Consider the following 144,179-nt stretch of genomic DNA (forward strand, 5'->3'; position numbering starts at 1 on the left):
AACAGATAAGTGTGGATGTTGAAGCTGTAAATATCCATAGAAAAAAAAGACAGATTAAGGAATTAACAAAATATTTAGTATTTAAAATTTTATGAAAAAAACGTAGTATAAAACGGAGATTTTGTAAAATCTGATAATATGTTTTGGAATCCAGTCCATGTATATTGCATTTATCACTGTAATCTGGCGAACGCATTCCTCACATAGGCCTGTGTGGGGATCAGCACGCGCTATTACAATACAGCCGCTGAATCTGTGAGGAGGCTTGGTGTGACGGGAGGGTCTGGGGGACAGCACGCGGTCGTGATCTACAGGAGGCGGAGATATCTACTGACGGTAACCCTAGCAGGTCGTTAGATTCTAACGGTGAGTACAATATTGTTTAAGTTATATTACACAATAGTGAAAAGTATAGCAACTGCCCGGTTCGTATTTTCTTCTTACAATATATAGAAATATGATTGATATCTTTATGATAACTGGAAACTTTACCGCGTACGTACAGAATTCAGAAAGTAAAACCCACCTGTTAGGATGAGGAAGGTGAGATTAAGACATTCGGTATCGTCTGCTAGTGGTCTGTAGTACATTCACGGAATCTCGAAATGTTAAAATAGACATATCGATACCATTGCGATCTCCAGTCGGGTCCAGATGCCTTGTTCTTTCTCAGGAATGTTCAGGTAGGTTTTAATAATATCACCGACTCCACAGGGAGTCACAGTCGTGTCAGATAGTCTTACCGACTCCAAAGGGAGTCACAGTCGTGTCAGATAGTCTTACTGACTCCACAGGGAGTCACATTCGTTTCAGATAGTCTTACTGACTCCATAGGGAGTCACATTCGTGTCAGATAATCTTACTGACTCCACAGGGAGTCACAGTCGTGTCAGATAATCTTACTGACTCCACAGGGAGTCACAGTCGTGTCAGATAGTCATACCGACTCCACAGGGAGTCACAGTCGTGTCAGATAATCTTACCGACTCCACAGGGAGTCACAGTCGTGTCAGATAATCTTACCGACTCCACAGGGAGTCACAGTCGTGTCAGAGAATCTTACCGACTCCACAGGGAGTCACAGTCGTGTCAGATAGTCTTACTGACTCCATAGTGAGTCACAGTCGTGTCAGATAATCTTACCGACTCCAAAGGGAGTCACAGTCGTGTCAGATAATCTTACTGACTCCATAGGGAGTCACAGTCGTGTCAGATAATCTTACCGACTCCAAAGGGAGTCACAGTCGTGTCAGATAATCTTACCGACTCCACAGGGAGTCACAGTAGTGTCAGATAATCTTACTGACTCCACAGGGAGTCACAGTCGTGTCAGATAATCTTACCGACTCCATAGGGAGTCACAGTCGTGTCAGATAGTCTTACCGACTCCACAGGGAGTCACAGTCGTGTCAGATAGTCTTACCGACTCCACAGGGAGTCACAGTCGTGTCAGATAATCTTACCGACTCCACTGGGAGTCACAGTCGTGTCAGATAGTCTTATCGACTCCACAGGAAGTCACAATCGTGTCAGATAATCTTACTGACTCCATAGGGAGTCACATTCGTGTCAGATAGTCTTACTGACTCCATAGGGAGTCACAGTCGTGTCAGATAATCTTACTGACTCCACAGGGAGTCACAGTCGTGTCAGATAGTCATACCGACTCCAAAGGGAGTCACAGTCGTGTCAGATAATCTTACTGACTCCATAGGGAGTCACATTCGTGTCAGATAGTCTTACTGACTCCATAGGGAGTCACAGTCGTGTCAGATAATCTTACTGACTCCACAGGGAGTCACAGTCGTGTCAGATAGTCTTACCGACTCCAAAGGGAGTCACAGTCGTGTCAGATAATCTTACCGACTCCACAGGGAGTCACAGTCGTGTCAGATAGTCTAACTGACTCCACAGGGAGTCAAGTCGTGTCAGATAGTCTAACCGACTCCACAGGGAGTCACAGTCGTTTCAGATAATCTTACTGACTCCATAGGGAGTCACAGTCGTGTCAGATAGTCTTACCGACTCCACAGGGAGTCACAGTCGTGTCAGATAATCTTACCGACTCCACAGGGAGTCACAGTCGTGTCAGATAGTCTTACCGACTCCACAGGGAGTCACAGTCGTGTCAGATAGTCTTACCTGACTCCACAGGGAGTCACAGTCGTGTCAGATAATCTTACCGACTCCACAGGGAGTCACAGTCGTGTCAGATAGTCTTACTGACTCCATAGGGAGTCACAGTCGTGTCAGATAATCTTACTGACTCCACAGGGAGTCACAGTCGTGTCAGATAGTCTAATTGACTCCACAGGGAGTCACAGTCGTGTCAGATAGTCTAACTGACTCCACAGGGAGTCACAGTCGTGTCAGATAATTTTACCGACTCCACAGGGAGTCACAGTCATGTCAGATAATCTTACCGACTCCACAGGGAGTCACAGTCGTGTCAGATAATCTTACCGACTCCACAGGGAGTCACAGCCGTGTCAGATAATCTTACCGACTCCACAGGGAGTCACAGTCGTGTCAGATAGTCTTACCGACTCCACAGGGAGTCACAGTCGTGTCAGATAGTCTTACCGACTCCACAGGGAGTCACAGTCGTGTCAGATAGTCATACCGACTCCATAGGGAGTCACAGTCGTGTCAGATAATCTTACTGACTCCACAGGGAGTCACAGTCGTGTCAGATAATCTTACCGACTCCACAGGGAGTCACAGTCCTATCAGATATTCTTACTGACTCCACAGGGAGTCACAGTCCTATCAGATATTCTTACTGACTCCACAGGGAGTCACAGTCGTGTCAGATAGTCTTACTGACTCCACAGGGAGTCACAGTCGTGTCAGATAGTCATACCGACTCCATAGGGAGTCACAGTCGTGTCAGATAGTCATACCGACTCCATAGGGAGTCACAGTCGTGTCAGATAGTCTTACCGACTCCACAGGGAGTCAAAGTCGTGTCAGATAGTCTTACCGACTCCACAGGGAGTCACAGTCCTATCAGATATTCTTACTGACTCCACAGGGAGTCACAGTCGTGTCAGATAGTCTTACTGACTCCACAGGGAGTCACAGTCGTGTCAGATAATCTTACCGACTCCATAGGGAGTCACAGTCGTGTCAGATAATTAATCCGACTCCGTAACCCCTGGTCCCTTTCTTTTACAAAATATATTTCATAAAGAAGTGAATTTCTAAGTCTGCCATTAACCAACGTTTCTTTAAACCGTAAGCCGATATCTCTCTGAAATCTGGACACCCGATTATCCGATACTATTTTATTTCGGTTCAAGTTTAATACCAAATCAGACAAAATTGTCGTGGAAACGGAATTCCTGACAAGAAATGAGAATCGCTTAACATTCTGCTTGCGAAGTTTCCGTCATTGACAGCGTTCAAAGGGGGAAGATGGCGAGGCGGTAAATCCGGTCGGTTGTTCGCGCTCATTCGATCGGAACCCGAAGCTAACCAGACACGGTTGTTTATCGTCATTGTACGGTATCTCAGGGTAATGGCTCCACCAGGCGTCTGTACTTCCTAAAATACCAATCCACTAATAAATCTGGTAAAATAATTGCTTCTTCAAACGCACAAATGATAATTTGACATGTTGATATCAGACCTGTTGAGTCTATCGTAAATAATAACTGATGTGTTTATCACAAATTATGACAAATTGACTTGATGATATCTGTCCTGTCAGAGACGCACATATAGGCACTGTCTCTGTTAGTAACGACGTAGCGAGATGACATCGAGCAAATTACACTTGTTTTTTTATTGTGAACCACTTTTCTCCAAAAAATCTCGTCCAATCGTTTAAATTTTTGAATCTGTAAAAAGCTGAATTGATTCACTGATTAAGGTTTTGTAGCAAATGATTTTGTATGTGCCTGATCCGTGGGAAGTTTTCGTCAATGATAATTTTGCATGTTGATATCTGACCTGTCGAGCTATCGTCAAACATACCCTCATATTTATACTCACCGGTAAATCTATTTCATACCGGTATATTTATACTCACCGGTAAATCTATTTCATAGCGGTATATCTTTTACTCACCGGTAAATCTATTTCATACCGGTATATTTATACTCACCGGTAAATCTATTTCATACCGGTATATTTATACTCACCGGTAAATCTATTTCATACCCGTATATTTATACTCACCGGTAAATCTATTTCATACCGGTATATTTATACTCACCGGTAAATCTATTTCATACCGGTATATTTATACTCACCGGTAAATCTATTTCATACCGGTATATTTATACTCACCGGTAAATCTATTTCATACCCGTATATTTATACTCACCGGTAAATCTATTTCATACCGGTATATTTATACTCACCGGTAAATCTATTTCATACCCGTATATTTATACTCACCGGTAAATCTATTTCATACCCGTATATTTATACTCACCGGTAAATCTATTTCATACCCGTATATTTATACTCACCGGTAAATCTATTTCATACCGGTATATTTATACTCACCGGTAAATCTATTTCATACCGGTATATCTTTTACTCACCCGTAAATCTGTTTCATTTAAGGAAGTACACTTTTTTTTTAAATTTTCATGGCGGCTAGTTATGCAGATAGCTACTGCTATTCATAGCCGCCATGAAAATGAAAAACAATCCATTCAATTGATGTAATATTATTTACATTGATGATTTGGGAAAAAAACATAAAGAACAGAGTCATTTTAAAATTTTGAACTTTTAATAGCTATATACGAAAAGATGCTAAATCAATGGAACAGCCGGTGATCCTGCTAATGCACCAACATTTACCGTGTCCTCCACTCCGCAAACTCCAGTCGGTTTCTAATTTGTGTTTTTCTTTCTTTCTTTCTTTCTTTCTTTCTTTCTTTCTTTCTTTCTTTCTTTCTTTTTTATTTATAGCAAAACATATCAGATTAGATCGAATACAATAATCAAATTATAATTTTTTATGTGAATATATTGCATAAAAAAAACAAAACAATGAAAACACCCACAATTAACGGAAATGAAAAGGGAACTATTTTCCAGACGTAGTTATATTTAACTGTTGTGATGTGTCGAAAATCAGCACGTTTCCATACTGTATTCATAGTGTTTTCATGGTCTTATGCTTGTTCTTTTCACTTGGTATGTTTATATAAAGAATCAACACTCAGAGTGTAAATATATTAGTATATCTGTTTCAAATAACTTTTTCTTCCAAAATATGTCTTGTGGTCCCTATACCATTGACTAAATAATTACACGAGTGATTTCCTGTAGAATTACACACATATATGAGTTCCCCACACACAGGTGAGCTTTTCTAGATATACAAATCGGGTGTAGGCAAACAGACATCAGGCGGAGACTAGACGTGTACAACAGCGTACCAAGAACTTGGGAACGTCAGTATGTAGATGGAAATTAAGTTCGCCCATGATGAGTTCTTGTGATGTGACAGCGTTTCGTTATTATAAGAAGTATTTGTCAAAGAGTATAGACCAGATCGTACAATACGTTGGGTGTGTTACTGGGAAACCCCCGGATTCCTTCTACAGATACACACATGGAAATGTGCTCATCATGTTATTGTACGCAAGGAATGTTTATGTCAATACCTGTTTACATCGCTAATATATTTAAGAAATGCTATTCGTTTATACCTCCATTACACACGGATAATCCCACGTGTTTACCGATTGTTTATACCATTAATAAACACGGATAATCCCACGTGTTATACCGCCATTACACACAGATAATCTCACGTGTTTATACCTTCATTACACATTGATAATCTCACGTGTCTATACCGCCATTACACACGGATAATCCCACGTGTTATACCTCCATTACAGACGATAATCCCACGTGCTTATACCTCAATTACACACGGATATTCCCACGTGTTATACCGCCATTACACACAGATAACCACACGTGTTCTACCGCCATTACACACAGATAACCACACGTGTTATACCGCCATTACACACGGACAATCCAACGTGTTTATACCTCCATTACACACGATAATCTCACGTGTTTATACCGCCATTACACACAGATTACCTCACGTGTTATACCGCCATTACACACATATAATCCTACGTGTTATACCTCCATTACACACGGATAATCCCACGTGTTATACCGCCATTACACACGGATAATCCCACGTGTTTATACCTCCGTTACACACAGATAATCCCACGTGTTATACCGCCATAACCCATGGATAATATCACGTGTTTATACCTCCATTACACACTGATAATCTCGGGTGTTTTTACCGCCATTACACACTGACAATCCCACGTGTTATACCGCCATTACACACGGACAATCCCACGTGTTTATACCTCCATTACAAACTGATAATCTCACGTGTTTATACCTCCATTACACACGATAATCCCACGTGTTATACCTCCATTACAGACGATAATCCCACGTGCTTATACCTCAATTACACACGGATATTCCCACGTGTTATACCGCCATTACACACAGATAACCACACGTGTTCTACCGCCATTACACACAGATAACCACACGTGTTATACCGCCATTACACACGGACAATCTCACGTGTTTATACCGCCATTACACACGGACAATCCCACGTGTTATACCGCCATTACACGCAGATAACATCACGTGTTATACCGCCATTACACACAGATTACCTCACGTGTTATACCGCCATTACAAACGGATAATCCGTGTTATACCGCCATTACACACAGATAACCTCACGTGTTTATACCGCCATTACACACAGATTACCCACGTGTTTATACGCATACACACGATACCACGTTCCATTACACACATATAATCCTACGTGTTATACCTCCATTACACACTGATAATCCACGTGTTATACCCATACCCGGATATACACGTTAACCCATTACCACGGATAATCCCACGTGTTTATACCGCCATTACACACAGATTACCTCACGTGTTTATACCGCCATTACACACGGATAATATCACGTGTTTATACCTCCATTACACACTGATAATCTCGGGTGTTTTTACCGCCATTACACACTGATAATCCCACGTGTTATACCGCCATTACACACAGATAATCCCACGTGTTTATACCTCCATTACAAACTGATAATCTCACGTGTTTATACCTCCATTACACACGATAATCTCACGTGTTTATACCGCCATTACACACAGATTACCTCACGTGTTATACCGCCATTACACACATATAATCCTACGTGTTATACCTCCATTACACACAGATTACCTCACGTGTTATACCGCCATTACACACATATAATCCTACGTGTTTATACCTCCATTACACACGGATAATCCCACGTGTTATACCGCCATTACACACGGATAAGCCCACGTGTTTATACCTCCGTTACACACAGATAATCCCACGTGTTATACCGCCATAACCCATGGATAATATCACGTGTTTATACCTCCATTACACACTGATAATCTCGGGTGTTTTTACCGCCATTACACACGGACAATCCCACGTGTTATACCGCCATTACACACGATAATATCACGTGTTTATACCTCCGTTACACACGGATAATCCCACGTGTTTATACCTCCATTACACACTGATAATCTCGGGTGTTTTATACCGCCATTACACACGGACAATCCCACGTGTTATACCTCCATTACACACTGATAATCTCGCGTGTTTATACCGCCATTACACACGGATAATCTCACGTGTTTATACCGCCATTACACACGGATAATCCCACGTGTTTATACCGCCATTACACACGGATAATCCCACGTGTTTATACCTCCATTACACACTGATAATCTCGGGTGTTTTTACCGCCATTACACACGGACAATCCCACGTGTTATACCGCCATTACACACGGATAATCTCACGTGTTTATACCTCCATTACACACTGATAATCTCACGTGTTAGTTGTACTTTTTTATTTTAATTTTTAATATTGCGTAACTCTCTGTTTCAGATAAGAAATCCAATGGGATCCGGTAACAGTTGAGTATACAGTTAGAGTGAGCAGAAGGACGCGTCCATCGTAAACAACCAATCAGCATAAGTACCTCATTCCTTGTCTCCAAATCATGGCGAGTGTCAAGGCCGTTCTACGTCACATATACGTCATCATGTCCATGTTTATCACTTTAAGACTGTGTCAGGACGACTATTATGAATGTGAACCCTTACGAGCATCTGTGTGCGAGTCTATGCCCTATAATTATACCATATTACCTAATACATTCAACGACAATAGCCAAGACGATGCTATAATCGCCATTAACCAGTACAGTCCCCTGATGAAAATAGATTGTAGTGTGAGTCTAGTGCCATTTCTCTGCGTCCTGTATCTTCCCGTCTGCACACAAATGCAGACTCCTCTACCTCCTTGTCGAAAACTGTGCAATGATGTTCGAAACGGATGCGAATCCATCATGAATGAATTCGGCTACATGTGGCCAGAGGAATTTAATTGTGCAAAATTTCCTTCAAGTGGATTATGTGTTGGTGAAAATCTGACGTCATCAGAAGGGAGCACCTCTATCTGGGCGTTGTCACATCCTCAGTTTACGACCCCCAAACAGATGGCGTCACGGCCGATGGACATAACTTTGAAGCCAGGCAACAACGGAGAAAATACGGGTAAACATTTATTTATTTGCTTTAGCATTATAAATACTAGGTGGCGGATAATGTGTAGTTACTGTTACTGGGTGACGGATACTGTGTAGTTACTGATGCTGGGTGACAGTTACTGTGTAGTTACTGATGCTGGGTGACAGTTACTGTGTAGTTACTAGTTACTGACGCTGGGTGACGGATACTGTGTAGTTACTGATGCTTGGTGACGGATACTGTGTAGTTACTGATGCTGGGTGACGGATACTGTGTAGTTACTGATGCTTGGTGACGGATACTGTGTAGTTACTGATGCTGGGTGACGGGTACTGTGTAATAACTGTTGCTGGGTGACGGATACTGTGTAGTTACTGATACTGGGTGACGGATACTGTGTAGTTACTGATACTGGGTGACGGATACTGTGTAGTTACTAGTTACTGATACTGGGTGACGGATACTGTGTAGTTACTGATGCTGGGTGACGGATACTGTGTAGTTACTAGTTACTGATGCTGGGTGACGGGTACTGTGTAGTTACTGATACTGGGTGACGGATACTGTGTAGTTAGTGTTGCTGGGTGACGGATACTGTTAAGTTCCTGATGCTGGGTGACGGATACTGTGTAGTTACTAGTTACTGATGCTGGGTGACGGATACTGTGTAGTTACTGATGCTTGGTGACGGATACTGTGTAGTTACTAGTTACTGATGCTGGGTGACGGATACTGTGTAGTTACTGATGCTGGGTGACGGATACTGTGTAGTTACCTGGTACTGATACTGGGTGGCGGATACTGTGTAGTTACTGATACTGGGTGACGGATACTGTGTAGTTACTGATACTGGGTGACGGATACTGTGTAGTTACTGATGCTGGGTGACGGATACTGTGTAGTTACTAGTTACTGATGCTGGGTGACGGATACTGTGTAGTTACTGATGCTGGGTGACGGGTACTGTGTAGTTACTGATGCTGGGTGACGGATACTGTGTAATAACTGATGCTGGGTGACGGATACTGTGTAGTTACTGATGCTAGGTGACGGATACTGTGTAGTTACTGATGCTGGGTGATGGATACTGTGTAGTTACTGATGCTGGGTGACGGATACTGTGTAGTTACTGATGCTGGGTGACGGATACTGTGTAGTTACTGATGCTGGGTGACGGATACTGTTTAGTTACTGATGCTGGGTGACGGATACTGTGTAGTTACTGTTGCTGGGTGACGGATACTGTGTAGTTACTGATGCTGGGTGACGGGTACTGTGTAGTTACTGATGCTGGGTGACGGATACTGTTTATTTACTGTTGCTGGGTGACGGGTACTGTGTAGTTACTGATGCTGGGTGACGGATACTGTTTATTTACTGATACTTGGTGACGGATACTGTGTAGTTACCTGTTACTGATACTGGGTTGCGGATACTGTGTAGTTACTGATACTGGGTGACGGGTACTGTGTAGTTACTGATGCTGGGTGACGGATACTTTGTAATAACTGTTGCTGGGTTACGGATACTGTGTAGTTACTGATGCTAGGTGACGGATACTGTGTAGTTACTGATGCTTGGTGACGGAAACTGTGTAGTTACGGATGCTGGGTGACGGATACTGTTTATTTACTGATACTTGGTGACGGATACTGTGAGGTTACTGATGCTGGGTGACGGATACTTTGTAGCTACGGATGTTTGATGAAGGATAATGTTTAGTTACTGGTACTTGGTGACGGATACTGTGAGGTTGTAGTAAGTAAATCTCGGTTAGTGACTGATTGTTAATGCCTAATGTTAAGTGATTAATTAGCTGTTCTATATATTACTAATTGATCTTTTGTAATAACTTCTTCTTAGTGACAAGTATTTCAGTAAATTTTAACATAGTGACTATATCATTATCCATCCGATAGCTATATTTTACCACTGAAAGCTTAAAACAACAACCAAAGCTATCATTAGAGAAAGTTCTGACCTAGCCGGATCAAACATGTACACAAAAATAATTTTCTATTGTCTGAGACTGAGGCATCGCCATCAAAATGACAACCTAATGTAAGATCGCTGAAGTGTGGCTAAGATGAGCAAGGCTATTTTAACGAAGAACAGTCTTTGATCCCCACCCCAGCTCTCTCCGTAGAACTGAAGAACAACTTCCAGTAAGCACTTTGGTGATTGATGTCTCGTAGGATGGTTGCGTTATGTTCTGCGGAGTAAGTTATCTTCCCAACAAGGACACTGACAATTTGTATAGTCAGTATCCACGAGGTGAGGAGGATTGTGATTCCAACTAAAAGGTGAAGAAAAGAGTGTTCATTCTGATTTACTTACATGTATTGCTGAGGAGTAAAACGACAGCGAATACCAGCATGTGTAACTAATTACCATAATACATAAATTTCAAGGAGCCCTTGAAAAAGTCATACAAAACTTCCTCATAAAAACGTGCAAGTGGACTTGTTCAGAATCTAACGGTCAAAGGTCAAGGTCACTGATCTCAGTGTATCTGTTATAAACGTAACTGTTCTCAAAGACTAAGGTTACTTTTCTCACGGGCCAAGGTAACTGTTCTCAAGGTAAGTATTCTTATACACCAAGGTAACTGTTCTCAAGGTAAGTATTCTTAAACACCAAGGTAACTGTAATCAAGGGCAAAAGCATCTGTTCTCAAGGTCATTGTTCTCAGGAACAAAGGTTCTCAAGGTCATTGTTTCAAGGACCAAGGCAACTGTTCTCAAAGACCAAGTTATATTAACCGTTCCAAAAGACCAAGGTAACTTTTCTCAAGGTCATTGTTCTCAAGGACCAAGGTAGCTGTTATTCTGGACTAAGGTAACTATTCTCAAAGACCAAGGTAACTATTCCCAAGACTAAGGTAACTGTTCTCAGGGTAACTGTTCTCAATGTCATTGTTCTCAAGGACCAAGGTAACTGTTCACAAAGACCTAGTTAACTGTTCTCAAAGTTAATTTCTCAAGACCATTATTCACAAGGACCAAGGTAGCTGTTATTCTGGACTAAGGTAACTATTCTCAAAGACCTAGGTAACTGTTCTCAAGGTAACTGTTTTATAAGACCAAGGTAACTATTCCCAAGACTAAGGTAACTGTTCTCAGGGTAACTGTTCTCAATGCCGTTGTTCTCAATGACCAAGGTAACTGTTCACAAAGACCTAGTTAACTGTTCTCAAGGTAACTGTTCACAAAGATCAAGGTAACTGTTCTCACAGACCAAGGTAACTGTTCTCACAGACCAAGGTAACTGTTCTCAAGGTAACTGTTCTCAAAGATCAAGGTAACTGTTCTCAAGGTAACTGTTCTCAAGGTAACTGTTATCAAGGTAACTGTTCTCAAGGTAACTGTTCACAAATATCAAGGTAACTGTTCACAAATATCAAGGTTACTGTTCTCACATACCAAGGTAACTGTTCTCACAGACCAAGGTAACTGTTCTCACAGACCAAGGTAACTGTTCTCAAGGTAACTGTTCACAAAGATCAAGGTAACTGTTCACAAAGATCAAGGTAACTGTTCTCACAGACCAAGGTAACTCTTCTCACAGACCAAGGTAACTGTTCTCAAAGACCTAGTTAACTGTTCTCAAAGACCTAGTTAACTGTTCTCAGGGTAACTGTTCTCAATGTCATTGTTCACAATGACCAAGGTAACTGTTCACAAAGACCTAGTTAACTGTTCTCAAGGTAACTGTTCTCAAAGATCAAGGTAACTGTTCACAAAGATCAAGGTAACTGTTCTCACAGACCAAGGTAACTGTTCTCACAGACCAAGGTAGCTTAACCAGTTGTTTTCTCAAAGATAGAAGATTGCCCAAGATGCCTTTCTATTTAGAGTTACTGAATGTTACTTAAACTGCATGTATGATGGGACTACTAATTTGTAGGCTCCCGGCATACAAATATTTATTTTACTGTTCTGACCAGGTTCAGCTTAATTGTGTTTAGCTGCACGTGGTTTTCGGTCGATTCACCTATAGAAGTATGTATTTATAGTTCTGCTCGTAGATGTTTTATAAACAATGCCAAACCGAACGCAGCAAGATAAGTTTATTTAGCGATTTTTCACCTTTGTCATGTGAACCAAGATCATATAGATTACTTTAGGATTTTTAGGATATCGTTTGCGTTGGAGATCCAAAATTATCATAACCGTAGATATTTGGATATATTTAAATGCCTTATAACTTGAGTAAATAATAATTATATTGTGAATATATGACGATACATTTTAACACATGAACGGAAATATCGTATATTGTATTTTATAAAAAAAAAACGTTCGTTTTTTTGAACAAAAAATCGTTGTTTACAAACTTCATTGTGTACACACTTTCGTTGTTTTCAAACTTCCGTTGTTTACAAACGTTCGTTGTTGACAAACTTTCGTTGATCATACAAATATAAATACAACTAATATTGTTTTATTGTGTTATTGTTATGTCATTGTTATTTGGGCTAACTACGAACGTAGGAGCCCAGGGAATAATTTGAAAGTTTAAAATCACAATAGGAAGTCCACACGAACGTAATACACAGTATTGCTGTAGACAGGCATTAATGAATTGCGATAACTTCTGTCTAATCCAAGGTTTAAATCGAATCATGAAAGAAATTCGGTTCAATTTGATTAAATAGCCATGTTGATATTTTACATAGTTTTACATATTGAATCGCCATTGACCACACAGGAAGACAGGGTGTCAAGTCTCAATGTAGTATATAGCAACCCGATAAATTCATTACAAAGACATTTGTAACAGAATGCCTCCGCTAGGGATCGAACCCGGGACCTCTGGCTTACTTTCCTTACGTTCAACCGATTGTCGCGAAGAGAGGTTCTCTATCGGAGCGCTGCGACGCTGAAAATAATACCTTCGGGTTGCCACGACCCCAAGGATTTTTCTGTATTACACAATTTATAACTCTCGATATGTATCGAAAGGTGCTAATATTTTGTGCGTTTTTTCTTCTTTCAGACACTGAAATCCCTGTGTTTATCATCCTGTCATCTTTACATAAACTGTTGCTGTATGACGTGTCGACCGGTGACCTGATCACACTCTACTCCGGCCTAGACCAGGGCGCGGCTATCGACTACCATTTCGGCCTACAGTGGATTTACTGGGCCAGCCACGGGGACAGCAGGATATACCGGGGCTCTCTCGCTCTCGACGGTACGTTAGCTTTCTAATGTACCAGCAGAATTCAGTCGCCGAAATATTTTTTTATCTTCCTTAATAATTCAGACGTTTGTTAAAGTAGCAAGTAGCTGTTGACGCCACACAAATGCGCCAACATTAATCACTGTTATGTCACAAGTCTGAATGAAAAAATGGCCAATTGTCGAGGCAATTACGCCTCGTAATGCCGACAAACGTTTAAAATAGGAAAAAATTGTTTGTGTAATCACCGTTACAATTTATAGGGAAACGATGAAAATTCCTCAATTGTCCAAATTAGCCGCCGAAATGAACTTGACAACAGATTGACTTTGGATTCTCGCAGACCGAATAAAACACCGTTGTCATTAATAACATTTTTGATGGTGTATTTTGTTTGTATTGTATTTTGTTTGTAATAAACATTTCGTGTGATAATGTATTTTTGAAGAAGAACAAATACTTCATTGGTGAAAGTTTTTTTTCAATAATCCACTTACTAAAGCGCTGTTCTTCATTTATGAAGAAAATAAACATCACATCAACAATGATTGTATTTGTAGAAAGTTTTTGACATGTCACAAACGATTGTATTGGTAGATCAAAGAAATTCTGATACTGTAAACGTGGAGAAAGGGGGACATTTACGCTAATTACTTTCCTTTTTATCGCGAAAAATCCCCCCCCCCCCCCCCCCCCCCCCGCCGCGTATTATTTTGATATCAATTGCATAATCTCGATCAGCAAGCGAAAGTGGATAGATCGCGAAAATTACCCCAACGCGTATAGTTTAAATGTCGAAATCGCGAAATTAACCCCCCGCGAAAATAACCACGTTTACAGTATGTCACAAATGATTGTATTGGTAGATCACAGAAAGTCTGATATGTCACAAATGATTCTATTGGTAGATCAAAGAAAGTCTGATATGTCACAAATGTTTCTATTGGTAGATGAAACAAAATATATTATGTAACAAATGATTGTAATGGTAGATCAAAGGAATTCTGATATGCCGCCATTGACTATATTTCTAGTTCTGACAGACGTCCATTTGGTAGTTGACTCTGTGTCGTCCTCCATTGAAAGCATTGCTGTTGACTGGATCACACGTCATCTGTTCTGGATGGAGACATACCCTTCACAGATCAGAGTTGCCACCCTTGAGGGAGAAAATCCTACAATATTATTGGATAAAGAACTGGCCAATCCGAAGTCTCTGGTCCTTGATCCTATTGAAGGGTAAATCTGAATCCTTGGTAGTCCAGGGGTTACTCCCACTTTCTCTCTTTGCACCTTTGGAATATATCGTATCAAAATCGAAGGTTTAATCAACACCATCTTGTTGATAGAAAAAGACTAATTTGATAATTTCTTGCTCATTGCATACGAATTTTGAAGTCGCCATTACCGAAAACGCTGCACGAAATGTATCAGCTTAGCGATTGGTCAGTTTGTTTTTACTGTCACCAATCAAATAGCTAGTTGTGTGGCTCTGATTATGCAAGGAGCGAAAGTGAACGTAGAAAATGTTGCCTGTGTCACATTGAAGGCGAGCGAGATGTTGTGATAACATTTGTCTTAGTACTATAATTATGTTACTGGAGGTTTGGGTGAGAAATTAACACAGATCCAATCGCTCGCTGGGAAAGCCAACAAACAGTTCATTGCTAATATTTTTAATTAACAAATTTCCTGTGAAAATGTCTGTGTCCTATGAAAATGATATACACTATGTATACAGGTGGATTTGATATTTTCGTGGGCATCATACCGACGTACCTGTTAAATTTCGCGGGCGAATATGTCGCGGTTGTTCACAGGGGCATGTCTAGTCTTATATTAAAAAATAGCCAGAAATACCTATATATAGGGACTTCTTATTTCTGGCTATTTTTTAATACAAGACTAGATATGCCCCTGTGGGATGTCCCAGTAAGATCTAGTTCGGGGGTGTTAATCTCGCGCAACCGCGCCTTGTAAACATGTACATAGCGCTAAAATAGATACTCATGTATGAGTATCTATTTTAGCGCTATAATTAATGACCGCGAATACAACAGAAATAAACCCCCGCGAACATAACAAAATACATTGTACATAAAATATTTTAACTGATAATTTGTCAGAATATATGCACAAGTTATTTCTCACTAAGGTGAAGATTTGAAAACTTTAAGAAAGAAAGTTTGCCAATATATCATCACTGATGTTTTACGTCACAAACATATGGGCCTGATTTTCACTGTTACAATAACATCCATACATTTTTATATTTACATTACGCGTTGTACTTCTTTGCTTCGGGTATGAATTTTGTAATTACACCTTGTACGTAATACGTAAATACGGGAATCTGGGATGTCTGCAATATTTAGCCTCCATCTTCGTCTAAGCCATTCTACAGCCGAGGATTAAAATTGATCGAACGTCTACGCAAGACAGCTTGGTGAAAGGACTCGGCACACACCGCCGATTGGATTAAGCAATGTTATGTCCAAAACTTTTATGTTTTTCATACACATGTTAGTAGGGTACCATGACACAGAGGTTGGATGAGAAAATAAGATCTATTTCGAGTTACATGGTTCGAAACATAGCACATATCATTTACATTGACATTTATCAAACTTGTTCAAGATTGTAATCTAGCGACAGTGATCCAAGCTGATGATAGACAGTATGTTAATCTTAAAGAACATTGATACATGAACGATAACTAAAACACTGAAACAATGGAGGGAGAGACTGGATACTACGGTGGCTGATTTCAGCGCCGTCACATTTGCGCCCAAACCATGCAAAGAGCAACAGTGCGCCATACGAGAAAAATGAACGCATAATAATACAACAAAATTCGTGATAGCGCGACATAAATAAAAATCTGTCGCCATTTCGGATTTGCAAGGTACTTTTGTCGCGTTGGCGGGGTATATTTTTCGCATGGCGCATTGTCGCTCTTCGCTTGGCGAACTGTCACCCTTCACGTGCACACTGCGACAATGTGCTGTGCGACAAAAGTGCCCCCCCCCCCCTCCAAAGCGACAAAAGTACCTTGCAAATGCGACAGGATTTGTTTAAGTCGCAATGTCGCGTAATTTTGTCGTACGGCGCGTTCATTTTGTCGCATGGCGTATTGTCGCTCTTTGCATGGCGCACTGTCACATGGTCGTTATCACGTAGCGGGGCGCCAATGTGATAGTACGACAATGTAAGAGTGCGACAATTTGAGAGTGCGACAATGTGAGAGTGCGACAATGTGAGAGTGTGACAATGTGATAGTGCGACAGTGTGAGAGTGCGACAATATGAGAGTGCGACAATGTGAGAGTGCGACAATGTGAGAGTGTGACAATGTGAGAGTGCGACAATGTGATAGTGCGACAGTGTGAGAGTGCGACAATATGAGAGTGCGACAATGTGAGAGTGCGACAATGTGAGAGTGTGACAATGTGATAGTGCGACAATGTGAGAGTGTGAGAGTGTGACAATGTGAGAGTGTGACAATGTGAGAGTGCGACAATGTGAGAGTGCGACAATGTGAGAGTGTAACAATGTGAGAGTGCGACAATGTGATAGTGCGACAATATGATAGTGCGACAAGTTGACGTGTGATAGTGCAACAAGTTGACGTGTGATAGTGCAACAAGTTGACGTGTGATAGTGCAACAAGTTGACGTGTGATAGTGCAACAAGTTGACGTGTGATAGTGCAACAAGTTGACGTGTGATAGTGCAACAAGTTGACGTGTGATAGTGCAACAAGTTGACGTGTGATAGTGCAACAAGTTGACGTGTGATAGTGCAACAAGTTGACGTGTGATAGTGCAACAAGTTGACGTGTGATAGTGCAACAAGTTGACGTGTGATAGTGCAACATAGCCGAAATCAGTCACTATAGCTAACTGATTAGGGTGGCAATGTCTTCTGTTTTTGGGCACAGGGACTTGAGAATTTGTTATTGTCTACATGTATGTGGGCCTCCCTTAGTGTGTATAGCACATTTTCAGACGTTTTGGGGAGGCTAGATTAAAATTCGGTAAAAAAGACACCCCCGGTGTCATTCTGAAAATGTGCTATACAACATTTTCAGAATGACACCGGGGGTGTCATTTTACCGAATTTTAATCTAGCCTCCCCAAAACGTCTGAAAATGTGCTATACACACTAGGGGAGGCCCAAATACATGTAGACAATAACAAATTCTCAAGTCCCTGTGGTTTTGGGGACGCCAGAGAACCCCATGTTGATCGCATGATGCGACTAAAGGTGTCTCCTGTAGAATCGGTGGATTTCTTATGTCTCCTTTGCTCCAGGGGCCAAAAACTATCCGCCGCAGAATTAACAACACTTTCGTTCTTGATATTTGCCTGTGTGTCAGCTGTGTATTTGATAAATTGATATTATGTATCTTTTTTATGTTGTCTACAGTTTATAGATATTGTTTACCCTGTTTTGATATTATGTACAGTTTATAGATATTGTTTACCCCTCTGTTTTGATATTATGTACAGTTTATAGATATTGTTTACCCCACAGGTATCTGTTTTGATATTATGTACAGTTTATAGATATTGTTTACCCCACAGGTATCTGTTTTGATATTATATACAGTTTATAGATATTGTTTACCCCACAGGTATCTGTTTTGATATTATGTACAGTTTATAGATATTGTTTACCCCACAGGTATCTGTTTTGATATTATGTACAGTTTATAGATATTGTTTACCTCACAGGTATCTGTTTTGATATTATTTACAGTTGATAGATATTGTTTACCCCACAGGTATCTGTTTTGATATTATTTACAGTTTATAGGTATTGTTTACCCCACAGGTATCTGTTTTGATATTATGTACAGTTTATAGATATTGTTTACCCCACAGGTATCTGTTTTGATATTATGTACAGTTTATAGATATTGTTTACCCTACAGGTATCTGTTTTGATATTATGTACAGTTTATAGATATTGTTTACCCCACAGGTATCTGTTTTGATATTATGTACAGTTTATAGATATTGTTTACCCCTCTGTTTTGATATTATATACAGTTTATAGATATTGTTTACTCCACAGGTATCTGTTTTGATATTATGTACAGTTTATAGATATTGTTTACCCCACAGGTATCTGTTTTGATATTATTTACAGTTTATAAATATTGTTTACCCCACAGGTATCTGTTTTGATATTATGTACAGTTTATAGATATTGTTTACCCCACAGGTATCTGTTTTGATATTATATACAGTTTATAGATATTGTTTACCCCTCTGTTTTGATATTATGTACAGTTTATAGATATTGTTTACCCCTCTGTTTTGATATTATGTACAGTTTATAGATATTGTTTACCCCACAGGTATCTGTTTTGATATTATTTACAGTTTATAAATATTGTTTACCCCACAGGTATCTGTTTTGATATTATTTACAGTTTATAGATATTGTTTACCCCACAGGTATCTGTTTTGATATTATGTACAGTTTATAGATATTGTTTACCCCACAGGTATCTGTTTTGATATTATGTACAGTTTATAGATATTGTTTACCCCACAGATATCTGTTTTGATATTATATACAGTTTATAGATATTATGTACAGTTTATAGATATTATATACAGTTTATAGATATTGTTTTCCCCACAGGTATCTGTTTTGGATAGACTGGGTCGGTACTTTATACTCACCTTCCGCCAGTATTGAGCGGTATGACATCAGTAGAAGCCGGCATGACGTCATTTTCAACATCACCAAGGAGATCTTACCAAATATGGGACGATCTATTGGCCTAGCTACGGACCTCCCGAACAAGCGTCTCTACTGGGTAGATGCAAAGTAGGTCAAATTTGGATTTCTATTTTTATCCTCCAATTAGATAAATAAATAATTTCTGCTTGAAATAGAATACGATGCCATGAACTCTTCGATCTTTGATGCAGCTAATCTTAATATGTTTGTTGAAATAGGTGTAATCTGTTAATTTCAAATTTCGAATCAAACCAAAACTTCCAAAGATACCTTATACACATGTTCGTATCTTCACCTGTAACAGGTGTGTTAATTAGGGTTTTGCATTGTTTAACGTCCTATCAACAGCTAAGGTCATTTAAGGACGGCCTCCCCTGTGTGTGTATGGTTTGGTTGTGTATTGTTTAACGTCCTATCAACAGCTAAGGTCGTTTAAGGACGGCCTCCCCTGCGTGCAAGATGCCCGCGTGTGGTGAGTGTTTGTCTTGGGAGGCCGCGGAATGTTCGAATTTGTCTCGTGATAGCGCGGAACTGATGCTGACTTTATAGTGCTACCTCACTGGAGTATACTGCCGATTTCATGAAGCAGGGCACACCACTTGGCCACATTAAACTGACAGCGGGCAAACCAGTCGTCACAGTCCTTAAATGCTGAGCTTTAAGCAGCACTGGGTTGAGTGTCGATGTGAACACGTACGTCACAATTAGAACTATACAATATTTGGAAAATGGTGGGAAACTACATGTAGTTATCTCGGCGCAAGTATATAAATCTATACATGTTGTCTGATCACACCAGCGCTGTATCGAAAAGAAATGTGTTCAGTATCTATATAAAAAAAACAAAAACAAAAACAAAAACTGGCCCCGTATAAATCAATATATTGCCATCTTAAACCAGTAACTATTTCTATCAACTGTTGTACTCCAAACCGAACAAAGCTATTTACAAAAAGGTCCAGTATGGTTTAAAATACTACATTAGGGTAGCTCTGTGGTGTTCAATTGACCTAGATTTGTTTGGCATATGTCGTTGATTTCAAGCAAAGGCGCTTACTCTTCCGTACCCCTGGTCTTATTCTCCTTGTACGTGTTCTCATTGGAAATCTTTATTTTTGTTGGTATTTTAGCCTCGATTTATTGGTTTCCGGTTTAATTCGTATTTCCTGTAGTGTTCAGTGACTTTTAGCGGGATTTCAATATGATTACACAACGGTACACGTACATTGCGTCTTGGATTACGTTTTCTCAGCTTCAGTTGGACACGAAAGCTACTGGCAGTGCAGATCCGTTAATACTGCAGAAGACAGCTGGTGCAGAAAACGGCCCGTGATTCATCAAACACATTTTCTCGTCATAAAAACATGAAATATTATGTGGAAACTAGGCGGTTTCCCGCCGTTTTCCTATTTCTCAGGAACAGGGTAATTTCTAATGAAAGCTAATGACTGTTTCGTATTTTTTTCCGAAACAATAATCTATATGAAGGTCACACATAGAAATAAAAAAACATTTTGAAATCAGTGTAATAAACTGATAATGTATACTCTCATTTACTTGACCTTAAAATCAAGGTCCTAGGGATGAAAGGTCATAGGGTAGAAAGGTCATGTGATTGAATTGTGTATCGGGTGTAATATTTGAGTAGTTCTATCGTTCATTGATGAAACTGGTAAAAACGAGTGCTGCCTGCAACTAATTGGTCTTCACCTAGAGGTCAGGTCACAAAGACAGGGTCGGAGGTCATTTTCTTATTCATTGTATATTGAATATGTGGCGATATTAATTCTAGTTTATTAAAGGTCAAAGGTAACGTCACTACAATGCGGGTTGATGTTGTATGACGTTTCAGGGCTACGTGTATAGATACATTGGCTTTGGCAATTGGGGTCTGTACCATAGCATTAAGGTGTTTAACGATGAGACTGTTGTGAAGCTTATAAAAGAAAGAAAATTCTGTTGGGTCGAAGATTAGTATAAATGCGATTTAATGTAACGTAACCTTGATGTATCCAGTGCTTACCGCCAAGGTCAATATCAAAGTAAACATCAAACTTCAATTAGAATTCATTCGAGTTGTCAAACGCTTAAGATTCTGTTCCACGTATCCACAGTGAAATAGTACCATAAAGCGGAAATGACGTCAACGAGCTGTATCCCGACACGTTATACCTTAACTTGACATTTTTACCAGCAGGGTAAATACCTGTGTACAGCACTATTCCTGACGAGAGTTACCCTGCTGTGTCCCGATGGACTGGCATTAACAGCCTTCCCCGGTAATATAGTATCTCTCACAGCTAATGTTCCGTTCCTCTCTCGTGTTTCCATCAATCGTGCATCAGACTCTAACGTTAAAAGTTTGGGGTATTGGCAAACTTCTCAGACACATAAAAAGGCTGTGTAACAAATCAAATACACACCTTGTAAATTACTTAATGACGTAATCCCGGGGCGAGTCTGGGACGTTTTCTGACGTAATCCAGTGTGAGTCTGGGGCGTTTTCTGACATAATCCAGTGTGAGTCTTGGACGTTTTCTGACATAATCCGAGGCGAGTCTGGGGCGTTTTCTGACATAATCCGAGGCGAGTCTGGGGCGTTTTCTGACATAATCCAGTGTGAGTCTGGGGCGTTTTCTGACATAATCCAGTGTGAGTCTGGGGCGTTTTCTGACATAATCCGAGGCGAGTCTAGGGCGTTTTCTGACATAATCCGAGGCGAGTCTGGGGCGTTTTCTGACATAATCCAGTGTGAGTCTGGGGCGTTTTCTGACATAATCCAGTGTGAGTCTGGGACGTTTTCTGACATAATCCAGGGCGAGTCTGGGGCGTTTTCTGACGTAATCCAGTGTGAGTCTGGGACGTTTTCTGACATAATCCAGGGCGAGTCTGGGGCGTTTTCTGACATAATCCGAGGCGAGTCTGGGACGTTTTCTGACATAATCCAGGGCGAGTCTGGGACGTTTTCTGACATAATCCAGTGTGAATCTGGGACGTTTTCTGACATAATCCAGTGTGAATCTGGGACGTTTTCTGATTTAGTTTTTGGTTTAGTATTGTTTAACGTCCTATCAACAGCTATGGTCATTCATGCATGCGTTAGGTGTTGAGCGCGCGGGTGTTTTGGGAGGCTGCGATATGTTTGTGTTTGTCTCCATATGATCGACTTTATAGTGCTACCTCACTTAAGTATACTGCCGCAGACATCCAACAGGACACCCCACCCGGTCATATTATCCTGACAACAGGTAAACCAGTCGTCCCGCTCTCAAAATTCAGAGCATTAGCAGGAGTAGCAACTACTTTTTTTGAAAACGCCTCCGCTATGTCTCGGTCAGGGGCAGAACCCAAAGTCGTAATCCAGAACTTGGAGTCTTGGGAGTTTCCTGACGTAATGCAGGGCGAGTCTGGCGTTTACTGGCGTAAGTCTAGGAGAATCTAGGGGCGTTTTCTGACGTAATCCAGGCGGAATCTAGAGGCGTTTCCTGGCGTAAGCCTGGGCGAGTCTAGAGGGATTTTCGAACGTAATCCAGGGTGAGGCTGCGGCGTTTTCGGACTTATTCCAAGGTGAGGCTGGGGCGTTTTCGGACGTAATCCAGGGTGAGGCTGGGTCGTTTTCGGACGTAAGCCAAGGTGAGGCTGGGGTGTTTTCGGACGTAATCCAGGCCGAATCCTGAAAGTACGGGCTAACGTTTGTGGCTTTTAGCTTTACGTTTTACATGTACGAGCTGCTGTACATGTTGCACGCACCTGTACCATCAAACATCACGCTGTGTTTTGTATTTTTGCTCTGTCTGGTATGTACAAATTGAAAGTAGCACACATCTTCCTTGATGGGCAAAAACACCTCTTGGTTTTATTCAGTGATTCTGACAACAACCCTGGTGTCGGCCGTGTTGTTCCGTAACCCTGATACCGTCTGTAGTGTGTACCGGATAAAAAGGTGTCCTAACTAAATGTATGTTTCAGAAATCAGACATTTATGCGCTTAGGCAAATACCATATTCCTTGTGGGAAGCACACCACGTGCGATTTGAAGTTGTTGCACACATTTTAAGAATAGCTTAGTGTGTACATCATTCTAACAATGGATACCGTATATGCACATCCATGGAATTTAAACACGTGGTTTGAAGAATCCGAAGAATGTGTACCACAGGTTTTGTGGATTTTGACCTTTCCAGTTTTGGACGGTTTAGAGTAAAAATGGCACCCCGTAACCCGTTCTACTTTCAACTTTATATTTTTCATTATCTTAACAAAAATATGATGTGCAGTGAAAGCATATGTTCAAGAATTTAAAACAGTTGATCTTGCAAAGATTACGTAATATTTTGATATTTCGAAGTTAATCAGCTCTGAAAACTAAAATACACCTTAGGTTCAAATAGATCCGACTGTAACTAATGCTCAGGTCCGTGTGTTTCATAGCGATATGTGTCGGGTTTTTTTACTGCTTCCTCTTGCGATATGTAGTTCGGTAGATAATGGTTTACTGTGAATGTTTTTACTTTGACGATTTAAGGAGAGGTGCCGTCTTGGCGGTCATTTAATGACCAATTTACCCGATATGTCACGTTACATGTACAACGACATTGTCACATCACCACTATGTTTGTCAAGTTGAGAGAATCATGTAACGACTTTTAGCCAAACCCTTCCTCGCGGGCCACACACTCAACTCAAAATACCCACGATGGAGCAGTGTCTAGAGATGCATTAGGTTGTTAAGAGTTGAAGAGAGAAGACGAAGAATTACAGACCTCAAATTCTCTACGCATTCTGTAGTCGCTTCTACAAAACGACGTGACGGGTACACCGGAATCCCTGCTGAAACGACACATATGAATTATTCGAATTTGACTTATATACCTTTACTTACCACTCAGGAACGTATGGTCGTGTCGATTTTGATAGATAAATTTAACAGAATTACAAAACCCATTAAAAATGTTATTTGGGCGCCAGATACTTTAACAGAATTACAAAACCAATTAAAAATGTTATTTGGGCGACAGATACTTTAACAGAATTACAAAACCAATTAAAAATGTTATTTGGGCGCCAGATACTTTAACAGAATTACAAAACCAATTAAAAATGTTATTCGGGCGACCGATACTTTAACAGAATTACAAAACCAATTAAAATATTTTTCAGGCGACAGATACTTTAACAGAATTACAAAACCCATTAAAAATGTTTTTCAGGCGACAGATACTTTAACAGAATTACAAAACCAATTAAAAATGTTTTTGGGCGACAGATACTTTAACAGAATTACAAAACCAATTAAAAATGTTATTTGGGCGACAGATACTTTAACAGAATTACAAAACCAATTAAAAATGTTATTCGGGCGACAGATACTTTAACAGAATTACAAAACCAATTAAAAATGTTATTTGGGCGACAGATACTTTAACAGAATTACAAAACCAATTAAAAATGTTATTTGGGCGACAGATAATTTTAATGGCTATATTGTTATTTAATTGATAATTCCGAAACTTCTGTTTTACTCTCTGTGTATATTGCTATTGTTAATCCGTTATTGGTTGGTCATCCATTACGTACATACAAAATATCACTTTCAGAAAGAGGGGCCGCGATATATTAGTCGGTTAGAGCGCTGGTCATGTAGCCTCGCCGGGGCGAAGGTCTGAGGGGCGTGGTTCGACGCTCCCTACCTGTGTCGGTTTGTGTTTGAAATCTGAGAAACGGGTCGGTCTGTGGTGTTGTGGTTGTGTCTTTAGGCAGTACACTTTACCCTAATTACACAGGATACCATACGACGGGCCTCCCGTATGTTGTTCACTGAGGTAGTCACCAACTACTACAAGTAAACCCCGCCTCAAAATGACTCTGGCTGTTTACGGGGCGATAAATCAAGTAAATAAACAAACAGTGTGACCTTTATTTTTATTAACAGGTCGGAGTCCGTGCAGACGGTCAGTTATGATGGCGCCTCATTCCGGGTCATAGTGAAGAGTAGGTTCCGAAATGGACTACAGAACCACAATTTCCTCACCGAACCCAGAAGTGTAGCAATTTTTGGGAAGAATGCATTCTGGTCAGATCGAGCCACTCAGTCCGTCGTCAAGGTTCGGGACACATAATATATATTACTACTTTCTCGTCAGTCAAAGGAATGAGTCTAACAAAATATGATAACTTAGTACTTTGTCAAATAAAATTGCTAAAAGGTACCTAATGAATGGGATGAATGGGGATATAGATCGTCTACAGACTACAGTATAATCTGTAAAGGGAGAAAAATCCACCAAAATCTACAGAATATAATAGAAACATAAAAGTCCAGTATGTCTAAAGGGAGATAAATCCACCAAAAAGTACAATACCTTGGTATATTATAGGGAGATAATTCCACCAGAAAATACAATATAAAATATGTAAAGGGAGATAATCCACAAAAAATACTGTATCATATGTAAAGGGAGATAAATTGGCCAAAAAATACAATATAATATGGAAAGGGAGATCATTCCACCAAAAGTAACAGTATAATATGCAAAGGGATATTAATCCACCTAAAAGTATCCTCTATTAATGTACAGTATAATAAGGGATATTAATTCACAACAAATTACAGTATAATTTGTAAAGGGAGATAAATCAAACAAAAATACTGTATCATATGTAAAGGGAGATAAATCAACCAAAAAATACAACAATTTGTAAAGGGAGATAATCCTTCCAAAAAGTACAGCATGAAATATGTAAAAGGAGATAAATCTGCAAAATGTAGTGGCAAAATATTGTTATTTTATATGTTACTTAGTCAAGCAAAGAATTGACACTAGATAGTGATAGTGCCACCTAGTGAGTAATAAAAGTTGTCCCCCTGACTACGCTTATAGGAGACACACAATTATTTTTATGACAATGAAGTGTTATAGGCATAAGACAGTTTTATGTATGATTGCATCTATCTGAAGTACATTTGATATCCAAAACTGGCTGAAATTAAGAGGTTTCAATTTATCTTCTCCAATATACTTAAAATCAATTTATGCCAATTGAGATTCTTAATAAACAGTTGTATGATTCAAAGTTAAAGTTATCTGTGAGTCTCCTGTACAATCCTTTGTTTTTGTTTTGATTTTATTCACAGGCAAGAAAAGATGGCAGTTCTAAGGTAAAGTTACTGAAGACACTGACAGCTTCGCCTCCACTAGACTTAAAAGTCTTCCACGCCCTCATACAGCCCTCAGGTAAGAGTAGGCCTCAGGTAAGAGCAGGCCTCACATTAGAATATATCATTAATCAATACAGGTAAATGTGAATCTTCTACACTCTAACTTTGAAGAACCATTGGACAGACTGGTAGGTCCTCCTTACCAATTTTCAGTTTCCATGAACATTATGAATCTAAGGCTTAAGGCTACCAGACCCAATTTGTATCTAAAGAAATGTCCAACTACAATCTTTTACTAGTGTATCATTCCTAAGAGACAATTTAGGTTTAGTAAGTTCTGGGAAATTGTTCTCCAGAATTGATGAGAAATGTCTCGCCCATACCTTTGTTACAGTGCCGTGGCGGTTAGCTATTTGATACTGAAACTTTGGCCAAGACTTCCTCAGTTTCAATTTGAAAATATACTTTTAATGTTACATTTTAAGGATGTGATTGTGACTGTATACTGTATACAAGAGATGCTGTTTTATTGTAGGGACACCAAGGTACCAGATCAAACTGATGGCTACCTCCTCCAGTGACGTTCATCGGTCCAGATATACAGTAGTGATGACAGCAGCCATACTGACTCTAACTGTAATGATAGCCATGTTTAGTTGATATCAATCTCTATAGAACATTTAGTCTGAAATCTTAAATAATGGGCTATCTAATTCATCTAAAGAATATAACAGAAACCAGGCTCAGGTATGGTGAATCATGGACATTATTACTAGGTGCTAACACCCAGGATGTGTATAACTAGGTGCTAACACCCTGGACATGTATTACGTGGTACTAACACCCCGGACATGTATTACATGGTACTAACACCCAGGATGTGTATTACTAGGTGCTAACACCCAGGACATGTATTACGTGGTACTAACACCCCAGACATGTATTATGTGGTGCTAACACCCCGGACATGTATTATGTGGTGCTAACACTCAGGACATGTATTATGTGGTGCTAACACCCTGGACATGTATTACGTGGTGCTAACACCCAGGATGTGTATTATGTGGTGCTAACACCCTGGACATGTATTACGTGGTACTAACACCCCGGACATGTATTACATGGTACTAACACCCAGGATGTGTATTACTAGGTGCTAACACCCAGGACATGTATTACGTGGTACTAACACCCCAGACATGTATTATGTGGTGCTAACACCCCGGACATGTATTATGTGGTGCTAACACTCAGGACATGTATTATGTGGTGCTAACACCCTGGACATGTATTACGTGGTGCTAACACCTTGGACAAGTATTATGTGGTGCTAACACCCTGGACAAGTATTATGTGGTGCTAACACCCTGGACATGTATTACGTGGTGCTAACACCTTGGACAAGTATTATGTGGTACTAACACCCCGGACATGTATTATGTGGTGCTAACACCCTGGACATGTATTACGTGGTACTAACACCCTGGACATGTATTATGTGGTGCTAACACCCTGGACATGTATTACGTGGTACTAACACCCTGGACATGTATTACTAGGTGCTAAAACCCAGGACATGTATTACTAGGTGCTAACACCCAGGATGTGTATTATGTGGTGCTAACACCCTGGACATGTATTACTAGGTGCTAACACCCAGGATGTGTATTATGTGGTGCTAACACCCTGGACATGTATTACGTGGTACTAACACCCAGGACATGTATTACTAGGTGCTAACACCCTGGACATGTATTACTAGGTGCTAACACCCAGGATGTGTATTACTAGGTGCTAACACCTTGGACATGTATTACGTGGTACTAACACCCCGGACATGTATTACGTGGTACTAACACGCTGGATGTGTATTACTAGGTGCTAACACCCAGGATGTGTATTACTAGGTGCTAACACCCAGGATGTGTATTACTAGGTGCTAACACCCAGGATGTGTATTACTAGGTGCTAACACCCAGGATGTGTATTATGTGGTGCTAACACCCTGGACATGTATTACGTGGTACTAACACCCTGGACATGTATTATGTGGTGCTTACACCTAGGATGTGTATTACTAGGTGCTAACACCCTGGATGTGTATTACTAGGTGCTAACACATAGGATGTGTATTACTAGGTGCTAACACCTAGGATGTGTATTACTAGGTGCTAACACCCTGGACATGTATTATGTGGTGCTAACACCTAGGATGTGTATTACTAGGTGCTAACACCTAGGATGTGTATTATGAGGTGCTAACACCCAGGATGTGTATTACTAGGTGCTAACACCTAGGATGTGTATTACTAGGTGCTAACACCTAGGATGTGTATTATGAGGTGCTAATATACTCAGGACGTGTATTATACCATGCTAACACCTTAGACATGTATTACATGGTGCTAACACCCTTGATGTCTATTACATGGAGATGATTTTTAATAACATCCTGGATATGCTTTCATAGTGTTATATTTACCATTGTATGGCACTGCCACTATATAACCCTACCAATTCAGTTGCGAGTTCACCAGCTTATGAACTGCCAATTTCAAAAAAAAATCGCACGACAAATAAAAAATCGCAGATGGTAAATATAAGCATTGAACGGCTTTCAGTTGGCATTCATAGTCAATATGAATGCCAACTGAAAGCTGTTCAATGTTAAATGTAACAGAACAGAATGAATTCCAAATGTGTACTCAGCTCGGATTTTAAAATACAACAGCCTATTAGGGAATCAATACTGAAATTAAAACATTCTCTTCTCAGCAGAAATTGAAAAATTTGTCATGGACAGGAAAAGTTTATTATAATGTATATTTGTCTATCAACAGATAAGATTTTACATTTAATTTATTATATAGATAATGATAAGTATATAATGTTGTTTATGATTATTTCAATTAATATATGTAGATTCATACTTTTTGACAATAAAGTATATGAGTTTGTGTTGAAAACAGTTTCTTGTTATCTATATCATCGAACAGAGAATTTCTCAAAACTAGACTGTCACCAGGACAGGACTAAATCCCTTCTCCTTAACCTACCCGTGTTGGTTTGTTTCTCGGGTAGAAGCAGGTCGGTTGCTGTGGTCGTGCCCTTGGGCAAGACACTTTACCCTAATTTCTCTGGATGGCATGCAATGGGCCTACCATATCATTATGTTGTTCAGTGAGGTGGTCACCAACTACTACGAGACCCCACCTCAAAATGACTCTTGCTGTTCTTGTGGCAAGAAACACAGCAAACAAACCTGATTCCCACACCAACCCAAACACTGGTTAAGATAAAAAGGTACAAAATTTAAAAGATTCTGACTATAGGTAAAGGGACATAATTCGATCAAAATGGTTTAACTAAAAAAAAACTTTGGTGTATGCTGACACTGTACTCAGTGAAGTTTCAAAAAGTTTGGATGAAAACATTCTGGACTGATATGATAGCTAGATAAAAGACATCAACTCAATTGTACAACTTCAGTGTGCGATGGCTACATCAGTCATGCTTTACAAAATCTGGATAGAAACTGAAAGTGTTGCCCAGATAAGATTCTGTATACAATCATAATTAAAGGGGCATAACTGCATTTAAAATATGTGGATTTTGATGAAAACTGTCAGAATTTGGTTCAGAAAAGATCTTGACACATACAGATTGACAACCTGTTTCATGTAACCCCACCCCCCTCCCCGGGGACTTCATTGTGGTGGTAAATCAAGTTCACTTAGTGCACCAAATAATATTTGATTATCAGAATATCATCATAATCTATATACTGTGACCGTCTACTGTCTTAAATCTGCCTACCGACCTTAAATTACCTGTAAGATAGTCTGAGATAGGCTGGTGACCAAGATTGGTAATTATCATTTTACTCGGGGCCTATATTCATTAAACAATACTCTTACTCAAATATACATTTCTTCGTCAGGCTCAAATATTTTGAGTGATAAATCTGATATTTGGAGGAATTTTTGAGAGACTTCAAGTTACATATTATTTACAATGTTTAGATTTTTCTTTTAAAATAATGTTTCATGATTTAAATGAGTTATAGATTTCGTGTTGGAGTGTGGAATGTTTTCATTAATATGGGCCCTGCTGGTTACAATATCAACATGGTTAAGATGATGAAAAGAGTTACTAGCCAGTTAAAGCTGTGATGTTTTACAAACAACAAAATATTCTTTACATTTATCAATTATTTAATTTTAAATACATGCAGTTCTGTAGTCATGGTTATGATAATTTTATCTAAAATTAGGCAGAAAAAGTGAGTCTGGGTTGCGAACAGTAGAAACAAAATCAATTTCAATAGTTCTAAATAGTGTTAAAATCCAGTAACTGTTAAATGTTGAAATCAAAAAGTTTTACACAATAATTAAGCGCTGCATATATATGAATAAATAAGCTGTTAATGAAAAAAACATAACAAAGCTAGAAAAAAGCAGGTAAATACATGTATAGCACATGTAAATCAGAAATACACATATATGCTGTAAGTCAAACAAAAATTCAATAAAAGCCCAAAATATGTCAAAATTTGACAAAAAAAAAAAAAAAAGAAAAGAAAAAAAAAACGACAAAAAAAACCCAAACCAATTATTATTTGTTTTTAATATTTAATTTGACTTTGACATTGATTTTTGTCCCGGAAAGAACCAAATGAATTTTTAAGGACAACAGTCATGTCCTATCACTGCTAATGAGTGCATGACAAAAACATTTTGTGGAGGAAAGGTTACAGATTATGCTGCAGGTCAGTTTTGCCAGGAACATAAAAATAAATTTAAGATGGATGCGAGAGTCACAGTTACTGTAACTAGGGTTTATCATTAAAGGAAAACTGTCCACAGTTTGATAGTTATACCAGCCAACAGATTCTTTAAAGAAGAAGTTGGTGATGGACTACATAGTATGGAAGCATTAATTGCTACATACCTGACCTAAACCTCAAAATTCTTACCATAATTGTAACAATAAGTTTTAATGTATAAATTAAGTTTAAAACAAAAATAAATCAGATACAATTTTCATCATGGTGAACTCATGAGAACATTTTAATTTTCTCCTATAACATCAGGAAAAATCCTGAAAAATCTATTACAACAACATATCATTAATGACAATGAATTATAACACCATGTTTTTCTACAAAGAAGTCCTCTCCTTCATTTTTGCAGAATCATCAATTTTAAAATAGTAACATGTTTCTAAAACTGGCATGGTTAACAAATATGATCTCCCCAAACTTAAATTCTAAACATTTAAATTAGGGAAGGGGGTTTATTTGAGGATAAATATGGTACTAAACTTTTAAATCAGGGAAGGAGGCTTTCATTTTTACTGTGGTTTGCAGATTTCGAACAAAATGAGAATTTTGGAATGAATTTTTTTGTAATTCAATATGCCATGAACACAATTTCAAAATCCTTTTTATCACAAAACCAACAGCTATGCATCAGAAATTAATACCGTATACATTTAAATGAAAAGTTTATCAATTATTTGTTTGGAAACAGCTACCTACTACCATCCCTTCCTTATCTGTATACCGGTAATAATGACATCTGGGCTGTATTAGAGAAGTGTCCTCATAAGTAATTGTACTCATTTATAGGCACGACAGGAACACATGTGTCTATGTCAGGGATTCACCCGACCTCAAGAGCAACCACAACGATTGGAAGGTTTGACCTTGGGATATATTCTTGATGATCTGGTGTCCTGTTCTTGTTGAGAAAAGTGGGTACAGCGTGAACAGCCTCCGATGTGAAGCTGATATTGCATTTATAAATCAAAATATTCTTCATACTTGTATGCTGCAGCCTGGAATGACATTTGATCACTCAAACTGAATGAAAATGACATCCAACCTAAGACAGTAAGAACCGACGAATTAAGACGACACTCGACCACAGACTGTGGGAACCGATGACTTAAGTTGACACTCAATCACAGATTGTGGGAACCGATGACTTAAGACGACACTCGATCACGACTGTAGAAGACGATGACCTAAGACGACACTCGATCACAGACTGTAGAAGATGATGACTTCAGACGACACTCGATCACAGACTGTAGAAGACAATGACCTAAGACGACACTCGATCACAGACTGTAGAAGATGATGACTTCAGACGACACTCGATCACAGACTGTAGAAGACAATGACCTAAGACGACACTCGATCACGACTGTAGAAGATGATGACTTCAGACGACACTCGATCATGACTGTAGAAGACGATGACCTAAGACGACACTCGATCACAGACTGTAGAAGATGATGACTTCAGACGACACTCGATCACGACTGTAGAAGACGATGACCTAAGACGACGTTCGATCAGACATTAAGAACCGATGACTTCAGACGACACTTGGTTACGGGCTGTTGAAACCAATGACTTAAGATGACATGGAAGCTGTTCGTGTTCTAAGATATCTGACGATGACATGAAAGCTGTTCATGTCCCAAGATATCTGATGATGACATGGAAGCTGTTCGTGTTCTAAGATATCTGATGATGACATGGAAGCTGTTTGTGTCCCAAGATATCTGATGATGACATGGAAGCTGTTCGTGTTCTAAGATATCTGATGATGACATGGAAGCTGTTTGTGTCCTAAGATATCTGACGATGACATGGAAGCTGTTTGTGTCCTAAGATATCTGATGATGACATGGAAGCTGTTCCTGTCCTAAGATATCTGACCAATTTTGGGTTTTAATGTTGAGGTAAAATTTGACGTCACTGGAAGGTTGTATCAGTTGAGAAGGCTCCAGCTAAGTGGAACTCGTGGCCCTCCATAATGTTACAGTACAGTCTATGTGGCAGTGACTTAGAGTAAGCAGCAGGTCGGGGACAAAATGTGCGAAGGATGTACTCCCTCCCGACAGGACGAGGGAATGCTGACAAACTGCTCATATGACCATCCTCCTCTTTCTCCTCATTATCATCCACAACCATGTTGATTTCCTGTCAAAATACAACAGTGACATTCACGAACATGTTGATTTCCTGTCAAAATACAACAAAGTGACATTCGCAAACATGTTGATTTCTTGTCAAAATACAACAAAGTGACATTCGCAAACACGTCAATTTCCTGTCAAAATACAACAAAGTGACATTCACGAACACGTTGATTTCTTGTCAAAATACAACAAAGTGACATTCGCAAACACATCAATTTCCTGTCAAAATACAACAAAGTGACATTCACGAACATGTCAATTTCCTGTCAAAATACAACAAAGTGACATTCACGAACATGTTGTTTTCCTGTCAAAATACAACACAGTGACATTCACGAACATGTTGTTTTCCTGTCAAAATACAACACAGTGACATTCACAAACATGTTGATTGCCTGTCAAAATACAACAAAGTGACATTCACAAACATGTTGATTGCCTGTCAAAATACAACAGTGACATTCACGAACATGTTGATTGCCTGTCAAAATACAACAGTGACATTCACGAACATGTTGATTGCCTGTCAAAATACAACAAAGTGACATTCACGAACATGTCAATTTCCTGTCAAAATACAACAAAGTGACATTCCCGTCAATACAAAGTTACTCCATTCATACCCATTTCTCTTTGGCCACTTCATTTTTTCCTCAAAGCTTGCTAGACATATTATGATATAACAGGACTGATTTTAAACTGAATGCATATTTGACGATTTACAACAACCCTGACATGCTTACATATTTCATGCTTGAACAGCTGTAAGATTTAGTTTTCGGTATCAACATCTTTAGGAGTTACCCACCTTTTGAGCAGCTATAAATAACTTGTGTATACAGGATCCGGCCGGGCCGTAGGGTCCACCGCGGACAGCCACCTCCTGGTGATGTAAAAGCTCGCTGACAAACTGCTCCATCTCCTTCTCAGCATTTTTGTGATCCAGGAGATCCTTGGTGAACTTGGACTTAAGTGATTTGGCCCGGGCTATCATGGTCTCCGCAAGGTTGATGTACCTCACCAGATCCTGAGGCAGATACATAATGAGTTAACGTAATTCTATTACAGCATCGATATATCTGACCACAGAAATCTCATCTCGTTATTGCCTCAGGTAGAGATATAATGATGTACCGTAAATATCTACATCATCATGCCAGCCACAGAAATCTCATCTGACTATTGCCTTAGGCAGAGATATAATGATTTACCGTAAATATCTACATCATCAGCCACAGAAATCTCACCTCCTCATCACCAGAGGCAGAGATTTAATGACTTACCATTAATTTCTATGTCATCAGCCACAGAAATTTTATCTCACTAATGCCTTAGGCAGAGATTCAATGATTTACCGTAAATATCTACATCATCAGCAACAGAAATCTCATCTCACCAGGTCCTGAGGCAGATCAGCTATATGAGAAATAGTTATATTTTAAGACATAAACATAAGAAAATATCATTTTATATCAGATTAACTGACCTCATATTTCTTGATATCCTGATGAGCCGCTCGGGTAACCTTGGATGCACGACTGATCAGGTTGTCCAAGACATCTTTTAATTTAGGGATATCAGAATCCTCTGAAAGAACATTAATTCAAACCAAAATGAAGCATCAAACACATTTTAAACTTTAACACTGAAATTTTAAATTTTAAATTTTTATAAACAAACACAACATTTCACAAAGATGCTAAATAATGTCTGTAAACTTTATTTATTTCACAATAATTACGAAACAAGTTATATAACTTATATAATCACGCTTGTTGGCCCGGATGGAAGCACGCGAGGGGTCTTACTTGTGGGAGGAAACCGGAGTACCTGGGGGAAAACCCATGTGGTAGGGCAGGTGACCCCATACCTTTTTACGTGCGATCGGGGAATCGAACTCCGGGCGCCTAGGTGAAAGGCAAGCTTACCACTTTGCCGCCCTACCACTAAATAATGTTTAGAGCTGTAACATTTCAAACCACCCACTCAGTTTATCTACTAAATTACAAAGTATGTTCGGCTCTTACCATTCTGAATGACTTTGATGATGGCCGAGTGAATTACGACTGGCATCAGGTTGAGGACAAGATTGGCTGGTTTCATCGACGACAGGAAATGTAGCACCTGTTGAAATGAAGATCGTCATTCTGAAAAGTCTGATTATTGGATGGAATTTTGGTTTTCAGTTAGGAAAGACCCTTCATTTGTACAGGAAAGAATTATCTTCAAAAGATGTTTCTGATTGCCCATTTGGAGCTAGCCCCTCTGGTCCCTTCAGAGGTACAAAATAAAGGGTGCGGAAAAATCTTACTCCGTGAAACGCTCCCACATGAAAGTTGTAAAAAAACAAAGATACATTAAAAAGTTTAAATTGTAAGGAACAGAAAGCGGTCAGGGTTATTTCTCAGCTTATAAATCCATACCTTTTCTGCTTCCTTTGTGTCATCAAAAAGTCGTTTCTGTCGGCGGGCAGGAACTGCCTTACTAGATTCCCAAGCCTCTCTCCAAATGTTACCGGGTATCATCATCCTCGGGCTTAAATGACCTGTTTTCATGGAATAAAGTTATTTATAATGGAACTGTATTAGGGTGCTGTGTTACAAGGTACTGTGAGGTTAAGCTTCAATATTACATAACTAACTTACATGAATAGGATCTGGCTACTTATTTTAGGCGTTTTTGTATCATTTTGGAACCAAAATCATCAGAAAACAAGACCAGAGGGATCTTGGCGCCCACCATTGAATGTTCTTCATAGGTTCCATGTCAGATTGATCTTTTCTCTACTTTTCTCTTCTTCTAAGTCTTACTAGTCTGTGTAAATTCAGAAGAAACCTCTAGTACTTTTCAAACAAGGGAAACCTATATATGAAATTTAAGATTTAGGCACCAAGGGGAACCTTTATATGGAATTTGAGAAAGATTCCTTCAGTACTTTCTGAGAAATAGCGATAACAAACTTCAATTGTCAAAATCCAAGATAGCTGCCTGTCGGCCATGTTGTTTTCTGATTGGTCTCAAAATGCAATATGCATAACTAGGCACCAAGGGGAACCTACATATGAAATTTGAGAATGATCCCTTCAGTACTTCCTCAGAAATAGTGATAACAAACTTCATTTGTCAAAATCAAAGATGGCTGCCTGTCGGCCATCTTGTTTTCTGATTGGTCTCAAAATGCAATATGCATAACTAGGCACCAAGGGGAACCTACATATGAAATTTGAGGAAGATCCCTTCTGTACTTTCTCAGAAATAGCGATAACAAACTTCAATGGTCAAAATCCAAGATGGCTGCCTGTCGGCCATCTTGTTTTCCGATCGGTCCCAAAATGCAATATGCATAATTAGGCACCAAGGGGAACCTACATATGAAATTTGAGAAAGATCCCTTCTGTACTTTCTCAGAAATAGCGATAACAAACTTCAATGGTCAAAATCAAAGATGGCTGCCTGTCGGCCATGTTGTTTTCCGATCGGTCCCAAAATGCAATATGCATAACTAGGCACCAAGGGGAACCTACATATGAAATTTGAGAAAGATCCCTTCAGTACTTTCTCAGAAATAGCGATAACAAACTTCAATGGTCAAAATCCAAGATGGCTGCCTGTCGGCCATGTTGTTTTCCGATCGGTCCCAAAATGCAATATGCATAACTAGGCACCAAGAGGAACCTACATATGAAATTTGAGAAAGATCCCTTCAGTACTTTCTCAGAAATAGCGATAACAAACTTCAATGGTCAAAATCCAAGATGGCTGCCTGTCGGCCATCTTGTTTTTCAATCGGTCCCAACATGCAATATGCATAACTAGGCACCAAGGGGAACCTACATATGAAATTTGAGAAAGATCCCTTCTGTACTTTCTCAGAAATAGCGATAACAAACTTCAATGGTCAAAATCCAAGATGGCTGCCTGTCGGCCATCTTGTTTTCCGATCGGTCCCAAAATGCAATATGCATAACTAGGCACCAAGGGGAACCTACATATGAAATTTGAGAAAGATCCCTTCTGTACTTTCTCAGAAATAGCGATAACAAACTTCAATGGTCAAAATCCAAGATGGCTGCCTGTCGGCCATCTTGTTTTCCGATCGGTCCCAAAATGCAATATGCATAACTAGGCACCAAGGGGAACCTACATATGAAATTTGAGAAAGATCCCTTCAGTACTTTCTCAGAAATAGCGATAACAAACTTCAATTGTCAAAATCCAAGATGGCTGCCTGTCGGCCATGTTGTTTTTTGATCGGTCCCAAAATGCAATATGCATAACTAGGCACCAAGGGGAACCTACATATGAAGTTTGAGAAAGATCTCTTCAGTACTTTCTGAGGATTAGCGATAACAAGAATTGTTTACGGACGGACGGAGGGACGGACGGACGGAGGGACGGACGGAGGGACGGACGGACGGACGGACGGACGACGGACCACGGACGCAGGGCGATTTGAATAGCCCACCATCTGATGATGGTGGGCTAAAAATTTGTGGAATCACAGTCCCCTACTGGATGTGAAATCACATGCCATGAATGCATGGGTGATGAATTCATGGATCAAGGGTAACAACAGTACTGCAGGATAGAACAAGAGATCCCAGAGGGATCTTGGCGCCCACCATTGAATGTTCTTCATAAGTTCCATGTCAGATTGATCTTTTCTCTACTTTTCTCTTCTTCTAAGTCTTACTAGTCTGTGTAAATTCAGAAGAAACCTCTAGTACTTTTCAAACAAGGGAAACCTATATATGAAATTTAAGATTTAGGCACCAAGGGGAACCTATATATGGAATTTGAGAAAGATTCCTTCAGTACTTTCTGAGAAATAGCGATAACAAACTTCAATTGTCAAAATCCAAGATGGCTGCCTGTCGGCCATGTTGTTTTCTGATTGGTCTCAAAATGCAATATGCATAACTAGGCACCAAGGGGAACCTACATATGAAATTTGAGAATGATCCCTTCAGTACTTCCTCAGAAATAGTGATAACAAACTTCATTTGTCAAAATCAAAGATGGCTGCCTGTCGGCCATCTTGTTTTCTGATTGGTCTCAAAATGCAATATGCATAACTAGGCACCAAGGGGAACCTACATATGAAATTTGAGGAAGATCCCTTCTGTACTTTCTCAGAAATAGCGATAACAAACTTCAATGGTCAAAATCCAAGATGGCTGCCTGTCGGCCATCTTGTTTTCCGATCGGCCCCGAAAATGCAATATGCATAATTAGGCACCAAGGGGAACCTACATATGAAATTTGAGAAAGATCCCTTCTGTACTTTCTCAGAAATAGCGATAACAAACTTCAATGGTCAAAATCAAAGATGGCTGCCTGTCGGCCATCTTGTTTTCTGATTGGTCTCAAAATGCTATATGCATAACTAGGCACCAAGGGGAACCTACATATGAAATTTGAGAAAGATCCCTTCAGTACTTTCTCAGAAATAGCGATAACAAACTTCAATGGTCAAAATCCAAGATGGCTGCCTGTCGGCCATGTTGTTTTCCGATCGGTCCCAAAATGCAATATGCATAACTAGGCACCAAGAGGAACCTACATATGAAATTTGAGAAAGATCCCTTCAGTACTTTCTCAGAAATAGCGATAACAAACTTCAATGGTCAAAATCCAAGATGGCTGCCTGTCGGCCATGTTGTTTTTCGATCGGTCCCAAAATGCAATATGCATAACTAGGCACCAAGGGGAACCTACATATGAAATTTGAGAAAGATCCCTTCTGTACTTTCTCAGAAATAGCGATAACAAACTTCAATGGTCAAAATCCAAGATGGCTGCCTGTCGGCCATCTTGTTTTCCGATCGGTCCCAAAATGCAATATGCATAACTAGGCACCAAGGGGAACCTACATATGAAATTTGAGAAAGATCCCTTCAGTACTTTCTCAGAAATAGCGATAACAAACTTCAATTGTCAAAATCCAAGATGGCTGCCTGTCGGCCATGTTGTTTTTCGATCGGTCCCAAAATGCAATATGCATAACTAGGCACCAAGGGGAACCTACATATGAAGTTTGAGAAAGATCTCTTCAGTACTTTCTGAGAATTAGCGATAACAATAATTGTTTACGGACGGACGGAGGGACGGAGGGACGGACGGACGGACGGACGGACGGACGGACGGACGGACGGACGACGGACCACGGACGCAGGGCGATTTGAATAGCCCACCATCTGATGATGGTGGGCTAAAAATAAGAAGCTGTCCGTTGAAATAATATTTTCCTTATGAGTGGTTATAGGTGACCTGCTTTCACCCTCACCTTTATTTTCCCTACAATACTTTATTTTCTAACAGTTTGAGGAATACCAATAATCAGGAATTACTGAAGGAATCCCCAACTCCATAAACACAATATCAGGATATAAAGCCCACCAAGATTCCAAGAAATTGTTTTTTTTAAATATAGGATCTCAGGACAAAAATTAGAACACTTAACAATGAAGAATAACTTTTGTTAAAATAGGCAAATCTTAAAATACCAAAATAAACAATGGGCAGTAACTTTTGCAAAAATCAAATACTGGTAGGGGTTGGAGAACTATTTGTAATTTACATACATTTTTTACTAACTTGTCCGTCATCATCTACGACCTCTTCTTCTATCCAATCCCGTGGTGAGTACCACCGTACAAAGTCAATCAATGTACATCCCGGATTGGCCGCCTGAAAAATACAAGGAATCATCGTCACCTTCCAACTATTTTTTGTAAAGAAATTCTTTTCAGAGATTGCTTTGGTTTGGTTTTATTTCCTTAACGTCCTATCAACAGCTAAGGTCATTTAAGGACAGCCTCCCCTGTGTAGGTATAGTTTTGTATTGTTTAACGTCCTATCAACAGCTATGGTCATTTAAGGACAGCCTCCTGTGCGTGCGACATGCATGCGTGTGGTGAGTGCGTATGTGTATTTTGGGAGGCTATGGAATGTTTGTAAATAGTCTCCTTGTGATAGGCCGGATCTTTTGCCGATTTATAGTGCTACCTCACTGAAGCATACTGCCCCACCTAGTCACATGATACTGACAACGGGTGAACCAGTCGTTCCACTCCTAATATGCTGAGGGCTAAGCAGGAGTAGCAACTAACTATTTTCAAAGACTCTGGTATGTCTAGGCCTTGGGACAGAGCCTAAAGCCTACCTCACAAGGACGAACGCTCAACTAAAGGCCAAAAGTGAGGCTGTGTCAAGGGAGACATTAGGAAGAAAGCTGTTAAGAAAGAAGAGAAAACATAATATCCCAAATTAAGTTGCCTCTTATGATCATGCAATGGGGCCAGCTGTACAATTCTTACGCCCTACCTGCAGGGCAGCTTTTCAGAGAAACTGATGATAATATTATTGAATTTGATGATCAGAAGCCAGGCAAGGGACCTCCTTTTACCTTGAAAGACTCCATGTCTGACATCAGACAAGCACTCTGCATTCTGGCTCTCAGCTGTGCTCCCTCTGAAGATGTCCCCAATCTGCATCATAAAGGTTTAACAATGGACTATTAAATTATAATAAGCATTTTGAAATAGAATTTATTGTCCAGGCATTAGGTATTAAACTTTGCCTATCTTAATCTATTATACAACACAATTGTGAAACGAGTTATAACAAGTTATATCAACTTTATTAATCTTAATCATGCTTGTTGGCCCTGATGAAAGCACACAAGAAGTCTTCCTACAGAGGTAACTGATGTGATCCTCAAACTTTTCAGGTTCGATTAGGGAATAAAACCCTGGGCTGAAAGGTGAGTGTCAGCTTTACCACAGCTCCACCAACCCACCAGCTTTTACCAGGAGTTATTTATACCACAATTTCACCTCCCTGATCAGATGTGAAACAAGAGGCCCATGGGCCTTAACGGTCATCTGACAAACACTTACACTTACAGCAGGGACACACACCCCAATCCAGCATTATTACCATAAATTATTTATCGCAGCCAGTTATGTTTTAGATCAAATTTGGTTTTTATCCATTTAGCTTGTCCAGGAAGAGCAGCATCATAAAGCAAAATTTTAGCCAAGTTCCCATTTTTGGGGCATGCCCCTCTGTCCCAATGGGTCAGACAAGACTCATTTATATCAATTAGGATTGCCTTTCCCCAATGATGTTTCATACTAAATATGGTTGTAATCAATTAAGGCATTAAGGAGGAATTGCATTTTTAAGAAATGTTTAACCTAAGCACTCCTTTTGCCCCATCTTTTTTTCCCCAGGGGTCAAACCTGTCTCATTAAAAAATATGATTGCCGTCACCTAATATGTTTCACATCAAATTTGGTTGTAATGCACCAAAAGGTTAGGGAGGATTAGGATTTAACAGCAAATATTCACCAAAGTTCCCATTTTGGGGCCCTGCCCCTCAGGCCCCAGGGGTCACACTAGCCTCGTTTATATAAAATATGACCACCCTTCCCAAAGGATGTTTCACACCATATTTCGTATCAATCCACCCAAGGGTTAGAGAGAAGTAGATTTATAGCAAAAATTCACCAAAGTTCCCCTTTTGGGGCCCCGCCCCTCTGGCCCTAGGGGTCAAACCAGCCTCATTTATATAAAATATGATTGTCCTCCTCCAATGATGTTTCACACCAAATTTGGTAATAATTCACTATGGGTGTTAGGAGGAATAGGATTTTATAGCAAAATTTCATCAAAGTTCCCCTTTTGGGGCCCCGCCCCTCTGGCCCCAGGGGCCACACCAGCCTCATTTATATAAAATATGACCACCCTCCACCAATGATGTTTCACACAATATCTGGTTGAAATCCACCAAAGGGTTAAGCAGGAGTAGGATTTTATAGCAAAATTTCATCAAAGTTCCCCTTTTGGGGCCCCGCCCCTCAGGCCCCAGGGGTCACACCAACTTCATTTATATAAAATATGACCGCCCTCCCCAAATGATGTTTCACAACATATCTGGTTGAAATCCACTAAAGGGTTAAGGAGGAGTAGGATTTTATAGCAAAATTTCATCAAAGTTCCCCTTTTGGGGCCCCGCCCCTCAGGCCCTAGTGGTCACACCAGCCTCATTTATATAAAATATGACCGCCCTCCCCAAATGATGTTTCACAACATATCTGGTTGAAATCCACTAAAGGGTTAAGGAGGAGTAGGATTTTATAGCAAAATTTCATCAAAGTTCCCCATTTGGGGCCCCACCCCTCAGGCCCCAGGGGTCACACTAGCCTCATTTATATAAAATATGACCGCCCTCCCCAAATGATGTTTCACAACATATCTGGTTGAAATCTACTAAAGGGTTAAGGAGGAGTAGGATTTTATAGCAAAATTTCATCAAAGTTCCCCTTTTGGGGCCACGCCCCTCAGGCCCCAGGGGTCACACCAACTTCATTTATATAAAATATGACCGCCCTCCCAAAATGATGTTTCACAACATATCTGGTTGAAATCCACTAAAGGGTTAAGGAGGAGTAGGATTTTATAGCAAAATTTCATCAAAGTTCCCCTTTGGGGCCCCGCCCCTTAGGCCCTAGTGGTCACACCAGCCTCATTTATATAAAATATGACCGCCCTCCCCAAATGATGTTTCACAACATATCTGGTTGAAATCCACTAAAGGGTTAAGGAGGAGTAGGATTTTATAGCAAAATTTCATCAAAGTTCCCCTTTTGGGGCCCCGCCCCTCAGGCCCCAGGGGTCACACCAACTTCATTTATATAAAATATGACCGCCCTCCCCCAATGATGTTTCACACCAAATTTAGCTGTAATCCACCCAAGGGTAAAGGAGGAGTAGGATTTTATAGCAATATTCACCTAAGTTCCCTTTTTGGGGCCCCGCCCTTCTGGCCCCAGGGTTCAGACCAGCCTCATTTATATAAAATATGATTGCCCTCCCCCAATGATGCTTCAAACCAAATTTGGAAGTAATCCACCCAAGGGTTAAGGAGGAGTAGCGTTTTGAAAGAAAAAGTTTACGGACGGCGCACGGCGCACGACGCACGACGCCGGACGAAGCACGATGACAATAGGTCATCCTGACCCTTAACTGGGTCAGATGACCTAAAGATATGGAGGTCCCGGCCAGTCGACTATGTCATAGTCGGCGACCACCATATCTTTTAGTCGACTGGTCGGCGACTACCATATCTTTTAGTCGACTGGTTGGCGACCTCCATATCTTTTAGTCGACTGGTCGGCGACCACCATATCTTTTAGTCGACTGGTCTATGACCTCCATATCTTTTAGTCGACTGGTTGCGACCTCCATATCTTTTAGTCGACTGGTTGTTACAACAAAGTCGCCCAAGGCCACTCGACAGATTTTTCAAGTAACAATCAAATATTTTATTATACCACTAATACATCACATGATTTATTTTACTCTACCTTGCTAGAATCTCGGCGTGTTCCTCCAGCATATCCTCAGTCATAGGGGCAGGTTCTTGTGTAACAGGAATGTACATTGATTCCTCAGAATCTATCAATTTGAGGTCTCCGAACGGAGCCAGTCGCCCGACAGGTCCGTGGGTAAAGCTCTCTTTAAAGGCAGTGTCACTGTTGGAGTCCATACTGTCACCACTCCCCGGCTCCTCCTGCCCATTATCACTATCAATATCACATTCATCAGCCTCTTTGTCCGGATCAGACAAGTGTTTTTTCCAGGAATCCTTCCTTTTAACCTGGTCATCCACACAGTCCTCAGGGTTTAGTTCCATACTGTCCTTACGAGATGTCGCTTCATCACATTCGAAAAACTCATCTTCACTTGAACTCTGCACATCCATGTGAGCTAGTTTTGTGGCTTTGTCACTTAAACTCGATAGTGATACACTCTTCTGTTTGAAATTTCCACTGGACATCGGCTGATCTGATTTACTATCAGCCGATGTCCTCCTCTCTGACTGAGCGTGCCCCAAATCAGCACTTCCTGTGCCTTTATCTTTCTTTGTTTCTTCGCTTGCAAACATATTGTCCAAATTACCTTCATAGCCTTTATATAATTGTTCACGCTTCATTTTTCGCTCAATGCAACAGTTAAGCATCTGAAATGAATAAAAATTTCCTTCATTAAACCTTTCAAAATATAATTCTCATGTTATGACAGCTATGTTGTGTTTACCCATGCTTGTAACCTTACTACGTTAAATATCATACAAGGTTTCTTCTGAGTCAGTGCTTTTCTCTCTGGGTTAAATACAAATGAACATACCATACTTGCCAACTTTTTAAAATTCTCATGGGGGAGAAAGTATGTGAGCGACATTTTTGACCGGAAAACACATTTCACGCGCGACACATTTAGCAAACAAAAACTAAGGGGAGATAATTTGCTATTGGAAAATAAATTCCTTGCATGAATACTTAAACTTCCTTCCCTCACTGAAAAAAAGGGGGAAAAAACTTATTTCAAGCTTGGCCAATGATCTTTTTTATTCAAGTTTGGAAAGATAATTATATAAGCAACATGTTACAAAAAAATAGCTGCAAAATTACATCATTTTTAATTATTTCTGGAAATGATTTAACTCACCAGGTAGATATGTTATGAAAATTATGTTGTAAGATAGATGTCAGTCAATTAAATGCAAATTATCACAATGATATCACCTTCTATCAAGCTTTAATTTCTCTCCAGCAGTAAACTTCAAAAGAAAATACCTAAAATGTCACGATAAATATCTAGAGTACAATATAATATCTGAATGAAATTTCAAAAAAAAAAAAAAAAAGGGCTGTACCAGCAGTTGTAATCAATTTAGGCTTACAACTCAGTACTTTGTAGCGCTAGCAGAGACATATATACTGTATATATGTCTCTGTTTGTAGGTGGGGACTGATACATATGTACTTAAATTCAAAGTTTCAACACGACAGTATTTAGTTTAAGAAAGTGAGTATTTGTGGACATGTTTTTGTCTTTCAAAATGTGAATTGGGAAAGTTTCTGCCAAAATAAGTCTCTGCTAATTGAAACTAAGTATGCTGATGCTACGGTGATTGAAACGACGTTACCTACCGGCAACCAGGCCTTCGGTCTATATGGTCGTTATTGTGAATTTATTTCCTTGTGCTAATTATCTAAAGATCAGCCAATGTTTAAATGTAGTTAAAATTTCAATAAGTAATCTGTCAAATTTGATACTCCGTTGATAACATTGCCAGTGTTGTTTTCACTTTTTCTGTCCGAGATATACTGTCAAGTAGAGGTCGTTTATGCGCTTGACATCAAAGGCAGTATACGAAGCCATGTACAAGCGTTTAATCAACCATGACTGACCTGCTACAAAACCATCACCACGCGTCCTCAGCTTAATTGGTTTTAATTAATTGTTTATTTATCGGGGTATTGTCACCCTTGCAGTCAGTGAAGTGTCAGAATTTCGTTACGGTCTGTAAGCAGGTCAGTTCACTGACCAATGCCCCACACGTCTTTCACTAGCCAGCAAGCGTTACCTGTCATAGGCCTAAATCAAACTAACAAGATGAATAGGGGCTCCATACGGGGTTATCAAGACATATTCTCCAAAATCGGGAGAATACACTATGTTTTATCTATACGATCGGGAGACGGGGCAGGGAGTCTGGAATCGGGAAATTCCCGACTAAATCGGGAAAGTTGGCAAGTATGACATACTTTATATCATTCTTCCTTAATTTCCCCCTTTTAAAATATAAACCAGGCTATCATCCATTCATTCTTCCAAAGATCATCTGTAACTTCTGTTACAGGTCACAGAAACTGTCATCTTCCTGTCTTTCTGGCTACTATCATACTTTCTGTGTTGCACTGGCTACTGTCATAGACACGCTCACAGATTAGGATTAAGACTTACCTGTAGTTTTTGGTAGATCAGACACGTCCACAGGTTAATTAGGAGAAATACGTACCTGTAGTTTTTGGTAGATCAGACACGTCCACAGGTTAATTAGGAGAAATACGTACCTGTAGTTTTTGGTAGATCAGACACGTCCACAGGTTAATTAGGAGAAAGACGTACCTGTAGTTTTTGGTAGATCAGACACGTCCACAGGTTAATTAGGAGAAAGACGTACCTGTAGTTTTTGGTAGATCAGACATGATCCAAGGTTAGGAGCTCCAGGTTCAATACTGTACAGCAAAAAATAATCATAAGTTACAATTTGTGAACCAGGCAAGGATCATTTTTCAGAACATCAAACTTTTCACACAAACATAATTTACTTTTAACAATTTTTACAACAAATACTGTTATGCATTAATTTTCAAGTTTTCGCAAAAACAATTTACCAGTAAGTTATAGATTTTTAAGATCTAAGTTTATCTATTTCATCTATTAAATAAAACAACATTATAAATTAAAGTGATCTGTATACTCAAATTCTAAGAATGAGACTGGAGACATATATTACTCTTTGATGAAACACTTATTTTTGATCTCCTAGTGGTACTGCATTTACAACATTCTCCGGACACTTACCATTAAATTAAACACTAATTCTCCCAGCGATACCTCACTCCCCAACAATCTCCTGACATGTACCCTTTAATGAAACACTAATTCTCCCAGCGATACCTCACTCCCTAACAATCTCCTGACATGTACCCTTTAATGAAACACTAATTCTCCCTGCGGTACCTCACCTCCAACCATCTCCAGACACTTACCCTTTAATAAAACATTAATTCTCCCAGCGGTACCTCACCTCTCACAATCTCCTGACACTTACCCTTTAATAAAACATTAATGCTCCCAGCGGTACCTCACCCCCAACAACTTACTGACACTTACCCTTTTATAAAACATTGATTCTCCAAATGGTACCACACCTCGAACAATCTCTGGACACTTACCCTTTAATAAAACATTAATTCTCCCAGCAGTACCTCACCCCCAACAACTTACTGACACTTACCCTTTAATAAAACACTAATTCTCCCTGCGGTACCTCACCCCCAACAACTTACTGACACTTACCCTTTAATAAAACACTAATTCTCCCTGCGGTACCTCACCTCCAACCATCTCCGGACACTTACCCTTTAATAAAACACCAATTCTCCCAGCGGTACCTCACCCCCAACAACTTACTGACACTTACTCTTTAATAAAATATTAATTCTCCCAGCGGTACCTCACCCCCAACAACCTTCTGACACTTACCCTTTAATAAAACACTTGTTTTCCCAGCGGAACCTCATCTCCAGCACAAACTCCTGCCAGAGCTGGGCGACGCCCCGTAGACCCCCGTTACTGATGTTAATGATACACAGACAGACGGCCAGGCTGTGGACCAGGTTGTCACTGGGACAAGACTTCAACTGTTTGGAAAGGTTCTGGGAAATATAAATGTTCAGCATCATTAACACTTTCTATGATACTGTAAATGTGTAAATTTAGTGGTAATTATATTTTAGCACATGTTTATATTCTAATGGTAATCTTATTAAAGCACTTTTCGCTCTAGAAGTTCTCTGCTGAATTATGATTGTGCTAATTACATGTTGTAGACCTTGACTTTGACCTACTTTCCATTGAAAATATGATGGCAAACTAATATGTTCACAGTAGCTCTCTCCCCCCCCCCCCCCCCTCTCTTTCTCTCTCTCCATCTTTCTCCATTGAATACTTCATCAAACCAACAGATTTTCTATCATCATATAACAAGTACAATTATAATGCCTTGATTCAACAGGCCTTCTTTGAGACCATTAACTAACAAATGTATTCCTTAATATTAAAACTTTTTATTCAAATTTCAGCCAGAATTTTATCACACTTGGGCTATTACTGAAGAGACCATAACTATTTTATTTTCTATACAGTTAAAATGTAAATATTATAATATACATTACCCTGATGACCTCTGTGTACCGGTTGTCAGACTCCGGAGCATCAACCTCTGTAGCGTCCATTTCTTTTTCTTCTTCTCCTTCCTCCTTCTGTTTGTCAAATGCATCTTTTGCATCCGGAAACAAGAGCTATGAAAGTCCAAACACAAGGCAGATATGAGGGATCATTACACAACCAATCATCCTTTATAATTTTAACAGAAATGGTCCATGGGGCCTGTATCAGTCATCTATCAGTTGCAATTTTGTTTTGTCAAGACAACGATACATTTTGAAATCAGCCTAAGCGCCCATATAACCAGATCGCCTCTAGACACACTTGTAGTTTAAAATACAAATAAATATCTAATTAAATCTTTTTTGTATGAAATGAAGAATCAACAGCTAGTTACTAAGCTGCTAAAGAACTTGGGAGACAAACATGAACTTGCTGGTCAATGACAAATAAATGTATCTGTAAATTTAAAAGCATCCTCAATACTCAAAGATTATCTTCACTTTCAATCTCTACACCCCCGGAATATGTCCAACCTAAATGTTCAAAGATCAACTTCACTTTCAATCTCTACACCCCCGGAATATGTCCAACCTAAATGTTCAAAGATCAACTTCACTTTCAATCTCTACACCCCCGGAATATGTCCAACCTAAATGTTCAAAGATCATCTTCACTTTCATTCCCTGAAAACAGACCTTATTGGTTAGCATAGTAACACTTCAGCACAAATGTAGGTCTAAGTTTGTATAGACTGTTTAAAACAGCCATATGAATTGTTTACTATAACAACTCCCAGCTAGGTGTCATGTCACTCACCTCCAGAAGTTCGGTGAGAAGATCTGCCGATATTGGCGCGACCCCCGTCTTGACTGTCATGCGACTACTGGCGCGATTGACAACGTTGGATATGGACGGGATGCTGTAGCCTACGTTTGGCTCGGTCAGTCTCTGTAGAGCTTGGCTGATATCGCCAGTCTGGTCTACAAACCAATAATACATCAATCCATCAAACCAATGATACATCAATACATCAAACTAATAATACATCAATCCATCAAACCAATAATACATCAAACAAATAATACATCAATCCATCAAACCAATAATACATCAATCCATCAAACCAATGATACATCAAACCAATAATACATCAATCCATCAAACCAATAATACATCAATCCATCAAACTAATACATCAATACATCAAACCAATATTACATCGATCCATCAAACCAATACTACATCAATCCATCAAACCAATACTACATCAATCCATCAACCATATACATCAATACATCAAACCAATAATAAATCAATCCATCAAACCAATGATACATCAATCCATCAAACCAATAATACATCAATCCATCGAACCAATAATACATCAAACCATCAAACCAATAATACATCAATCCATCGAACCAATAATACATCAAACCATCAAACCAATGATACATCAAACCAATGATACATCAAACCAATAATACATCAATCCATCAAACCAATAATACATCAATCCATCAAACCAATAATACATCAAACCATGAAACCAATAATACATCAATCCATCAAACCAATAATACATCAATCCATCAAACCAATGATACATCAATACATCAAACCAATGATACATCAAACCAATAATACATCAATCCATCAAACCAATAATACATCAATCCATCAAACCAATGATACATCAAACCATCAAACCAATGATACATCAATACATCAAACCAATAATACATCAATCCATCAAACCAATAATACATCAATCCATCAAACCAATAATACATCAATACATCAAACCAATAATACATCAATCCATCAAACCAATACTACATCAATCCATCAAACCAATAATACATCAATCCATCAAACCAATAATACATCAATCCATCAAACCAATAATACATCAAACCATCAAACCAATGATACATCAATCCATCAAACCAATAATACATCAAACCATCAAACCAATGATACATCAATCCATCAAACCAATAATACATCAAACCATCAAACCAATAATACATCAATCCATCAAACCAATAATACATCAAACCATCAAACCAATGATACATCAATCCATCAAACCAATAATACATCAAACCATCAAACCAATGATACATCAATCCATCAAACCAATAATACATCAAACCATCAAACCAATGATACATCAATACATCAAACCAATAATACATCAATCCATCAAACTAATAATACATCAATCCATCAAACCAATAATACACATCAATCTATCAAACTAATAATATGTCAATCCATCAAACTAAACAGTTTATGTTAACAAATTGATCATTATGATAATAAACTCATTATGATTTCAGAGTAAAAGAAACAGCATTTTAGCTGTAAATTAAGTAGACAATAACTCATGCTTATATATTGTCTTTCCTTGTCTGCTTTCGGTGTCCCTGCAGGTAAACTCAATCAGTGACAACATAATCACTAATCCTAAAGAACAGCAGTGTTAACTGTTTTTTATCTCTTAAAACTACATGTGAATCTGACAACACACTGTATGTGCATGCTTTTTCAGAAATCTGATTTCAGTAACATTCAAAATGAGACTGATCTGGAATTACAATGACCTTAACCTTTCAAGGTCATATGATTGTTAATGACTTCTGTTCTCAGGATGTATCAAAATAAGTAGAGGTCAATGAGGTCAAAGCAATCATCATCCAAGCGTCACATAAACAAACTAGATATTTGGGATCAGACTACCTATGAAACCTACCTGTCTCCTCCTCCGTCACCACCATATTCCAAAGAAGTTCCTCCGTACTCTCCTGTCGGTAACCATGCTTCACGAAGCTCTGTAGGTAATGGCCTTTATAGGAAATGAAACAATGACTATACCTCAATCATCTATTATATAATCTTCAGCCTTTTAAACAAAAGACTCGGGATTGTTTTTCGCTACATAAGACATGTAAATATTATTTTTTCCACCCAGATTTCCTAAGGAAACCTTTCCTGGTACACGGCTTATTAAGCACGCCCCTTTTGTGCTTTTGAAAGCACACAGTGCAATATTGAAATAATTCTGTGTTTCCAATATTTTTTCAATTAATTGTTGTATGTTATTATTATCCTGAAGTGACCCAGGTGACACATCTCAAACTAAGATTACAGAGAGTCCAAGCTCAATAGAGATGAAGTCCAGGAAGGCACAGATGTTTCAGTTTGTAGCTTATTCAGCTGATTCATACCTAATAAACAGTTGGGGTCATCCGACATGCCAATCTTTACTGACCACTGAGGAGCCTGGAGAGGGTCAAGGTCACTGAAAATATATTTAAGTATAATAAGCAACTTAACTGTTAAAGTATAATTTTTCTAAAGGTTTAAAAAATAAAAAAAAACACTGATGATATGAGTAAGTTTAAAAGCTTGATTCTGATTGGTTGGAAAAGCTTGATTCTGATTGGTTGTAGAACTGAGCAGGGATCATCAATCAATGAATGGGTTATGTTTCATAAATACTTGCCAGGGACATAGACCATATAAATAACTTGACACGTTGTCATGGGTAAAAATGTTATATATCAGGGGTTCACTAGTAAGGAAACCTGTGTGGATGTTCTGAGATTTACTTACAGAATTCTATATCACAATGATGGCTTAATGTGATCGTTCAATGTGTTCACAAAAACATGGTTCAAGAGATGTTTGAGGAACTTCAGTTCAAATGATAGTTCATAGTGCAGTTGTTCACAAAAAAAATCATAATTTCCAAAATAAATATCACAGATGGAAAGAGCTTCAGTGTGAGATCATTTACAGAAATTATCTCTGAGAACTATTTCAGTAAAATATCTACCCAATGGGAAGACGCTAGGTTTGTCATCAGGGACCACCCATAATTACGATTTAATTCAAACAGCATTTTCCCCAGCATCAATTGTGCATAGAATTTCTTTATTTCAGGATTTCTCCCAATGGATATTTAATTTATTTCATTAGCCAAGAGATGTTTAAATAATTTTAAAAAAAATCTCGAAAAATATCTTAATAAAGATAATATGCAGACATTTCTTACCCATAATCCTCCCAAGCTGACATGCCTACAGTAATATAGACATGAATCTGAGTTTTATACTGTAGTTACCTGTAATTCTGGTTCTCAACAATCATATCCTCTGACAAACTCGGCCAGGTACAGGCGAGACGCAGTTCACTGAAACAGGGTAATTTTTATATTAGAAAGACAATACACACACATTCTCAGACAAACTCGGCCAGCCACGACGCAGTTCACTGAAACAGGGTAATTTTTATATTAGAAATACAATACACACACATTCTCAGACAAACTCAGCCAGCCATGACACAGTTCACTTAGACAGGGTAATTTTTATATTAGAAAGACAATACACACACATTCTCAGACAAACTCGGCCAGCCATGACACAGTTCACTTAGACAGGGTAATTTTTATATTAGAAAGACAATACACACACATTCTCAGACAAACTCGGCCAGCCATGACACAGTTCACTGAAACAGGGTAATTTTTATATTAGAAAGACAATACACACACATTCTCAGACAAACTCGGCCAGCCATGACACAGTTCACTTAGACAGGGTAATTTTTATAGATGTATTTAATTAAAAAAACCCAATATACATCAAGTACTCAATTCCCCAGGTTTAGACTTATTTCTAATTACAACATAAACTAATATATAGTATATTGTTTAGATGTAAAATTTCATGCGGCTGTTTTTTTTTTTTAATTTATTGTCTTGGATCTTAAATAGTTTGCTGAACACCCATTTTTAAAGATACTGCAGTAAAAAATTCTATACATTTGTGTATACATTGTTAAAATCCAACATTACCAACAACAGTAAAACTAGTTTATGACAAATTCCACAGGACCAGAGGAAACAGTTTGTTATATCCGCGAAATTTGTTATACAGTTTTGAAAATTATCATATTGAGTCAAATTCATGATTTAATTTTTTACTCTATACAATAATTTTTTTTTTTCATTATCAAAAATAAAATTAAAAGTTGAACATATACATAATAATGTTACATATACAAAATGGCCGCTCACCTCACTGGGTCTTCACTCGCTCCAAAAGGAAGACTATTAAAGGATGTACACCCGATCTCATCCTCCATCAGTGAAGACAGATCTAAGGGAGATAATCCGGTTTTGGTTTACGATGTGTACATACACAATTCATCACAGAGTTGCAAGATACAATGATTTCAATATCATCATAAATATATCACATAATTTTTTCGAATTTCAAATTGGAGAAAATTAAAGTCTTCAAAACCAATAAATGTTTACATGTATAATGTTTTATCTGACAAAAATAGCGAAACAAAAAATCCATTTCAGCTGTTCTAAACAACAAACTCAGTAAAGAAATTCAACTTCAGTATGAATGCAAGGTATAAGATGTCTGCAGAATTCAAATGTAAAAATCTTAGTGTGAAAGTGAGAGAGACTTCCCATAAAATAGTTATATGGCTGGAAGGTAAAATGTAGGATCTAGGTGTATATGTATATGGTATCTGTATTGATGAGAAAATCCCAGCAGGAATTGGAATATGCACTTTGACCTTTCCACATGACACCTGTGAGACAATGGCTGGTTTACAACATACTAATATATATATGAAACAATGAGTAAGTTACGACTGATACTCATTAAGGTAGGCAGCAAACTTTTTATATTGATCTGGTAATTGTATGAGTACACCTTAAACCTACATCAATTAACCTTTTCAACCCTAAGAAACTTAAGTGGACTCTTCCAATCAATCATCATTTGAAGTCCAATATGGTCAGTAGGGGTGAAAGGGCTAGCGCTAATGTTCAGGTAGATATTTGTTGTAGTGAAGAAATTTGGATGGAGTGACAAGACTGACATTCCTAAATTCAGTTAGATTCATCAACATTTAAATATATTTTGTATCAGAATGGTGTTTTACAGAAACCATACATATCAAACAGAATAAGCATTTAACACAATGTAATTCACCACTCCAATTTCCCATACAGACATTAAATGCTTTTATAAGAGAATATATTCAATGAACAAGTTTTCTTCAAATGTATAAATATCAAATACTGTGTATGTTCCCAAGGATAAACTTCACACAGAGACTTAAACTTGATAATATACTCAAAATCCAGCTAATTTCTCACAAAATCTTAAATACCAGAGGAGCTGCTACATTATATGTTTAAAACCTGAAGAAAAATCTGTGTCTTCCTCGTCATGGCCCCACCCCCTGGGCCTTGACACACTGATTTTCAATGAATGTAGTTAGTAACTAGTACGGATGGCCCCACCCCCTGGGCCTTGACACACTGATTTTAAATTGACATGGTTAGTAACTAGTATGTATGTCCCCACCCCCTGGGCCTTGACAAACAGATTTTCAATGGACGTGGTTAGTAACTAGTATGTATACTGTGCATGACCCAAACTACATATTTAACAAAACACACAAAAGACTATGATGACAAACTGCACTGTCTTTGACCTTCATGCACGACTGCGTATATCTCCACACCTCAGTGATTAAACTTACTGAGATCCCCAGGGAAAAGTGATCAAAACTTAAGTTGTTTAGATATGGTCACCTGTAAGCTAAAGTGAGGTACCAGCACTTATCAAGACAAGACTCAATAAGTATCGCGGAGCAGACACCCATTCCTGGTGGAGCAGTGACATAGATTTTTGTGCTAAAAGCATGAAAATACAGAAATGTAACAAGAATTGACCTACTAATACATGATAGTTATGCATTATCAAACCAAACCCTTAAAAGCTGAGAGAGGAGATCTCAGGATAAAGAAAAGTTTATGTAGGACAGACATAGATGCTTTAATCAAATTTTGATGGGTACTCAAAAAGGGGCATAACTCTAGGGGCTAAAGCTAAAGCACTGACAGGTCTGCCCCTTGGAAAGTAAAAATAATGTGTAGTATCTCCAGTGCTCTTGACTACTTGTGAGTGACACAATAAATTACCTTGACTATATGTCATTAATAACACTTATAGTAATATTGGTGACCTTGACTACCTGTCAAAAACACTAGTGTCCTCAGTGACCTTGACTACTTGTGAGTGACATCATTAATGACCTTGACTACCTGACATTAATAACACTTATAGTAATCTTGGTAACCTTGACTACCTGTCAGTAGCACTAATGGCCTAAGTGACCTGTACAGCTAGCTGTCAACAACACTAGTGTCCTCAGTGACCTTGACTACCTGTCAGTAACTCCAGTGTCCTCAGTGACCTTGACTACCTGTCAGTAACTCTAGTGTCCTCAGTGACCTTGACTACCTGCCAGTAACACTAGTGTCCTGAGTGACCTTGACTACCTGCCAGTAACACTAGTGTCCTGAGTGACCTTGACTACCTGACAGTAACCCCAGTATCCTCAGTGACCTTGACTATAGCTACCTGTCAGTATAACTAGTGTCCTCAGTGACCTTGACTACCTGTCAGTAACACTTGTGTCCTCAGTGACCTTGACTACTTGTCAGAAACCCTAGTGTCCTCAGTGACCTTGACTACCTGTCAGTATCACTAGTATCCTCAGTGACCTTGACTACCTGACAGTAACCCCAGTATCCTCAGTGACCTTGACTATAGCTACCTGTCAGTATAACTAGTGTCCTCAGTGACCTTGACTACCTGTCAGTAACACTTGTGTCCTCAGTGACCTTGACTACTTGTCAGAAACCCTAGTGTCCTCAGTGACCTTGACTACCTGTCAGTATCACTAGTATCCTCAGTGACCTTGACTACCTCTCAGTAACACTTGTGTCCCCAGTGACCTTGACTACTTGTCAGAAACCCTAGTGTCCTCAGTGACCTTGACTACCTGTCAGTATCACTAGTATCCTCAGTGACCTTGACTACCTCTCAGTAACACTTGTGTCCTCAGTGACCTTGACTACTTGTCAGAAACCCTAGTGTCCTCAGTGACCTTGACTACCTGTCAGTATCACTAGTATCCTCAGTGACCTTGACTACCTCTCAGTAACACTTGTGTCCTCAGTGACCTTGACTACTTGTCAGAAACCCTAGTGTCCTCAGTGACCTTGACTACCTGTCAATAACACTTGTGTCCTCAGTGACCTTGATTACCTGTCAGTAACACTAGTGTCCCAAGTGACCTTGACTACCTGTCAGTAACACGTGTGTCCTCATTGACCTTGACTACCTGTCAGTAACACTAATGTCTTCAGTGACCTTGACTACCTGTCAGTAACACTAGTGTCCTGAGTGACCTTGACTACCTGTCAGTAACACTAATGTCTTCAGTGACCTTGACTACCTGTCAGTAACACTAGTGTCCTGAGTGACCTTGACTACCTGTCAGTAACACTAGTGTCCTCAGTGACCTTGACTACCTGTCAGTAACTCAAGTGTCCTCAGTGACCTTGACTACCTGTCTGTAACTCTAGTGTCCTCAGTGACCTTGACTACCTGTCAGTAACTCTAGTGTTCTCAGTGACCTTGACTACTTGTCAGTAACACTAGTGTCCTGAGTGACCTTGACTACCTGTCAGTAACTCTAGTGTCCTCAGTGACCTTGACTACCAGTCAGTAACACTAGTGTCCTGAGTGACCTTGACTACCTGTCAGTAACACTAATGTCCTCAGTGACCTTGACTACCTGTCAGTAACACTAGTGTCCTGAGTGATCTTGACTACCTGTCAGTAACACTAGTGTCTTCAGTGACCTTGACTACCTGTCAGTAACACTAATGTCTTCAGTGACCTTGACTACCTGTCAGTAACACTAATGTCTTCAGTGACCTTGACTACCTGTCAGTATCACCAGTGTCCTCAGTGACCTTGACTACCTGTCAGTAACACCAGTGTCCTCAGTGACCTTGACTACCTGTCAGTAACTCCAGTGTCCTCAGTGACCTTGACTACCTGTCAGTAACCCCAGTGTCCTCAGTGACCTTGACTACCTGTTGAAATCAACAGATGGAGTTTGGAATATTATCTGAATTTATTGTCAGGAAAGGAGTAGTTGGCCATAATCATCTGGATTTCAAAGCACATGCAAATCATCTTCCCTGTTTTAATTTGCATGTTATTGAATCAATTTAAACACAAATTAATTTACTGACAGAAAACAAATAAGTAGTTAAATAAGTACATCTGAGCACAGTGGCTGAATCAGAGGCTGAAGGATGTTTTTACCTACAAACACTAAATCAACTTACTTACCTATATAATATATAGATATGTAAATTAATTATGCAAATGTTATTTAGTGCCAACAGACACCACTCAGATTTAACTGTATTCTGTTGATGTCCTTTGTTCATGCTGCATTAAATTTTATGGCATTAGAAATCAACGAAATCCTAAAAAGCCAGTCAGCAGTTAGTAATTACCAACGACAAGCAATAACGATCAATTAACAAATTAATGATTACAACAATGATAACGATACTGATCGCAAATAAGATCACGTCCTGATAAACGAGCTGCTCAAATATAGCGTGGATCATAACATGGGGTACATATTTCTGTTTCTTTTGACAATAGACAATCGTAATCAATAAAACATTTTAAAAATGGCCATAAAACCATGAAAACTTCATTATAACTAAATCAAATGTATAGTTTTCATTTTCAGATTTTTATCACATGTAACTTTTCAGATTATGAGCACCGTGACCTCATACACTAATTTAGCAGACATAACTCCCCTAACCTCTATTCACTAATTTAGCTTAGAGACAGGTAACTTTCCAGACAAAAGAGTCCTAACCTCTGTTCACTAATTTAGCTTAGAGACAGGTAACTTTCCAGATTAAGAGAGGTCATGACCTTGGTTCAGTAACTTTCCAGATTAAGAGAGATCATGACCTTGGTTCAGTAATTTAGCAGACATAACTTTCCAGATTAGAGAGGTCATGACCTTGGTTCAGTAATTTAGCAGACATAACTTTCCAGATTAAGAGAGGTCATGATTTAGGTTCACTAGTACTGCAGATGCAGTTGCATCATCATGCATCTGATAATTATGCAAGGAAAAGGGAAGCTCTTACCATTTCCACAACTGTCAACCACTAGTGAAGGGAGACAACTCAGTTTTAAGATAAATTACAATGTTTTCATAATAACTGACACAAACACTGACAAAATCTGCATAAATTATCATAATCTGCATAAATTAAAGTATAGAAATATACCTATTTATTTGCCTTTTTTTTTTTTTTGTAAAAACCCATTCACCTTCATGGCTCACATCTAGTTTCCTCATTTTTACATCACCAACATCATCAGATAACCTTTTGATGTAAAACGCTAATACCAAATGAACTAATAGCGATTATTTGTCAATAGTCTTAGCATTTTAATATAAATAGATGTAAAAATGCAATGAAACATTGAAAGAGTTCTTTATCTTTTCCCCCCTTAGGCAACATGTTGCAAAAACTAACCTACTTCATCCAGAATTTGAATATATTTGTATTTCTTTTGCCAACAAAGTTTGATCAAGTTTTTGTACAGCACTTTTTGAGAGGTCAAATTCACATTGAGAAGATGATAACAGTTGTTGCACTATGTCTAAAACTTATTTCATGAGCTAAAAAAATCCCTTGTATTTGACTTAAAAAATGAAGAATAAAGGATTCAGAAGATTGTAAAAAATTTCACTTTTCAACATCTTGCTATTCATACTTAAAGACTTACCCGGTGGTTCTTGTGGCCAAGGGGAGTTAACCCATTCTTGAAGGAAGTAGGTAAATCGGACAGCAACAGTGACCTTTGGCCTTGGGGTTATTTGTGTAGCCTACAATCAAAGCAGCATTATCTAAATGGCTATAAATTTGAATTTCAGGTACATCACATATACAGAATGATAGAACTGAATTAGAAAAAAGTCAAAACACACTGGCTAATTGGTTACTGCAGAGGTACGTCCAACAGACCGGCTAAATGGTTACTGCAGAGGTACTTCCGACAGACTGGCTAAATGGTTACTGTGGAGGTACGTCCAACAGACTGGCTAAATGGTTATACTGCGTGTTACTATTTATAACATGCAAGTTTAGCTTTAAACACGTCCAACAGACCGGCTAAATGGTTTTACTGCGAAGTACTTTTTATAACTTACAAGATTAGCTTGAAACACGTCAAACAGACCGGCTAAATGGTTATACTATGAAAGTTTTTTATAACTTACAAGTTTAGCTTTAAACACGTCCAACAGACCAGCTAAATGGTTATACTGAGGTGGTACCCTTTGGAACTGTATGACATCAAAGTTGATGGTGGTCCCAGACATCAAACATATCCCAGAATACATCTGTCTCCAAAAGTGCTGGACTTGAACAAACACTGGTACAGGACTGAAATGAAGAAATTCAAATTCTGTCTTTTTTTGCATTTCTGACTCCATTATCACAAAGAAATTGTGAAAATATTTCATCAATATCAAGGATTCTGTAAGTGTCAATCTAGTGCTTTCATTGTTGTAATTGACATTCTATTTTATCTGTACAAAAAACAAAACAAGGCACTCTGATTACATCTTTACAAATCAGATACAGGGAGTTAATTTACATGAACAGTAAATAATTCACTCTATGCTGGAAACTCCAGGGCATGAATTTAAGTTCATACAACAAAACTTATACAGCGAAGTATTGCAAACTATATAATTATACAGAGAAGTGCTGTAAACTTATACAGAGAAGTGCTGTAAACTTATACAGAGAAGTGCTGTAAACTTATACAGAGATGTGTTGTAAACTTATACAGAGAAGTGTAAACTTATACAGAGAAGTGATGTAAACTTATACAGAGAAGTAATGTAAACTTATACAGAGAAGTGCTGTAAACTTATACAGAGAAGTGCTGTAAACTTATACAGAGAAGTGCTGTAAACTTATACAGAGAAGTGCTGTAAACTTATACAGAGAAGTGCTGTAAATTTATACAGAGAAGTGTAAACTTATACAGAGAAGTGTAAACTTATACAGAGAAGTGCTGTAAACTTATACAGAGAAGTGATGTAAACTTATACAGAGAAGTGCTGTAAACTTATACAGAGAAGTGCTGTAAACTTATACAGAGAAGTGTTGTAAACTTATACAGAGAAGTGCTGTAAACTTATACAGAGAAGTGCTGTAAACTTATACAGAGAAGTGCTGTAAACTTATACAGAGAAGTGCTGTAAACTTATACAGAGAAGTGCTGTAAACTTATACAGAGAAGTGTAAACTTATACAGAGAAGTGTTGTAAACTTATACAGAGAAGTACTGTAAACCTTTACAGAGAAGTGCTGTAAACTTATACAGAGAAGTGCTATAAACTTATACAGAGAAGTGTTGTACACTTATACAGAGAAGTGCTGTACACTTATACAGAGAAGTGTAAACTTATACAGAGAAGTGTAGTAAACTTATACAGAGAAGTGTAAACTTATACAGAGAAGTGCAGTAAACTTATACAGAGAAGTGTAAACTTATACAGATAAGTGTTGTAAACTTATACAGAGAAGTATAAACTTATACAGAGAAGTGCTGTAAACTTATACAGAGAAGTGCTGTAAACTTATACAGAGAAGTGTAGTAAACTTATACAGAGAAGTGTAAACTTATACAGAGAAGTGTAGTAAACTTATACAGAGAAGTGTAAACTTATACAGAGAAGTGTTGTAAACTTATACAGAGAAGTGCTGTAAACTTATACAGAGAAGTGTAGTAAACTTATACAGAGAAGTGCTGTAAACTTATACAGAGAAGTGCTGTAAACTTATACAGAGAAGTGCTGTAAACTTATACAGAGAAGTGTAAACTTATACAGAGAAGTGTTGTAAACTTATACAGAGAAGTACTGTAAACCTTTACAGAGAAGTGCTGTAAACTTATACAGAGAAGTGCTATAAACTTATACAGAGAAGTGTTGTACACTTATACAGAGAAGTGCTGTACACTTATACAGAGAAGTGTAAACTTATACAGAGAAGTGTAGTAAACTTATACAGAGAAGTGTAAACTTATACAGAGAAGTGCAGTAAACTTATACAGAGAAGTGTAAACTTATACAGATAAGTGTTGTAAACTTATACAGAGAAGTATAAACTTATACAGAGAAGTGCTGTAAACTTATACAGAGAAGTGCTGTAAACTTATACAGAGAAGTGTAGTAAACTTATACAGAGAAGTGTAAACTTATACAGAGAAGTGTAGTAAACTTATACAGAGAAGTGTAAACTTATACAGAGAAGTGTTGTAAACTTATACAGAGAAGTGCTGTAAACTTATACAGAGAAGTGTAGTAAACTTATACAGAGAAGTGCTGTAAACTTATACAGAGAAGTGCTGTAAACTGTCAGAGAAGTGCTGTACACTTACACAGAGAAGTAGTGTATAATTATACAGATAAATGCTGTAAACTCACCAGCCAGCATTACTCAGGGCTATGGAGACTGAACTCAACAGCAGTTTGATTCGACTTTCACTGTCGATAGCGTCAGACTTACTGGAGGGTGCTATCACAACAAACTCCTGTAAGCCGTACCTGTAATGATATGATCATTTCATCCTTAGGAATAACTCTTATTCAACTTTAGGATACACCCATCTGTCTATATAGGATATTACACACTTTCACCCTTCTGTCTATGTATATCAATTCTATGCTGTTTTAGTTTTAGCTTGATCCTCAGGGTTAATTAGTTTTAGAATATATGTACACTTGTCTTAAATTGATAATACATATATAAGTTAAAAAAAAGATTATCATAAAATTGGAAATTTATACCAGAGTATTAAGTTCAAATAAATATATAATTGACTGGAAAAATTATATCTATGGTGAAAACAGTGTTAAGAAGGTATTGCTAACCAATACTAATCTGGTCAAATAATTGGCATTTGTCAGTAAAGAGATACAGAAAAAGATCTTGACCTTGATATTTTACCTCAGTGTGCATATTTTTGTAAATTGAACATCCAAATTTCATGTAAATCCGTCAATAAATACTTAAGTTATCAGCCGGGAACTAAATTCATGGACAGACAGAGTGATTACTATAGTGCACCTGTATCGCCAATATGGGGCCCTTATAAAGAAACAGTGTATGAAGTTTGAATTTCAAAGGTTGACATAAAAACTTACTGTCTGGAAAGCAAATCTATCTTTAGTCACAGTGACCTAATTCTTTGACCTTTTGACCTGAAATCCCTAGCAAGCAGTTTGAGTTCTATCTGTCCTTTAACTTATTAGTTATTGACTGGAAATGATGATGACAGATGGAATGATAGATAAACAACGGCATTACAGTATCCTCTTCTGGGCCTAGTTGTTCAAAAGGTGATTCACTTAATCACTTGATTAGTGAAAATTTCATTTCTCATTTGTTGCAAAACCTGTCTGTATATCGTCTTGAAATTATGCCAGTTGGAAGAGAACAAAGAACAACAGAATTTCATAAAGTTTTGTCAAGTAAGTTCTACCAGAAACTTTTATATCAAGATTTGAAAAATGTTGTTGAAATCTAGCTAATCACCTTTTGAACAACCGGGCCCAGATCTCAAATCGGGGAGACAGACAAAGTGTACTTACAACCGAGACAGGAAGTGTGCCTTAGAAGGGAAGTCATTCTCGGTATTCATCATATCCATCATCACTGTAGGTATCACGTCTGTAATAAAATCGAAGGTACACCATTACAGGGGCTAAGCTCTCTGTATTATGTTGGTGGACAGTTAAATTTGTTTAGAGGAACAAGGACGTATCTCCAACATGGAGTGCTTAGAAGTAAAGGGTCGTATCTCAAATTTATCAATTTTTAGATTTTATTAAATTACAACTACGAGTGAGATTTTGTAATAGAATTTGTACATTATATAAAATTAAATGGTCTAATTCTGTTAAAATACTACCTGATTTAAAAGAATTAGACAATTTCCATTGATATAAAGTACATATTCTATAAGAAAAACTCAGTCAGAATTGTAATTTATCAAAATAAAAAAATTGATAAATTTGAGATACGGTCCTTTTCTTCTAAGCACTCCATGTTGGAGATACATCCCTGTTCCTCTAAACAAACAGTAGGCAAGGTGGCGGAAGTATTGTATGTCAATAAACAGATGAAACACTGTACATGACCCCACCACCTCTAGATGTTTTCCTGTTACAGGTGGCGGTAGTATCGTGTGACGATAGATAGAAGTATGTACAGGACCCCACCACCTCTAGATGTTTTCCTGTCACAGGTGGCGGTAGTATCGTGTGACGATAGATAGAAGTATGTACAGGACCCCACCACCTCTAGATGTTTTCCTGTCACAGGTGGCAGTAGTATCCTGTGTCGATAGACAGAAGAAGAAGCTCTGTATAGGACCCCACCACCTCTAGGTGTTTTCCTGTCGCAAACTTGATGTTCCTAAAAGCTATAACACAGACTTTAACATAGAAGATCCTAGAAATTTCACCAGGAATTTATTTACCTTCTTTTTCTTCGACCTCCTCAATTTCCTCCCCCTCCTCGTCTGGACTCTGTCTCAGGTCCGGAGTCTGGTCAGGGGAGGAAGCAGGTTTTAAATAGTGATGAGACACCATAAACTTGAAAGTCGGCAAATGTGATCTCTTCCGTTTTCTCTATCCAGGTTCCATTGTTCTGATCAGCCTGAAATAAGAGAAAGCTTGTGTAATGTACAGATATATTTCAGAAATGTAAGTTTTGCTTACAAAAATTTCTCATGTACATGCATGTACACCCTTCAGAGAACAATACATTGGTATCATTAACACTCATTTCCAATTAGCACTATTAAATCAGGACTATTTAGTGACATATATTAACCCTTTTGTAGAATATGATACTTGTACAAGAGGTTTGGTGTATCTAACTTTATTACACGTATAAATAAAATGACATGACCCAGGCATTAAACCCCTCGGGACAGGATGGGACCCTAGGATCAATCCTAGTACTAGAATATTGTAGCTATTCAAGATATGATCTAGGCACTCCAGTCAATCAGGATGTCATACTCACCATGGTGACAGGATGTTGTACTCACCTTGGTGACAGGATGTCATACTCACCTTGGTGACAGGATGTCATACTCACCTTGGTGACAGGATGTCATACTCACCTTGGTGACAGGATGTCATACTCACCATGGTGACAGGATGTCATACTCACCATGGTGACAGGATGTCATATTCACCTTGGTGACAGGATGTCATACTCACCATGGTGACAGGATGTCATACTCACCTTGGTGACAGGATGTCATACTCACCTTGGTGACAGGATGTTGTACTCACTATGGTGACAGGATGTCAAACTCACCTTAGTGACAGGATGTCATATTCACCTTGGTGACAGGATGTCATACTCACCTTGGTGACAGGATGCCCTACTCACCTTGGTGACATGATGTCCTACTCACCATGGTGACAGATGTCCTACTCACCTTGGTGACAGGATGTCATACTCACCATGGTGACAGGATGTCATACTCACCATGGTGACAGGATGTCCTACTCACCTTGGTGACAGGATGTCCTACTCACCATGGTGACAGATGTCCTACTCACCTTGGTGACAGGATGTCATACTCACCATGGTGACAGGATGTCATACTCACCTTGGTGACATGATGTCCTACTCACCATGGTGACAGATGTCATACTCACCTTAGTGACAGGATGTCATACTCACCATGGTGACAGGATGTTGTACTCACCTTGGTGACAGGATGTTGTACTCACCATGGTGACAGGATGTCAAATTCACCATGGTGACAGGATGTTGTACTCACCTTGGTGACAGGATGCCGTGGCTGAACACTGACTAGTTTCCACTCGTGAAGAATTTCTTCCAATCTGGCCACAAACCTAAAACCATGGATGCATGTAATTAGTGTACACAAACCTAAAACCATGGGTTACACAAACCTAAAACCAGTGGCGCACAAATTATGTTACTTGTGACCTTTGACCCAGGGACATTGACCTTTGACCAATGCAAGAGGCATTGCCTTTGGTCAGTTGACTCCATGTTAAATTCCAACAAACATTGTTTCGCAGCTATAGTATCATCACAAAATGATGATAATTAAAAAAAATAAAAATTTGACCTTGATTTTTAACCCAGTGAATTTGATCTTTGACCTGGTAGTTAGATCAGTTGACTTTTTGTTTACTAGGTAAATTGTGACCAACGTTGCTTTATAGTGTCATCACAAAATGTTCATCAATGAAAAAATACAATATTTGACCTTGACCTTGATATTTGACCTCAACGTGTATTTTTGTGAACTGAACATCTTGACCAAACTTCAAGTACACTGTAAACCGGTCGATGAATACTAAAGTTATCATGCTAGGAACAATATTTATGGATGGACGGACAGACAGAACTATTATTATTGTATATTCTGTATATAGGGCGTCTGTATCTCCGATACCAATTCCTAAATATATGACTATACCAACCTCTCCCATTCTGAGGCGGTCGTAAAATCTGTGATTTCAAACACGTCTGCATCCTGAAATAAATTCCAACAGAAACATTGAACAATGTTAAAACACAGGCAATCAAATGTCTGTCACATCAAGAGAGACAGGTTCTTGACACTGGACATCACAAAAAGATTGACTGACAAACATGAATCACAAAATTCAAGATTACCTGACAACCATGAATCACTAAATTCAAGATTAATCGACAACCATGAATGCCATTATGTAAAATTCTCAATTTTTATTTTTGTTTATCTATTTTCATATTAATGTATGTCGGCCCATTGAATGTGTATTATTTGATTAAATATTGAAACTCACTTCCCAAACCAATTTCTGAAAATATTGATGTATGTAACATGTTTATATTGGTTTCATACTATATCAGTCAACAGTCAGTCAAACCCCCCCCCCCCCCCCCCCCCCCCCCCCCACCCCCCCCACCAATGTGTTGGGACCACCTGTATTTATCCCTTCTTATAATAAAATGTATTTTTTTCATAGACTGGACACTTGTTGTTTTATAATTGTTTATATGTTCAAGTTCAAGTTCAAGTTTTATTTTATTTGAGTGTCACATGTCAATACAATACTTGATTAAAAAATGTACATAAGAACAATAAAATACATATTGACATCCAGCCATTATTGGCTTATGAGACACTAATTACGAATAAAATCTATTAAAAGCTATCACTTATGCTATCCGTTATTGTTAAATTATACAATGATTAAAATATATAGATTATCAATGTCACATACTTATTTTTGGAGTTCAGAGACTAACACTAGTCTGTAATAGGTATGGTATTATCAGGCTACACATGAGCCTTGAATTAATTAGTAAATAATTGTACTGCATATTAATGAGCAAATTGCTCATCTTAATAATTAATTAAATTTCACACTGGATATATGAAAGTTACAACTGTACCATCCTATAGTGTGGAACATGGTTAGTCTCCAACCCTCATATATACAAAATACAAGATATTACTTTCAGGAGAATTAAACATACTATAACAATGCTGTTGGTATATATTTCCTGCATTTGTACGTATTAAAAATGGTAGCTGCTAATATAAGCTATCAGAAATGCTATCCATTATCATTGATATCTACAATGATTAAAATCTATCGATTATCATTTTATCAATATCACACTTATTTTGAGGTTCAGAGACTAACATTAGTCTGTAATGGTATTATCAGGCAACATACATCAGCCTTGAATTAAGTAAATACCATAATTGTACCGTATATCAACGAGCAAATTGCTCAACTTAGTAATTAATTAATTCCACAAAAACCATCATGTAGTGTAGAACATGGTTAGTCTCTGGCTAACCCTCATATATTACAGCATACAAGATATTACTTTTAGAAGAATTAAACATACCAGGGTTCACGCAGTATGATACATATACTATAACAATGCTATTGGCATATTTTTCCTGCGATTGTACATGTTAAAAATGGTAGATGCTAGAAAATGTGGCTCTGCACTCTGCATTATACAATTTAACTTTTCTGTATCACTCATATTATCAAAAGAGCCATTTTCCAACTGCATTTTGGTAAAAAGGCTATGCCTGATATCTGAATAAAAATCACAGCTTATTAAAAAAAATATGTGTCACACCTTAATGCACTAATATGGCACTAGGGTAATATATATAGACTACATGTAAACTTGTTGTGCCCCCCGGGCCCTTCCCCCTCCGAATGTACAGGTAATGGACAGAGCCCTTGCAATTGGCTACCTGTGGTTTTTACCTGTACAGCTGTAGTCAACCTTACTTGGCTACCTGTGATTTTTACCTGTATAACTGTAGTCTACCTTACCTGTCAATATGACTGAACTTGTTGTCTTAAAAAATTTGGTCTTATTAAATTAAATTTGTATTTTTATGTATTGAAATAAAATTGTACTTCTAAGTTCTATATTGTCAGCTCAAATCATTTATGAAGTGAGTTGTAAACATGAAAAAAAAAATTACTTACTCAAACAAATTTTAATTTGATGAAAAATTTCAAAATGTTCAACTTAGTAATTGGCAGTAATTTAAAAACAAGAATACATCTAATTCTATGTCTCATCTGTCCCGATTTGTCAGTAAGTAACCCCCACCCCCCAGCCCACAAAAGAAACCCAACAAACCTCACTAATAAACTGATAGTATTGAAACACTAAATGTGTTACTGACATGTGTAAATATTGATTGATTACAAAGAAATAACAAATTCACCTGGAAAGTGAGAAGAAAACAACAAATTAGATATATTTACATTAAACTATCATAGAACTTAAATTGTTCGAAGTTGACCATTAACTAATTTTCAAGTCAGTTGTAATCCCAAAATATGCAAAAATAGGGTGTGATGAGATGTCCATATATTCCAGGTTTGGTCACCAGCTAGAGTGTATCAATACTTTTTGAGAAACTAGACTTAGAGCAAGGGTAAGTAATTTCGCACAGTACGTAAATTCACACACCTGACGATTTTTTGCGTTTTTCCTCCAAGCGGTCGAGGACTGTGTTTTTTGTTTATATGTTGACTAATGGCAACCTTTAGTGGAACATTTGCCGTTTTAAGTACATCTTTTCAAATTAAGTTCGTTTTGAAAACAAATTTTAACTGATACGACTCTCGTCCGATAAAATGGATACCAGATTATCAAATATTTTATTTAAAATAATCCCAGTTGTTGATTGGCATGTGACTTTGCAAATATTTAAGGAAAATATCATTTGATCAGATAATAAACAAAACTTGTTACAAATCCACCAAGTATAACTAATAACAGCGCTGACCTGCAGACACCCAGTCATTTTCACCACCTTGTTTACATTACCTCCGTAGGGAGCGGTCATTATTTAAAGCAAAAATGGCGATAAATTGACACTTTCCAATTTTACATTATTTTGTTTTTAAAGATTTTTTTAATCATATCATTGGGCTTTATCTTAGTTTAGGATGTTGTTTGTCTACAAAATGGTTGAAAACTATTTTTACCAACAAAATTAAAGAAGTTAGATGGGTGTGCGAAATTACGTACCCCCAATCTAACATTTTAGTATAATTTTCCAGCATCCCATCATTAATTACATGAAGCTAAGCACACAAACCTAAACCACAATATAATTGGTATTCCACCCATTAAAAGTATGTGTCTAGCTGTGTATGGTATAAAAAAGGAAAGAAATATTGATACATCTCTACCAGCCAGACAGCTTTTAATGTCAATTGTGCAAAATCATTGTACCATATAGGTTACCTATGATTATCAGTCACCAGGTGTGCCAGTCACAACACCTAGCAAGATCTCCTCCTCTAGACCTATTACTCCCATCCACAACATGCTGTACAGTGATGTACTTAGTTTTGTTTACCTGGCCTAATTAGTTACCTAAGTTTACCTGTCATCATCCTTTATTGTTCTAACCGAACCAGGGACATACCTGACTGAACCAATCAATACATTATCTGCATTGTATATTTGCCTGGACAGATGTCACCCTGGAACTACCCTTAACTGGCCCCTGGGCATGAGCATCGTCGGTTTTACCTGTAACTAACATATCCTCGATACGAGTATAGTACTGTACATTTCTGGGCAAGTTTATTATCAAATGCTGAGAACTTAATCTCAGATAACAAATCAACATTATTGATATAATCATTTTACCTAGCACTACATCCAGCATATTCCCCTGGTGATTCTTGAAGAAAATAAATATCACTATGTACCCTTTGGTCTGGTTCTACTCTAAGGCCTCATGATCAGTTATTACCATACCAAAGAAATCAAACGACTGCAAAATTTGGATCTAAAATGGGCCAGGTGCAATTCTTTTTAGATGCTAACGAAACCACATCGAGTGTTTTTCTTCTCCAGTAAGGTTGCAGAATTAAGATTGAATGTTTAAATAATGTGTACTCTGTGTAATAAATATCACAACAAGAATTCGTGTGGCCATTTACACGTAATCATTTCCTCTGCCTACTTACCTCATCAGCAGCCATGTCGAACCTTTCGGATGCTTGTTTTTCTATTATTCGGAACACCTCGGTCTTTTAAAATCTATGGGTGCGGAGACGGATTGAATAAAAGACAGACGGAACAGTATTTTTTTGCGGACGCTGATTTACGCCCAGAATAATCCTTGTATAACAGTTAAGCTTTGCATTTGAATGGAATTTATTTCATTTACTGTTTAACAGTATACATACTTTTCCTTCTCTTGATAATAATTGTTATTCTTTTTTATTTTTTTTTGCATCGCTTCAAATATGAATGTCTTTTTTTTCTGTGAAGGTAGAATCTAGATCAATACAGAGTTTGTGGAGACAATTCTTTTTTTTTTAGTTCACCACCATCATTCTCGGCCCAATCAACTGTCAAGCTATAGCTATATATTGACAAAGTGTAACAAAGGGGAGTAACTCTGATAGATCAGAATGACCATCAACAGATGGAGGGCTACTTTTTCACCAACATTTTTTTCGGCATAGCCGTCTAATTTTGTTTTGGCCCCGGATATGACGCGACAGGTGGCGTTATTGGTCAAGATGAAGTATGTGATTGGTCAATGTAGCAGTCAATGCAAAATGCAGATATGCAGTTAAAAACGAAACAAAGTTAAGATTGAATGCAAGCTGAATAAGTGGATGCATCTTTTCAAATGACATATTAATGAAATCATATTCCTGATTCAAATGCAGTCTTATTATTACCAAACATGATTCAAACTGATCTAATTTTGTTATCCGTGCTGAAACGCATTAGTTCGTTGATTTATTTCACCTGCGGTATTATAACCACCAGCATTAAAACTATGCCGTTTATCTTTTTTAAAGATATTTCTTGTTTCGTCTGTGGTGACCTGTCCTCCAGTCCGTCTGTCCATAAACAATTCCTGTTACAACATTCCTCATAAAGTACTGTAAGGATCGTTCTCATTTTTTTTTCGACATAGCCGTCTAATTTTGTTTTGGCCCCGGATATGTCAATGCAAAATGCAGATATACAGTTAAAAATGAAACAAAGTTAAAGGGACCTCACGGTAAACCAATATTTATTTTGTATTTTTCATCATATTATTGGGTATATCTTTTTAAAAAATAACCTTCTGAACAATAACCATTCGAATTCGATGATGTAGGCCTATGTACATAAAAACATCAATTATCAATTATTAAAAGGTTATCAAACAATCTAAATATGCAAAAATTTTGTGACATATACGATAAACGCATGTGCACAACAAACTAAAACACATGGAAACAAAAATGGCTTCCAATGTGAATCGACTGCGGTTGAAAACGATAACAGCTTCCGCAATGAAGAGAATAATAGGAAAATGGGTCAAACACAATCCTAGAATTAAACTTGGGAAGCAGTACAATAGACTGTAACAGTTCAAACATGAAAACAGCAGTAATACGGACGCCGCTCGTATTCTGCTTGATTGTTTGATAGTAGGTCATGACAATCTCGGTAATATTTACACAAACTCGGTAAGATTTCCACAAACTCGATAAGATTTCCACAAACTCTGTAATGGTTCCACAAACTCGGTAATATTTATACAGTCTGTACCAGTACATCGCTACTGTCACTATACTGTATGAACAATGTTTACACTTATTTACACATAAATATGTGTGCCGTAATAATATATACAGAACATGTTATTTAACATTTAAACCACTGTATAATATCGTTATCCAACTAACCCAGATGGAATATATATATCGCCTTGTAAACTATCGTGTGTTTGTGCTGCCACGATTTCAAAACAGTCATGTAATGATTTAAAAATAATTTCCGCGCTAAATTTAGAGGGGGATTCCCAACTAAATCGAGTGATCAAGCTGGACATAGGGATTGACTGTGAACATTGGGACAGCACAGAAACACATTCAGTGAAAATTGCAACGTTTTTACCTTGATGTCCCTTTTAAATTGAATGCAAGCTGAATAAGTGGATGCATCTATTCAAATGACACATTTGCAGTCTTATTATCACCAAAAATGATTCAAACTGATATAATTTTGTTATCCGTGCTGAAACTGCGCATTTATTAATTACAATGTAGTTCGTTAACTTATTTCACCAGTAGTTTTACATTATAACCACCAGCATTAAAACTATGCCGTTTATCTTTTTTGAAGATATTTCTTGTTTGTATTAATTTTATTTTTTCAAGTTTTTCAGCAAAGTATAATACAAAAATATAACAGCATACACTCGCACATGAAATCATCATCATCATCATCATCATCATCATCATCATCGTCATCATCATCATTCAATATAACATCATTTCCATGCTATACATTCACTTACACGTGCTAATTCATAATTATTTGACATAGTGACCAAAATCACTATCGTCATCACACCTATACATACATAATTAAGTCATCATCGTCATCCTCAACCTCATCATCATCATCATCATCATCATCGTCGTCATCATCATCATCATCATCATCATCAGTTCTCAAATTTTATATGAAGGTTTCCCATGGTCCCTATAAGTTGTGCATTTACATATTGAATTTTGAGACTAAATTGTCGAAAACATATTGAATTTTGACAGGTTAAAAATTGTTACCTTTATTCCACTATATCAAGTGAGAAAGTACTGTATGGATCTTTCTAATGTAATCTGAACTGAATGACCAGTGAGCTGATGTAATGATCTGATCAATGCCAATCATCCATCAACTGATACAGTGTTTACAGAGTCAAAGTCTAGATAACGAACATCTATTTTTAATTAGATTGCTTTTCCTCAAATCACTACTTGTCATGAAGGAGTGAATGGATGTTGACCAAATTTGGTCGGAAACATCTATGGGGAAAAGGGAACAAATTTTGTATAAATGGTGGGAAAGTCTCATTGGGAAAATAAAAGGAATATAAAATACTTTATTGAGCTTGACCAAGTCTTTTCCCTTTGCTGAAGAGGTATAAAAAGGGGGTATAGCTCCTCAGAAGCCTTAGGGTGGCCCGATCCCAACAAGGGAAATAGAGCAAATTCTTTAAAATCAACGTTCTTTGGTAATAATGAAAGGATTTGGTCCCTATGTGGTCTGAAGCATCCTTTGCTGAAGAGGAACTAATTTTGTATAAATTGTAAGTCTGACTCACCAGGGGCCTGAGGGGCAGATCCCATTAGGGAGAATATCGCAAATTCTTTTAAATCCTAGCGCTTCTTCTGTAGAAATATAGAGAGTTTTGCCATAATCAAAGTTTCAAAACTGCAAAATTCAGGTAAACGATACATGCCTTCTGGGCCTCTTATTTCTGTGTACATATGTAAATGCAAAATGCCTGTTTTTGTAGATGTTGAATATGTATGTTTTGGTGGAGGCGGATGACAGGTTTTTTTGTTGGGTTGGACAATGTGTGTTTTCATGGGGGTGGATGATGTATGTTTTGGTGGGGGTGGATATTGTGACGTGTTTTGGTGGAGGTGGACAATGTGTTTTTGGTGGAGATGGAATGATGCTTTTTTTCAAGGTTGAAGATGTGTGCTGTGTGGAGGTGAATGGTGTGCCTTTTGTCAAATTCATGTTTTGGTAGAAGTAGAAAATGTCTGTTTTTGTTGAGGTTGATGATTTTGACTTCTTTTTATTTACTGCTTTTATATCAACTTAATGTTTCCTTAACTGCACAGCTGGCTCTCTAAGCGGAAATCCTATCACAGATTTTCTCTTGTAACTAAAAACTTCCTCACATGTCAAAAGAAGCAGTAAGTGTATCTGCTATTCAACTGATACCAACATCTGTGTGGAAACCTATTCCACTGATACCAACATCTGTGTGGATATCTATTCCACTGATACTAACATCTGTGTGGAAACCTATTCCACCGATACCAACATCTGTGTGGATATCTATTCCACCGATACCAACATCTGTGTGGATATCTATTCCACTGATACCAACATCCGTGTGGATACCTATTCCACTGATACCAACATCTGTGTGGATACCTATTCCACTGATACCAACATCTGTGTGGATACCTATTCCACTGATACCAACATCTGTGTGGATACCTATTCCACTGATACTAACATGTGTGGATACCTATTCCACTGATACCAACATCTGTGTGGATACCTATTCCACTGATACTAACATCTGTGTGGATACCTATTCCACTCATACCAACATCTGTGTGGATACCTATTCCACTGATACTAACATCTGTGTGGATATCTATTCCACTGATACTAACATCTGTGTGGATACCTATTCCACTGATACTAACATGTGTGGATACCTATTCCACTAATACCAACATCTGTGTGGATACCTATTCCACTGATACCAACATCTGTGTGTATACCTATTCCACTGATACCAACATGTGTGGATATCTATTCCACTGATACCAACATCTGTGTGGATACCTATTCAACTGATACTAACATGTGTGGATATCTATTCCACTAATACCAACATCTGTGTGGATACCTATTCCACTGATACTATGTGTGGATATCTATTCCACTGATACCAACATCTGTGTGGATACCTATTCCACTGATACCAACATCTGTGTGGATACCTATTCCACTGATACCAGCATATGTGTGGATACCTATTCCACTGATACCAACATCTGTGTGGATATCTATTCCACTGATACCAACATCTGTGTGGATATCTATTCCACTGATACCAACATCTGTGTGGATATCTATTCCACTGATACCAACATCTGTGTGGATACCTATTCCACTGATACTAACATCTGTGTGGATATCTATTACACTCATACCAACATCTGTGTGGATACCTATTCCACTGATACCAACATCTGTGTGGATATCTATTCCACTGATACCAACATCTGTGTGGATATCTATTACACTCATACCAACATCTGTGTGGATACCTATTCCACTGATACCAACATCTGTGTGGATACCTATTCCACTGATACCAACATCTGTGTGGATACCTATTCCACTGATACCAACATCTGTGTGGATACCTATTCCACTTATACTAACATGTGTGGATACCTATTCCACTGATACCAACATCTGTGTGGATACCTATTCCACTGATACCAACATCTGTGTGGATACCTATTCCACTGATACCAACATCTGTGTGGATACATATTCCACTGATACCAACATCTGTGTGGATATCTATTCCACTGATACTAACATCTGTGTGGATACCTATTCCACTGATACCAACATCTGTGTGGATGATTATTCCACTGATACCAACATCTGTGTGGATACCTATTCCACTGATACCAACATCTGTGTGGATACCTATTCCACTGATACCAACATCTGTGTGGATACCTATTCCACTGATACCAACATCTGTGTGGATACCTATTCCACTGATACCAACATCTGTGGATACCTATTCCACTGATACCAACATCTGTGTGGATACCTATTCCACTGATACCAACATCTGTGTGGATACCTATTCCACTGATACCAACATCTGTGTGGATATCTATTCCACTGATACTAACATCTGTGTGGATACCTATTCCACTGATACCAACATCTGTGTGGATACCTATTCCACTGATACCAACATGTGTGGATATATATTCCACTGATACCAACATCTGTGTGGATACCTATTCCACTGATACTAACATCTGTGTGGATACCTATTCCACTGATACCAACATCTGTGTGGATACCTATTCCACTGATACCAACATCTGTGTGGATACCTATTCCACTGATACTAACATGTGTGGATATCTATTCCACTGATACCAACATCTGTGTGGATACCTATTCCACTGATACCAACATCTGTGTGGATACCTATTCCACTGATACCAACATCTGTGTGGATACCTATTCCACTGATACCAACATCTGTGTGGATATCTATTCCACTGATACCAACATCTGTGTGGATACCTATTCCACTGATACCAACATCTGTGTGGATATCTATTCCACTGATACTAACATCTGTGTGGATACCTATTCCACTGATACCAACATCTGTGTGGATACCTATTCCACTGATACCAACATCTGTGTGGATATCTATTCCACTGATACTAACATGTGTGGATATCTATTCCACTGATACCAACATCTGTGTGGATACCTATTCCACTGATACCAACATCTGTGTGGATACCTATTCCACTGATACCAACATCTGTGTGGATATCTATTCCACTGATACCAACATCTGTGTGGATACCTATTCCACTGATACCAACATCTGTGTGGATACCTATTCCACTGATACCAACATCTGTGTGGATATCTATTCCACTGATACCAACATCTGTGTGGATATCTATTCCACTGATACCAACATCTGTGTGGATATCTATTCCACTGATACCAACATCTGTGTGGATACCTATTCCACTGATACTAACATCTGTGTGGATATCTATTACACTCATACCAACATCTGTGTGGATACCTATTCCACTGATACCAACATCTGTGTGGATATCTATTCCACTGATACCAACATCTGTGTGGATATCTATTACACTCATACCAACATCTGTGTGGATACCTATTCCACTGATACCAACATCTGTGTGGATACCTATTCCACTGATACCAACATCTGTGTGGATACCTATTCCACTGATACCAACATCTGTGTGGATATCTATTCCACTTATACTAACATGTGTGGATACCTATTCCACTGATACCAACATCTGTGTGGATACCTATTCCACTGATACCAACATCTGTGTGGATACCTATTCCACTGATACCAACATCTGTGTGGATACATATTCCACTGATACCAACATCTGTGTGGATATCTATTCCACTGATACTAACATCTGTGTGGATACCTATTCCACTGATACCAACATCTGTGTGGATACCTATTCCACTGATACCAACATCTGTGGATACCTATTCCACTGATACCAACATCTGTGTGGATACCTATTCCACTGATACCAACATCTGTGTGGATACCTATTCCACTGATACCAACATCTGTGTGGATACCTATTCCACTGATACCAACATCTGTGGATACCTATTCCACTGATACCAACATCTGTGTGGATACCTATTCCACTGATACCAACATCTGTGTGGATACCTATTCCACTGATACCAACATCTGTGTGGATATCTATTCCACTGATACTAACATCTGTGTGGATACCTATTCCACTGATACCAACATCTGTGTGGATACCTATTCCACTGATACCAACATGTGTGGATATCTATTCCACTGATACCAACATCTGTGTGGATACCTATTCCACTGATACTAACATCTGTGTGGATACCTATTCCACTGATACCAACATCTGTGTGGATACCTATTCCACTGATACCAACATCTGTGTGGATATCTATTCCACTGATACTAACATGTGTGGATATCTATTCCACTGATACCAACATCTGTGTGGATACCTATTCCACTGATACCAACATCTGTGTGGATACCTATTCCACTGATACCAACATCTGTGTGGATACCTATTCCACTGATACCAACATCTGTGTGGATATCTATTCCACTGATACCAACATCTGTGTGGATACCTATTCCACTGATACCAACATCTGTGTGGATATCTATTCCACTGATACTAACATCTGTGTGGATACCTATTCCACTGATACCAACATCTGTGTGGATACCTATTCCACTGATACCAACATCTGTGTGGATATCTATTCCACTGATACTAACATGTGTGGATATCTATTCCACTGATACCAACATCTGTGTGGATACCTATTCCACTGATACCAACATCTGTGTGGATACCTATTCCACTGATACCAACATCTGTGTGGATATCTATTCCACTGATACCAACATCTGTGTGGATACCTATTCCACTGATACCAACATCTGTGTGGATATCTATTCCACTGATACCAACATCTGTGTGGATATCTATTCCACTGATACTAACATCTGTTCGGATATCTATTCCACTGATACCAACATCTGTGTGGAAACCTATTCCACTGATACCAACATCTGTGTGGATATCTATTCCACTGATACCTACATCTGTGTGGATACCTATTCCACTGATACCAACATCTGTGTGGATACCTATTCCACTGATACCAACATCTGTGTGGATACCTATTCCACTGATACCAACATGTGTGGATATCTATTCCACTGATACCAACATCTGTGTGGATATCTATTCCACTGATACCAACATCTGTGTGGATATCTATTCCACTGATACCAACATCTGTGTGGATATCTATTCCACTGATACCAACATCTGTGTGGATATCTATTCCACTGATACCAACATCTGTGTGGATACCTATTCCACTGATACCAACATCTGTGTGGATACCTATTCCACTGATACCAACATCTGTGTGGATACCTATTCCACTGATACTAACATCTGTGTGGATATCTATTCCACTGATACCAACATCTGTGTGGAAACCTATTCCACTGATACCAACATCTGTGTGGATACCTATTCCACTGATACTAACATCTGTGTGGATACCTATTCCACTGATACCAACATCTGTGTGGATACCTATTCCACTTATACCAACATCTGTGTGGAGACCTATTCCACTGATACCAACATCTGTGTGGATATCTATTCCACTAATACCAACATCTGTGTGGATACCTATTCCACTGATACCAACATCTGTGTGGATAACTATTCCACTGATACCAACATCTGTGTGGAAACCTATTCCACTGATACCAACATCTGTGTTGATATCTATTCCACTGATACTAACATCTGTGTGGATACCTATTCCACTGATACCAACATCTGTGTGGATATCTATTCCACTGATACCAACATCTGTGTGGATATCTATTCCACTGATACCAACATCTGTGTGGATACCTATTCCACGGATACCAACATCTGTGTGCTACATCTGTGTGGATACCTATTCCACTGATACCAACATCTGTGTGTTACATCTGTGTGGATACCTATTCCACTGATACCAACATCTGTGTGGAGACCTATTCCACTGATAACATCTGTGTGGATACCTATTCCACTGATACCAACATCTGTGTGGATACCTATTCCACTGATACCAACATCTGTGTGGATACCTATTCCACGGATACCAACATCTGTGTGGATACCTATTCCACTGATACCAACATCTGTGTGGATACCTATTCCACTGATACTAACATGTGTGGATACCTATTCCACTGATACCAACATCTGTGTGGATACCTATTCCACTGATACCAACATCTTTGTGGATACCTATTCCACTGATACTAACATCTGTGTGGATATCTATTCCACTGATACCAACATCTGTGTGGATAACTATTCCACTGATACCAACATCTGTGTGGATACCTATTCCACCGATACCAACATCTGTGTGGATACCTATTCCACCGATACCAACATCTGTGTGGAAACCTATTCCACTGATACCTACATCTGTGTGGATACCTATTCCACTGATACCAACATCCGTGTGGAAACCTATTCCACCGATACCAACATCTGTGTGGATACCTATTCCACTGATACCAACATCTGTGTGGATACCTATTCCACGGATACCAACATCTGTGTGGATATCTATTCCACTGATACCAAAATCTGTGTGGATACCTATTCCACTGGTACAAACATCTGTGTGGATACCTATTCCACGGATACCAACATCTGTGTGGATACCTATTCCACGGATATCAACATCTGTGTGGATACCTATTCCACTGATACTAACATCTGTGTGGATACCTATTCCACTGATACCAACATCTGTGTGGATACCTATTCCACTGATACCAACATCTGTGTGGATATCTATTCCACTGATACCTACATCTGTGTGAATACCTATTCCACTGATACCAACATCTGTGTGGATATCTATTCCACTGATACCTACATCTGTGTGGATACCTATTCCACTGATACCAACATCTGTGTGGAGACCTATTCCACTGATAACATCTGTGTGGATATCTATTCCACTGATACCAATATCTGTGTGGATACCTATTCCACTGATACCAACATCTGTGTGGATATCTATTCCACTGATACCAACATCTGTGTGGATACCTATTCCACGGATACCAACATCTGTGTGCTACATCTGTGTGGATACCTATTCCACTGATACCAACATCTGTGTGCTACATCTGTGTGGATACCTATTCCACTGATACCAACATCTGTGTGGAGACCTATTCCACTGATAACATCTGTGTGGATACCTATTCCACTGATACCAACATCTGTGTGGATACCTATTCCACTGATACCAACATCTGTGTGGATACCTATTCCACGGATACCAACATCTGTGTGGATACCTATTCCACTGATACCAACATCTGTGTGGATACCTATTCCACTGATACCAACATCTGTGTGGATACCTATTCCACTGATACTAACATCTGTGTGGATATCTATTCCACTGATACCAACATCTGTGTGGAAACCTATTCCACTGATACCAACATCTGTGTGGATACCTATTCCACTGATACTAACATCTGTGTGGATACCTATTCCACTGATACCAACATCTGTGTGGATACCTATTCCACTGATACCAACATCCGTGTGGAGACCTATTCCACTGATACCAACATCTGTGTGGATATCTATTCCACTAATACCAACATCTGTGTGGATACCTATTCCACTGATACCAACATCTGTGTGGATAACTATTCCACTGATACCAACATCTGTGTGGAAACCTATTCCACTGATACCAACATCTGTGTGGATATCTATTCCACTGATACTAACATCTGTGTGGATACCTATTCCACTGATACCAACATCTGTGTGGATATCTATTCCACTGATACCAACATCTGTGTGGATATCTATTCCACTGATACCAACATCTGTGTGGATACCTATTCCACGGATACCAACATCTGTGTGCTACATCTGTGTGGATACCTATTCCACTGATACCAACATCTGTGTGCTACATCTGTGTGGATACCTATTCCACTGATACCAACATCTGTGTGGAGACCTATTCCACTGATAACATCTGTGTGGATACCTATTCCACTGATACCAACATCTGTGTGGATACCTATTCCACTGATACCAACATCTGTGTGGATACCTATTCCACTGATACCAACATCTGTGTGGATACCTATTCCACTGATACCATCTGTGTGGATACCTATTCCACTGATACTAACATGTGTGGATACCTATTCCACTGATACCAACATCTGTGTGGATACCTATTCCACTGATACCAACATCTGTGTGGATACCTATTCCACTGATACTAACATCTGTGTGGATATCTATTCCACTGATACCAACATCTGTGCGGATGATTATTCCACTGATACCAACATCTGTGTGGATACCTATTCCACTGATACCAACATCTGTGTGGATACCTATTCCACTGATACCAACATCTGTGTGGATAACTTATTCCACTGATACCTACATCTGTGTGGATACCTATTCCACTGATACCAACATCTGTGTGGATACCTATTCCACTGATACCAACATCTGTGTGGATACCTATTCCACTGATACCAACATCTGTGTGGATACCTATTCCACTGATACCAACATCTGTGTGGATATCTATTCCACTGATACCAACATCTGTGTGGATACCTATTCCACTGATACAAACATCTGTGTGGATACCTATTCCACTGATACCAACATCTGTGTGGATATCTATTCCACTGATACCAACATCTGTGTGGATACCTATTCCACTGATACCAACATCTGTGTGGATATCTATTCCACTGATACCAACATCTGTGTGGATACCTATTCCACTGATACCAACATCCGTGTGGATACCTATTCCACTGATACCAACATCTGTGTGGATACCTATTTCACCGATACCAACATGTGTGGATACCTATTCCACGGATACCAACATCTGTGTGGATACCTATTCCACTGATACCAACATCTGTGTGGATACCTATTTCACTGATACCAACATCTGTGTGGATACCTATTCCACGGATACCAACATCTGTGTGGATACCTATTCCACGGATATCAACATCTGTGTGGATACCTATTCCACTGATACCAACATCTGTGTGGATACCTATTCCACTGATACCAACATCTGTGTGGATATCTATTCCACTGATACCTACATCTGTGTGAATACCTATTCCACTGATACCAACATCTGTGTGGATATCTATTCCACTGATACCTACATCTGTGTGGATACCTATTCCACTGATACCAACATCTGTGTGGAGACCTATTCCACTGATAACATCTGTGTGGATATCTATTCCACTGATACCAATATCTGTGTGGATACCTATTCCACTGATACCAACATCTGTGTGGATATCTATTCCACTGATACCAACATCTGTGTGGATACCTATTCCACGGATACCAACATCTGTGTGCTACATCTGTGTGGATACCTATTCCACTGATACCAACATCTGTGTGCTACATCTGTGTGGATACCTATTCCACTGATACCAACACCTGTGTGGAGACCTATTCCACTGATAACATCTGTGTGGATACCTATTCCACTGATACCAACATCTGTGTGGATACCTATTCCACTGATACCAACATCTGTGTGGATACCTATTCCACGGATACCAACATCTGTGTGGATACCTATTCCACTGATACCAACATCTGTGTGGATACCTATTCCACTGATACCAACATCTGTGTGGATACCTATTCCACTGATACTAACATCTGTGTGGATATCTATTCCACTGATACCAACATCTGTGTGGAAACCTATTCCACTGATACCAACATCTGTGTGGATACCTATTCCACTGATACTAACATCTGTGTGGATACCTATTCCACTGATACCAACATCTGTGTGGATACCTATTCCACTTATACCAACATCCGTGTGGAGACCTATTCCACTGATACCAACATCTGTGTGGATATCTATTCCACTAGTACCAACATCTGTGTGGATACCTATTCCACTGATACCAACATCTGTGTGGATAACTATTCCACTGATACCAACATCTGTGTGGAAACCTATTCCACTGATACCAACATCTGTGTGGATATCTATTCCACTGATACTAACATCTGTGTGGATACCTATTCCACTGATACCAACATCTGTGTGGATACATATTCCACCGATACTAACATCTGTGTGGATATCTATTCCACTGATACCAACATATGTGTGGATACCTATTCCACTGATACCAACATCTGTGTGGATACATATTCCACCGATACTAACATCTGTGTGGATATCTATTCCACTAATACCAACATATGTGTGGATACCTATTCCACTGATACCAACATCTGTGTGGATACATATTCCACCGATACCAACATATGTGTGGATACCTATTCCACTGATACCAACATCTGTGTGGATACATATTCCACCGATACCAACATATGTGTGGATACCTATTCCACTGATACCAACATCTGTGTGGATACCTATTCCACTGATACCAACATCTGTGTGGATACCTATTCCACCGATACTAACATCTGTGTGGATATCTATTCCACTGATACCAACATCTCTGTGGATACCTATTCCACCGATACCAACATCTGTGTGAATACCTATTCCACTGATACCAACATTTGTGTGGATACCTATTCCACTGATACCAACATCTGTGTGGATAACTATTCCACTGATACCAACATTTGTGTGGATACCTATTCCACTAATACCAACATCTGTGTGGATACATATTCCACTGATACCAACATCTGTGTGGATATCTATTCCACTGATACCAGCATCTGTGTGGATACCTATTCCACTGATACCAGCATCTGTGTGGATACCTATTCCACTGATACCAACATCTGTGTGGATACCTATTCCACTGATACCAACATCTGTGTGTATATCTATTCCACTAATACCAACATATGTGTGGATACCTATTCCACTGATACCAACATCTGTGTGGATACCTATTCCACTGATACCAACATCTGTGTGGATACCTATTCCACCGATACTAACATCTGTGTGGATATCTATTCCACTGATACCAACATCTCTGTGGATACCTATTCCACCGATACCAACATCTGTGTGGATACCTATTCCACTGATACCAACATCTGTGTGGATATCTATTCCACAGATACCCACATCCGTGTGGATACCTATTCCACTGATACCAACATATCCTGTGAATATCTATTCCACTGATACCAACATCTGTGTGGATATCTATTCCACAGATACCAACATCTGTGTGGATATCTATTCCACTGATACCAACATCTGTGTGGATATCTATTCCACAGATACCAACATCTGTGTGGATATCTATTCCACAGATACCCACATCCGTGTGGATACCTATTCCACTGATACCAACATATCCTGTGAATATCTATTCCACTGATACTAACATCAACAAACATAAGTGTTAATGTATCTGATGTAGTTTTTCTTCTACTTTCCTAGAAGTACTGACATCACAAGATACCTATGCCATGATGTCTCCTGCAGCCTTGTTCTGGTTCAACATTGTAATATTGTCGGATTGAGAGTCGACTTCATTAGGAAAATCAGAAACAAATTAGTTTGCTAGAAAATCATTATTATTTTGAATTGTTTTGTTAATTTTACTGCTAATCAGAGCATGCTAGTTTTAATGAGCTTGGATTTCAAAAGATTGAAAAAGAAAAGAAACACTGCTTTCATGGTTAGCATGATTTGTGGATTTATTGAGCTTTATATATATATATATATGTTAGGAATGAAAAAAATGATTTATGTTTGACATATCATCATAAGTTACATAAGAATAAAGGAATATGGTTGAAACATATTTACAAATTTATTCTGTTGTAAAATAATAAGGACGGACAGATGACATGTATAAGGTAATCACATAAACCCTTGGATATTGAAGGTGTGTCTACAATTAATTGCATGAAAATATTATTACACTGTTTAATTAATCATAGATCATGGAATTTTATCAGATGTTTCTGTAATACATGTATGGATATTGGTAGTTAGAATCCACTTCCTGTACTGTAGATCTTCTGTAGAGGAATATGCATCATCTCGATCAGGTAACACAAGTTCGGTTCTGAAACAAAATTTCAATCAAGCTGTTTAGACTTGGAATATAAGAACATTTGTTTGAACTAAATTTGAATTTGAAATATTTGTGCAATTAATCAAGTTCATTTCAAAGTTCAATTACGTCAATCAGTACAACACACATGATTGTGTTTGAACTAAATTTGAATTGGAAATATCTGTGAAATTAATCAGTCCATTTCAACGTTTAATTACATTGATCAGTATGCTTGTAATTTTCTTCTATACAAATTTTAGGCAGAGACTGTGTTTCATCCACTGCCACAATTTCAGTTTTAGTAAAAGATATGATAATCTGGATATAAAAGATATGATAATCTGGATATAAAAGATCTGATAATCTGGATATAAAAGATATGATAATCTGGATATAAAAGATATGATAATCTGGATATAAAAGATATGATAATCTGGATATAAAAGATATGATAATCTGGATATAAAAGATCTGATAATCTGGATATAAAAGATCTGATAATCTGGATATAAAAGATATGATAATCTGGATATAAAAGATCTGATAATCTGGATATAAAAGATCTGATAATCTGGATATAAAAGATATGATAATCTGGATATAAAAGATCTGATAATCTGGATATAAAAGATATGATAATCTGGATATAAAAGATATGATAATCTGGATATAAAAGATATGATAATCTGGATATAAAAGATCTGATAATCTGGATATAAAAGATCTGATAATCTGGATATAAAAGATCTGATAATCTGGATATAAAAGATCTGATAATCTGGATATAAAAGATCTGATAATCTGGATATAAAAGATATGATAATCTGGATATAAAAGATCTGATAATCTGGATATAAAAGATATGATAATCTGGATATAAAAGATATGATAATCTGGATATAAAAGATATGATAATCTGGATATAAAAGATATGATAATCTGGATATAAAAGATATGATAATCTGGATATAAAAGATATGATAATCTGGATATAAAAGATCTGATAATCTGGATATAAAAGATATGATAATCTGGATATAAAAGATATGATAATCTGGATATAAAAGATATGATAATCTGGATATAAAAGATCTGATGATCTGGATATAAAAGATCTGATGATCAGCACTTAGAAGACTTCTATATATGTATGATTATACTTTTGAGTTTATATCGGAGAATCTAGAATGATGATCAAAACTGTTGTCAGTAAACAAAACCAAGGAGAAGAGTTCGGGCCATCACTACAATACCATGTAATGAATATCGTAACTCAGGGGCATTTTTTTGACAGGATATAATGTTATACAATTGTAACACATGTTTTATCTTATTATAATGGGGTTTTTGTGCTAGATTATGATTGTGATAATTGTACTTTCTATACACTGTTTTTATATGAAATAATTTTGGCACGCCAATTCATCAACGTGTGCCAAATAAGGTACGATTACAGTGTACCCACCATTTTCTGTTGTAATGAGACCGTGTCGAATCATGAAGTCCATTATGACTAACGCACTATTGGGTTTAAATTCTTCATCAATTATCATTTCTTTAATCTGTAAAACATGAAGAGTAATCAGGATTAAAAGATTACCATACTAGGACAAAATTTGCCTTGATAATGTAAAACAAGACAATTCAGTAAATTACAGTCCCCACCAGATGTGAAATTATTCCTAGAATGCAGAATCAAGAAAATGTACAGAAGGAAGGATGGACACAAGTATGGATGGAAGAACGGACAGAAGTATGGACAGTAGGATGGACAGCAGTATGGGTGGGAGGATGGACAGAAGTATAGACAGGAGGATGGACAGCAGCATGGGCAGAAGAATGGACATGAGGATGGACAGCAGTATGGAGGGGAGTATGGACAGCAGTATGGGTGAGAGGATGGACAAAAGGATGGACAGAAGTATGGGTGTGAGGATGGACCGAAGTATGGGTGTGAGGATGGACAGAAGTATGGGCGGGAGTATGGATAGAACTATGAGTGGGAGGATGGACAGAAGTATGGGAGAGAGGATGGACAGAAGTATGGGAGAGAGGATGGACAGAAGTATGGGCAGGAGTATGGACAGGAGTATGAGTGGGAGGATTGACAGAAGTATGGGTGGGAGGATGGACAGAAGTATGGGTGGGAGGATGGACAGAAGTATGAGTGGGATGATGGACAGAAGTATTAATGGGAGGATGGAGAGCAGTATGGGTGTGAGGATGGACAGCAGTATGGATGGGAGGATGGACAGAAGTATGGGAGAGAGGATGGACAGAAGTATTGGTGGGAGGATGGACAGCAGTATGGGTGTGAGGATGGACAGAAGTATGAGTGTGAGGATGGACAGAAGTATGGGTGGGAGGATGAACAGAAGTATGGGTGTAAGGATGGACAGAAGGATGGGTGAGAGGATAGACAGAAGTATGGGTGGGAGGATGGACAGAAGTACGGGTGTGAGGATTGACAGAAGTATGAGTAGGAGGATGGACAGAAGTATGGGTGTGAGGATGGACAGAAGTATGGGTGGGAGGATGGACAGAAGTATGGGTGGGAGGATGGACAGAAGTATGGGTGTGAGGATGGACAGAAGTATGGGTGGGAGGATGGACAGAAGTATGGGTGGGAGGATGGACAGAAGTATGGGTGAGAGGATGGACAGAAGTATGGGTGAGAGGATGGACAGAAGTATGGGTGGGAGGATGGACAGAAGTATGAGTGTGAGGATGGACAGAAGTATGGGAGAGAGGATGGACAGAAGTATGGGAGAGAGGATGGACAGAAGTATGGGTGGGAGGATGGACAGAAGTATGGGTGTGAGGATGGACAGAAGTATGGGTGGGAGGATTGACAGAAGTATGGGTGTGAGGATTGACAGAAGTATGAGTGGGAGGATGGACAGAAGTATGGGTGTGAGGATGGACAGAAGTATGGGTGACAGGATAGACAGAAGTATGGGTGGGAGGATGGACAGAAGTATGGGTGAGAGGATGGACAGCAGTATGTGTTGGAGGATGGACAGAAGTATGTGTGGGAGGATGGACAGAAGTATGTGGGGGAGGATGGATAGACATATGGACATGAGGATGGACAGCAGTATGGGTGGAAGGATGGACAGACATATGGGCGGACAGACTAATAATGAAAGATAAATGATGGCAAAACTTTCCCTGTACACTACAGTATATTAAAGTTGTCATGTCTATTTGTACATTTAACTAATGAAAAAATAAAACAAAAAAATCCTTTATATGCATTAACACTAGAGAAAAGATTTATGTTAAAGTTATATCAAATACATTCAAAATTATCTTAACAATTCTCAAGTACAATAATAGAGTAGTCTTTTAAAGGTAAAACTTGTAATACATTTAGATAGATGACAGTTGCATAGGTGCATACATTATGTAACCACACTTGCCAACTTTTTAAAATCCTCATGGGGAAGAAAGTGTGTGAGCGACATTTTTGACCGGACAAAAACTAAGGGGTGATAATTTGCTATTGGAAAATAACTTCCCTGTATGAACAGTTACAAAAAATATATGCAAAATTGTATTATTTTTAATTATTTCTGGGAATTATTTATCATAACTCACTAATTAAGTTGTCTAAATAAAAGCATTTACTAAGACATTTATGAAAAGTATGTTGTAAGATAGATGTCAGTCAATGAATGTAAATTATCACATTCATTTATCAACTTAATCACCTTCTCCATGGACATCAATTCAAAATGGTCGACTTCTCCATCAGCATTAACAGGGATAAAAGTCTCCGGTAACAACATGTCAAATGTGAACTCGCATTCAGGGAAGATTCCCCTTTCATCTTCATAAATATAGCTAGAAATGAGAGAACAACTATTTACAAATGTACTCATACAGGAGAATAAAACGTCCACATTCAATTATTAATATAAGGAGAGCTCACAAAATGCTATCTCATAATTTTTAATCAAATATGTTAACAATAATGTTACATATGATGAACTTAATTCCTAAAGTATCATATATTTTAAAGGAAGTGCTAAAATCTTTTTAAAATGTCTCCAGGTTTTCACTTTTCAACTAATCTCTAGAAAACTTGGTTCTTACGTTACCAATGATTAAACAGTGTTTTTTATTGACATTTCAATTTTATTCATACATGAATACAATTTATGGGTCACTTTGTGACAGGTGCCATGACACTAGCTGTTCTGCCTGGTGGTACTTTTATTCCAATTACCCCTGTAGTCTCAAAATTAGACATACCCATGGAAGGACCACAGGGAAACACTTACAGATTTGTCAAGTACCATTTCAGAAATTACAATGATAGAAATAGTAAAGGATTTATTATTTGAAGATGAATGATGGATTGGCAAAGAACCATAGTTAAAAGGTAGTTATAAGTATTGAACTTAGGGTTTGGTTTGGTTTTGGTTTATTTTGTTTAACGCCCTATTAACAGACAGGGTCATTTAAGGACGTGCCAGGTTTTGGAGGTGGAGGAAAGCCGGAGTACCTGGAGAAATCCAACGACCTATGGTCAGTACCAGGCAACTTTCCCACGTAGGTTTCGAACTCGCAACCCAGAGGAGGAGGGCTAGTGATAAAGTGTTGGGACACCATAACAACTCATTATCCTGAGGAAGGAAATCCCCCCTGAGGAGTACGCAGTTACGAATATTACCGTATTTATTTTAAAATACGCTTCCTCATCTAGAGTCAAAATGTAGTAATGTATTTATCCTCAAATAAGCCCCCCTCCCCAAGTCTAAAAGTTTAGTACCATATTTATGGACCCCTTTTGGCCCTGGCCCTCAGCTCCATCATTTGTATTAATTTAAATCCCATCCACCTAGGGATTTAACCATTGAAATATAAATGTCATACATTGCTGAATACCAGAGAGGAAGCTGTTCATAGCATTATTGCCAAGTGGACCCTGTTTGGCCCCGCCGCTTAGGCCCCTGGTGGGGTCAGCCCCATCATCTGTATAATTTTGAATCCCAGCCACATAGAGATGCTTCCTAACAAATTCTGTTAAATTCTGATCAGTGGTTAAGAAGAGGAAGTCAATTGTTGATAGATGAACGTCGGATGCTGGATGTCAAGGTATGGCATAAGCTCACCTTGGTTCTATGGAAAAAGAGAGCTAATAAGTCCTCTCCCTTATTGTTATAGTTAAAAAAGAGTACCTTATTTATCCTGAAATAAGCCCCCCTCCCTAATGTTATAGTTAATTAGTACCTTATTTATCCTGAAATAAGCCCCTCTCCCTAATATTATAGTTAAGTATTTTATTTATCCTGAAATAAGCCCCCCTCCCTGATGTTATAGTTAAGTACCATATTTATCCTGAAATAAGCCCCCCTCCCAAATGTTATAGTTAAGTACCATATTTATCCTCAAATAAGCCCCCCTCCCTTTGTGTTATTGTGTTACACTTTTTTTAGATTACAATTTTCAAATTGATGATTCTGCAAAAATGCATTTATTTGAGAATCAAAATTGTCAATTTAGAAAGTGTTCTTTTTACCTGATACAACCTGTCTGATGAAGTCCTGAAAACATCTCCATGGGAACTGAAGCTTCCTCTTGACATTCCTTTATAGCACATTCTCGTACACCCAAACCTGAGCTCAGGCCACCAGCACACTGTCAACAAAAACAGACAATCTGTACAAAAACAACATTCCTTAGAATACAGATCCAACAAGGGTATTAGAAACATGGGTCTGTTATCAATGAGGTTCTGAGAGATATGTTTGTCTTACCATGTTATCAAGGAGACCCGGATATGTCTGTTTTGTCTTTGACCTCCGACCTACCCACATCATTAGCTGGCCATCTTTATGACAGTAACCGTTGATATGGACACCATATTCTACAGTTCCAAACAGACCTGTTATAATCAGACAATTACAACAGATACTCTTTTTATAATCTGATTTCAAATTATACAATTTTCAACTTTAGAAGTATGTCATCCTCTCAAAATTACTTTATATAAAATGTACAGGATTGTACTGGACCAGAGACATATATAGACTGAACTAATGAAATGCTGTTTCCTAACTGAAACTTTATGAGAGACTGAAATTTTCCAATACATTTGTACTTACTTTACCATCCTGACTATGACAAAGGGAGATAATTCTGTATTTTTTGTTGGTAAGTATGTAAATTAAAATGAAATGAACATCTGAGTGAGGACCATTGTCTTACAAAAATGATGCTAAATCTCAGGCAAAGAGTAACTTTGATCAAATAGAAACAAAAATAGGCTGTTGTTTATTTTTATACAATACCAACCTTTAAAAGGCAGAGTTTAACTTTATCCCAAAGACATTCCATCATGCTCCGTCTCTATTTTTTGGTTTTTACTCTCATAAGCTTTAAAGCATATTCTAATGATGCAGTTATTATTTTTCTTCATATGTTGTTGTTATTCAGATATCATATTTCAATTGTATTCAATTATTCAATTTTTATGACAGGTACATGTATATAAGTAAACTCATTAGTTAGCCAGTAGTTGCACAATCTTTCTCCTAAATTCCTGCTTCGATACAAAGTGAATTGTAAAAGGAACAGGTCGATGTGGCTTGTATATATAGTGTTAAATACGGTCTCTATCACTCGACTGACGAAGCATGCGTCTTTGGCTCAGGAGAAAGAGCTGTGGCTTATCATGGCGGAAACCCAGGTTCGATTCTTGTCGGGGCACTCTGCAGGAATGTGTTTTTCCCTGTTCTTTCACAATGGCACCCGAACATGAGGCCCCTGGCAGAATCAAACCGGGTCTCCGGCATGATAAGCCACCGCTCTACCTCCTGATCCAAAGAAGCATGCTCTGTCAGCTGAGTGACTGAGACCGTATTTAACACTATGCACAAGCCACACTGACCCGTGCCTTTTACAGATTTATAAGCTGTTAAACTGCTAATCTAGCTATCTAGAAATAACGTTGCATTCTATAATGATGTACAGGGGACGAAAAATGCAACAACCGGACCAGGACTCGAACCTGGGTCCTCTGAACTCTGGGCGGGTGCTCTTACCATTTGAGCTACCTGGATACTGCCGTTCAACCCAGTTAGGTTTTGCTACAATGTCAAATATATACTTTAGTGATAAGTTGTAAAACTTAAGCTAATAAAAGAAACTGAAACTGAAACTTACCAGTACCTGAGCGCTCGATGGCTAACAGTGGAACTTCAGCAAATGTGTGTCTGATATCATAAGTCTGGAAACACAGTTAACAATAGTTTAGAAGTAGCAACAGAGGCAAAGACAGAATAAGAAGAGGGTAAGGGAGGAAAAGAGGGACAGAAGGAAAAGAACAAACAAGATGACTATTTTGTATCCATCACGGGCAAATACACAGGGACATGGCACAATGTCCAACCTGTGGTCAATGTATAATGCATAAAATATATTCATAAATTACTCAGAATGATAAAACACTAAAGAACACTTCTTTTGGAAAAGGACATTAATTTGTAAAGAAGACATTTCATCAACTGCTGAGCAAGTAGTTCACATTACCAGTGTCATAGCATACATGGTTAATATGGTTAATTTCGAAAAGGGTAAATTTCGCAATTTCGATATGATAACATTACGCATGGGGGTAATTTTCGTGATTGTTTCAACTTTGTTTTGTGGTTCGGGATTACAAAAATTGATATCAAAATAATATGCATAGGGAAATGTTTGCGATCAAAAGGATTCCGTGTAATTAGCGTTAATTTCCCCCTCACGTAAATTTCCACATTTACAGTAGTGTCATCAAATAGGTGATAAGGAATCGATCCCAGAACCTGATTAAATTCTACTTGGCTGAGTCAGAAGCAGCTAGGATTAAAGCTACTAAGATTTTACCAGGCTGACATCAATTAATTGTTTTTCTGTCAGTCATGAAAACTATATCCCTGTACTGACCTCATTTCTCCATCCCCTGAGCGATAAAAAAACATCTTTTTGGCGCAGGTCCTCTAGTACTTTAGCAACAGCTGCTGTACGTTCATTCGCAGTCTTAAATGTGTCTTTTATAGATAGACTTTTCCTACTGGTCAACTCATCTGAACCAGAAATGACAAACACATCAGGGTAGTTGATGAGGTGTTTCCAAACATCTGGCTGAATCAGACCAACCTGACAACTGTGGACAAGGAAAGTGTGACATTCCGGTCTAGATGAACCTGAAAAAAGAAAGAATATCAGTAAAGTTATAGTGTTTTTCTTGTGTCATTTTAAGGAAATTTGATTCACCAATTTGGGAAAATTTTAAAATGCAAATTATGAATATTCCATTTAATTTTTTCTGTTCTTGTTTTTTTTTAAATATTAAACAATTGACACAGTTATATTGCCAGTAAAATGCAGTGATAATGTCAGATTAGCCATTTAAATTCATCACATTATCTCTCTCGATAAAGGGGTATTAATGTAATAAGTGTATTTAAAACAAAAAGAAAGTGATTTTAAAACAAACACTGGTATGACAATTATGACATGATGACATACCACAATATTAACGTGTTTGGTGGTACTTATGACACGGCTGTAACACTGTATGACATGACGACATACCACAATATTAACATGTCTGGTGGTACTTATGACACGGCTGTAACACTGTATGACATGATGACATACCACAATATTAACGTGTTTGGTGGTACTTATGACACGGCTGTAACACTGTATGACATGACGACATACCACAATATTAACATGTCTGGTGGTACTTATGACACAGCTGTAACACAGTATGACATGATGACATTATGACATACCACAATATTAACGTGTCTGGTGGTACTTATGACACGGCTGTAACACAGTATGACATGACGACATACCACAATATTAACATGTCTGGTGGTACTTATGACACGGCTGTAACACTGTATGACATGACGACATACCACAATATTAACATGTCTGGTGGTACTTATGACACGGCTGTAACACAGTATGACATACCACAATATTAATGTGTCTGGTGGTACTTATGACACGGCTGTAACACAGTATGACATGACGACATACCACAATATTAACATGTCTGGTGGTACTTATGACACGGCTGTAACATAGTATGACATGACGACATACCACAATATTAACGTGTCTGGTGATACTTATGACATGGCTGTAACACAGTATGACATGATGACATACCACAATATTAACGTGTTTGGTGGTACTTATGACACGGCTGTAACACAGTATGACATGATGACATACCACAATATTAACATGTCTGGTGATACTTATGACACAGCTGTAACACTGTATGACATGACGACATGACGACATACCACAATATTAACGTGTCTGGTGGTACTTATGACACGGCTGTAACACAGTATGACATGACGACATGACGACATACCACAATATTAACGTGTCTGGTGGTACTTATGACACAGCTTTAACATTGTATTGTACTTGAATGATGACATGTTCCACTTAAATACTGGCTTTTCATTCAACAACAGTCAATTTCCTTGATAGGTCGTTTGTACCTATGTACTGCTGAAGGACTAGGCCTATAAATCTAGAGGTAAATTTAAAGGAACTGTCAGCTGAGATTCAAATACATTTACGTACCGTATGCTTGTGTCTATATCAGTTGTAAAGTCGTAATACGGAAAGTGAAAGTAGAATTATTATTCTACATGTATTTTTACAGCAGTGCATTCGAAACCAGACAATGTTTTTTTTATGAAACATATATGTCCAAACGTTTATCAAGTGTTTAGCAATCACGTACCAGGCAAGATGAAGGAATTACATCTCTCTACCAGCTTTAGAAGACCTCTGGACAACTTCTCAAGTTTAGTAAGACCTGCCATGCTGTGTATAACGTGTACTGCTCAACAGGAAACTGAACACGGAACGGAGCACGGAGGAAAAGTTATGAAACTTCGGAAACGAAAACGGAGCGATATCTATTTAGCAGAAATGATCACCTGCTCGTAGACTATACTATATTGATATATTCTATACATTCTGAACACAAAAGCACGCACTTTGAAGTATGAACGTCAATAATTTCTTTATGATTTGATAAAACACTTTCATATATATACAGATATAACATTTCTACCAAAGGGACATAACTCACAAAATCCAATCACCTTAAACTATAATACGACCAAGTGCCCCGGAGGAATAAGCGTCTTCTGCTACATAGACGACACCTGCCATGCCACACAAAACTTAGTCGAATCTGGTTTAACGAGTCACACACCTCGTTTATACTGGATTCATTAACTTCATTCAAATTGGAATGGGGAATAGTAGAATCTAGTGAGAGTTGAAAAATCAAACGTTTTGATGGAAGACACGTTCTTAAGAGGTGCATATGATCATGATTAATCAAAAGATCTTTAGAGTTTTTTTCATTTCATTTTCACTTCTGGAGTAAACAGTATCCTACTAGGCCTGAAGCCCACTTTTATGAGAACGTTGATTATAAGGATTTGAATGAAGTTAATGAATCCAATATAAACGAGGTAGGTCAGCATCATTCTCACTATAAGGGATTCTGAATGATTTCAATACTGAAGATTGACTGGACGGCATTTCGTCTTTAGAAAAGCCGGACATGTACCCTGGTTGTTTATTGTATTACAAATTGAGTTTGAATCCCGAATCAAGATTCGATTTTTTTTGCTTGAGTTACGGCTCTTTGCACATAAACAAATTTCTTGATTAAATCGCTACCGCTTGCTACATCAATTTGTTACCTGCTATGTGGATTTGTCATTTTGGATTACAGTTTGATACTGACGAACCCTAGCTGTGTATATATCCCACTTTTTTCTTGCCGGAATTATGATACAGTACAATGCACGAGGAAAATTATCGTAATTAACAGTTTTCGGACCTTTCTCCACTTCCTCTAGCCATACCAAATAGAAACTTTGTATGTGGCTGTTAATTTATAGCAATGGATAACACTTGTATCACTATTAATACTCCATTTTTTGTTGTTGGAGTTATGGCCCTTTGGACAGCGGAATTGTCACAATCAAATAAACTGTTTTCCGTAATATCAATAGTTGGTGCAGGCTCAATTCTGATGCCGTTTTGTAGTTTCTTGTTAGAAGCTGCACGTGCTTTGTTTTTTTTACCTCATACATTTATCAATAAACTCTCCAAAAATAGTTGATCATGTATATTCAACTGCAACTCTATTAGTCTGGTATGTCATTCATAACTTACCGTATTTTTTTTTTTAATTTAGCCGTAACGACACCTATGCATTCATTGACATGTGACAATGATTGATAAACTTCCATTGAGCTAACTCTGTGTAAATTCACGAAGTCAAAAAATCTAGTCTCTACTGTTTAAGTGGGTGTCTTTTCCCCAATGTATAACATACCCGTATAACACGATATGGGCGAAACTCTTTATAAATATCAACTAGGTTATAATAATGAATAATTTCTAAAAAAAAAAAAAGAAAAAAAAAAGACCTTGGTGCTAGCATCATTGATCATTTTGTAACTGTTGTCATATTCTATATCAGGATTGATCACAAGATGAAAATCTCCACAAATGATTACGCTATCATTCCCGAAACTAAAAACCAGGTTCGTCTGAATTTGCATAGTATATCGTAATTAATGTAATATCAGTTTCAGTTCAACATCGATAACTAAAAAATAACTGTCAACAAGACTTTTCCTCTTACTTAACTTTAAAATTCAAAATTATTATCCAACAGAATTACAACACCACCAGCATTGGATTTCATAAAAGTAAAATAACATTCACATGCCCACTCATTTTGATTAACATTTTCATTTTCCTTAGGAAATTGAGTATCTTTTATAAAATATGTTTAATCGTGAACAGAGAGTTGTCATCAATGGTAAAAAATGTAATTCTTTTAATGCTAAGGCTGCTGGTCCACAGGGCTCTGTCCTCGAGCCTCTTTTATTTCTGATATACATAAACGATACCGTTAACGAATTATGGCCACGACCAAGTTATTCGCCGATGACATCTCTCTCTGCGTCACTGTTGATATTCCTAGAGTAAGCGCAGAAGTTCTTAATAGTGGTCTTGATAAAACTCATAACTGGTCGCAAAGATGGTTGGTAAAAAACAGAAACTCGTTAGTAGAATAATCATTCAACCCTTTCATCCTCCCTTAACCATGAACAATACTGAAATCTCTGAGGTTACTTTACACAAACACATACTAGTAGGTAATTTGCTCTCTGGAAATGGTTATTGGAATGAGCACTACTTATATATCTCTGAAGTATCCTGGTACATATATGTCTATAGATGTATATCTCTGAAGTATCCATGTACATATAGGTCTATAGATGTATATCTCTGAAGTATCCAGGTACATATACGTCTATAGATATATATCTCTGAAGTATCCAGGTACATATAGGTCTGTATCTGTAAGTATCCAGGTACATATAGGTTTATATCTGTAAGTATCCAGGTACATATATGTCTATAGATGTATATCTCTGAAGTATCCAGGTACATATAGGTCTGTATCTGTAAGTATCCAGGTACATATAGGTCTATATCTGTAAGTATCCAGGTACATATAGGTCTATATCTGTAAGTATCCAGGTACATATAGGTCTTTAGATGTATATCCCTGAAGTACCCGAGTACATATAGGTCTGTAGATTTTTACTCCTGAAGTATCTCTCTGATTCCATATGTAGGTCCATGTTGTGGGTATGTAATTCTGAAACTATCATACCAGAGCCATCTTGGATTTATGAGTGTTGCAGTAATCACCGTCTTTCTCAAATCAAATCAGATAGTCATCAGGAAGTCATCTTTAATATTTCTAATATTATTTCCGAGAAATTACTTCAAATTCAAGGTTTCCAATGGAGTTTAGGTGAGCATACTGAATTCCACCTAATAAATGGACTACCCTTTCAAGTGCAACCTCTATTTTTTCTTTGAAAGAGGATATGTATGTAATTAATTAAAGCCGAGTAATTATGTTAAGTCCACAAAAAGGCTAACTTCAGCAAGATATGTCAATTCTCTTGGCAAAAGATGTTCCAGAGAAATTCATATGGAAATAATGTTCTTGACAATATTTTTGTTAAGGGCACCATTGTTTTTTGTTTGTTTTGCGAGGTCTCCGCTTTTTAAAAAAAATTGTCTATTAGGTCATGGAAAGTGAATTTTGAAATCGATTGTAACAAGACGATTTGGGTCACCAGAAGAACAAACAACACAGTCAGATATATAGTTGTAAATATATATATTTTTCAATAGTCTTTTTGTGAATAGTATTTATACACAAACATTATCCTATATATACAAACAAAAGTCAATATAAACATGCACTACAATAGTCAATAGACCTATGTATACACATTCTCAAAAATCAGTAAATAATATAGAAACTGATTATATCATTTTGAATACCATTGTCTTCCATACATTCGTCACACTAGTGAAATTGAGGCTGAGGTGACCTACTTTATGTCTGTGTGGTTAATGGTCAGAACCAGAAGTTGACAACGAAGTCTGTCAACTATCAGTCAGTTCTAACACACTCCTATCTTAAACAGAGTTGTCCGACACTGATAACATTGTCAGTCTTGGCTAGCAGGCCCCTCAACATGTTTTTTAAGTCAGATACTAGAAAATCTGACATTCATACGAACTTTTCAAATATAATTGCACACATCCCAAACCATGTATTCCTCTCATACTCCCGTTTCTACGAAGAAAATTATAAAAAAAAAATCTTTGCATCCAAAAGAAAAGGCACTACCTCCCCTAGGCCCATTATATGTATAAGGGAGCCAAGAGACATACACTGCGCTCTATATTCTCTTGATTGATAGCATTTATAATTTCAGTCCTAATTTTTTTTTTTTTTTTTTCATTTAGATTTTCATTAAAAAAAAATCTTCCTTCAAAATGTCATAAAATAAGATAAGATTCTTCCAAAGTTTTTCTCAAATCTACAATATTCAGATAATGCGACCCTCACAATTCAGGACATGATTCACTTACACATTTAGAAACATTTTACTTGATTTTCACAAGAAATAATAAACTTTTTCACTTTGAATTAAAAAAAAAAAATCAGTTTGCGTCAAAACACATAGAAGCAGATGCATGGATGATGTTTGAACATTTCAGATCTTGCACAAAAAGCTGACAACAATTCATAATTTTAAAGGACGCTGACAATCTTACAAATCAGATCATTTTAATGGGATGATGACATCTTACATTTCAGATCATTTTAATGGGACGATGACATCTTACATTTCAGATCATTTTAATGGGACGATGACATCCTAATTTCAGATCGTTTTTGTGACTGATGACATCCTATATTTAGGATAATTTTCATGGGACGAAGACATCTTGCATTCAGCTTGTGTTAAATAAGACAGAGTGGATGGAATGTCAGTAAAAGCGTGCATATAAACAAATCACAGATGACATCGTAGCAGCGAAGAAAGGTTCTGAATGGCAGAAATAGATCCCATGTTTTAACTAGCTTTGCTACAGCTTTTGAAAGGTGAAGTTCAGACTTGTCACCATCACAATGGAAGAATAAGCTTAGTTGTAATTTCAGATCAGAAACGCAAGGTTATATCTAGTGTTGCTGTTTGGTTACATATATATATATATATTGAAAATAGTAAAAACCGACAGACATGAATTAGCACTTTCGCTCCATTATGGGAGCTCTGATCTTCAGACTGACTGTCGATTTTTACTATTTTCAATACATTTTCTTCCACAAGGAAACCATAATTTGTTTTAGTATGTATATATATATATATAATTAGAATGCTAATATTTTTGTCCGAGTTGGTTTGTAACAAAAAATGCATTCCTACATATAGATCTACTCCAAAAAAAATACCAGCATATCAAAAATTAATATAAATTGATGTTGCATCAGAGAAACAATGTAGTAGTCTTTGGCCCATCAAGACTGAGAGGAAACTTAAAAACATCATCTGAACACTTAGAAAATTAACAGGGCAGACAGACAGGTAAAGCTTTAACAGTTTTACCGTCATGACGTCCCTGAGACAACAAAATAAAGGAGTTACTGGTTTAGATCATAATTAAGTGATTATATATGGTACCAAATAAGTTCTACAAGATACTTAGACATGTAGAAAATGTTTATACATATTAGTTTTATGTCTATCGAGGGTTAATTACACCGAGTAGAAAATCTTAATGCCCATTCAAACATACTTAAGACTATGATTTAATATTACATACTGTACATACAACTTTTGGAAAGAGAGTTACCTCCCTTCATCTGTGAGAGCACTTTACTAAACTTTTGGCTGACCTTCACCTGAATTTGATTAATATTGTCTTATGTTAGTGACTTATATCGTGTGTAGCTGAGGTTTGACACGTACGTAATACAATATTCTTTTGTGTTTTTATATAAATGTGACGGGAGATATTTTGGGACAATTATTTGTTTATATAAAGACTTAACGAACAAAACACAATTTGGCATAATTTTGACAGCATCATAAAAAGAGAAAAGATATAGGTAAATATATTCAAATACCCGGGTATAACTGTTTACCTTATATAAAATTCCCTATAAACACATACTACAGAGCTATAAATCACTTCTGTGCGATATTTCACCTTAATTCCCGAGGCAACTAATTCAATAATTAAAAATTTTTGCGAATGGTATTTCAAAGACAATCACTACCAATATTGAAATAGTAATCTCTCAATCACAAAATCTTTCAAATTTCGAAATAGCGTACCTGGGAAAATGAAGTGATCTTTAGCTGTACACATGGTGCTACACACCTAGACACTAACGGCAACGACACCTCCCTATCCGTTATAATACTCACGACATCGCAGTAGTTATGTTTGTAATATTTTAGTAACACCATCTGATCATTCCCTCGTTACATGAATGATTATAAATTTACGTTGTTAGTAATGTTATGTCAGTTTCCTATCTCTACCGATTAATATAAAGAATTATCGCCAACTTACAGGCTGTAATATATTCACTGCTGTACTAAGGTTACAGGATACAGCAAACAACCCAGGCTGGCTGATTTTCTAAAGCATGCTTTAAATTTAACAGTTACAAATTAATAAGTTTCCAATTAAAAAAAAAGAATTATATCAAATATTATTGATGAAGTGTAAAAGGTCACGACCTTGAAAGGAGTCCTCTTTTCTTCACACGCACACATAGCAATGAGTACAGCACTTACAAGTAAACTGTTGGCCAGAATTCACTGCTTATTGGGTTAAATTGAGCTTACAAGTTGGATGGTATACAATTGAATTAAACAAATGAATTCTAGTCAACATTTGCCACAAATAATCAATAATGATGGTTGTGAAAGCAGGGCAATCTTTTATAGTAAAAGTCAACAAAAAACATTTTCGACTGAATCTGACGCAAATATGATTGAACAAGAAACTTTTGTTTCAATTTAGTAACAACAATGCGATGTTACATTTCTATAGTAACAATGTTACTGTCTATCTAGATGTATACGCAGATGGTTCTATAAATAGATATCCGATGGTTTCAAAGTTTACTAATACTTGTTCATGGTGAGTTAAACACGAAAAGATTGCCATCACAATTTATAGTCATATAAGGCAAGATAATGTTATATAATTTATAATTAAATATATCTATACATGTATATAAGTGGTTAAACCAATCAATATCACAGTTACTGAACATATGTATACAAAGGCAAACTTAAAAGACATCTGTACGACATATGCTATACATAGAATAATATATATCTGATAATTGTCATGAATAAAGTAACAATACACGATTCTCAGAAATATCCAGTATAATGATAGCAAAGAATGTATGGGAACGGAGCTCAGAATCACATTCAATTGTTTCATTAGACAGTAAAGCCAATTAGTTTGAGGCTCAACAACTATAACAAAATAATGAAACGATACAATATAGAAATTAGAAACAAGAAAATATAGTTAACGATGTCTAAATCCGACAACATTCGAGTTAGCGACTTTTTAACATAACAAAGCATGGAAAAAAGACAAAATGTTCACCATACTGTAAATATATACGTATGATATCTGAAGATTTAGAGATTACCTGACACGTGTAAATGTTCTGTTTCTAAAACTGGCATGATTAGTGCGGACAAGTCCATGATCATGGAAGTGTCTATGTGATAGGCCTACATGGGGACACATCCACGATTGTGTAAGTGTCTATGTGATAGGCCTACATGTGGACAAATCCACGATTGTGTAAGTGTCTGTGTGATAGACCTATGTGGACAAATCCAAGATTGTGTAAGTGTCTATGTGATAGGCCTACATGCGGACAAATCCACGATTGTGTAAGTGTCTGTGTGATAGGCCTAAATGGGGACAAATCCACGATTGTGTAAGTGTCTGTGTGATAGGCCTATGTGGACAAATCCACGATTGTGTAAGTGTCTATGTGATAGGCCTACATGGGGACACATCCTTGATTGTGCAAGTGTCTGTGTGATAGGCCTACATGGGGACACATCCACGATTGTGTAAGTGTCTGTGTGATAGGCCTACATGTGGACAAATCCACGATTGTGTAAGTGTCTATGTGATAGGCCTACATGTGGACAAATCCACGATTGTGTAAGTGTCTGTGTGATAGGCCTACATGTGGACAAATCCACGATTGTGCAAGTGTCTGTGTGATAGGCCTAAATGGTGACAAATCCACGATTGTGTAAGTGTCTGTGTGATAGGCCTACATGTGGACAAATCCACGATTGTGTAAGTGTCTGTGTGATAGGCCTATGTGGACAAATCCACGATTGTGTAAGTGTCTGTGTGATAGGCCTACATGTGGACAAATCCACGATTGTGTAAGTGTCTATGTGATAGGCCTACATGGGGACACATCCACGATTGTGTAAGTGTCTGTGTGATAGGCCTATGTGGACAAATCCACGATTGTGTAAGTGTCTGTGTGATAGACCTACATGTGGACAAATCCCAATTGTGTAAGTGTCTGTGTGATAGGCCTAAATGGGGACAAATCCACGATTGTGTAAGTGTCTGTGTGATAGACCTACATGTGGACAAATCCACGATTGTGTAAGTGTCTGTGTGATAGGCCTATGTGGACAAATCCACGATTGTGTAAGTGTCTGTGTGATAGGCCTATGTGGACAAATCCACGATTGTGTAAGTGTCTGTGTGATAGGCCTACATGTGGACAAATCCACGATTGTGTAAGTGTCTGTGTGATAGGCATACATAGGGACAAATCCACGATTGTGTGGACAAATCCGCACAATACAAATTAATTAAGCGTGTATCAAATATTTCTGATTATTTATAGTAATTCATAATTAATCTTTGTACCAGTTTTCTACAGATCCTATGCTCAGTGTCAAGTAAAATGAGGTATTTTTTGCAACATCTTTTACATTCTGAAGAAACTGGCCTGCTGATGCTACAAAAAATAAACCTTGTGACAAAATGATGCCAATTCAATGGCTGATCGCAGCATTCTGCTGAACGACAAGTGCTTGAAATTTGTAACATACATATTACATTTCATAATTACTTGACATTTTCTTCAAAAAAAAAAGAAAAAAGATTCTTATCAAATAATGACAGGCTATTTCATCTCCTCTAATGAAGTTGTACGAAATATTGACGAAATGAAAATCAATAGAATTGGAATCATAGCCTGGTATTTGATGTCGACAAATTTCTTGACTCGCTAATTTTTCTGAACTGATGTATGCGTCGGTAACAATGCCATAATGTTATAAGTATTTATGAAATGATACTGGTGTTTACGAGGTAGAATGTAAATCTTACTAACATTGTATGAAATCTAAATCTCAAATGAGCATTACGATCCATTGCTCTTATTGAAAAGGTATTACAATTAAATGTGTTTGTAAGTGTTGGAAATCCGACTTCCTTTGTTCATACATACATACGAGAGTAGGTGATCATAGACACATAATTATTTGGCAAATTGTTTGAAGATATTGAAATACTTAGTTCTGAGAATGGTGAACAATCATCAAATGAAATGCATAGTTCTTCAAACCACTGAAGGCTACAATAGGGACTTTTACAGCATTGATAGAAAACGGAAAAAATGGTGCTGGGTATACGTACAAATACGATCAAATATAACATTGTCATGTAGATTGGCTAACAACAGGATCAATGGTATCACAATGTTAACATACAAATCAAGCATCAAGGTGACTCGACAATGTACATTCAAACATCCAGATGATCCTGAATCAGAGAATCTCAACCTCCAAAAGCTTAAGGATGTCCAAATTTGGAAACAATAAAAAGCACATGATGTGTCCTTTGTTACAAGCCTAGATGTCACATGATGTGTCCTTAGTTACAAGCCTAGATGTCACTTGTGCTATAAGTCTACGGTTTGGTGACGTTTCATATGTAATGCTAAATGGTCCGAGCGCGAGAAACATCGCTCACACACTTTACACCGGAATGGTTTTGAACCTGTATGTTTACGATAATGCCGCGTAAGCTCGTCAGAACGTGCAAATCTCCAATCACAGCCTTCCCATGTACACTTGTATGGTTTTTCACCTGAAAAAAAAAAAAAAATCAAAATCAGCCAATCTCCATCTAATAATTCAATTTTTCATAGAATCCTGTCTTTATCAAGGTATTAGCATATCTTACACATCTTTACAATCTGATTAAAACACAATTCTAGTATTTATAACACTATGAGCTATAAGAAGTTAATTATCTAACAGATGCTTGATATCATACCTGAAAATCATTGTACATTTGATAGGTTAAGCTGAAGTACAATAAAGAATTTTGGGATATTAGTAAATGTACCTTAATGAAGTAGAAGTATGAAACTAGTATGAAAATTATACCTGTGTGTGTCCGTAGATGTGCTTTGAGATGTGAACTTTTTGTATAGACTTTTTTACAGCCACTGTACGGACATTTGTGATTCCTACGTCGGAGGTCAGGACTGACTTCAGGACGTATCCGCCCATTCACAGGTAGCGGTGGGCGTTGCTGAGGTTGCGCAGTGTATGGACGCATGCGGCCATTAGGACCAGCCACATATGCGATGCGCTGGTGACGATTTATCATCTCCGCGGAGTTCAGCCTTACAGCCACTGTGGTTGTACGACCAGGTTGAGCAACAAGTCTAAGAGCAAAAGGGTCATTTGATTTTGGCATTATGGGAGACAAAGGGGGATCAGCATTGTTGCTATCCCACGATACACCACTGGACGATGAACTAAAACTGTGCAAGCTAATTGTGTCAGAAGGCTGATCATTCAAATTCAAATGTGCTGCTAATTCTTCCAATTTAGCTTCAGTTTCATCTTCATCATAATCCTCATCGTCATCATCTTCATCGTCGTCATTTTCATCATCTTCCTCTTGTTGGTACAGAGGTTCTGGGATCTCAGACTCATCCTCATCGTCCTTGTATTCAATTTTTATATTGTTTGGGCTAAGGAATTTGTCCGGTGGCGAAGATCCGGAAAGAGCGTTGGCAGGGTAACATCCTTCCCAGGGAATCCCCGAACCCTTGCTGATTTTTTTGAAGGAGGTCAGTTTTGGCTCACTTTTGAGGTAACGCTCCATTTCAAGGCAGTTCTGAAAAGACACAAGGGATAAACAACATTAGCACAATTAAGTCTTGTAGAAACATTATCTAGATAAGAAAAACGTCCGACATGCTAAATATATATATATATATATGTCTAAATATGCAGATATATTCCAAACAAGGAAATCTTTAATTGGTCTTTCAAATAAGAATGAAAACTAGAAAATGTCTGTAAGACATGAATACTCCTGCTGAACACCCCAAAACACATTTTGGTGAGGATCGCATCAGGACGGGATGGGACTGATATGGCCAACACTGTATACCCCCTCCCCATTTCATAGTTGGGGTGTAAAAAAGTGTTCTTTAGGTTTGTCTTCACTTTGATTAAATATACCATACATAATCCCCCTCCTCCCCCCCCCCCCCCCCCCCCCTGATAAATAAGTTTTGCTATTTACAAGAATAATTGAATTCCTTGTAACTGTATACTGTGACATGAAATACTAATTCATCAGTGATGTTTTGATCTTTGACTATCGGTATCAGAAGTGACATTCGATACGCAGATATATATGACGCAGACTTAACATTTCGATTATCTAGACTATCAGTAACAGAATCGATAGGTATTCATATCGAATTTCATGAGTTATGGTAGAACGATATCTGTTGAAGAGAATTATTTCCCTTTCATTGTGAAATGTATTTGGACTTGACGAGGCTATACTGATTCATGAGATGGTTGTATCAAATATTGACATCAAACTATCAGGTACTTGAACTTACTACCTCCAGGTACTAGACCTGCAGATCACAGCAATATGATACATTGTCACACAACAGAACAGTGGGCTGTAATATACAGCCAATCTAAAACCAGGTAATTAGACATAAATATACGGTCACAGAGCTACAAAAGGTGAAAAGCTGGTCACCACATGTACAGCATCAGGTGCTCATCCATCCTGATGCTTTACCGTAAATTACGATGGTTATACAAGCCTCGTAATAATTAGATACCAACAAATCATGTTATAGAACATTCCGAAAAATAGTGTTTTCCACAATATCACTTTATCTTCCTTCCTCATTAGGAGCCTTATGATGGCTTTACAAACCTCAGTAGCTAACAGTAAATTATATAGAACGTCACAAGATATTGTACTTTTCCAAAATGTTTGTAAAATGTTATTTATGTTTTGACTGAATAATTATTTTGGACCTGTTTGAGCTCTCTTTTCACTCATGGTTTAATAATTCATCAATAGATACAATGTTTGTATAATTAGCTACTTATACGGCATGTATCAACATGATTTACGGGAAATATTAATAATCTGCTGTATCCAGTTTCTTCATCCTTGCGGAAGATTTTATTATTGCAGCTAATGTCTGTATTTGTAGAGGTCCTTTTACAGAACAATTGATCATTCTCCATAAATGGGAGATGGCTAGATAGAGTTACATAGATAAGAGTTGTGTTGCTGGTATATAAATTTGCAGTTAATGAGTATGGTACAGAATATGTCTATAAACACAGAGAGTTATTGCCCCTTACTAGGTTTTACTGTTCTCTATCATGAATCCACCACAATGTAACAAATTCTAGTCAAAATCACATCGTAAAAACTGACAAAAGGAAAGTAGCAATCAAAGCAAGGAAGAATTCCTTTGATGTGAAATGTATTGTCAGTATACACATCCTAATAAAGAAAAAGACTTTATAACTATATATATGGTATGCACATACATTTATATTTGATCATCATCCAAGAATAACCAAACAGCAATCAATATTTGTTGTTATGTCCAGAGAACTGTGTACTCTATACATCCTAAGGGAGTATTGCCTACCGTATACATCCTAATGGAGAACTGGCTACCGTATACATCATAATGGAGAACTGCCTACCGTGTACACCCTAATGGAGAACTGCCTACCGTATACATCCTAATGGAGAACTGCCTACCGTATACATCATAATGGAGAACTGCCTACCGTATACATCCTAATGGAGAACCGCCTACCGTATATATCCTAATGGAGAACCGTGTACCGTATACATCCTAATGGAGAACTGCCTACCGGTATACACCCTAATGGAGAACCGCCTACCGTATACATCCTAATGGAGAACCGCCTACCGTATACATCCTAATGGAGAACCGCCTACCGTATATATCCTAATGGAGAACTGGCTACCGTAGGCATCCTAACCGAACACTGTCTACCTTATATATGTATACATCTAGCTGCTAAACTGTTTTAACTTGATTTTTCTACACTATTTGTAGTTAATTATTGAACAGCAGGATTAAGTTTCTTGTGGTTATATATATATATGTGACAGGTGACGGTGAATCATTACACATATCAATCAATGAAGACAGAGAAAACATTCAGATGTGACCGAATAAATTTCTACTGAAAGGAGTTTGAATGAAAACAAAATGTTTAAGATAGTTATGACACTGACTCATAGTGGAGGTGTGTAGTGGGCCCAGAAATATATTCATAGCATGTATTTCATATGCATGAGAAAGTGTTGAGAAAATTTTACAAATTTGTGGACGCGTGTTAAATGATCTGTGACAAGACATGGCTGAGCGAGCTGACAAATAGAGATAGAATATCGGTGATCTGATAATATTGTCACGAGCTCTAGAATAGTTCTTTTAAGTGTAGCTCTAAAATAAACAAGAGGCCTATAGGGCCTGTAAGTATATTACACACCTGGACAATAAAACATTTCTAAATAATTATTTCACACCTGGAAACTTAAACGTTTCTAAATATCAATTTCACATCACAAAAATTAAAATGCCTGTTAATATATACTTCAGATCTGGAAATTTTACATGTCTCTAAAAAATGATATTTGGAAACTTATACAAGAGTTTGTAGAGATGCATATCAAAATATAATTAATAAAGGAACAAATTTATAGTCAAACCAGTCAAATTTACAGGAACATACATGTACTTTAATTTTCGTGCAAATATTTAAATTTTTCACCAACTCAGCTTAAAATATAACAACAGCCCCAAAACAGCTAGGCACCCGAAAACAGGTTATGTGATAGCCTTTATGTAGGTAATTATGCTTTCTTGTTATGTTAAACCGAGACCAGAGCCCTTTAAAGTTATATATACTATGGAATGACTGTGAAATGTATTGCAGGCACACCTTGTGTACGACTGAGATTAAATTTTTTTAATATGATGTTCAAACACACAGTGGCAAAAATATTTTGTTCATCAATGACGAGATCTGCTACCACTACGTACCTGGTGAGTGTCTACACTTGACCCACAAACCAGACCTTGTCAAATCACTGATGCAGAACAAAGTAGGTGTATAGCCCACGCACAGAATGTGAAGATTTTCTCACATAACTTTCACAAAATTAAATGCAAAAAAATCAGTTTTTTGATATTTATTAAACTTACATAAAAAAGAACCAATCTGATGAATTATCATTGAGAAAAATTGATTACTAAGTGTTAAATCTGATAAATTTATGAGCATGTGTGATGGATTTGATTGATACAGGTAAACCTATTCATGTTCACTCAAAGAATGTATACAAATTGTGGGTCTATTGAAATTGTCTGTCGGCAAGATTCTTAACTGGCTCTGGGTATTCAGCCCCGGGTATTATACCAAGCTGTGTTCAGGTAGGGGTCACATTCAAGTAATGCTGATTTACAACAAAAGGAAACATGCAAGGTATCGCTGACCATAAGGTTATGGGGACCTGAAACCCAGGCTTTTAACTATTTATGCATTTAAAGGAAAATATTTTCTTTTCTATGAAGGGCTGGTTGTGTTACAGTGAATGGCGTGACTGTATGATACAAGACACTATCACAATATCGCTAATATATACTCACTATTGTATCTTATTGTACTGCTTGTCATTTTTATCTGAATACAACACCTATTCAGAGACACCAGAAAAAATATTCCCACAAAATTTGGTCATACATGAATTTGAAGAACTTGTTTTCAAAAATATGAAGTGAAGTTATGACAAAAAATGCAAACTGCAAACACCATTAAATTATTTCAATGTGAAAGGAAGCAAACAGATCAGATTCTCCTTGGATATTTTTTATCAAGTCTAAAATTTTGTTATTTTGGTATCATATATATGATATATTGAAAATATGTTTACATATCATCACACCGAATTGTGAGTTATAGCCGACATGCAAGAGCCTGGTGTCAGGGCCAGAGGAAACTCTGGCTATAAGATGTAAACTTGGGTCGATGCAAAAATGATATTTGATCTTTGCCAGAATAAAAATTTTTTTTTTTTTTAAATAATCCACATTATTTTTTTTTTTTCAGTGATGTAACATCAATTCCAAAATTGAAATTTTGAAAAAATCTGACACACATGATATCCGTCGTAGGAGAAGTTGCATGTGGACTGCAGACATAAGTTATCAATGGAGCCTATCAGAGAAAACTCTGTCGTACTACAAGTATCTTTAAGACCACTTTAAACCTATAATCCTCAGCTTAGGACTTATGTGGTGTCCTGCGGGCGGCATGTCCTAATGCTCTGACCAGAGGTTCACCCAGTGACTTTTATGAAAGTTTCAAGGCTCCGATCGTTGTCAGATCCTGTTCACAACAAGGCGCGGCATTACAATTTTTAATCCCTTAAATCTTCGACACACACCCCAATGTTTTTTTTACATAATACATTCTGTGTTGAATTGAGATGTTTGAAATGCCATTGTGGTTAAATAATCAAAGAATGATCCATACTTAGCTCCAGGCACCCTGATCCTTGGTCTAAATCAAAACAAGAATCTGTGTCAAACTTATCAACATATATATATCAACATTCTTCAATCCTGAATTCGACCATGAAGCCAATTTAAATCTGTCTACACCAATACCCATAACCCCTATTGGGACAAAACAGAAGTGCAAAAACTTATACAATGTTCATGTAGTTCTAAATGTGATCTCTTAACAAAGAAATATATAAATATGAACTTTAAATAGTGAACATAGCATCAAAAAGCAATTAAGTCATTCCAAAAACATTTTTTTTATCAAAATGTGTTGCTGCATAGTGTATATGTTTACATTGAAATTTTCATTATATTTGACTTTTGAAAGCTGCATATTTATATTGAAATTTTTTACCGGAATATATCTTTAACTTTTGAAAGCTGCATACATGTATTTACATCGGAATTTTTATATATATTTGACTTTTGAAAGCTGCATATAAATATTGGAATTGTTTACCAGTATATATATATTTGACTTTTGAAAGCTGCATATTTACATTGGAACTTTCATACATACTAGACAAAGAATACTAGACCTCTTAGTGAATTAAACTTGAATTAAGGTGTAAAATTACCCGATATCTTTATAACATGGCAGCTGATGTAATCAAAAACAAACAGACCGACGGAAACTCTATCAGAAACATTATAACAGGGTGGGTCAACAGACTCCAGTATAAATAAGTTTCTGTTGATACAAACTTGATAATATATTCCCAATGTACACAATTCCTACAGAGGCTGTTCTGTACGGACTTAAGTTTATTATAAATCTATTTTCGCTTGTCTGTGCTTCCTTGTCTCTGTTCATATTTTTCATTTATTTTGATACAAGAAAACGCTGTTGTTTCGAAAAGGAATTTTGTGTATGAAAGATCTGCATTGACTTCCAGACATGTCTGACACCAGGATAGTCATGACCTAGAAACTCTACGATAATATATATAATCTGCTACATTTTCACATTTTTACCTCGGCAACAATAAGTCCATGGTAACAATCACATCTATGTATTTTTGCAGTGTAGAAAAAAATGCTAGGAATGCTATTTCATGATCACTGCCCTATTTCATAATACAACAGCCTATGCACCCAAAAGTTGATGTGTTGCCAATCCCCCCCCCAATATTACACTATTACTTTATTACTTATTGATAATTTGTAGTTTTATATATATATATAATATATATAAAACTATATATAACTTACTATATGTCACAACAACAAACTAAAGCTATCTTAAAATGATTCACAAATTATTAGAAATTATCATTCAAGTTTATTGTCAACTGACAAGAACCATCCCATCCCCTAAAAGCCTCTCGCTGTGATAACCGACTCCTATCACTTTTCACAACTCATGTCATGCTTTCATGGCTGTTGAGTTTCCAAAAGACAACTCGACCATTGGTAAAGTCAGTATCTCAAGTTTCTTATCAGGTTGAGTGAACCTACATGGTTAGTGTAACTTTTCTACCTGATGTAAACGACCTTTTTCCAGATAAATAGATAATTGGTCAATGACCCTACCCGATTTTTTATCATACTCTAGGTTTCAGGTTTCATTGGCCAGGTATTTATGTCCCCCACCTCCAAATCCTCAGGCCTCTATGTATCGTCACGCATTTCTTTGGAAGTTGAGAAGTTTGACGATGGCTATAAGAGAGCTATGAAAAGACTGTAGTGGTCCTTTCTTACTCACCCAGAAAAATAATTCTTGGTTATTTGCACAATGAGAGACATATGATACATAGTTTTAATATGAACTAACCGACTTGTGACAGGGTATTTCACAATGAGGTCAGTAGCCTTTCTGAAAGTTTATCCAGTTTTTGGCTGACCATGGTCTCACAGATTTAACCCCCTGCCCCCCCCCCCCCCCCCTCCCTGCCCCCTCAACCAACCTCTGCCCCTGAAGAGAGGAGTAAGCATCATACTTTTGATTTATCCACCAAGACCCCTTAACCACTACAAAGGCCTTCACCAAATTTAGTTAAAATCTCTTAAGCAATTCAAAATGATCATTTAGCTCACTCATCCCTTAGGGCCAGGTCAAAGTTCACTAATATTCATGACAGTGTACATGTCTGAATGATGGGTGTCCTTAAGTATGTGATGTATATATATATATATATATATATATCACAAAAGCTCAAACCACTACAGACACATTCCAGATATTTCATTGCCTATATATGGCTGAAACTGATTTTGTTAGGTAAATGATAATAAAATAAATAGGAGTGCATAATGTATGAACATAGACGTCCTAGCTGGGCAATTATACATTGAAATAAGCCTATAAAAACTGCAGTACTTAAACCTTGCTGTATAAATCGGACTTTTATATGCTGTGATGGTCCCACAGGACACTTCAAACAACAATCATCCCATCAAGATATTCGGCCTCAGTACAAGTTAAAGTGTTAAACTTGAAAATGACTCGGAGAGAAGGAATTTCTCTGAAAGCCCAATCAGTCAAGCACTCGATCCAGTCTATTCATCAGAGGTTCTGAGTTCGAGTCGAGGAGGCACTCGCTTGGGCACTGAGGGCTATCTATCAGAGGGTTCTGGGTTGGACTCATAGAGGAGGCACGTGATCAAGCATGGAAGGCTATTTATCAGAGGTTCTTAAGATTGAACTCATTGAGGATGCACTCGATGGAGCAGTTCTGGGTTGGATGCTAAATGGAGGAACTTGTGACCCTGGTTCAACTATATTTAGCAAAAATCAGTGGGGGAGTTGGTATAACTGCTCACAGATAAATACCCTGTTATATAGTTAGGAGTGTTACACCGGAATGCTGATTAGAGATTATTAACAGATTAGGTAAACACAGACTTGAGTAGCTTTAGGGCGTGCCACTGGAGGAGGTGTTAATATCACTAATACCTACTATTCTTCCTAAGACCATCCTCTACCTGTCTGTAACACCTGGTAGTCCATTGTACTCAAGAATTCTTAATTAAACTGGGATGAATGGCTATGGACACTTGAAAACATGTGATGAGTCTGCCTGGGGCATTTACGGTTCTTAGGCTGCCCAAAGTCTTTATGGAATAATGATCATGGTGGGTACACAATATCAATGGTGTATTGGGGATTGTTGTTGGAAACGAAATTGAAATTTTTGTGAAATGTTGAACTGTGATTATTGGCGTGATCGAATTACATGTGTCCTGTTAGCCTATTTCAGCACTACAATGGACACATTGGAATTCCAGATCAAACCTTTTGTAGGACCAGATCTTACAAATTCCAATCAAGTTCAATATCTAGCAAAGTTCGTGGTATGAGTCTCCCCTCCAACCATTTCACTAAAACTTTAGGTACATGTTTCCCCGTAGGGCCAATCATCTCACTAAAGTTTGAGGAACAAGAGTCATAATTACTAAAACCTGAGGTAGGAGTCAATTCATTCAGGACTAACCACCTCACTAAAACCTGAGGTAGGAGTCAATTCATTCAGAACTAACCACCTCACTAAAACCCGAGGTCAGAATCACCGCTCAGGACTAACCACCTCACTAAAACCCGAGGTCAGAATCACCATTCAGGACTAACCACCTCACTAAAACCCGAGGTCAGCACCTCACTAAAACCCGAGGTCAGAATCACCGTTCAGGACTAACCACCTCACTAAAACCCGAGGTCAGAATCACCGTTCAGGACTAACCACCTCACTAAAACCCGAGGTCAGAATCACGGTTCAGGACTAACCACCTCACTAAAACCTGAGGTCAGAATCACCGTTCAGGACTAACCACCTCACTAAAACCCGAGGTCAGAATCACCGTTCAGGACTAACCACCTCACTAAAACCCGAGGTCAGAATCACCGTTCAGGACTAACCACCTCACTAAAACCTGAGGTCAGAATCACCGTTCAGGACTAACCACCTCACTAAAACCTGAGGTCAGAATCACCGTTCAGGACTTAATTACCACCTCACTAAAACCCGAGGTCAGAGTCACCGTTCAGGACTTAAATTACCACCTCACTAAAACCCGAGGTCAGAATCACCGTTCAGGACTAACCACCTCACTTAACAAGAGATCCCAGAGGGATCTTGGCGCCCACCATTGAATGATCTTTATAGGTTCCATGTCAGATTGATCTTTTCTCTACTTTTCCCTTCCTCTAAGTCTTACTAATCTGTGTAAATTCAGAAACAGCCCTCTAGTACTTTTCAAACAAGGGTAATTATAACCTATATATAAAATTGAAGATTTAGCGATAATGGCTGTCTGTTGTTTTCGGATTGGTCCCAAAATGCAACAACAGGGACCAAGGGGAACCTACATATGAAATTTCAGAAAGATCCCTTCAGTACCTTCTGTAAAATAGCGATAACAAACTTCAATTGTCAAAATACAAGATGGCTGCCTGTCGGGCAGGTTGTTTTCTGACTGGTCTCAAAATCCAATATGCATAACTAGGCACAGAGGGCAACCTACAAATGAAATTTCAGAAAGATCCCTTCAGCAATTTCTGATAAATAGCGATAACAAACTTCAATTGTCAAAATCCAAGATGGCTGCCTGTCGGCCATGTTGTTTTCCTATTGGTCCCAAGATGCAATATGCAGAACTACAGACCAAGGGGAACTTACAAAAAATGTTTGAGAAAGATCCCTTCAGTACTTTCTGAAAAATAGCGATAACAAACTTCAATTGTCAAAATCTAAGATGGCTGCCTGTCGACCATGTTGTTTTCCGATAGGTCTCAAAATGCAATATGCATAACCAGGCACCAAGGGGAACCTATATATGAAATTTGAGAAAGATCCCTTCACCACTTTCAGAGAAATAGCGATAACAAACTTCAATTGTCAAAATCCAAGATGGCTGCCTGTCGGCCATGTTGTTTTCCGATTTGTCTCAAAATGCAATATGCATAACTAGGCACCAAGGGGAGCCTACATATGAAATTTGAGAACGATCCCTTCAGTACTTTCTCAGAAATAGCGATAACAAACTTCAATTATCAAAATCCAAGATGGCTGCCTGTCGGCCATGTTGTTTTCCGATTGGTCTCAAAATGCAATATGCATAACTAAGTACCAAGGGGAGCCTACATATGAAATTTGAGAAAGATCCCTTCAGTACTTTCTCAGAAATAGCGATAACAAACTTCAACTGTCAAAATCCAAGATGGCTGCCTGTCGGCCATGTTGTTTTTCGATAGGTCTCAAAATGCAATATGCATAACTAGGCACCAAGGGGAATCTACATATGAAATTTGAGAAAGATCCCTTCAGTACTTCTCAGAAATAGCGATAACAAACTTCAATTATCAAAATCCAAGATGGCTGCCTGTCGGCCATGTTGTTTTCCGATTGGTCTCAAAATGCAATATGCATAACTAGGCACCAAGGGGAACCCACATATGAAATTTGAGAAAGATCCCTTCAGTACTTTCTCAGAAATAGCGATAACAAACTTCAACTGTCAAAATCCAAGATGGCTGCCTGTCGGCCATGTTGTTTTTCGATAGGTCTCAAAATGCAATATGCATAACTAGGCACCAAGGGGAATCTACATATGAAATTTGAGAAAGATCCCTTCAGTACTTTCTCAGAAATAGCGATAACAAACTTCAATTATCAAAATCCAAGATGGCTGCCTGTCGGCCATGTTTTTTTCCGATTGGTCTCAAAATGCAATATGCATAACTAGGCACCAAGGGGAACCCACATATGAAATTTGAGAAAGATCCCTTCAGTACTTTCGGAGGATTAGCGATAACAAGAATTGTTTACGGACGGACGGACGGAGGGACGGACGGACGGACGGAGGGACGGACGACGGACCACGGACGCAGGGCGATTTGAATAGCCCACCATCTGATGATGGTGGGCTAAAAACCTGAGGTCAGAATCACCGTTCAGGACTAACCACCTCACTAAAACCTGAGGTCAGAATCACCGTTCAGGACTAACCACCTCACTAAAACCCGAGGTCAGAATCACCGTTCAGGACTAACCACCTCACTAAAACCCGAGGTCAGAATCACCGTTCAGGACTAACCACCTCACTAAAACCTGAGGTCAGAATCACCATTCAGGACTAACCACCTCACTAAAACCCGAGGTCAGAATCACCGTTCAGGACTAATAACCACCTCACTAAAACCTGAGGTCAGAATCACCGTTCAGGACTAACCACCTCACTAAAACCCGAGGTCAGAATCACCATTCAGGACTAACCACCTCACTAAAACCCGAGGTCAGAATCACCGTTCAGGACTAATAACCACCTCACTAAAACCTGAGGTCAGAATCACTGTTCAGGACTAACCACCTCACTCAATGTTTACTGTGATATACTGAATCTGTTCCCTGCATGTGCTATGTCCCCAGGGGTGCTTCAGCAGGCAGGGGGTAATTATCATGTATCAAGTGGGAGTCCTGTATTGGGAATGGTGTTAAGTGACATCTCTTTCTCTTTACATATATGTACATACTTCTTCGGTGCCTGAGGTTCAATTTTGAATTTTACACACATATATTATACTATGTATACATCTACTGTACAGGTATATCAAACATCCCACAGGTGAGGACTAGGGAACACACACAGTCAAATGTACATAGCTTGCCAAGGCAAACACCTATATAGTCAGGACACAGCCAAGACACTTCTTTATTGACATTCAAGTCCATCAAATTACCAGAAAGTGTCAAGTGGCTAGAACAGGTCACAACAGGAGTGTACGTGCCACAGGCCAAAGTGGTCAGAACGGACCTGGTCGTCATGGCCAGTGAACCATGACAAATACGGAAATACGTTTGTGATTGTCATATGTTTGATGAACCATGTCAGAATTACACTGGTCACTTAACACACATCAATGAAGGTCAGCTGACCATCAGAACAACACAGGGATCATTGTCACAGGAATGTTTGTAATTGATGTATAATTCCATATAGCAATTATGCAAGCACATAATCAACAACACTTGTCCTGACAATCTTTGTTTTCCGAGGTAATCAGTCATGAAATAATTAAGTCAGTGAAATGATTGTATTTGTTTGAGATTTCATAGTGTTGTCAATGTCATTCACGGTCCTATGATTACATATAGGTGTCAACAACCTGGCCTACGGTGTCACAGTCCGTACCGGTCACCCATACTACGGTCATCTCGGTTCTTTCACAGAAGCGAAAAAAAAAACAATTCAGAAAGGGAAATTGCGATGAAAGTCAACAAAATCCCAATGATTAACAATTAAAGAAGAAAATTTGTTTTATCATTCATGGCAATGTGAAGGGTAGTTATAATAAATATAATATTGCATCAATTAAACCTCTCCATATCCCTTCAATTATCAAATTCCCCATGAAACGTTTGTAGTGAACTTTCAAAGTTTGAAATGTTTATCAAATACTTGAGACAAGTTTCAGACTCGATGTTTGCAGTTCAAAGGTGAAATGTTAAGTTGAAGTCTGTAATTAGGTGACAATTAGTTCAATTTTAGGACTGTTTGCAATGAAGTCTGGTCGAGTTGAATGCAAAATATTTTTGACCTTATATTTGAGGCTGTATACAAAAACTATATCTGACAAGATTTGTATAAATGTATTGCTATACCTAGACATTGAGAGAATCTATTAAAGATTGCAACTTTTCTGTTATGTCTACAAGTCTAGAAATGAATTCCTCTTACAACTGGTTAATTGGACAATAAAAATGCCCATAGCATCTTCCCACACCTTATAGCGGTCAACTAAATGTCGGCCATGACAGATTGAGTGGACATGGATGCCAAGGACAACAGTGACAGTATAACATGTCCAATAAAAACTTGTGTTTTGAATTAGACGGCCCGCGCTCTCACCTGGTCAGAGTTAACTGTGGCTGATACAGGCCCCAGGTCATGGTAGAGACATATATCACCCATATAAACCTGAGCCAGCTATTACAGATACCGTAGTTATCCTGTAATAAGCCCAGGTGGCAGAATCATAAATTCTGACTCAAAGTTAGGGTGGGCTCATTGCGGGTCATTTAAACAGTGCTAGCAAAAATTTTGTTGGTATTTTACCGAACTGTAATGTACATGGGTATACTTATTGCCATGGCAGGCATGCATGCACTAATTACCAGGTATGGGCTTTTTACCAGGCATGCGCTTATTACCAGACATGGGCTTATTGCCAGACACGGGCTTATTGCCAGACATGTGCTTATTGCCAGGAATACACTTATTGTCATGCATGTACTTATTGCCAGACATGTGCTTATTGCCATGCATGTACTTATTGCCATGCATGTACTTATTGCCAGGCATGTGCTTATTGCCAGACATGTGCTTAATGCCAGGCATGCACTTATTGCCATACATGGGCTTATTGCCTGATAAGTAAGGTATTCTGTATTAGAGTGAAATAACCATCCTGCTTAAACATCTATCAATATGACATTCTATCCAGCCAACCTAATTGTGATATAAATAATTTTGTATGTTAACACAGATAAACTGTTGTGTCACCTAGTCATCTTGGTAGCCATTCATTTCTGCTATCATCTGTGCCGTGACCTGACCAAGATAGGACGCTCCGGCCTGGCAGACTGTACATACACAACCTACTAATTCTAACCATAAAACACTAAAACCGACTCCCCCAGATTAAAGAAGATATATGGATTATATGGTAAATAGTAACGAGCTATCAGGGAACTGTAATATGGAAGATCGACCATTAGGATGGCTGAGCTGGTATACTACACAGCTATGTAGGCCACACTTACTATGGAATGCCTGGAATGTTAGATATGTTATCTATATGTCAGTGAAGCTAGTGTCATCCAAAATTTATGCTAGCATTTGTTTACATCTATCCCAGGCTCCATCTCTACCGACTCTGAGTACTTCATACAAGGTGATTCCATCATTAGTTACAACACAGGGCTAACGCCTCTCATAACAATTACCACTCCAGATAATGGAAATCTTCCGGTAGTAACGCTTACATCTTCATGTAAGCAAGAACTAACATATGAGAGTTGATAGATGTCTGGTCTAGCGTCTACAAGGATGGCCAAGACATGAAAACAAACATAGCCTGTGTGCTGAATCTCGGGGACATAATATACTGCATCTTCTATGTTAATGTCGCCCCATAACAAATGGATTTAGAATTAAGTACTGATTGTGAGACAACCCCCTAACACATGAATTTAGGACCTAGTACTGATTGTGAGATGACCCCCAAACACATTGATTTAGAACCTAGTTTAAAGTCCCCGGCCCCCTAATACGATGATTTAGGACGAAGTACTGATTGTGAACGAACACCTAACATGCCGATTTAGGACAAAGTACTCAGTATTGTGAGACAATCCCTTAACTTAACACAATGATTTAGGACTATGTACTCATTATGAGGATGAAGACTGATTTTTGAGATGACCCCTAAGTTAACACATTTAATAATGACTGAGTACGGATTGCCAGACGACCCCATGATTTAGGATAGAGACTGATTTTGAGACAACCCCTTAAGTAAACACGTGAGACACCCCATGATTTAGGATGGAGACTGATTTTGAGACGACCCCCTTAACATGTGAGACGACCCCATGATTTAGGATGGAGACTGATTTTGAGACAACCCCTTAAGTAAACATGTGAGACATCCCATGATTTAGGATGGAGACTGATTTTGAGACGACCCTATAAGCATGTGAGACGACCCCATGATTTATAGGATGGAGACTGATTTTGAAATGACCCTCTAAGCATGTGCGACCCCATGATTTAGGATGGAGGCTGATTTTGAGACGACCCTATAAGCATGTGAGACGACCCCATGATTTAGGATGGAGACTGATTTTGAGACAACCCCCTTAACATGTGAGATGACCCCATGATTTAGGATGGAGACTGATTTTGAGACGACCCCCTATGTAAACACGTGAGACGACCCCATGATTTAGGACCAAGAATCCGAACACATGATGTAACCTACGTGTACCAAGATTCCGTCCTGGAATGAGTCTGATACGTATCTAGATTCCAGGTAGAGCCTGCAAAGGTGTTTTTTTCCCCACAGCTGTTGAACAACTTTTGTAAATCTCATTTCTGTCACTCTTTGGTGGTGTATCTTTAGTAAAGGCAGTTTACATCAGTAAGGAACAAGATGTAAATATTTGATTAATATTTTGTCTTAAATGTTTTTTGTAAACAAGCCTCAACCATTTTTCAAAGATAAAAGGTAACAATGAACCGAGTTAGATAAAAAAAAAACTGACTCGTTAATCTTCCGATATAAAACAAATCGGAAAACTTCAGTAACATGTTGATATATTTTTACCATATTTTAATTACTCGATATGTCTTGCAGTCTGGCAGGAACAATTTGGTGGTATAGTACTGGTGATAAGTTTGTAGGTCTTTTACACTAGTTATCGCACAAGTCACACCTACGCATGCTTCAGCAAAAAACCAACAAGGAATTCAAAGTATTGCTCACCAAGTAGCTTATCAAACATAGGGAAGGTTTCTATCAGTTGTATATGTACACTATAGTATAAACTACCAACAGATGACCACATGTTTCTCCTTAAAACTGACCATTATATACAAGACCAGCTGCCAAACAAAATGAAAACTGACCTTTCTACCTGGTATACGTAACTGTAATACATTTGATCACATAGAACTTTTTATGATACATATATCTTCATAATGCATTTATAACAAAAATACACAAATTTATACACATCTGCATCTACACAAACTAATTAAATTTATTTGATCTTCATGGTGAAGACACAGAATTATAAATACAAATTGTAGCTGAATTCAGATTTTCGTATCACCTATTACCATACACTATACATTAACGCCTTAGTTTGTGGCAGGGTATTGTGGCAGGGTGTTATAGGCAAAATGCATGTTATATAGGTAATGAGTGCTGAATGATGAGTAATATAGTTAGTAATAATTAACCCGAGTATTGATCCCAGATCTGTTATCTACTAATCTATATATATTGCCACTATCATATACATGTTCTAATTCTGTAAATAAACCAATTTGAATTAATTACACCAGCATTCATAGCTTACAATATAAATGGCAATTTGAAAGTGCAGAATATCTATGGTAACGTGATAAGGCTGTTACAGATTTATGGTAAAGTGACAAGCTTAGCTATAAAGTCCTTATATTTTGCTATGAACACAATATGAAACCGAGTTTAGAATAATTACGGTACAGTGACAAGGCTAACCTTTGTTATGAACATAATATGAAACTGAGTTTAGAATAATTACGGTACAGTGACAAGGCTAAAGTCCCATATTACATCATCGTCAGACGACTACTTAAGGCTACAGAGGAAACAGGATATATACTACTGATGATCGCCAATTATTTTAACACATCAAACATGGCCTCCTCATATCCAACGAGAACTCCAGACAACTAGCACGGCCTGTCACACTACTACAAAATAGTTTTATCCTCTATAATATGCCTCACATATCAGCTGTATATGAAGCCTAACTGTGGACATCTAAGTGCTTCATTGATCAGGAGAATACACACATTCTGGATGCTGGAACGATCAACATTGAGATGCTGATGAGCTCATCATTTTGTAAAAATCGAACGACAACTTGCAATTGATAATCTAGATCTGTGGTTAAATTCAGCAAAAAACAGTGCAATATACAGCTGTAGTGCTTAATATCAGTCCATGAAATTGCAATACTCTGATGGCAATTTATTGTCCTATAAATGACATTTGTAGCTCACAGAGAGTTCAAGGGCTGCTTTATATTTTAGGAACCAGCTTAACAGCATGCAATATAATGCGCCACATGAAAACTGACAAATTTTAATGAATCTTTGAATTGTTTTTATATTTGTATGGCATTCCTATACGATGTCTATGAATGCCATCAGAATTTTCTCACAAATCACGATCAAAACAAACAAGAGGAGACAACTCCAGTGTATCATGATCAATACAAGGGGGACAACTCTGGGGCCTCAGATTGATTTCAATCCGCGAGTGCAGTATTACGAAGTGTTGCGGATAATTTGTCACATCACACATAGTTATTACTTACATGATATTGTATTACATGCTTGTATCAAAATTCTGACATGTCCGTGACACATTTGTATCAGAAACAGGTAAAACTGCATTATTTCAGTATGACTCACATGCACAGGTAGACGTGCAATATTGAGACGCAAGAATGAACATACATGCCTGTGGTTAAATCTAGACAACTGATTCAGACTTCAGATTAAAACATCAGGCAGAATAATGAAAGTGTGTGCAGAAAAAAGTTCTGCATGCTATATATGTATGGCAAGACAAAACAATATCATAATTGTGTTGAAATGTCGTTATATGTATATATTATACCAGATGTATTAAACACAATCGAAATGTAAAGTAAAACCTAACACTATGGCTGACCTATGTTCAGGATCAGATCATCTGCAGCCAAAGTCTCACACCTATCATCAAATGGTTTGGTCTGAAGATCAAGGGTTGGGTGTGGTCTATTTGTGTTTTATGGGGGTGTAAAGATGGCATGAACACCTGCTGTTGTATCAACATCTACCTGATAATCCAGGACTGATCTCACACCCAGGGGAAGCCAAAGCCTGGGGATATCTGTGTCTGTATTCAAGGTTCAACATCAGGGCCAACAGGAGAATACACATTAGTATCTATTATACTATAGTGACTCCCCAAACTTATTTCCAACCAATCTTACACTGACAAAATACATATTTTATGATCCAGTTCTCGCTGGGGAAGTATACTATACTCCTCTACACTAATTACACTGTCTGCCAGAACAACACTTCACATCATTGTCATTCATTACATATTTATATGTAATGTTTGCCTTCTGTTTGCCTTCAGAATATAGACTATATTGGCCTATAGACGATGTTGGTCTACAGACAATAGACGATGTTGGTCTACAGACAATAGACTATGTTGGCCTATAGACTATATATTGACCTTTAGACGATGTTGGTCTACAGACAATAGACGATGTTGGTCTACAGACAATAGACTATGTTGGCCTATAGACTATATATTGACCTTTAGACGATGTTAGTCTACAGACAATAGACTATGTTGGTCTATAGACTATGTTGGCCTATAGACTATGTTGGTCTATAGACTATGTTGGTCTATAGACTATGTTGGTCTACAGACAATAGACTATGTTGGTCTATAGACTATGTTGGCCTATAGACTATGTTGGTCTATAGACTATGTTGGTCTACAGACAATAGACTATGTTGGCCTATAGACTATGTTGGTCTATAGACTATGTTGGTCTATAGACTATGTTGGTCTACAGACAATAGACTATGTTGGCCTATAGACTATGTTGGTCTATAGACTATGTTGGTCTACAGACAATAGACTATGTTGGCCTATAGACTATGTTGGTCTATAGACTATGTTGGTCTACAGACAATAGACTATGTTGGCCTATAGACTATATATTGACCTTTAGACAATGTTGACCTGATGTTAGATTATAGACTATATTGGCCTGCTGTTGGCCTATAGACTATAGACTATGATGGCCTGATGTTGACCTTTAGCCTATAGGCTATGTTGGCCTATAGAATGTAGACTATGTTGACCTATAGCTATAGACTATGGAATATGTTGGCCTAAAGACTATGCTAGCCTGTAGACTATAGGTTAGCCTAGAAGTTAGGCTTTGCCACAATTGACTAATATGGGCTACATTTAAAATGTATAGGACCATGCAGTGGACCCAAACAACATCATGTCACATCCTGTTCCCATCACAGACATTTATTTCCGGTCAAATTGTCTGTACACCAGGTTGCCTTGACCCAAAGGAGCAAGATGGATGCCGTCCTATCCAATCAATAATAAGCCTGAGTGGTGCTGACTACTGTACACACACATGATGGTAAAATCTGTGTTGGGATGATGCTTGTTTGTGTAATGACAAACATGATAAGAATTCAGACATTATTTCAGCTGATTGGGACTGACTGATGGTTTGTTATAGAGGGCGGGTATTTAGTACAATTAGCCAACAGTTCTGGCTCTAGTTCAGTCAGAAACAGACAATATGGGCTCACTGACAGAAGCAAACATGGACAGCAGAACAAATTGATAGAGAGGAGGGCTCATTTTTCTGTTCATGTGTTTTGTTTCTTGGTCCAGGTGTTTATACAGTGCAACTCAGATATCTCGGGGAAGAAATCAGAGTTCATGGCAATATAAACGTCAGAGGCTGACACTGCAGTTCATAGCAATGTAACTGGCTTTGGGGGAAGGCCCCAGAGTTCATAGCAATGTAAGCTACACAGAACTAACCTTGCAGTTCATTGCAGTGTAATTGACATCATTTGATAAAACTGGAGTTCATAGGAATATAACCAACATCAGGGGTTGATAATGCTGTTGATAGCAATGTAACCAACATTAGATTAGGAGAGGAAGTTATAGCAGAATATTCCCGGCCAGCTTTATCGGGAGCATGCACTGGTGTCTATAAACACAATCAATGGGGAATGATCCCCAAAGACATATTATAGGCTGCAGATGTACTGGTACCCTACCCAAGCAGCAGAATACCATTAGCAATGAGAATTAGACCAATGGTTTAAACAGTACAACAACCAAGAACACTGGCAGTAAATATACAAATTTTCTAGGGCTGTGACAATAACGTTGGCACTGTATTGATAATTTTCAAGAGAAATTGCAGTCAGATCTGAGCTAGGTCCTTCAGGCGTATCATAAGTCTTTGTTATTATGTCATATTCAGCAGGATATTGATGATGTTACACACATCTATCACCACATCAAACCCAGTACAACAATTGTTGGGGAGGAGCCACAAGTTGTGCGAGGAGCCGTAAGTGGGGTGTGGGTGGGGGTGGGAGTGGATGTGGGGGTGGTAGAGTCTAGTATATGGGTGACTTCTTTGGAATCCGTATGAAGGCTATCTCTTTCCCTTGTGAAGACTGCCAAGTTCAGCCTCCTGCACCACACAAACAAGACCAACCTTTTGTTTCTGGGCACAACTTCAAAGTCAGGCCCGATAGCCTTTCTAGTGTGTTTCCTGTAATGGGTGTGTGTTGTTTGTATCAGGGCCACAACAGTCATCAAGGCTGGTTAGTTTTAACAATACTTCAAACTAACACAGCTCAATGGCATGATTTAATTTCATAATTCATAATTACTTGAAAAAGTTTCAAAATATGAAAAGAAAAAAGTACTTTTAAAATCAGAATATCTGCCTTACATATGTGGGTTTTTTGACAGCCCTCTCTGTTTTATATTCAACAGAAAAAATATTCTCAATTTAATGGTGACATAATAGAATAAAACACATTTTCAGTGATTAAATTTTACTGAAATTAAGCAGGTGCATGTACACAAGTTCACAAGATACTATGTACACAAGTTCACAAGATACCATATGTACACAAGTTCACAAGATACCATGTACACAAGTTCACAAGATACCATATGTACACAAGTTCTCAAGATACTATGTAGTACACAAGTTCACAAGATACCATGTACACAAGTTCACAAGATACTATGTAGTACACAAGTTCACAAGATACCATGTACACAAGTTCACAAGATACTATGTAGTACACAAGTTCACAAGATACCATGTACACAAGTTCACAAGATACCATGTACACAAGTTCACAAGATACCATGTACACAAGTTCACAAGATACTATGTAGTACACAAGTTCACAAGATACTATGTAGTACACAAGTTCACAAGATACTATGTAGTACACAAGTTCACAAGATACCATGTACACAAGTTTACAAGATACTATGTAGTACACAAGTTCACAAGATACCATGTACACAAGTTTACAAGATACTATGTAGTACACAATTTCACAAGATACCATGTACTTAAGTTCATAAGATACCATATGCATGCATGTACACAATTTTCAGTTCAGAAGATTATAATTCCAGACACAGAAACATCAGAGACTGCTGTATATGACCGACTGTAGAGGGATTATCAGTGTTGACAGCCGGTACAGCTACAGAAGATAACAATACACTAACTGAAGTCTAACTACTGTCTTATCAATTTTTCAAACCATGTGTTTCCACATAAGATTCCACAATACCATTCAGCTGCCATCGACCAGCCAGATAGATAGACTCTCTCCCACACAATAGGTTTTTCCTGTCTGACCCATATTACATGTATCTGGTGAGTGTAAATTGAAAGAAAACATGAAGCACATGTCATAATGGAATGTTATACAAATTTTTGAAAAATTCTTCAACTGTCGACAAAGATCTGATAACTGCAGATCTTCACTAAGCAGTTTATATAAGGTAGAAATCTCGATTTGTCAGACTGACAAAGACCAATTGTATCTCAAACATCTGAAATCTGTCAGTTAAAACAAGATTTGTTTTGAAGTACTTCAGCAGTATGCATGGAGAGCTGTATAGCTTTACCTAAAGTACAATGACAGTTGATATTGATTGAGGGAAAGTTTACATAGCCTAATTACTGTCCATGCATATGCTAACATCAAATCTCACAGTACAGAGTAGCATTCCATCAGAGTAAACATCAAATTTCACAGTACAGAGTAGCATTCCATCAGAGTTGGGGATGGAATTTTGACAGCTACTTGTACAGGTTAGGCCTTGGGCTGTTGCTGACAACAGTACTGGTCTAAAAGACCTGTGTAAACATGGGAATGGTATCTGATAAGCTGACCAATTATCACTAGATACAAGATGAGATTGGGGTGGCCTTGTCCCTCAGGCCAAAACAACCAGAAATCTGATGTGTCCAGGAGTATTACTAACACAGTTTTAGACTTAAAGCTCCATCTAGGTGATAAAAACTCTGGAATAGGATTAACAATCTTTATATTCCCAGCATTGCAGGCGATATATAGACTTAATGCTCTGTTTTATATAGACTTATAATGCTCTGTTTTATATAGACCCAACACTGTTTTATATAGACACACTGCCCTTTTTTATATAGACCCAATGCTCTGTTTTATATAGACACAATGCTCTGTTTTATATAGACCCAACACTGTTTTATATAGACCCAATGCTCTGTTTTATATAGACCCAATGCTCTGTTTTATATAGACTTATAATGCTCTGTTTTATTTAGACCCAATGCTCTAGTGTTTTATGTAGACCCAATGCTCTGTCCATGTTTGAGATAACATATAACATTTGAATTACATGTACTAACACAGTCACAAAAAGAGGAAATCTTTGAAAAAGGGAGGAATATAGAAATATTGACTGTATTAGATTCAATGACTTCTCCTAAAGTCACATTTTTTAAAATGGTAATCGATAACATATTATTGTCAGGGTTTGAATAATTAATATACTTAATAAGTTAATATGCTGTTATTGGCGGTGTTACCTGTGCCTATAGGGGTATCAGTTACGTGAATGGAGTATTTGTCTATGTTTACAAATAGTTGAGAATCTAACCCTCGAGTTCCTGGTTCTGTATTTGTGGTGCTGCGACCAGGATTTGAATCATCAGGCACCATAGAAATATTCAACAGTGTTTGATGTTTGTTTGTTTGTTTTTGTTTAACGTCCTAACAGACAGGGTCATTTAAGGACAGGCCAGGTTTGGAGGTGGACGAAAGCTGGAGTACCCGGAAAAAAACCACCGGCCTACGTGTTTGATGTACTGTTGATTATGTAAACCTTGTTTGTCTCCAAGGATGTGGTGAAATTGGTAGGACAGACTTTCATATACTAAATAGTGATGAGTAAAAATCATGTTGGTACATGTACAGCACTGCAGATATCTATCATCAGTCTTCCTGTTAGTCTGGGATCTATTTCTTAAAATTTTTTGGTTTTTATTTTGTAAATGACTTATTGACAATTATATATATAGAGGATATCTAATAGTGTCTTCAGTACTACCAATGTATTTCACAAGTGGGGCTAATATTTTGATATTTTCCATGAGTGTAGCACAAGTGAAAAATATCAAAATATTAGCCACACGAGTGAAATATATTTGGTATTACTGAAGATTATACTATTATATATCCTGTTTATTGCACTTTTATGGGAAAATATACTAGATAAGCTTTTAATTTTCCCTATTGCCGTTTGTATGCAGTGTATTGATTGGACACATCATAAAAAGTCATATTTTTCACCAGTAAAAAAATACTACTTTTATAGAATTAATGAATATTTTTCGATATTCAACTGGTGAAAATGTAATAAATCACCGTTTTCTCCCAGTCAATGTATTTTTTGTGTTAAGAATTTTATACAGGAAGCTGGCCATAATTTTATCAGCAGATAATAATGTACAATTGTGACCCTGATAGGGAATGGCTTATTATATCTCGATGGAGTATTGATTAAATCTGTTACAATATCTTGTGTTCATCGTTTTGTCATACTCTATGATATAATCTGTAAATTATATATATAGACACAGCTATCACCAATTCATAATGACGGTATCTGTTTGATAATCTGTCCGAATGGCCTGTATTAATCCAAATGGTGTGATCACGCTAGGATGGTGTAATCTAGATTTAGAACCATATTTACTAAAGATTGCTACAAAATACCCAGTCCATATAACTACATAATACCCATGACAACCCTTCGGGTTAGTCCATATAACTACAAAATACCCATGACAACCCTTAACCATTTAACTACAAAATACCCATGACATTATCTTTAGTCCATATGATATTACAGGTACAACCCTCAAGCCCATCTATTTACAAAACACCAATCATAGCTCTAAGTTTGAATCTTATAATACTATCATCTGTATATTGTTTACATATATCATACATAACAATTAGGTCATTTACATAATCACATGTACATAAACACTAAAGCAATTCGCAGACAATTATGTGCCCCCCCCCCCCCCCCCCAACCTCCATCACCACCATATGCATCACCACTATCACCACACACACCACACAGACTTAAGTGCTTGTTTTCAGATTCCACCATCAACATGCATGCAGATAAAATATTTCCCATCCTGATCAAATAAGAGATATTTATATAATTGATAATTCATGTATGACTGGCCATTTTCCAAATCTACTTTATTCAATTGGATGGCAGTGTCTTTCCAAATTTAAATTCCAAATATACACTATTGTCTCTATTTTTTTGTCTTGTTTGTTATAAAGATAAAGAGCTCTTTCAAATTTATATGCAACATTCTCAGCAATTTTCAAAAAGATATTTGACAATCTCAGCATTTTTCAAGGTAATTACCAACAATTGACAAGCAAACATTTCACATCCTCCGAGAAAGTAAGCAAAATTTTCCCACAGTTAACCGGTTTGGGTTAAGCAATTCTTTTCAAACCAGTTCTTTGTCACTGGCGTTTGATAAAAAACATGATGTGACGGTTCAAGTAACAATATAATGGGCACACAGTTTTGAAACGTTTCAGTAACTTATATGAGTTATTTATAAAACATTGATAAATTGTCCTGAAATTTTTTTTTTTAGTGAGTGGCGGTTAAATTGAGGAGATGCTAGAGTTGTTGCTGAACTCACTGAACTAGACAAAACGATGTTTCTCATATCTAAGCACGGTGCCTTTTAGCGTTCTATAATTATATCAACTATGTGACTTTCCTGAATGTCAAATTGAATGTAAACAGGTTCCGGTTTTTTATGTCCTAGCTAGACCTGCATGAATATATCTAGATATGCTAATCTGACCATCTACATGCCAGCCGAGCAAGTGCATTGCCATAATCATTTATCTGTGTTGTTAATGTTTCCAAGTCAAAATGTGTACGGTGCTCGAGAAATGAATTGTCAAAATGAGCTTGAAAAACAAAATTGTCAAAGTGTATTTTTTTTGATGTACAATGTAAAATTCTATTAAAAATTACTTTTTAATTGTGCACAGAAAGAAAAAAAGCGTACCGTGTACCTAACTAACAGACATCTTACATTCATAATTATTTATAAAGTAGAATAAATGAAAACAGAAGAATGTTTGACGGAAATGGGAAAGGTCGAGGGAAAAATAAAAATCAACTCCTGTTGAAGCCCAGAGCCTTTGATTCGACATTCCCTCAACCTTAGGCATGTTTTACATGAAATATACATAAATGTACGCTATCAAAACACACGTGTGATGGATTATTTCGTAAGATGTATAATAAATAAGAATCTGTAGGAACGAGCAGGGAAAGCTACACACACATAAGATTTGTATACTACGATGTAGCTTATAAGTGCATACAAAATTTATCACACAAGTCTCAAAACCACATATTTTTCAGATCTTAACCTGATTTGGGTTCTACTTAATTTTTTTTTCTGGTTTGATGTTTTATTTTCAGAACTATCATACATGCTGTTTGCAAATTATTATCGGCTGTAATGCTATATTTGCAACATGATAATGAGTCTGTATATCAAAGAATTTTTTTTTTTTAGATCATAACTACAGACTACACCAGTTACTACTACAGCTGCCTGATGCGTATTAGATAGTGTACATTCCAAGTGTGTACTATGTTTGACCTGCAGGGGCCAAGCTTATAGCTATACACACAAATAACCCAGATGTCGGCTCATGCACAAATACAACATTTTCATTTCATCAAAATCTCAGCCTCAACATCACTATTTTTGTTTACTAATAAATAAAATATTCCAGAAGAAAATCTTGAGCTCCGACACTGATGATGGAGTGAGTCATTCTTGTTGTGCAGACTAGCTTTAAGGTCAATAATTATAAGCCAAGGTCAAGGTCGTAGTGAGGACTTAGCCTGTATGCATGGACTACATATTGCAGTGAGGGTCAATATAACACACATTTCTCAGTAATTATTAAGCAATTAATGGCAACAAATACTGGTACAATGTATGTTTCTAAACCCCAATACATTCATGGGTTCTGCATACATGTATTGTCATAAAACCTTTTTAGGAAAACATGCAAATACAATTTATTTAATCCTTTTCATAATGATTTCCTTGAATAAACCATTTCAAGGGATTTTACAAAAAAAAAAAAAAAAAAAATTCCAAGTCAATTTAAAACATGAATGTTAATAAATTACATAATTTTTTGTGGCACAAAATTAAACAAAATGTCATTTTCTTAAGACTTCATTTCACATTGATTTATAGCTGTACTGTAGTAGGAATAAATTTTACAAGCTGTGATTTTGTGAAAGGTGAATTGTCTGAACATTATCAGAGTTTTAAATCCAGAACATTAATGTATGTGTTAAACTAGTATGATCAATTTTAAACTTTAAAAGTTATTTGACTTTTGTGGTGTATTTAATCATCTGAATATTTTTCAGTCCTTATATTAAAACACTAATGGGTTCTTATATTATACACATTCCACTCAGAAAAAAAAAATTCTCCCACACTCAAATTTCTTCTACAGGTAAAAAGGTATTTACAGGTGTGTTCGGGACATAATTGAAAATCTGAAAATCATTCTAGCTAGTGGGTATGGCACAGGTATGTAGTAAGTACACTATGTAAATTAGAACATCAGCCGTAAGTCTGAAGTAAAAATTAAAACAAACAACTTTCATAATTGTGATCATATAACAAACCAATAGTGTATATGTATACATGTATACACTGTCCTTTTATGACCCTGGCTATTGTGTATGTGTGGACACTAACCTCAAACAAGCAAACAGTTAAGAAAAGAAACAATTTCATGCAACGAAATCTAACGCTGTTGACAATTTCTTAAACCTTGACATCAAACAACTTCATAAACTTGACATTATACAACTTTATAACACAAAATCTTTAATATGTTTAAGCTTTATAACTTAATTACACAGCCAAATCTTTACAACATCCAAGTTCATATAACAAAATCTTAGAACCATACAACTTCGTACAACAAAACTATATGTTGTACGTAGCACTGTACAACTTTATACAACAAAACTGTATGTTGTAGCACCATACAACTTCATACAACAAAACTATATGTTGTAGCACTGTACAACTTTATACAACAAAACTGTATGTTGTAGCACTGTACAACTTCATACAACAAAACTATATGTTGTAGCACCGTACAACTTCATACAACAAAACTATATGTTGTAGCACCGTACAACTTCATACAACAAAACTATATGTTGTAGCACTGTACAACTTCATACAACAAAACTGTATGTTGTAGCACTGTACAACTTCATACAACAAAACTGTATGTTGTAGCACTGTACAACTTCATACAACAAAACTATATGTTGTAGCACTGTACAACTTCATACAACAAAACTATATGTTGTAGCACTGTACAACTTCATACAACAAAACTATATGTTGTAGCACCGTACAACTTCATACAACAAAACTGTATGTTGTAGCACTGTACAACTTCATACAACAAAACTATATGTTGTAGCACTGTACAACTTCATCCAACAAAACTATATGTTGTAGCACCGTACAACTTCATGCAACAAAACTATATGTTGTAGCACCGTACAACTTCATGCAACAAAACTATATGTTGTAGCACCGTACAACTTCATACAACAAAACTATATGTTGTAGCACCGTACAACTTCATACAACAAAACTATATGTTGTAGCACCGTACAACTTCATACAACAAAACTATATGTTGTACTTGTAGCACTGTACAACTTCATACAACAAAACTATATGTTGTAGCACCGTACAACTTCATACAACAAAACTATATGTTGTAGCACCGTACAACTTCATACAAAAAATGATTTATCATACAAATGCAACTTCATACAACAAAACAGCAGTATCAATGAACTCAGAACTTCTTTTTTTACACAATTGTATTTCCTACAAAATGTGAGCAAGCATATGTATGCGTATATCAACTTTTCCTTCCATGAATTAGATTGCACTACTATAATTCATGGGAATCTGGCACCATGCCAAATCCACTGTGATCATTTTTAAAGGGCATGCTTACACACTCACACAATACCAAATATGGGCAAGGGTTTCCATTGTAGAGTATAGACTAGCTATACACATAACCCCATCAACAGGGACAGCACTTTTATTTATCTCAAATCTACTGTAAAGCATGAAATTACTTTTTGTTAAATTGTATGAGCAAGATCTGGAGTTTGATTCAAATGAATGAGAAATATTTACTTAAGACATTAATGTTAGCCCTGGAGTTAATACTATAGCTTATCAGTGGTATAATCTATGTAAACATTCACAAATAAATTATCAATTTGTGTGTCCTTTAACACCCTTCAACAGGAATGTCCTTATAGCTTCTGTCACACTATTATATATAGCTGTATCTCTCGCCTTAGATATACAATACAATGTGCCTTTTGTTTCATGATAATTCAATATAACTGAAGAATCCTTGGTACCAATGCCATGGTTTATTCAGAAGAAGATCACTACCCTGAGTATATGGATTTTCTACTACATTAGGTGTGACTTTCAAATCGAAGGTTAATAGCTCTCAAGGTGAAGCAAACAATGAGTTAAGTATTTCTTTATACTTTCATTTGAGTGTGGGATATATACTGTACCCACTCCAGGGTATATACGAGTGTGGGGTATATCGTGTACCCACTCCAGGGTATACGAGTGTGGGGGATATCGTGTACCCACTCCAGGGTATATACAAGTGTAGGGTATATCGTGTACCCACTCCAGGGTATACGAGTGTGGGGTATATCATGTACCCACTCCAGGGTATATACGAGTGTGGGGTATATCGTGTACCCACTCCAGGGTATACGAGTGTGGGGTATATCATGTACCCACTCCAGGGTATATACGAGTGTGGGGTATATCTTGTACCCACTCCTGGGTATACGAGTGTGGGGTATATCATGTACCCACTCCAGGGTATATACGAGTGTGGGGTATATCTTGTACCCACTCCAGGGTATATACGAGTGTGGGGTATATTGTGTACCCACTCCAGGGTATATGAGTGTGGGGTATATTGTGTACCCACTCCAGGGTATACGAGTGTGGGGTATATAGCTGTACCCACTCCAGGGTATACGAGTGTGGGGGAAATCCTGTACCCACTCCAGGGTATACGATTGTTGGGTATATCCTGTACCCACTTCAGGGTAGTATATGAGTGAGGGGCATTATACACTCATGTTCAGCTTATTTAAACCAAAATCTTTATACACAGATCCTGTCAACTAGACATTCTCTCACATATATATGATACTGACTGCACATATGTACATATACATACATTGTATTCACTCTTAGTATATACATACAACATATAGATATATAATCTGACACATATGTAACATATTATAACAATACTAGCACATACACGTGATATATATATGATGATGTTAAAGCTACATTTTCGTCAACTCATGTACATACATTCAAAATTAAATAATATTCCTATATATCATGGACACTTTTACTTGTGTACATAATATACTGGTAGATATTTTGTTATCAATGTAAAATTCTCTTACACAGAAACACACATGTACCTACATATAGTAATAACTGATCATAGATCTATGATAATAATAATCATTGTTACAAGTATAATAAAGCTATGTCGATCACCATAGTAACACAATATTTGTGATAATACATTAGCTTTGCAATATGACCAGGATTTCCAGAAATCTCACAGCTTTATTGTCCAAACAGTGCCAGTCATATTCCATCAATATATATACTTCCCATTTCAGTTCCATATGGACCAGAATCACCATGGAAACCCATCATCGTGATGACCAAGATGGTGAACTTTCTCTTTACTCTACCATCTACTTCGAAGTCTATATATATTATAGTGTACATGTAATACATATCATATATAATATCTGTACAATTGACCAAGATTGTGAGTATACACACAATTCTGGTCAATTGTACAAATATTATATACAATATGTACCAAACACCCAAAGAATAACTAATCAAAGGCCTATGAAGCCTTCCATGATTCAATATGGTATTATTTAATGTGTATTTAAATCTCAGATTGTAATTACATTGAACATTCATCAATCTATATTTGTTTTATAATTTTTTATTTTTTAGACCTGATATTTGGTCTAATCTGGTCAAGGTGTAACTAGTAGTGGGCAGAAACTCTTCCCATTGCTTGGAGTTCTCATTCACCTATAGCTAAATAGTGGAATTCTCCAGCGATTGTATACATGCAGTACTGCCTCTTAAATTGATAGTTTGCCAGCCAGTATTGAGTTTTGGCCTTTTCTTGGCTCTTCTCATATCTCTTTTTCTCTGAAGATATCTATCTTTGATAGTTGTAAGTGTGAAATTTACCATGATAAAAGGAATGTGTCAGTCAGAAGTGTACATGTAGTACATACACATACTGAATCATACTGAATTTACATATATGTACCAAAATGTATGTGTACACAATATACATGTACAGTACTGATGTATGTAGCAGTTTAAATATAAATAACTCGATGATTATATATATCTATGTTGAACAACAGATATCACATATATGATAAGCTCTATAAAACAGACATTCACTTCATTTTGATGGTATCATAATAAACTTAATCCCAACAGCTATGGCATATACAAATGTACTACAAATGCATTGTATCAACTTAATTAACCATTGAATGCACATAATTATGACTTCATGAAATATTCCAAATATGCTTATAATTTGGCTTCTTTATTGACACATTTCTTTAGGACTGTAGCTGATCTACCAGGCTATGCTGTTGAACAGTCAAGCTTCAAATTGCCCATTTCATTTTATCTCCAATCTATTTATTATTGAAAGGATTTCACAATAAAAGCTAGGGAAATACATTTCATTGTTATAGTTGAAAGGCAGGAAATCACATGTTTGCAAAACATTTATTCTCAAATAACAGCTCTGAAATGTCAATTGGAAATGCCAGTCGAGAAAGCAAATTAGGTATATTGCCATTGAGCAGTCAAGTGCAATAAGACCTTCAGAGAAATTAATCCTGACTCTGACAGATTATCTTTTTATATTCCTAGATCGAATAACTGAGGTGGATGTTAGAACTTGATCTGGGTGATAATGATGTAAACATCATATCTTTTCTCATTAGTTCTGCATCTTTTGTGTCTTCAACAAATGTCTCGCATAATTCTGGTGTGCAGTGTCATCTCTTTACATCAAATGTCTGACATCATTCTGGATAGTGTCATCTCTTTACATCAAATGTCTGACATCATTCTGGATAGTGTCATCTCTTTACATCAAATGTCTGACATCATTCTGGATAGTGTCATCTCTTTACACTAAATGTCTGACATCATTCTGGACAGTGTCATCTCTTTACATCAAATGTCTGACATCATTCTGGACAGTGTCATCCTTTACATCAAATGTCTGACATCATTCTGGACAGTCATCTCTTTACATCAAATGTCTGACATTACTCTAGACAATGTCATACATCAAATGTCTGACATCATTCTGGATAGTGTCATCTCTTTACATCAAATGTCTGACATCATTCTGGTGTATAGTGTCATCTCTTTACACCAAATGTCTGACATCATTCTGGTGTGCAGTGTCATCTCTTTACACCAAATGTCTGACATCATTCTGGTATATAGTGTCATCTCTTTACATCAAATGTCTGACATCATTCTGGACAGGGTCATCTCTTTAATCAAATGTCTGACATCATTCTGGATAGTGTCATCTCTTTACACCAAATGTCTGACATCATTCTGGATAGTGTCATCTCTTTACATCAAATGTCTGACATCATTCTGGATAGTGTCATCTCTTTACATCAAATGTCTGACATCATTCTGGTGTATAGTGTCATCTCTTTACACCAAATGTCTGACATCATTCTGGTGTGCAGTGTCATCTCTTTATACCAAATGTCTGACATCATTCTGATGTGCAGTGTCATCTCTTTACATCAAATGTATGACATCATTCTGGACAGTGTCATCCTTTACATCAAATGTCTGACATTATTCTAATTTTCAATGTCTGCTTTGACATCAGAAGGGGTATTTCCAGTCTCTACCATATACTTTATAATATGAGAATGTGTCCTTCATATTCAGAGAGGTTTAAGTGCATTACATTTTAATGTTCTCCTTTCATGATGGCTATGAATTACAGTACAGGATGTTGGCTATGTGGATTATAGGTTATAGAGCAATATATAACAATAGGATAAATAATGGATGCAGGCAGAACTGAGACTGCCTCTATAATATCATAGTAATTCAAATGTCTTGGTAATTCTAACGTATTGTATCTCATAACACTCAATATTACACAACTCTGTCATTATCTATTTTCTACCTAAGGTTTATATGTTGAGTGTAAAGGAGGCTGTAGTTTTGTTACGTTGTGTTATTTGTGCAGCAGTTGTTCAATAACATACAACAGTGTTGTACACAAACAAAATCAATACTGCCGGGTCGATACACTCCACAAATAAATGGTGCAGTATTATGGGCACTGGGTACTAGTACAAACAGTAAAAACATGCCGTGTGATTGAGACATCCTGAGTATTTCTTTACTACCGACAGAGAGAAATAAACTACATCTGTATACAGGATACTAACATGATGTCATGCGGCCAACCAACGGATTTCCTGTACGCAGTGCTACACATATGACGCCAAAAATCGAACTGAAAGTTCGTAAGCATTGCATATGTGTACGTTACAGACACAAATTGACCGCGGGCATGTAAATAAATATCTTACGCGATACACTGTTTGACAGATGTCATATCTTTATTAACCTATTAACTAGATAACCCAGGGGGATGTGTTGGTATTACATGACACTATAACGAAAACAGAAGTTTGAATATATCTTATTTTGTACATAAACAAGCCACCATTAGCACGCGGTCATGCTATTTAATTATGTACCAGTTTTATATGGTTTGCGGTTGACATACCTGTTGCCATCGGTCCTCGAGAGACGGCTGAGCCGAAAAGTACCCGGTATCATGGACAACTTGTAATTCCCGAAATATATTTCCACTCGGTAAAACGTCCATGTTTGCAATATTGTGTGTTATGCCTGAGTCTCTATCGTCCTAAAGACGGAGACGATGGAGCTGTGTCACTCACACAGGTCCAACACTACAGCAAAACATCCAAACTATTCCAGTCGAAATGGTCTTCATTCAAGCAAGATAGCGATTTTTCGGTTTCGGGAAAAGGCTTGTCGACCGACAGGGTCCTACACACGCTTGGAGTATATGTTGTTTACAAGGCATAAAGCTGTGCTGTCCTGACCAATCATATTCCCCGTTGCATGAAGAAAAATCTTCGGAATGTTCATTGACCGTGTATGCGATGAGTGCTCTGCGTACCGAGCAACATGATTGGCTGAAACTATATGTAATCCAGCCCCTTATGGAAGAAATCGTATGCAAATGAACTGTCTATATTTGGTATGGTATAAATAATCTGTCACTCGCGATATGGTGACAGTCTGATGTTGGCTGAGTCACAGACAAGTCAGTGAGAATGAGTGGGAAGGTAGTTGTGAAATCGCTATAGGTAAAACATCACGTAGATATATATTTATATGTTGTTTAGAACCAAAACATTGACTCATGATCGTGTGTCTTCGATGATCGACTATATTGTACTCAAACATACAACTAACGAAGTGTTTGTTTAGAGATTGAACTATTTTTGACAAGGTATATAAACTTTTACAACAATGAGGAAGTCTCCATTTAAATGCTTCACTTGAAACTGTATACAACCAGAGACATATATCACATATAGATATAGACGTCTCTGATAAAACGATATAGATTATTATCGATGCCTATGGATATGCTTAAGAAGTCCACTACACATTAGTTTAGCAAGGCTTTGGCATACAATGTACGTATTTTGGAAGCCAGCGGGGTTAACGTTTTTATCATTATGTATATGGGTCATTTGGTTGATGATGGTTCTTGTACATGTGGTGCTAATATTAAAAATGCAATTCATTTCTTTTTCCAATGTCCACTTTACTTGACAACAGTTTATAACCTTCTAGGCTATGTCTTAACGTTTTATTATATGATGCCATTGACTTGCCAACTGATTTAATTAGAATCATACTTTACGAAACTAGTTCTTATCTAAAAAATGTAAACGCTTTCACAAGTATAAGTAATAATTATGTCTATACACTCATTTGTATATATAAAAGTTCTATCAATTGAAATACATCACGAATACATAGTAGTATGAGAGTGAGTGAGAATGTGTTTTCTTTGTTTATATATATACATGTATATCAATTATTAACTTCTAATATTTTCCTACTACATACTGATTTTGTAATACTCATATGTTCGTTAAACTGGAAATATATAGGAAAGGACTAACATATGCTGAGCCTGTTGTCCAATCCATTTTGCCAACACCAAATCTTGATGATATTCTATGTATAAATACCTTGTTTTTATACCTGTTGTGTTGACAATAAAATATTTTTTATATAATTATAAGACAATAAATTACTTTATGAAATCACGGACGTTGAAACGCTGTATCATCATTCTTTATACTGTATTAACAATATTTATAATGATATATAAAAGTACTTTGTTGTTTATATTTTTAAATTACAAAGTTTTATTTGATGAGGAATGTAGAATTATATCTCATTATATGTACGTCCCCGGTAATATTTTTGTTGGATCAGTTTGATCGCCCATTGGATAGGAGGAGTTACTCCGCTTGAAGCCTAACGCCATATGAAATCATAAGCGGAGTTACTTCCCCTTAACCACTGAGTATGTACATTTTAATAAAGGACTAGCTGCGATACCGAAATTAGGTTCCAACAAGCTTCAATACTTGGGAGGATATATTTTGGGTCATTTTCCAGTATCGGAGCACATGACCACTATCGTCGAAAATTATCACTGCAAAAATAGGCCTAACCGACTTTGTTCTTAACTTTGATATTCCGAAATCGAAAATGAAAGGGTACTGTCGTAGGTCGTATTACTGTGGTACCAATGCCGTTAGACTAACCCTGTCGCAGGTCGTATTACTGTGGTACCAATGCTGGTAGACTATATAATGTTATACTGTAATTGTTATAAAGCTCAGGAAATGGCTATTGGAGCAATACAACTGAATCATAATTGCTATATGTCGGCCGACACCAAACATTTGTGTTAGCGTTTTGCATACAAATAAATATTGGTGTTTTAGGTACAAATATTATTTATTGATGTTTTACGTAAAAATATACTGGTGTTTTGTGTAAAGATATTATGAACCCGGTATTTGTCTTTTACGTACAGATATTGTTGTTTTACGTACAACAATACTAGTGATTTACTTAATTATATACACGCACAGATATATTGGTGTTTTACGTACAAATATTATACATTGTATATTGATGTTTTACGTACAAAGATACTATTGTTTTACGTACAAATATTATATATTGGTGTTTGACGTACAAATATTGTGGTGTTTTACGTACAACTATTGATGTTTTACGTACAAATATTATATATTGGTGTTTGACGTACAAATATTGGTGTTTTACGTACAAAGATACTAATGTTTTACGTACAAATATTATGTATTGGTGTTTGACGTACAAATATTGGTGTTTTACGTACAAAGACACTAGTGTTTTACGCACAAATAGTATATATTGGTGTTTTACGTACAAATATTGTGGTGTTTTACGTACAACTATTGGTGTTTTACGTACACATATTGATGTTTTACGTACAAATATTATATATTAGTGTTTTACGTACACATATTGATGTTTTACGTACAAATATTATATATTGGTGTTTTACGTACAAATATTGGTGTTTTACGTACAAAGATACTAGTGTTTTACGTACAAATAATATATATCAATATGTGTTTACGTACAAATATTACGGTGTTTTACGTACAATATTATATATTGGTGGGTACTTGTATAGATATTTTACGCACAGATATATTGGTGTTTTACGTACAAATTAATTTTAACGTGCTAACGTTATTCAATTTGTCTACAATCCCGTGAGAATTATATGTCAATAAGTTTACAAAGAATGCAGTTTACTGCTTAAATATCATAGAATTATTGACTTCGTTTTGGGTTCAATAACTATTTTTTCACATGAAACCAATTTTAGCTCACCTGGACCGAAGGTCCGGTGAGCTTATGTCATGGCGCAGCGTCCGTCGTCCGTCCGTCATCCGTCGTCCGTCGTGCGTCCGTCGTGCGTCCGTCGTCCGTCAACATTTACTTCAAATCGCTACTAGTCAAGAAGTTCTTATTGGATTTTGACCAAATTTGGCCAGAAACATCCTTGGCAGAAGGGGAACAGATTTTGCATAAATGGTGACTCTGACCCCCGAGGGGCCAAAGGGGCGGGGCCCAATAGGGGAAATAGAGGTAATTCTTTTAAATCGCTACTAGTCATAAAGTTATGAATGGATTTGAACCCAACTTGGTCAGAGACATCCTTGAGGGAAGGGGAACAGATTTTGCATAAATGGTGACTCTGACCCCTGAGGGGCCAAAGGGGCGGGGCCCAATAGGGGAAATAGAGGTAATTCCTTTAAATCGCTACTAGTCAAGAAGTTCTTATTGGATTTTGACAAAATTTGGCCAGAAACAACCCTGGAAGAAGGGGAACAGATTTTGCATAAATGGTGACTCTGACCCCCGAGGGGCCAAAGGGGCGGGGCCCAATAGGGGAAATAGAGGTAATTCCTTTAAATCGCTACTAGTCATAAAGTTATGAATGGATTTGAACCCAACTTGGTCAGAGACATCCTTGGGGGAAGAGGAACAGATTTTGCATAAATGGTGGCTCTGACCCCTGAGGGGCCAAAGGGACGGGGCCCCAATAGGGGAAATAGAGGTAATTCCTTTAAATCGCTGCTTGTCATAAAGTTATGAATGGACTTGAACCCAATTTGGTCAGAGACATCCTTGGGGGAAGGGGAACAAATTTTGCATAAATGGTGACTCTGACCCCCGAGGGGCCAAAGGGGCGGGGCCCGATAGGGGAAATAGAGGTAATTCCTTTAAATCGCTACTAGTCATAAAGTTATGAATGGATTTGAACCCAATTTGGTCAGAAACATCCTTGGGGGAAGGGAAACAGATTTTGCATAAATGGTGACTCTGACCCTAAAGGGGCCAAAGGGGCGGGCCCAATAGGGGAAATAGAGGTAATTCATTTAAATCGCTACTTGTCATAAAGTTATGAATGGATTTTAATCCAATTTGGTCAGAAACATCCTTGGGGGAAGGGGAACAGATTTTGCATAAATGGTGGCTCTGACCCCAAAGGGGCCAAAGGGGCGGGGCCCAATAGGGGAAATAGAGGTTATTCCTTTAAATCGCTACTAGTCATAAAGTTATGAATGGATTTGAACCCAATTTGGTCAGAAACATCCTTGACAGAAGGGGAACAGATTTTGCATAAATGGTGACTCTGACCCCCGAGGGGCCAAAGGGGCGGGGCCCAATAGGGGAAATAGAGGTAATTCCTTTAAATCGCTACTAGTCATAAAGTTATGAATGGATTTGAACCCAATTTGGTCAGAGACATCCGTGGGGGACGGGGAACAGATTGTGCATAAATGGTGGCTCTGACCCCAAAGGGGCCAAAAAGGTGGGGCCCAATAGGGGAAATAGAGGTAATTCCTTCAAATCGCTTCTAGTTATAAAGTGATGAATGCATGCATGTTCTAAAAACAATTCTTGAGGTCTTTCAGACCTTTAGAGAGTCTGGACTTCATTAATCTTTAAAGCAGTTCGGATTCCCACACTATAACCATATATAGCATTGTTAAGAGATTTACAAATAAAACAAATTCAATATGAACATTATTTTGACATTTGGTCCAATCCAACCAGGTGAGCGATACAGGCCCCATGGGCCTCTTGTTTTAGATTATGATTTCGACCTTAAGGTAATCGATCACTTATCATACAGATCTAATATTTATTTGAAAATTAACACGTCTAATGAAACGAAAGCAGCATAAATATTGTTGTGTTATACATATATTAACAAGCATTAAACAAAAAAACAAAAAAACAACTAAAAAAAAAAAAAAAAACAACCAAAAAAAAACCAAAACAACTTTCCATCTACCGTTAGTAATCAAATAAAGTGATTCAATTTCCTCACCTTTCTGAAAAGGCAGCTGCATCTGGATTTTCAAAGTTTACTGTAATATTTTAGATACATAGATTTATTCTGACAGCATATATAAAATATGTACAAGATTTACATCATTTGTCAGCTCGTGAGAAAGTTATTGAAATGACAAATAATTGTTCAGTTCTCTTTGAAATTTTGTGGCTGATTTTTCAAATGTTCATCAAGTTTATATTCGAATTGTTTAATTGATATGGCATTTACAACATCAAATGGGAGACTTTTCCACATATCCACAATTCTCTGCGTGAGTATTTTCTGGTATCTAACCTTGAGAATCCTTTACGTATTTTA

At 37.7% G+C, this 144,179-nt stretch overlaps 4 protein-coding genes across 7 annotated transcripts; 1 reads left to right on the forward strand and 3 right to left on the reverse strand.

The window, feature by feature from the left end:
• The first annotated feature begins 203 nt into the window (after window positions 1-203).
• On the forward strand, window positions 204-29,716 carry LOC117317374 (prolow-density lipoprotein receptor-related protein 1-like). 3 transcript variants are annotated; one of them, XR_004530188.1, is made up of 9 exons: window positions 204-366; window positions 8,009-8,679; window positions 13,651-13,848; window positions 14,871-15,075; window positions 19,490-19,678; window positions 25,524-25,695; window positions 26,727-26,826; window positions 27,286-28,048; window positions 28,339-29,716. XR_004530188.1 is itself a non-coding variant. In XM_033872180.1 (8 exons), exons 2-8 carry the CDS (start codon window positions 8,124-8,126, stop codon window positions 27,408-27,410), a joined length of 1,545 nt encoding a protein of 514 aa, XP_033728071.1. In that variant the 5' UTR covers window positions 204-366; window positions 8,009-8,123; the 3' UTR covers window positions 27,411-29,716. The 3 variants fall into 3 exon arrangements, 1 of the variants encoding a protein (XP_033728071.1); XR_004530189.1 differs by having other exon boundaries at window positions 27,286-27,526; window positions 28,513-29,716; XM_033872180.1 differs by having other exon boundaries at window positions 27,286-29,716.
• A 1,230-nt stretch (window positions 29,717-30,946) lies between these two features.
• Window positions 30,947-70,220, reverse strand: LOC117317373 (rab3 GTPase-activating protein catalytic subunit-like). The gene is given in 26 exon segments (XM_033872179.1): window positions 30,947-33,744; window positions 34,552-34,770; window positions 35,230-35,330; window positions 35,771-35,867; window positions 36,167-36,288; window positions 40,328-40,433; window positions 41,152-41,233; window positions 44,117-44,772; window positions 46,783-46,837; window positions 47,871-48,043; window positions 48,563-48,688; window positions 49,374-49,537; window positions 51,316-51,408; window positions 51,791-51,864; window positions 52,690-52,758; window positions 53,647-53,728; window positions 58,645-58,665; window positions 59,294-59,393; window positions 59,787-59,952; window positions 62,010-62,129; window positions 63,177-63,255; window positions 64,067-64,187; window positions 64,189-64,245; window positions 65,390-65,465; window positions 66,066-66,118; window positions 70,107-70,220. Coding segments are annotated over 26 exon segments (3,255 nt in total). The 5' UTR covers window positions 70,122-70,220; the 3' UTR covers window positions 30,947-33,516.
• A 14,599-nt stretch (window positions 70,221-84,819) lies between these two features.
• On the reverse strand, window positions 84,820-95,105 carry LOC117317963 (nudix hydrolase 24, chloroplastic-like). The gene is made up of 8 exons (XM_033872932.1): window positions 94,986-95,105; window positions 93,146-93,405; window positions 92,384-92,447; window positions 90,976-91,103; window positions 90,738-90,856; window positions 88,924-89,056; window positions 86,676-86,772; window positions 84,820-85,219 (listed from the first exon to the last, which is right to left on the reverse strand). Exons 1-8 carry the CDS (start codon window positions 95,065-95,067, stop codon window positions 85,143-85,145), a joined length of 960 nt encoding a protein of 319 aa, XP_033728823.1. The 5' UTR covers window positions 95,068-95,105; the 3' UTR covers window positions 84,820-85,142.
• Window positions 95,106-98,464: 3,359 nt separating this feature from the next.
• Window positions 98,465-138,910, reverse strand: LOC117317279 (Krueppel-like factor 6). 2 transcript variants are annotated; one of them, XR_004530156.1, is made up of 4 exons: window positions 138,621-138,910; window positions 105,139-105,880; window positions 103,314-104,836; window positions 98,465-103,175 (listed from the first exon to the last, which is right to left on the reverse strand). XR_004530156.1 is itself a non-coding variant. In XM_033872024.1 (3 exons), exons 1-3 carry the CDS (start codon window positions 138,720-138,722, stop codon window positions 104,649-104,651), a joined length of 1,032 nt encoding a protein of 343 aa, XP_033727915.1. In that variant the 5' UTR covers window positions 138,723-138,910; the 3' UTR covers window positions 98,465-104,648. The 2 variants fall into 2 exon arrangements, 1 of the variants encoding a protein (XP_033727915.1); XM_033872024.1 differs by having other exon boundaries at window positions 98,465-104,836.
• Window positions 138,911-144,179: the final 5,269 nt, after the last annotated feature.

Source organism: Pecten maximus, chromosome 19 (genome assembly GCF_902652985.1).
Source record: "Pecten maximus chromosome 19, xPecMax1.1, whole genome shotgun sequence".
NCBI classification, from domain to species: Eukaryota; Metazoa; Mollusca; class Bivalvia; order Pectinida; family Pectinidae; genus Pecten; species Pecten maximus.

Bases quoted from the DNA above. Each gene is read 5' to 3' on its own strand.
- LOC117317374 (XM_033872180.1), top strand. From the start codon at position 8,124: ATGGCGAGTGTCAAGGCCGTTCTACGTCACATATACGTCATCATGTCC. The intron at 8,680-13,650 runs GTAAACATTTAT...TTCTTCTTTCAG, and splicing joins CAACAACGGAGAAAATACGG to ACACTGAAATCCCTGTGTTT. The intron at 19,679-25,523 runs GTAGGTCAAATT...TTTTATTAACAG, and splicing joins CTCTACTGGGTAGATGCAAA to GTCGGAGTCCGTGCAGACGG.
- LOC117317963 (XM_033872932.1), bottom strand. From the start codon at position 95,067: ATGGCAGGTCTTACTAAACTTGAGAAGTTGTCCAGAGGTCTTCTAAAG. The intron at 93,406-94,985 runs GTACGTGATTGC...TTCTTTTTTCAG, and splicing joins TAATTCCTTCATCTTGCCTG to GTTCATCTAGACCGGAATGT. The intron at 89,057-90,737 runs GTAAAAAGAACA...TCTCATTTCTAG, and splicing joins CATCAGACAGGTTGTATCAG to CTATATTTATGAAGATGAAA.
- LOC117317279 (XM_033872024.1), bottom strand. From the start codon at position 138,722: ATGGACGTTTTACCGAGTGGAAATATATTTCGGGAATTACAAGTTGTC. The intron at 105,881-138,620 runs GTATGTCAACCG...GTGTCTTTTCAG, and splicing joins TCGAGGACCGATGGCAACAG to AACTGCCTTGAAATGGAGCG. The intron at 104,837-105,138 runs GTATAATTTTCA...TTTTTTTTTCAG, and splicing joins ACATCTACGGACACACACAG to GTGAAAAACCATACAAGTGT.